We start from the raw sequence: 143,161 nt of genomic DNA on the forward strand, positions 1-143,161 counted from the left end.
AACCAGATGTTATAAATACTACAACGAGTTGTCCCGTGTGGCTCAGTTGGTAGAGTATGGTGTTTGCAACGCCAGGGTTGTGGGTTCAATCCCCACGGGGGACCAGTACGAAAAAAAAAAATGTATGAAATGTATGAATTCACTACAGTAAGTCGCTCTGGATAAGAGCGTCTGCTAAATGACTAAAATGTAATTGGGTTGGGTGTGAAACTATTTAACACCTTCATCGTCAGATATGATTGTTAAAACGGTTTGTATTATGCCTGCCCTTTCTTTAGCCAACCCGTGTCCAATTTACATCAGCTGCTCGCGTTTACTTCTCTCCTGACACACCTTTCATTGTCGTGGTTTGGTAATTTGGGTTGGCGCCACAGCGGATTTAATTCTCCATCCCGTCATGGATGATTTTAATATCATTTATTTACCCCGCCAAATAATGCTTTTAAGAATGCCCTGTTCTCCATATTACATTACTTTAAAATATACAATTGTGTTATTTCTCTGTGTATGGATATTTAAAGCTCACAATAATTACATATTATTAGCAGTTGTGAAATGTCTCTAAACGGTTTTGTTTTTCTCGTATAGGAACCTATACTCGTAGTTGAATTGATAAATGGCCATCTCCAGGACGCCAGCAATGAATATGTTTCCATTGTAGCGTGGTCTTCAATGCCCATAATAGGATACACAAGAGCGGTGCGCGCGCGAAGATATTTGGCAATCTGCGCACAATACTATGGCTTCTTTTCCATGCGGAATAATTCGTTTTTACTGGGGACGGTAGTATACACCGTAATGGAATTTTTCGGGGTGGGTGGAAACATAAATATGAGATGAGTGATTCAGGAATGATTACGTGCCTCGGTTCAGTGATGCATGCAGGCTTAGAAGAGTTGATGTGCTTTTTTTTACTGCAAACATTTCTGCGCCGTCATGTGTCCTGTAATCCAAGCCTGAATTTGGGCAGAGACATGATGGCAGTTTGATTGTTTCTGCTTTTCATCATTTGTGAACTTGGAAGTTCCTCCCAAAGATATATCCTACTTTATCAGCTTAGAGATGGTGTCTCTCTCAAGTTGCCTGCAAGGACAGGTTAAGTGTTCCATGATTCATTTCAAAGAAACAAATATTGGAGGTTACCAAGGATGGCAGTTAGTATGATTATAGTAATCCTCTGCAGTGGTGCTTACATAGACATAACCGCACATCTATCCCTCCTGGGGGTTTATATTGTCTGCTGTTGTATTTTACATACTGCATGCTTAAGATCTTCACACTCCAAATGACAAGGCTTGTGTAAATTACAACAGACAAATGAGAGAGATTAGGGACATAAAGCTTTTATACGGTCGGATTATAATAATGATACCGACAGTGAGGCATTCTACTTTACAACAGGTTAGTAATGCAGATCCGACACGCTTTCGTATTCACTTGCCAAGAATTACAGCGCCAGATCAGCAGTGAGGAGCCTTTGGTAATCTTCCATGCTTCAGAGAAATTAGAGAAACAATGGACGTCGATGACATAAAGTTGAATGAAAAAGATAGGGAGAATTTGGCACAGAGGTCAGGCAAATTTGTCTAGTGTGACCAATGATTTGTAGAATTTCTGCCACAAGTTTCCAATAAAAAAATGCAAAAGTTTATTTGAAACATAGATAACAGCTATGTTATAGAACATACAGTGTGAGAGATTGAATAATATCGTTTTCATTTAACCATTAAACAATGCAGGAAATTGAAACAAAATCCATATTATAATAGCTCAGCAGTTGTGACTGACTGTCTACGCCACTATTTCCTTACTTGGATAATGTATGCTGCTTCTGATTCATTGCAGAGCTAGCTGCTATTCTAGACCTTTCCATTGCATGTAACTGGGAAATAGACCTTTCCATTGCATGTAACTGGGAAATAACAGACAGCAAACACAAGCATTTACATAACTACTCACATGTACATTTTCAGCTTCTGTGCTTTCAATATTGAAATAAAAAATACACATTGAGACAAAAACTACAAATATTATTGTGTATATGGACTTTTCTTTCTGAGGTCCATACAGTGAACAGGTGACAGAGATGTACCGTACCTACCATCTCCATCCAAGAGTCACTTGTCTTTACATGAAATTACCTTACATGTAAAAGACATTGAACTGCAATTCAAAGGTTGCATAAGTCCTTCCACCCATAATGTTAGTGGCAGTCCTTTAAAACCACTGTGAATCTTGACTATTGCTCCATGTTGTTGTTATCACTCCCCCAGCTGCCTGTTAAAAGGATGGGTAGAGACGTGCTAGTGCTCCGCCTGCTGGGTAGATCAGGGGACACTGGCTCTGCTGTCCTGATCCACGGTTCTTAGCATCAATCAGCAGAAGCGGTTTCTGTCTGTAATGGGCAATGATGTGTGCCACCATCGGAAAGGTCTGGAACATAAAACATGAACCCATACATTAGCAGGGCATCATTGAGCTCATGTCACAACAGAAGTTGAAACATAAAATGTAAGACGGCTTGCTGTACATCTAATTGAATCTCGTAGTTGATGTTTTGGCAATAATTGCTATATAACAAACTTTCAGATTACAGATTCATGGATACAGTTCCCAAAGCTCACTACTTTGTCCTCAGAGTGATTGATAATATAATATTAATTACACATATTACTCTGACTGGTCATAATTAGGGATATGAGTTCATTTCTGACCATGTGACCTGGTCAGGAATAATTGTTGGCCATAGTCAGAATGAATGAGGCAGATAGTGTACCTCTGAGACCTTCAGACCAGTCCCCAGTAGAAAGTCATTCTGTTCACAGCGAATCTGGATGTTGTAAACTTTGTCCTGGTAGAGTACCATGAGTGTATAGGGCTGAATGGACGAACGTTTCGAACTGTCCCGTACCAGAAATGTACCGTCCTAAACAGCAAATGAAACAGAAAAACATTGTACATTATAGTGGTGTTTGTGTTGTATTCTATCACCAAAGAGCACTGGTGAACTATCCATATAAAAAATATATTATACAATTATATTGTCATTTTGGACAGTGCATTCTGAAAGTATTCAGACCCCTTGAGTTTTGTTACGTTACAACCTTATTCTAAAATGTATTAAATAGTTTTCCCCCCTCATCAATCTACACACAATACCCCATAATGACAAAACAAAAACAGGTTTTAGGATTTTTTTTACAAAGAATACCAAAATACAAACTGAAATATCACCATTACATAAGTATTCAGACCCTTTACTTAGTACGTTGTTGAAGCACCTTTGGCAGCGATTACAGCCTCAAGTCTTCTTGGGTATGATGCTACAAGCTTGGCGCACCTGTATTTGGGGAGTTTCTCCCATTCTTCTCTGCAGATTCTCTCAAGCTCTGTCAGGTTGGATGGGGAGTGTCGCTGCACAGCTATTTCTCCAGAGATGATTAATCGGGTTCAAGTCCGGGCTCAGGCTGGGCCACTCAAGGATATTCAGAGATTTGTCCCAAAGTCACTCCTGTGTTGTCTTGGCTGTATGCTTAGGGTGGTTGTCCTGTTGGAAGGTGAACCTTCGCCCCAGTCTGAGGTCTTGAGTGCTCTGGAGCAGGTTTTCATCAAGTATCTCTCTGTACTTCATCAAGTACTTCATCAAGTATTGCTCCGTTCATCTTTCCCTCAACCTGACTAGTCTTCCAGTCCCTGCAGCTGAAAAACTTTTTTGGTACCCTTCCCCAGATCTGTGCCTCAACCCAATCCTGTCTCGGAGCTCTAGGGGCAATTCCTTTGACCTCATGGCTTGGTTTTTGCTCTGATATGCACTGTCAACTGTGGGACCTTATATAGACAGGTGTGTGCCTTTCCAAATCATGTCCAATCAATTAAATTTACCACAGGTGGACTCCAATCAAGTTGTAGAAACATCTCAAGGAGGATCAATGGAAACAAGATGCACCGGAGCTCAATTTCGAGTCTCCTAGCAAAGGGTCTGAATACGTATGTAAATAAGGTATTTCTGTTTAAAAGAAATTATACATTTCTAACAATTTCTAAAAACCTGTTTTCGCTTTGTCATTATGGTGTATTGTGTGTAGATTGATGAGGACAACTTTTTATTGAATCAATTTTAACGTAACAAAATGTGGAAAAAGTCAATGGGTCTGAATACTTTCCAAATGCACTGTATGTGATATTGCATTGTCCCTTCAAAAACCATTGTCACGATTAATCTGTGAGAACAGAGTGTGAATGTCAGTTTGCCTGTTATTACAGTTAACCGGGTGTGTGTGAGTGATATTGGCAGCAGAAGATGTCTCACCATGTTGACCTGTCTGAGACAGCCCTCCGCTTGACCCCGTGTCACCTGGCCAACGTACCACTCAGGGTTCAGGTCCTACATATTCACACAGGAACACAATCACACATCAATCATATGGGATTTGTGACTTTGTGATCTGTTACTAATTTCTGTGATAGGCTTCAGACAACAAAAAAAACAACACATTTAACAAAAATCCTTGGGTTTGCAACATGTTTCCACATTGTTCAATAGAAGTGAGTTGTTAAATGCTCCACATGAGCATTATTTACACATACTGTACTATATGAGGACCTAGTGAAATATTTGATCTATTCAATAAGAGCTGACTAGTCTTAGAGACAAATGGCTCTGCTCAACACAGCTGTTGAGATTAGTGGTTAGCAGCCTGAATGTACAATACTCCCTTAGAATAACAATGCAATGGCGCCACCTACTGAGCTATGCACGTCATTGCATCACTAGACCACGTCCAGCAAACAAGTACGTACGGTCATATTTGAGAACGTCTGTCTGTCTGTCTGTCTGTCTGTCTGTCTGTCTGTCTGTCTGTCTGTCTGTCTGTCTGTCTGTCTGTCTGTCTGTCTGTCTGTCTGTCTGTCTGTCTGTCTGTCTGTCTGTCTGTCTGTCTGTCTGTCTGTCTGTCTGTCTGCCTGCCTGCCTGCCTGCCTGCCTGCCTGCCTGCCTGCCTGCCTGCCTGCCTGCCTGCCTGCCTGCCTGCCTGCCTGTCTGTGTATTGGGGATCACCTGTTCGTCCTCTAGGTCTGCCGGTGGGGGGATAGAAGCTTGCATAGGTGGCGGAGCGGGCATAATGTGTCTGTCTGGCACAATCCTAGAACTGCCCCTCGGTGAGATGGCTTAGAAAGAAACAAAGAAATTAGAATCATACCATTTATCAAAAGGAGAAGTTGTGAGTCATATTTACACACTGTACAGTATATTTTAAGGATGGGTACTGAAGTGAAAACAAAGCACTCACATGCCTGCAGTGCCTGCAGTTTTGAAGGTAGAGATGCAGTTGAAGCGATATTAGGAGGAAAGCTGGAGAAAGATTTTTATTTTTATTTATTATGTTTTTATTTCACCTTTATTTAACCAGGTAGGCTAGTTGAGAACAAGTTCTCATTTGCATCTGCGACCTGGCCAAGATGAAGCAAAGCAGTTCGACACATACAACAACACAGTTACACAGAGATGGAACAACAGTTTGCAGATTACCATTCAAATGTGTGTACCTTTTAATTATATCACCTCCAGCAACGTTCTGTCCTCCATGTAAGCCTAGTAGCCATTTGAATTCCTAACTTTGACAAGACAAAACTGATCTTACCCGTCTGAATGTAAGGCTAGTCCGGGGAGCACTGCTCTAGGGTGCCCTGGCCTGGGAAATGTGTTGGAGTTGTATGGTTTGGGCATGGGCACTAAAAGAGAAATAAACTCATGCAATCACTATGACTGCGTAGTCCTTCAATGTAAAACAGGGTGAAGATGAAGTAGCTACAATGTAAAGTTCCCTTAACAAGTAGAAAAAGGCTTCAGAAAATGTCTTACCATCATCTTGTACCTGTTGATGACATAATATTAAACATCTTATGAGGAGGAACTATAAACTTTTCTCAGTTACGATAAAGACACATTTTGAAAATCCTTATCAGCTACCTACCCCCCCATCATGGTGATGTCACCACGTGTACACCAAAATATACCCGTACCTCATTTCTTGCATCAGGCACATATCTGCAACACAAATGGAAATGACAGTTGAATAAGTTGCTATTATTCACTTGCATATTGCTTCTTAGTGTTGAACTCAATAAGCGAGCACAAAGATTTAGTCAAATCCTGTATGTGCAACAACCAACAAATCAAACAATCGCAGACGGAAGACTGGAAGGGTAATCATAAAACGATACACATCTTGAGATGCAGAGTTCCTTCATTCTACAACAAGTAAAGGTCCTACGAAGCTGTGCTCTGTGGCAGTGATTCACCCCAGCTCAATTAGCTCCCGCTGACTAAACAACCGCAATTCCACTCCGTCACCCCATGTATTTCTGATGGAGTGTACTTCCTTATAAACCGGGTGGTTCGAGCCATGAATGCTGATGACAAAATTACATTGGTAACCAGTTTATAATAGCATTAAGGCACTTCAGGGTTTGTGGTATAGGGCCAAGATACCATGGCTTAACTAACCACTGAATCACAGTGTGTTTATTTAAGGATCAGTTGATGTGAGTCTGGAGCTGTGCCGTATGAAGGATGGAGGGAGGCTAGGTGCACTGCAGACCTGTTGCTGTTCAGCGGGGCTCTGCCGACCGACGAGCTGCTCCTGCTGACACTACTTGACACAGGGAGGGGAGGTTTGGGCATTCTGGGAGGGTCTGGACCCCTCTCTTCTGCCTGAGGCCTGGATATAGGAGCAATGTGAAGTCAGAGGTTCCAAAACTGGACACTGTAGTTAACAATCCAGGAACTTATAGCTTGGTTCATTTCATGTAGAAAAGTTTTTAGAAACTGAATGTATGTACAACAAATGTGGTGTACAGTGACTTCAGAAAGTATTCACACCCCTTGACTTTTCCCACATTTTGTTGTCTTACAGCCTGAATTTAAAATTGATTACATTTAGACAATACCCCATTATGTCAAAGTAGAATTATGTTTTTCCAAAATGTTACAAATTAATAAAAAATGAAAAGCTGAAATGTCTTGAGTCAATAAGTATTCAACCCCTTTGTTATGGCAAGCCTAAATAACTTCAGGAGTAAAAATGTGCTTAACAAGTTACATAACAAGTTGCATGGACAAACTCTGTGTGCAATAATAGTGTTAAGCATAATTCTTGAATAACTACCTAATCTCTGTAACCCACACAAAGAAATTGTCTGTAAGGTACCGCAGTCGAGCAGAACATTTTAAACACAGATCCAATCACAAAGACCAATGAGGTTCTCCTATGCCTCACAATGAAGGGCACCTATTGGTAGATGGGTAAAAATAATAAAAGAGCAGATATTGTATATCCCTTTGAGCATGGTGAAGTTATTAATTAGGCTTTTGTTGGTGTATAAATACTCCCAGTCACTACAAAGAAACAGGTGTCCTTCCTAACTCAGTTGCCGGAGAGGAAGGAAACCGCTCAGGGATTTCACCATGAGGCCAATGGTGACTTTAAAACAGTTACAGAGTTTAATGGCTGTGATAGGAGAAAACTGAGGATGGATCAATAAGATTGTAGTTACTTCACAATACTAACCTAATTGACAGAGTGAAAAGAAGGAAGCCTGTACAGATAAAAAATATTCCAAAACATGCATCCTGTTTACAATAAGCCACTAAAGTAAAACTGCAAAAATGGTGGCAAAGAAATTAACTTCATGTCCTGAATACAAAGCGTTATGTTTAGGGCAAATCCAAAACAACACATCACCGAGTACCACTCTTCATATTTTCAAGCAAGGTAGTGACAATTAAATCCATTTTAATCCCACTTTGTAACACAACACATTTCTGAAAAAGGTCAAAGGGGTGTGAATATACTTATGTGCAGTCACCATTGAAACAGGAAAGGAGGTGCATTGTCAATGACATTATGAAATAGAATAGCGAGAAGTCACGTGATTGGAAAGCAATATAGAACCAAAATAAGAATTCTATACCTCCATGAATGTGGAGCAGGCTGCGTGTGAGAGACAAAACAAACATGTCATACACTTCATTGTGAAATCTTCATCTTTCAAACTATTAGCAAAGAGTCTAGGATGGCCTTTAAACACTCATATGTAGACATTCTTATAGCTATTAGTTATACAGTTATATAGGCCAACTATAACTTCAGCAAGCACATACAAAGATTCATCGGCATATGTTTGTTCACTTGACATTGGGATGAGAAGAACGTTGTTTGGACACAATACAGGACTAATCAGAATATAACCAAAGTTAATTCTCACCCTGTTAGTTGTGTTTAACTTCGTTGCTGTGTGGAATAACAGATCAGGTCAGTACGAGGGCATTAAAAAAAACATGACATTATTGATTTATGGTGATGATAAATCCCTTAAATGTGATTAAGTATGTAAATCTAACATAAATATAAAGCATCCTCTTTATACTAACATTGACACGTACTTATGGAAGAAGAACTGTTACATGACGTATCTGTGGGCAGGCAGGTGTAGGAACAGACAACTGCAGTAGTAAACATTTTCTTGCTAGGTTTAGATTGGTGTGAGACACAGGAGGTTGGTGGCACCTTAATTGAGGAGAACGGGCTCGTGGTAATAATGGGAGTGGAGTCAGTGGAATGGAATCAAATACATCAAACACATGGTTTCCAGGTGATGCCATTCCATTTGCTCCGTTCCAGACATTATTATGAGCCGTCCTCCCCTCAGCAGCCTCCTGTGGTGTGAGAGTACCTGGTATTGGAGATTCATCAAGTCTTGTGCGATCCAGTTTGGTGGGCTTTCTTCTGCGGTCAACTGGTGGAGCAGGGGCTGCATTTGAGGAAGTAGCAGGCACTTTAAAAGACAATATGAAAAGGCAGGGTACAAATCAATACAAGGGAATAAAAAGTGTTCAAATGCTATATTTAAGCAATAAGGCACGAGGAGATGTGGTATATGGCCAATATACCACGGCTAAGAGATGTTATTTTTTTTCTTTTTTGAATATTCAAAACAATATACTTGCAGTGAAGCCTCTCAACAACTACATCATACCAGTCATCCAACAGATTCCCATTCAAAGCAACAGACAGAAGCATCCAGGGACAACGCCCTGGTCAAGGGCACGTTGACCGATCTACCACCAGGCCAAAAAACGTGAACCCGAACACTCCAAGATCCCCCCACAGTTCCCCAATAGCTGTACCTCAACCATTCGAGACCCCTCCCACAGCCCCCCCCCCCCCCCCCCCCAAGAAGAAAAATAAAAAATACAATGAATTCCATTCCCCACCCCCAAGAACCCCCCAATGCACCAACAACCAAGAGAATGAACTCAAGAGAAAAAAGGAAAAGACACAGAAGAAAACAGCAAACAACAATGCAAAAAAATATTTTTGGTTATTTAAAACAAAGGACATCAAAAACAACTAAAATCATAACAGCCATGCAAACTGTATATGTTTGTGTGCATGTCTGGCACTATTACATGTATGTGTGTGTTCTAGTATGTGTTTATTTGAATGCCTCAGGCAAACCAGCATTAGTTGTAAAAACACTGGCAGTTAGTGTCATTCAAATGTACTTTTTATTATGTTTTATTTTTACTTAAAAAAAATTAAAAACGTTTATCTTTGACCATCATTCTATCTCCCACACAGCAACTCCCACTTGTCTCCAATTCCACATATCAACCCTCAGCTTCCCATCTATCTCTGCTGGCCACCCACTTCGGGTTTCTACGCAACACATATGTTTCAACTATGCTGTGATGTTTAACGTACAATTTCAATCTATCTAATCAAATAGAATCCGCAGATTGCGAGTTGAAGATAAATACTTCTACTAAGAGTATTAGTATCTTAGTAATTGACAGACCCTGTCTCTCCAGATCTCCTAACAGTACTATTTCTAGGGTCAATTTTAGATCAATGCTATGCATTTCCAGCCATTCCTGAACATGAGACCAGAACCATGCTACCTGAGGGCAATACCAAAATAAATGGTCTATTGATTCTGTATCCTCACAACAAAATCTGCAGAGCTTCGATGATTTTATGCCCCAAATATTCAACATTTTGTTGGTGGCAAGAATGTTATATAATAATTTTAGCTGAAAAGCACGAAGTCTTGAATCTTGCGTTGTGTTATATATCAACTCATACACCCTGTACCCTGTACCATGGAAACTATTTTGCAATCTGTATGGCACAGTTGTCAACATCCTGGTCCTCAAATGAAACTGGTATACTTTCCTATTTATGCTATTTTTATTCCTCCGCAAGTTTTTATCCTTTATATTGACCAGTTCCCTACCTCCTCCCGCTGCCACCTGCCTCCTCCATTCTTGGGGTAATGCTGTAATCAATTGGTTGTACTCTTGGATTGAGCAGACCTTCCTGTACAATTCTGATAACTCCATGAAGGACATAACTCTACCATTCCAATTTACAATATCAATTAGGAACGAAAGGTATTTTATCAACCAGCACATTTGAGTTCAGCCATAATATTTGTTGTAATATTTGTTCTATCTTTTTAGGGGGATGAAATTGAAATTATAGCCAGCTCTGCAATGCTTGTTTGAAAAGAGAGATACTTTGAAAAAAGTATCATTTTCAATTAATCGAAAATGAGACAGGGCAATCTGCACAAAGGCAAAAAGGCCATTTTTAAACAATGGATGAGCTTTTCTTAGTATTCTACTTGAGAACCATTTAGGGTTCAAATACAACTTGAATGAGTGAAGCTTTTAGAGAGAGGTTTAGTGCTTTTATATTTAATAATCTCAACCCACCCAATTCATATACATTATATAGATAGGCACGTTTTATTTTGTCTGGTTTAGCATCCCAGATAAAGCTAAATATTTTTTGCTCATATGATTTGAAAAATGAATCATCAGGAGTAGGCAGTGCCATAAGTAAGTGAGTAAACTGAGATATGACTAAGGAGTTAATCAGGGCAATTTTTCCATAAATAGACAAGTATTTTTCTCTCCATGGTTGCAGGATCTTGTCTATTTTTACAAGTTTTCTATTGAAATTCATTGTGGAGAGCTTATTTATATCTTTTGTGATATGAATACTGAGTATGTCTACTTCACCATCAGCCCATTTTATAGGTAAACTGCAGGGTAATGTAAAAATTGTGTTTTTTAAAGATCCAATACGTAATATTGTACACTTATCATAATTAGGTTTTAGTCCAGAGAGTACAGAAAAGTTATCTTGATCTTCAATGAGACATTGCAGGGATCTAGCTTGTGGACTTAATATAAAACTTGAGTCATCGGCATACATGGACACCTTTGTTTTTAAGCTTTGGATTTCTAATCCTCTAATGTTGTTATTGGATCTGATTTTATAGCTAGCATTTCAATGGCCATAACGAATAGATATGATGACAGTGGACACCCTTGTGTAACTCCTCTTGACAATTCAAAACTCTCTGAGAAGTAGCCGTTATTTACTATTTTACACCTGGGGTTGCTATACATTATTTTTTACCCATTTTATATGAGAATTACAGAAATTGAAAAAATCCAGGCATTTATAAATAAAATCCAGTCTTACTTTATCAAATGCCTAAGAGATGTTCTTTATTCACGACGCAATGCAGAGTGCCTAGATTTAGCCGTGTTATACCACAAAACCCCAAGATGTCTTATTGCTATTATAAACTGGTTACCAACGTAATTAGAGCAGTAAAAATAAATGTTTTGTCATATCCGTGGTATGCGGTCTGATATACCACGGCTGTCAGCCAATCAGCATTCAGGGCTCGAACCACACAGTTTATAATTATAGTTTGATACTAACATTCCAGGTTGTACACTTACACTTGCCAGGTATTCTGCCAGGGTGCTGGGGAGATTGCTCTCTTCTGGGTGGGGGAGGCTGCAGTAGCTGCAGATACAAGGAATGAAATGTAATGTTGAATGACTGCGTGGAAGGAGGAAGGGAGAGAGTGGAGGAGTGAAAAGGGGGTGTAGTCAGAGGGAACATACTCACACTAGGGTGACTGGCAGAGGGGATTGGAGGACCAGCCCCAGGTCGTTGAGTTGTTGGAGGAGGATGGCTTCTAGCTGTATTGCGGTGCGGTGCACTATCTAAACACAGAGACAGATACAAACAGAAACACACACATACATACATACATACATACATACATACATACATACATACATACATACATACATACATACATACATACATACATACATACATACATATGCACACACACACACAAAATTGTATCAATGTGGGACAAAACAAATGAAAATGTTGTTCAAATTGAAAATCACAACATATATCCTTTGTGAGAGGAGTTGAGCACGGCAAGGCAATGTTGTATTGATGTCTCTGTACCAATATATTCCCCGTCAGCCATGGACTTGGCAGCACGGAGCTGATGGGGAATCTCTTCAGGCGCCTCAGACGGAGGTGACTCATAGCCGTTGTCACTGTCCTCATGTCCAACATCCTCTGTTGGTGACTCGTAATCTCCCCCACTGCCGTCATCTTCCTCAGCATCTGGATTCTCATAGTCTTCGTCACTTCCCTCATCCTGGGAGAGACAGACAACCAAGTTAAATACTGATGAAGAGATAAATCATCTAGGAAGGAACACTTTAACGGAATAAAACAGGAAGGAATGGTATGCCAGATACAGACTTACAAATTCATCCGGTCCCCAGGGCTGATCCTCTTGCGGCATAGCTGTAGTAGGTAGCAGTACAATGGTAAAATTGGCAATTTATCATGGTCCAATTGCTTCTCTGTTGATCATAATAACTTGATCTAAGGTAAAGTCTGAAATAATCCATACCTGGTTCGTATTTTGGTGCTGCAGTTCTGGAGAAAATAGAGAGAAAAATTGTGCTTGGATGTTGTTTTGAATTAAATGACTCTAGTTGAATAGCTAAGAATGGTAATAAGTGCACACCTTTTAGTAAAGAATCTCCTTTTTTCTTCTTTCCTGTTGATTTCACTGCAGATTTTGGAGATGAGTCTGCAGAAAGAACATACAACATTGTGGCAGTAAATACTGCTACCATATTTTGGGGCAAACAGTGCTTCCATCTTTTGTCACATAGTCGTGTAGCGACACAGTCAATAACTGCCTTATAGTTATGTTCTAAGCATGTGTCGTGTCTTCAATATTGTGAGCAGTGATTGGTGAGTTCTATTTGAGTCTGCCACTGTGACAGGATGTGGTATCTGAAGTATATTTAAGTTTCAATTTCAGTCTTTGTCTCCACATCTTCTTCTCTAAAATATGGCACCCTAGTACACTCCTCCCTCTCTGTCTATCTCTCAGGTTCTTCATGGTCTCTCTGCTTACTCAGTTTCCTGCCCTAAAACACTAATGTAGCTCCATTTTCTTGCTGTTGAATAGTTTCCTTTCCCTGTGCAATTATCATACTTCCCAACGTATTCATAGTTTAATGTAATTGTTGTAATGTTCAGTTTTCTTAAAATAATGAAAGAGGAAGTAATTCATTACTTACGGCGCATGGATTTTGGGGAATTTCTGATGGTCATTTTCAGTCATGTTCTACAAAATGATAGATTAAGTATTTCCATCAAGTGATACATTACATGACAGTCAAAGCATTGTTTGAATATGAAATCCCTGATAAAAGATGCATAATTATACAAGGAACACATGGGAAAGGGGAAGAATTTTTTTTAAATGAAATGTATGCATTCACTACTGTAAGTCGCTCTGGATAAGAGCGTCTGCTAAATGACTAAAATGTAAATGTAAATGTATACACATCTGCTTCATATCACTTACCAAGAACCTTTGTCCATTTATGCTACATTTCATAATGACTTTATCGCAGCCACTTAAATTCAACTGTAAATGCATAAAACAAATGAATTAATATGGATCCTGGGAAACAGCTTTGAATATGATGTTGTAAGACAGAGAACTAAGGAAAAATGTTACAGGTTGTGAACTGTCAGCAAAAGGTTCAATAATTGATCCTGAAAATGACTTACCTTCTTCATGTAGTCTGCCAATTGGTGTGGATTCCAGTCCATTACCACTGACTTGGATGGCACTCGGTCAAAACTCATTGTTCCCTTCTCTTCTTCTGGATATAAATGAAATACAAAATCCTTTGAAAGACAATTGGCTGCAACACCTCCTCTGTTACGGTGCAGTCATATCCACAGCCATGTTCGACTTCGAGGCCTGTCAGAAAATGGCTCCTTGTATCTTGCTGCTACGCCCTTGGCAATGCTCTGTCTGGCCCTTTGTCGAGGAAGTTTGCAGTCTGACCAGTATTCAGAGGAATAAAATAGGAAGATATTACTCTTTCACCACAGAAAAGCAGCACGACACCCACCACAAGTGCAATCTGAGGACTACAGAAAGGAAAAAAAAGCGACTATTTTGTCTCCTTCCTCTTCTGTGAAATCATGTTGGGTGTGTCAATTGTCTGGTAAGTGATGAAATCCATTCACCAAGAGTTATGTATGATCTGAAGTCCAGACAAGAGCAACACAAACATTTAAATGTCAATATCTTAAATGGTAGGCTAGTCAGTTATCCGAGAGCTCTGAGAAAAGAAAGAAAGAAAGAAAGCAAACTTCCTCATGAGTTTCCTGTTGACGATGACAGTGGGGGCAATAGCAAAGAGAAGTTATAGCCCCTTCTAAGAACTGCAGTTAACATAGAAGTATAACACTATACACAATAAACCTAATGACACACACACACACACACACACACACACACACACACACACACACACACACACACACACACACACACACACACACACACACGCACACACACACACACACACACACACACACACACACACACACACACACACACACACGCACACACACAAATCACAAAACAAACCTTTTGTTGTTATTATTTTATTTATTTATTTATTATTACTTAAGTGTCACATATTTCATAAGTTTAGATGGGGAACAGTACACAGAAACTTTTGAGGGCCACACATTTAAAATGTCAGTTATTCTAAAATAATGATTTATGCATGACATATTTATATTCAGAATGAATCTTATTTGCTTTTATTTGAACCATAAAATGAACACACATTTAATGTTATCTGACAAAGGTTTGGACAACAACGGCAACTTATTTAACATTAATGACTTGAGACTTCAGCAAGGTTACTAAGTTGTAAAAGAAAAGAATCCAAGACTAAGGCCAGTAGTGATGGGCATTCGGCTCTTAATTATTTATTTTTTTAAAGTATTTTTTTTCAATTCAAACAGTTTGCGATAGTTTGACTATGATTGGTGTAAAAACAATTCTAATTAAATTATTAAATGAAATCATACTCTACCTTAACCACAATGTATTTTAAAATGCATTGGTTTGTTATGAAAAATAATGCTATTAAACATTTGCATTTAAAGTATAACTTTTTAATGTATATAAACAAAGTCCATATAAATAACCGTTCAAAACGAATACAATCTGAACAACATAATAATAGAATATTGCACCATATCAAAGAAAAATAAATAACAATGTACAAAACTGCAGCATCCCACTTAAAACATTAAACTGGTCCCTCTTTTCTCTCTCTTCTTTATTGCCATGTTATAACCAGCAGCACACGGCAATGCTGACCATATTTAGTTTTTATGAGACATTTGCATTCAGAAACGCAAGCTGCCTCAATTTCGAGGGGCTGATGCGGTTTCTTCTCCCAGTAATTATTTGTCCCGTTTTTGAGAAGACCCTCTCAGAGGGAACGGATGTGGCCACTATGCAGAGTCTCTCTGTCATAACTTTAGTAAGCCATGGGTAGACAGAGGCCATGTTCTTCCACCAGCTCAGAGGATCTGCAGATCTTTGGAGGAGGGGCTCCTCCAAGTAGGATCGGACCTCCCTTATGGCATCTGCTGAGGGATTCCTTCACGCTGCATCCCCAGTTGTTCTCTCGTCAAACAGCATCCAAACAGCAGACGTTTGTGGCACTACTGCTGGTGCTTCTGCTCCATCTGATCCCTCTTCTTCCTGTTGCCCTGGAGCCTGAGCCAGATGACTGCTGGGGCTGTCCCTCCCTGCTGCTGAAGTTATTCTTTGAAGAGCCTCATCAATCGCTCTGGCATCACTGAAGGCTAACTTCTTAAACCTGGGGTCAAGTGAAGCGGTTTCTGATAGCACGTGATTATATTCCATTCTGTGGAACTTTCTGTCCATTGATGAACATAGGGTGTCCATCAACTCTGTCACATGTCCTGTGGTTACATTTGCTTCTCTCTGGTGTGACTGTGAGTGAGTTGGCTCGGCCCTCCCTCACGCATCTTTGGTTCATTGGTTGACACTGTGTGTCTGATTGACAGGAACAACAGGTGAGGCTGTTAGTCTGAGCAGACAGTCAACAGTCAGAACGAATGTGTGTGCTCTTGAGCATTTAGGCCTATATGATATATATATATATTTTTTTCGCTCTTTGAATTAGTTAATTCTATTCATTTAAATATTGTGATTATTCATATCTTAATTTTTTTAATATTTTTTTTATAAATAGATTCTTCCCTGTGGCTCAGTTGGTAGAGCATGGTGTTTGCATCGCCAGCATGGTGTGTGCAACGCCAGGGTTGTGGGTTCGATTCCCACGGGGGCCAGTACAAAAAAAAAAATGTATGAAATGTATTCACTACTGTAAGTCGCTCTGGATAAGAGCGTCTGCTAAATGACTAAAATGTAAATATAAATGTTCACCTACAAGAGCCGACTCGTTCGGAACGACCCATCACACAGGCATTCCGCGCTCTCTTCCCCATAGGTTTATTATTAGCTAATCACACAGGTAAGGATATTTGACGTAATAGAAGCACCCGAATGCGAGTTCGGAAAAAAAATGCAAACGTATACTTTGCTAGCTAGCTAATTATCTTCAACCTAGCCTGGATATATGTATGTATCGTGTCTGCCTCCATCACGATCAGTCACTTGCGAGCCTGATACCGTGAACCACACATAGCTAATGTGCTTATAGGTGTATCATTAGCTAGGCTACTTGTTTTGCCATTGCATAGTTAGCTAACGGCTGCGCTAACGAACCAGATTGCAAGCTAGTAGCTAGCTATTTATGCTACCAGCTACAGCTGGCTAGCTGTACAGTTTTTTGACATGGCTTTCCCCGATTCAATAGCTGTCCATGATGCGTTCATCCTCCTCTGCAGCTTCTTTGCATTGTGTGAGTATTGTTCATGAATCTGGCTGCCTGACAGACAAGCTCGGTAATGTAACGTTAGCTAGCTAGCTAGCTAGAGTAGTAAAGTAAGATCTTACTGTTATCTCGTCTTAGTTCCGTGGTTGCCATGGCGCCGTGAGGAAGCTTTGGCAGAGAACTCTGTAAATGTAGTTATTTTTGTTATTTTAAGTATTTTAAAAATATTTTTTGGGGGAGGGGGGTTGATAACCTGTTGAAGGTTGGCCTAAAACATATGTTGGTGACTCATGGAGTTGCAGGACTGACGATGGCAAGTATGTTTACTTGTCTTGGCTAACTATAGCTAGCTGGCTAATTTAATTTGAAAAATGCATCCAACACCTGATCAACACAGCACCGGCTTTTTATTACACCTTCCCCTGTTTCTGGAAGGACGTGGACTGTGGGAGTGGATTACAGAGGCTCGCCTCATAGGATAACTGCCAAGGTGTGGTGGTCTCTCAGGCTCTTATAGCTGCCGAAGGATGACCCAGGTGGGTGTTACACTTTCGGTGGTGGATGATCCAGCCTATACAGAGCCGTAACTGTGAACTTCAGCGACAGAAGTGCCTGATGAAAAGCTCCGGGCCTGTCTGACTGATGTTTCTCCCTCCCTGGCTGTACCATTGATGCCACCACCACTCAAGCTACTCCTTTATTGAACGGGATCATCATCGATCTGTGGAAGACCATCTCCAATGAACTGCCAGCTGCCTGAATTGTTTTGTTTAAAAAAAAAATTAAAGCGACTTAGAGATTCTGTATGAAAAGCTCTAACTATATAAAGCAAATATATTATTATTTGATGATAAAAAAAAATGTATTCTAACTTTACTTTCAACTTTGATTGCACAGGCCTCAAGTTTGGGTTTGCGTTTGTGGAGGCAGGCAAAACCGATCCAAAGAACGTCTCCAATGTCATCTTTAAAAATGTAGCAGACACATGTAAGTTTACATTTTTTGGTCGTTTTTTTTGCCCAGTTTGAAGATAATCTAGGAGATTATAAAAATATACATTTCATGAGATGTAAACACATGCCAAATTGTTAGAATTGATCAAATTGAACTTGTTCACCCAATGCTGTTTGATGGAAGTGTAATTTCTTACCGGTTTGCTTTTATTCGAGCTGCACAACTACAGTTGTAAAAAAAAATTGGGCAACTGCGCTTTTTGGATATCAAAATGATAACTTTGAAGGAGAGCATTGTGTGAGTGTTTAATCTGTGAAGAATCAGGAATCACATCTTAAATATACTTTTTAAATGTGACTAGAATGAGATGAGGCTGTATTCTCAGGATACTTACTGTAGCTGTCACATGCTTACAGGCCTCCACCAACACCAACCCATAAACAAGTTGCAAGCTTTATGCTTGCATGTTAGTGCAAGAAGTGGCAATAGCATGCATGCTGCTTGTTGTTTCGATAGCACAGTTTCCACTTCCTGGTGACTGATGTGGCAGGGTAGGAGTTTGAACTATAGGCCTACAGGTCAAAGAAGGAGATGAGTAGGTGGCTGTTTAGTTCATGAAGATCTTTAATCTGCTGGAAAAAAGTATTCATGTTCTTATGCAATGCAACCGACTTAACAAACGGCCTAATGGGTAAACCTAAGTTCACTACTTATTTTAACCCATTCCATCCCTTGTTTGTTTTCAGTTGTCACCTTGCTGGCTTTCTTTCTCCATGGCTATGCGTTTGCCTTTGGGGAGCACAACGCTGTTATTGGAACCCAATTCTTCCTCACACTGAACAAGACAAACATGGTAAACTTCTTCTTCAACTATGTTCGCTGTGCTGTGGCCACTACTCTGGCACTAGGGGCTGCCAACGAGAGGACAGAACCAATCGGCTACCTCATATCCGCATATGTTTTCTCAGGTATTCTCACACACTGATTCTAAAACCACAGTTTTTGGGCCACTTTCCCTTCACTCAATACTTTTAAGGTGAGGTTTGTTATATTGCTTGTGTTCTGAGTCTCTCTGTTTCCTCAGGAATAATCTACCCTCTGGCTTGTCACTGGGTCTGGGACCAGCAAGGCATCTTCAGTCCAACCTCCACCTCCTACCCATCACAGGTGTGAACCAGTCACATCACATACCATAATCAAATTCAGGATTTAACTATGCATTACAAGCAGAGAGATTCTCGTATTGACCCACATTTCCGTTCAGGACTATGCAGGCAGCGGTGTGATCTTCTTGCTGGGTGGTGCAGCGGCAGCTGTCTCACTGCGGGTTATAGGATCACGGGCTGGACGCTGGAGTCCCCATTTCAAACGGACAGAGCACAGCCAGCCTGTAAGTCATGGATACAAGTGCAAAGGCCATCTGAAGACTACACAAGTAGATGCATTCTTCTGCATCCACCAACTCCTTGTCTCCCTTGTGTATGACTGTTCTTAGATGGTGGTGCTGGGAGGATGCCTTCAAATGCTGGGCTTCTTGGGCCTGGTGATAGGCACTCACCCCCGTGTGTTGGATGCTGATGAGGGCCTGTTACTGGGGCTAGGCACTGTAAACCTGCTGCATGCTGCTACAAGCGGAGGACTCTACGGACTAATGATCCAACGCATCGATAAGAACTACTATGATCTCGACAGCATGCTCTCTGGGGCCATTGCTGGCATGGTAACACACGTCGGGGTTTGGGAGTTGTTGGTCTGTTGTGACTGCACATCATCTATGGGGCTTGTGTTGACCTGTGCATAATCAATAACTAAGCATTTGTTTTTACGCTGAGCTCAGAGTCCGGTCTTTCTGTGGTGTTTACAGGTGGCAGTGTGTGCAGGAGTAGACACCTACATGCCTGGTGTGGCAGTCATGTGTGGGGCCACTGGATCTCTCCTCTTTATTGGCTTTCGCCGCTTCCTCTGTGCTGTGAAGCTGGATGACCCCCTTAACATCGTCTCTGGTTAGAATCATATTTCTGACTGAAATACAACAAAATTGCCTCCCATCCCCAAAACCCACATGATCATAATGCGTCTCACTTTCTCTGTCAGGGTACTTAATTCCAGGGGCCTGGGGCTTGATGCTTGCTGGTTTATTCTCTGATCATGGGGCTCTTGGAGGACATATCCAGGTGAGGAATAAAACAGACCACCCTGGAGTTACCTCTGCTGCATAATTGCTGTAGTGCACAACATTTATGGAGTTGGTTGTTCTCCTTTTGTTATTATTTCCAGGTGTTGGGGAACAATTGCATTGTGGCACTGGTGTTATTCTTCTGGGCAGTGGCTATTATGTACCCTCTTCTCTCCATACTCATGTGTTTTGGAGTGCTGCGAGTCCCCCGCTTCATGGAGAAACAAGGTGCGATAATACCCTTGCTCTGCAGTCATTTCAGCACTGGAAGCTAAGAGGAATGGTACATTTGGTATGCATAATGATGCATTATTCCAGAGATAATGTAAGATCTCTCTCCCTGGTGTGTCTTTTACAGGAATAGACAAAATCAGACACACGCTAAGGCACCCTCACGGCACCAGGAAGTCACTGAACTAACCCCAGACAGAAACATCAATCCAGAGGCAATGAAGTTAAACCTGGGAATCATTTTGGAATTTTTTTTTCCTAAACAATTTCTTAATGCATAACTAAAACATTTGTTAGCAAGCATATATGTTCCAGAGTAATCCTCTTTTGTTTGCACCATAGTTTCATATTGAGAAGGATGGCAGTACAAAATATTTACAAAGTCAAACAATTTATTGTATGAATCACAGATGTCTTGAGTAAGGCAAACACTACTACACACAATTGCCCCATGTTTCTAGGTGTAATTTACTAGGGAAGCATTTAGTTACGAGGTTGTTATTTGGGGGCCGAACAGTTGAAAAGGCAAATAAAATTAAATGCACTGTCCAATAACTGACATCTTTGAGTAGATAAACATCCACTATATTTGCGTGAAAAAACAGGTAGTGCAACTAGTGGAATGTAGGCAAATGAACACACAAAATAATCTTCAAGGTCAATGGGAACCTGTTGTAAGTTATGATTATTCTTCTTTTTTTTTTTAAAACATCTGTGGACATTTACCCTAAATTCAGATATAAAAGTCCCAATAAATTACTAATTGTATTACTATCAACCACAAACCTAGCAGTTTCAGGGACTCCTCAGACTATGTACAGCATGCGTTTAGTTTTTTGGGGAGGCTGGTTTGGGAATAGAATGGGGGGGGGGGGGGGGGGATATGATGAGTCATAGGATACCAACCTGGTGGCAGAACGGTTTGCTCTATAGCCAACCCTTTTGTTGTGCTCATGACAACAAGTAGCTAGCTTAAGCACATCTGGGAACAGGCTGATAGAATACTACAGACAGCAAAGTTTACTTTGATCAGCCAAAAGGGAAAGGTTGTAGAGTGTAAAGAAATGTGTAAAGTCTTTAGGTCATTTGCCTTTCTTTGAGGAACCAAACCCCGAGAATCCCATCACAGCAGCCATTTCATCATCCTCCTCAAAAAGATCCTCCTCAGCTTTACGCTTCTTTTCCTTCTGCTTCTCCTTCTTGTAAGCCTTTGCTTTCTCCTCCTTGGAAAAGTGACAGGGATACATGCTTTCACAATTTGTTTTAACATGGCTTAATGGTCATTATACTAACATGTTAGACATACCAGCAATGGCATTTATTTCCTGACCTGAACTAATAATACACATTACATCCATTTGGACTGACAGAGTAAGATTGACATTATTCTAGCCCCATCACTTACCTCTTCTCGAAGCTCTTTCATGCGCTCTTCAAAATCATATTCTGTCTGCTTCTCCTCAATCTTCTTCTTGTTAACTTCAAATCGTTTCTTCACCTGGTCCAATGAGGATCGCTCTACGCGCATGGACATTCCCAGATTCCTCTGGTCTGTGAGGAGAAAGTAGATGAGAAAACAGATTACCAATTTAGCCATCTATGCTGCACTTGACATTTTTTGGGGGTATTTTACACCCTTTTCCGATCTTGTCTCGTCGCTGCAACTCCCCAACGGGCTCGGGAGGCAAAGGTTGAGTCATGCATCCTGTGAAACATGACCCGTCAAACCGAGCTTCTTAACACCCGCACGCACCAATGTGTCAGAGGAAACACCGTTTACCTGACAACCGAGGTCAGCCTGCAGGCGCCAGGCCCGCCACAAGGAGTCGCTAGACCGCGATGAGTCAAGTAAAGCACCACCCCAGCCAAACCATCCCCTAACCCGGACGACGCTGGGCTAATTGTGCACTGCCTTATGGGACTCCAGATCACGGCCGGTTATGATACAGCCCAGGATCAAACCCGGGTCTGTAGTGACACCTCTAGCACGCCGATGCAGTCCCTTAGACCGCTGCGCCGCTCGGCAGGCCATACACTGCACTTCTAACGTAGATGACAATGTTGTGCATACTCACGTTTCTTTCCATTGATGTGGTCCAAGAAGTTGATGGAATCCTTCACAACACAATCACACACATTGCAGTAGTACCTGAACATTAGATAGAAGAGGTTAGCACTCAATGCCTTTATCAGACACCTGTATCACTTGTCAAAAAGACAATGACATCAATTAGGGCTAATCTGTACCCATAAATAACAATGCATACAGCTCTTAGATAAGGGAGTGACAATACAGTAACTTCATTTCAGGAGCATATTTGGATGCCAGCCTCTTACCCGCCCATCTCAGCCTGTGGTGTGGTCTTGGTGATAACAATGGTTTTACCCAGCTTGGACTCGAGGTCCACCTTGTAGTCCCTGTGTCGCAGGAGCTCCCGCTTGACTGGGGGCGCTGGCTTGCCTGAGAGAAGGGGGCATGATAATTATGTATATGTTCAAGGTGTGTTTGTTCTCTATTCATTTCTCACAGGAATTCATCGATTCATGGGGATCAATTTCAGTTTGAAGTTTTCACTTAGAATTTTGCCTCCATAGTTCGACGGTTTAGGTAGAAACACTTAATCTATTATTAACTCCCATGTGTTAATTACAGGGACGAATGGATAATTACCATCTTTTTTGTCCCGTTCCTCATCGAGACGTTTTTGAGCCAGTTGTTCATACTCATCTTTGTCCCACTTTCGTCGAAAATCATTCTTGCTGCTATTACCTCCACCACTGGACTTTAGCAACAAAACAAAAAAAAGGGGGGGAAAAGTTAGTTTAAGAAATGCATGATGACAGTGCATTTCAACACAGAACAATTTCTTCAAGCACAATTACTTATAGTTTTTACTTCCTACCTATAGTTCTCAAACCTCCTGGGGACCAACAACCGTACCTTGTATTTGATCTATTCCGGAGCTAGCAAATCTGATTCAAATTGTAAACTAATTATCAAGCCCTTGACTAAGTGTATCAGGTGAACTAGTTCAGGCCTACAACAAAATTGTGAAACATCTGGGGGGGGGGGGGGTCCAGAGGAGAGTTTTGAGAACCAATGAGTTAGACAAACAAACAGCCATTGGTAACAGTCACAAGCTTTACTAGTTAGCACGGCTAGCTTACGTCCATAATGGCTGGTGATTTTACAAAGTTAGAATTTATCGCATGCGTTCTACTCACACGAATTATGACATACAAAAGTCGTGTTGATTTCACTCTAAAACCTTAAGGATTAATTAGCCTCGCGAAATTAGACGATACATACCCCACTGCCGGACGCCATTTTGTTTGTAACAACGTTATGGAATACGTCACTGTCGCAATATTTGGGGGACGTAAAGTATATTGTCGTTTTTATGTCGTACGCCTTGTTTTAATTAGGAAAAATAAATAGCCTATTCATATCAAGTCATAGATTCGTCATATAATGGGATTTCTAAACAAAAACTGACACCTTTCTTAGAATGTTTTATGAAATGGAAAAATCGAATGCATTGCATTATGGTAAACAATCATATTCATCATTATTATCTACTGTACATCAGATAAGATTAGCTAGCTATTAAATGAATTACTTTAAGCGTACTGGGATGCCGGACCAAAGTCACTAGTTAGCCTACCACAGCCACAAAGTAAAAATAGGCTATATCGTCAAATTTAATGAATTTAGTTGTGAGGTTGTCATTTGGGGGCCCAGTTTAAGTTTAGGGTTAGGCATAAGGTCTTAATTTAAGTTTATCGTTAGGCATAAAATTAGCAGATTTTAAGAAGATAGGGTAACATGGGGTAAGAGCCCCCCCAATGCCTAATAGTTGAAACAAAAAAGCTAAGTTTTAAGAAACATTTTTGGCCATGTTTAGGGTAGCAAACTATAGAGGAAAATAAATGCCTACAGTTTAAATGTTAACATTTATTTTTTAGGAAAGGGGCAGCTAATAGAAGATTAGGGTTTCACAGAAGTGTCCCTATTTTTTTGGAAAAAATACAAATTTACCTATTTCGCACATACATTATCTTTATTCTTTAACCTTACACTCCATTATGTACAGTTAAACTAAACTCATCATCATTTGAATAAGGCAAGATTTTATATCCCAGCAGTCTTTAAAATGAATTCAAGAGCAAACGGTTTTCAATAGTTTGTAATATTGATCTTTTTCATTGGAATATAACTGATTAAATGTTGATTAAACACACACACACACATTAAGCATTTCATAACAATAACTTATTAACACAATGGCATTTTCCCAGATTTTTTTTATTGACACAAAGGTCACAAATGAATCCCACCCCAGTTAAATTTGAGCATAGCTCTTGAGCCCACCTCTGACACTGCTGGCACCGTATCCAGTCCCCACTGGTAACAGAGAAGAGCTCATTTAGGGTGTTTGTTGTGGTTTTGGAACCTGGAACAACCTTTTTCAGTGGCACCACAGCTTTTTTCTGTGTCACTCTTTTCCTTTTGCATTCTTACTTCTCTCAAAGTGTTTTTGCCTTGTCCTCCAGGAACCTCTTGTGGGGTGAGGCGGTCAGGACTGTAGCTGTCTCAGCCTTTATTTTGCTAGGACTCGCTTCCTGTATTCTTGGCCTGGGGGACAACTATTGAACCAATGAGTATTGGTTCAAAAAACATGTATTCCTAATTATTCTATATGCTACTTTATGTTTCCTAAAATGAGTGCAAACATTTCTTTTTCTTACCAACATTCAGAGCAAGTTCACTGGAGACCTGTGGGTGTTGGGTAGGCTGTGGGGTGGAGGTTGTGGCGGATGTTGATATTGTGGCAGAGGTTGCTTGTGGGATACGGATGGATAATCCTGGGTGCCGCTTCATAAAACTGTAAAACCAGTATATGCCTGCCAGTCTAACCCTGGCCCCTATTCTAACTCTGACCCCTAACCCTAACCCTAATAACTGGGGGTTAGCTAGCTATGCTAGCAGACATTATCTTATCCTAAATAGCTGGCTAGCATTTTGTTCACCTCAGATGTTCTGTTAGTGAGATTGCTAAATTACAGCTAGAAACAAATGATCAACCATAAATGGGTGAGTTGCCCCACTGGAGGAGGGGCATCTTGTCCCCAACACACTAACCTAACATATTACTACTTCACTAAAAAACAATCAACATTTTTCTCTCTAAACAAGTGGAAGATGTATCTTAAGGCTTCCCTACATGTACATTTAAAAAATAATAATGGAACTAACTTCCTTGGATTATATCTATAACGTTTTCTAAATTGCAATTGAAATTATAAACTTACCTCTAAATCGTTTTGATGGAATTACCCCATGGGGCATCTCGCCCCATATAACTCTTCATTTGGACTTGTATGACATGGCAGCCTTCAGTTCAGGTGTCTGCTGACTGATCTACAAAGAACCTTGCATTCTAAAGTTTTATTTATTTATTTTTTATTTCACCTTTATTTAACCAGGTAGGCAAGTTGAGAACAAGTTGTCATTTACAATTGAGACCTGGCCAAGATAAAGCAAAGCAGTTCGACACATACAACAACACAGAGTTACACATGGAGTAAAACAAACATACAGTCAATAATACAGTAGAAAAATAAGTCTATATACAATGTGAGCAAATGAGGTGAGATAAGGGAGGTAAAGGCAAAAAAGGCCATGGTGGCAAAGTAAATACAATATAGCAAGTAAAACACTGGAATGGTAGATTTGTAGTGGAAGAAAGTGCAAAGTAGAAATAGAAATAATGGGGTGCAAAGGAACAAAATGAATAAATAAATAAATAAATACAGTAAGGGAAGATGTAGTTGTTTGGGCTAAATTATAGATGGGCTATGTACAGGTGCAGTGATCTGTGAGCTGCTCTGACAGTTGGTGCTTAAAGCTAGTGAGGGAGATAAGTGTTTCCAGTTTCAGAGATTTTTGTAGTTCGTTCCAGTCATTGGCAGCAGAGAACTGGAAGGAGAGACGGCCAAAGGAGGAATTGGCTTTGGGGGTGACCAGAGAGATATACCTGCTGGAGCGCGTGCTACAGGTGGGTGCTGCTATGGTGACCAGTGAGCGGAGATAAGGGGGGACTTTACCTAGCAGGGTCTTGTAGATGACCTGGAGCCAGTGGGTTTGGCGACGAGTATGAAGCGAGGGCCAGCCAACGAGAGCGTACAGGTCGCAGTGGTGGGTAGTATATGGGGCTTTGGTGACAATACGGATGGCACTGTGATAGACTGCATCCAGTTTGTTGAGTAGGGTATTGGAGGCTATTTTGTAAATGACATCGCCGAAGTCGAGGATCGGTAGGATGGTCAGTTTTACGAGGGTATGTTTGGCAGCATGAGTGAAGGATGCTTTGTTGCGAAATAGGAAGCCAATTCTAGATTTAATTTTTGATTGGAGATGTTTGATGTGAGACTGGAAGGAGAGTTTACAGTCTAACCAGACACCTAGGTATTTGTAGTTGTCCACATATTCTAAGTCAGAACCGTCCAGAGTAGTGATGCTGGACGGGCGGGCAGGTGCGGGCAGCGATCGGTTGAAAAGCATGCATTTAGTTTTACTTGTATTTAAGAGCAGTTGGAGGCCACAGAAGGAGAGTTGTATGGTATTGAAGCTCATCTGGAGGTTAGTTAACACAGTGTCTAAAGAAGGGCCAGAAGTATACAGAATGGTGTCGTCTGCGTAACTAGCCCTATTCATTATTATTTGTAAATCAGTCAGTCAGTCACAATTTACCAACGATACATTACGAATTTGATCCTCTCGAATAAGGACAAATTGTAGAAATAAGGGTTTTAGCCATAATTATGGTCTTGTTCCCCTGCTCAGATGTTGCATGAGTCAAAATCTTCGACTGTGTCATCGACTGACAGATTTCTATAACATATGGTGATTTCGTGATGCACCAAAGTTATAGCAAACCCCTAAAATAGCAGGGGGGGAGCAGGGAACAAAATGTTACTCAGTCAATATACATTAGTTTTAAACTACACATGATAGAATGACAAAAAACATACAGACCTCGGCTCCATAAATGCACCTTGAAACGGGTGTTGGCGTTTTGGGGAAACATGTCGTTCAGAACAAACCGTTATGGAACGTATCCAACGTTCAATCGAACTGAACGCACCCAAGATGTCGCAGGTGCCACACCCCTGCAGCCCCGCCCTGATGGCACCTGGCGTTAATTTAAAACCTTTCCTTGCCGCAATGGTGAATTTACTGCGTGGCTGCAGCCAAATATATCATGTCAACAAGCGTCGAATCCGCATTTCAAGGTCCATTTATGGAGCCGAGGTCTGTATTTTTTTGTTTGTCATTCTATCACGTGTAGTTTAAATCGAGTCTACGTTGAAGATGATTAGGTTATTTTTCTTATGTTTATGGCCGAAAATCCCATCACCATAACGTGGCGGACCACCGCTAGATCATTTTTTTTAAAAATCTGTCACAAATTACAACAAGGTCACGTACTTGATTCTGAAAAATTGTATAGTCTACCCTCAAAGTTAAGTGGTGTATAATTGAACAAAAACTATTCACTTATATTGATTAACATTTTTCTCCCTGTGTACTGCTATTTTAGGGGTTGGTCAATGCCTCTTTTGTCTGACGTTCCAGCGCTGCCCCCTGGCTTCAGGTCCAGATCACCTTCTTATCCAAGCAGCCCTGAACCTTGGCTTCTCCCAGGATGTAGTTCTGTGTTTGACAGTCTGGTCAGGTACATTTCTTTTGTTGTTTTGAGCATGACAACAAACTAAACTTACCCGGAGAAACTGGTTTGGGCTTAAATGTCTGGTTTACTTTTAGAGAATATTTTACCTGCAGAAAACGAAAGGCAGCCGCTAACCCCAACTAACTTCTGTGCCTTTCCCTAACATTTAACCCTTACCGGAACCTCCCTAAAATTCTAATCTAACCCTTGTTCCTAAACCTAACCATAATTATGCCTTAAATTAAATGTTTGTTCAACTGGGCAAAAGTCCACCTAATCACTGGTTACTTATATGTGGGTAGCCTAAGGTTAGTGTTGGACCAGTAACCAAAAGGTTGCTGGATCGAATCCCCGAACTGACAAAGTAAAAAGGTTGTTCTGCCCCTGAGTAAGGCAATTAACCCACTGTTCCCCTGGTGCTGAAGATGTGGATGTTGATTATGGCAGCCCCTGCACTTCTCTGTTTGAGGGGTTGGGTTAAAATCAGAAGACACATTTCAGTTGAATGCATTGTTGTAAAACTGACTAGGTATCCCCCTTTCCTTTATTTTCCTGTCCCTTTCAGTAATACAGCCCCAGCCATGCCTCCCTCCCCCATTAATGGAGAAAGAGGACCTGCCCCTGCTATGCAAAAGCTGCGCAGGTATTATTCATTACTCTGGTATTCCAGCACCTGCCTTTGACTTCTGCTCTAGTTATGGTTGTATTTGTTAGTGCACACTAGATTTTTTTTTTGATTTTTTTTGCAAAGGAAAACATTTAGGTCAGTTTCTTTCCTGATGTTTACCTTGATTACTCTAACCTGAACTTTTGTCTGATTGCTTTTCCTATCAGGGCCTCCATCCTTGAGCGATGTATCCTTAGGATGTCTACTGCAAGTGTTGCTGTTGGAACAGAAGACATGGATGGTATCAGGAGGTAGGAATCCACTCCTTTATTTGCTTGTCAGCCTAAAGAGCACAGTTAAGGACTCCTAATATGAAGGGCCTCAGTTCCTCAATCAGTTGAATTGAACTCTTTACCATTGCTCTTTTGAAATGTATAACATGTTCTCTATTTAGATGGGGAAATTCCATGCACTATTTCAAGCAATGTTAGTAGAAATCCTGAAGGCTTGTTTTCCTAGGTCCCAGGCAGGGATGCGTTTGGTCCCACGAAACCTGGATCCAACTCACATGGAAGGCAATGAATCTGTTCTGAAACGACGTCAGAAACAGGTTCAGTACGGCAAGAACACCTCTGGCTACCAGAATTACCTGGAGCAAGTTCCCAAGTATGACAACTGATTATTCTGGGTTTTTTTGCAATCAAAGGGCACAGTAACTATGTTCTAAAGGGTAACTAATGGCCTATGAAAAGCCCTAAACACATTTACTCAACTATTTATTTAATGAAACCTTAAACTTCAAAGTTGGCTATAAATGTAAGTCTCCATGAGTAGGTGAAATATTTATTCATGCTTTTCTCCCCTCTCTGATACAAGGCGTCTGAGAATCCCTGGGCTGCACCCATCCACTCCAAACAAATATAGAAAATACAGCCGCCGATCCTGGGACATGCAGGTTCGCCTTTGGCGGAGAGCTCTGCATGCGTGGGACCCTCTGTCTGAAGCGCATGGAGAAGCTGAGGAACAAGACCCTCTTGACCAACTGTAGGTATTGGGTGTTTTTACATTTGTAATAGTATTTGCTTGTCTTAAATTGACCCGATCAATTCTTGACAATATGCAGGCAGGGGTTGCTTGAGCAGATGAATTGCGAGCTATATGAAGACTGTAGTGGTAAAGAGAGGACCAGAGGGATGCTGTCAAACTACAAAGCCCCCTTTTCCTCTAAACCTGCAGTAATGTCATTCAACAGTCCCTGGATGTTTCCCCATGGATCTCAGGTATGTCAGTTTTACTCTTTTCTTAGTAGGTGTTGTCTTGTATTTGGAGATAACTGTACAGACTGTGATTTGCCTCTCTTTAGGTGGATATGTCGGGTCCTCAGGTCCCATCCTCCCAGCCAGGCTTGGGGTACGCCTTTAGCAGTCATCTAACAGCTGATGAGAATGTGGTGGGATGGCTGAGATTTCTCCTGGAAACTGACCACTCCCGCGATCAACAGGGAGACCGGCTACTGTGGAAGCCATACTGATCATTGCTGTCAGTCACAGCGGTAGATCTTTTGGGTATATCCTAATAGACTTGCAGGGTTGCAGTGGGTGTTGTGCTGACTATGAAAGGGATGATTGCTGTAAAATATTTACCACTTTTGGGTTCACTTTTTACACTTGGGTTATGGTTTTGTATCACACATTTTCAAACTGCTTCACTAATCATGTACCTACATTGGTCTTTTTGGACCCACTGTAATTCAGTTTTTTTTTGCACCATTTACCTTTGTCACAATTACATTTAGTTATATTTGGTTTTCACTGCCAGATCCTCTCTAAAACAGGATTCTATCCTGACCTGCCTGAATTCTGTTTTCTCTCTAAAGAGTAAAGATGTATTAGCTTTATGTTGCGTTTGGCACATCACCATGTTCACCAGTCTGTGACCCAACTGTCAGGCTCTATACGGTCTCATGCACCATCCTCTCCTGCCTACCTAGCTGTTTTTCTAAAAACAATGTCGATGGGGAAAATGCTATCACTTTGTTTAGTAGTTTTTTTATTCTTTTTTTTTTTCTTAATTGTCTTTTTGTACAACCTGAGTACTGATGCAAAACGAAATTAATAAAGATATGTTCCAAATTGAATATGTGGAAAATTGACTCTGTGGAGAAATGGCACTAGGCTCCAACATACTAACTGCATTACGCCAAGCAGCCACAAGATGACACTATACGCTTAGGTTTTTTAAATTTGTTTTTACTTGCCACACAATACCCGCCAATTTGACACAAATGTATTGTGGGATGATCAATGCATTTAGAGCCTAATATAAATAGTTATATATTCCAATGTTGGGGACCTGGAACTATTTGTCAGGTCTTATCAATTTGTCACGTAAACAACTGATCCTGATATAGAGAACTACAAGTCCCACAACAGTTTTTCGGTTCAGTCCAATTTTTGCAATTTCCTAACATGAATTACATTTTGCGCTAACTTTTTATTTACAGCATAAATTCCGAGCTATTTTAATGTCAATTTATATTTTGTTTGAACTATTGAATACTCTCTGCCCCCCCCCCCCCCCCCGGTAAATGTTATTTATGAATTCCAATCGCTTACGGGCGTGTGAATTTTTTTTTTTTATGGACGACTGGATGAATTGATTGTAGGCGATGTATTTGTCAAAGAGCGATGGTATCTTTAGATATTTGGCACGCTGATCATATTACATTTTATGTTCCAGATATTGGAATCGACGAATGGTCTGGTACATGTTATGCTTTTTAATAGGTCAATACATCGGAGACCCATAGCCGAACACTAGCGCGGCTGACGAGCTGCGAGCTGCACAGGCTACAAATCGGGTTTATCCTTCATGAGCAGTATTTAACCCGTGTGTGCAAGGCCTAAGGTCCGGTGGGCTTCTTGGTCAAGGTAAGAACAACATTAAATCAAGTTGTGGTACATAAAAGTTATTGATACCAGCTCCATTAATCAGAAAAATAGCTCACTGCATTATATTGTGCATGGCCGTGTTTTGCTAGCACGCGTCCTAGACGGCACAGAGGTCCTAGGGTGTAGCGATAAATGCATGCGATAGCTAGGGATTGAATCAGATGGTGGGGAGGGAGTCATTGCAATTGATTAATTTAAGGCCAACAAGCTATGTTGATTTAATGTGTAAGTGTTTGTCTGCAAATCGGCATAATCAGTTAAATGGACGTACGCTGAGCTAACGTTAGCTTGCTAGCCATAGAAATTACGATTTGCGCTTGCGTTAACTGACCGGCTAGTTAGCTACCATAGCATCAGCTTGTCACAGTGCGGCTAGTTGTGGATCTGACGTTAAATCAACAACTAGCTACCAATGTTAGCGGAATAGCTAACGTTAGCTTTATTGATATAGCGATGAGAATGCTTAATATCACGTGAACGGGTTTAGACCGACCTTCAACACGACAATATAATTGTGAATGATTAGCTACTATTATTGCACAGTGGATATGTTTGTAATGGACTGCAGGGTTGCCAGTTATTAATGTTAATGTGTTATCTACTAGCTAGCTCTATGTAGCCGTCATTCTGGCTTTCCAAATGCCCCCCCTTCAAAATGGTAGCTACCGAACAAACTAGCTATTTCTCAATCTGTTCCATTGGCAATTGTATCAAGCAGAAGAGCGTGCCAATTGATAGATTATGACAAGTTTGATAACATACACACACGTACATTTGGATTTTGTGTTTTAGATATGTGGTTGTAAGTTAGTGGCATGAGGGTACACTCTTAATGTGTTGTGAAATGTAATGTTTTTCATTGTATATGAGTTAACTGCCTTCATTTTGCTGGACCCCAGGAAAAGTAGCTACTGCCTTGGTAGCAGCTAATGGGGATATATAATAAATACAAAAATAATTTGCCAGATTGGACCTCAGTATGACCCCCTTTCAAATGTACATATCCATCATTAAAGGGATACTTACGGACTTTGGCAATGAGGCGCTTTGTTTATCTTCTTCTCCAGAGTCAGGTGGATACCGTTTTTATGTTGGTGTCCAGTATGAAGTAAGAGTAAGTTTTGCGAGCCAATGATAACTAGCGTTAGCGCAATGACTGGAAGTCTATGGGTATCTACTAGCATGCCAGCAGATACCATAGGCTTCCAGTTCATGGAGCTCGCCAGCTTGTAGTCCTAAAAAACGGAATGATTTATCTCTGGTTTGTTCAGCCATTCCTTTGGGGAAAGAATAGGGTTTTGTAATAACCTCAGACATTATTGTTGCCGTTTAAAACCGGTTTATGAGATCTTATACGTTTTGTTCTATGCGAGATCAGTCAGTTAACATGACCTTCATGAATTATGAAGCCTTTTGAGCTTTAGGTTGTGCTTTATTATATACATTTTTCCAAATTCACAGAAAGGGACGTTAGCTGATGAATATTATATCGTAAAACAAAATGTAAAATATATCCTAAGCCTGCTTACCACAGACCTTATTTTCAGTGTTTATCAACAACAAAAAACTATATATATATATAAAAAAAACCTCAATTTTCTCCGTAGACTTTGTTCAACAAACCATGGCGGATGTAGTGCCTACAAAAAGACACAATTACTATTGCTCTCTATTGCCATATACTTCCAGTCATGGCTCTAGCTGTTGTTAACTTCCTTCAAACTGCACACAGAGAAATAAAAAATGTCATCCACAAGTTTATCTGACTCTGGGGAAATAGATACATTTCCTCATTGCCAAAATCCCAAAGTATCCTTTTAAGGTTACTGATTGAGATATTTGTTTTTGGTTAAATGTTCTGGTTGTTGAACATGTGCCTAGTGATCGGTGCTATCTGGAATCTAGGGGACGTCCATAACCTTAACCCTAACCTTAACCCTAACCTTAACCCTAACCTTAACCCTAACCTTAACCCTAACCTTAACCCTTAACCTTAACCCTTAACCCTAACCTTAACCCTAACCTTAACCCTAACCTTAACCCTAACCTTAACCCTTAACCCTAACCTTAACCCTAACCTTAACCCTAACCTTAACCCTAACCATTTGACATTTTAATTTCAATGGGATAGGAACGTCCTAGGGATTCCGGATAGCGTGGACTGTTCAAGAAACCCAGAGTGGCTTCATCAGGCAGGTCAGCCCTGAACAGCAGGCACCTTGAGGCTTCATGCTTTCTCCAGGCACCTGTCACCATTCTTTCTGCACTCACATAGTGTGTGTCTGAACACATGTTAATGAGCATGTTTCCTAAAGGTTCGTTCAGTGGATGAGCATCTCAAATTCAGTCTCCATCTTCTAGGTCTGGAGACTTTTGACAGAGAAAGGGATGGGTCACCAAAGTCAATATGGCAAACTGTACAGAATATGATGAAAATGGGATTATTGCAAATGTCCTAAAACATTTAGACAGATTTCCCATTTGAGAGGCACCACCACTGTTTTAAACACCTGCTCCTGTTTTAGAGCTTAATGAAGGTGACCGTTGTACTGCCTTTTCCTGTTGAGAAGACAAAAGTGGTAACAGGGCTCCTGTTGTGTGTCCGATTTCTCCCTTCAGGTGAGCTGACTACAGTGATGATCATGCCCCAGTGAGACTGGGCAGGGCAACCTGGCCCAGAGGAGTACTGGAGGTGGCAGAATAGCTCGGCTGCTCACAATCAGACGGACGAACAGACAGAGGGTCACCCCTTCCCCTCCACCTCACCCACCTCCCCTACTCCTCGCAACCATGCCATGGTCACACTGATCGTCGAGCATCTGCGGGAACATATTCTGGACGGCAACACTCACCAAACGGCCCTCAACGTGGTAAGGTTTCTTCACTTCTGTGTTAGCCTTTGACTGCTTGCGTGCCCTTGTCTTGACTGTAATATAGTCCTCATGTTTAGGACCATTTATTTCTCCCACTGTCAGTTTCTTTCTGATAGTTATTTTCTGTGCTGTGGCTCCTCTAAATTAACATGTATGTCTTCCAGTCTCTGCTGGACCCCAACAACCTAGGAATTTGCTGGCCTACAGATGGATTGATGCCTGGTGAGTATGTACAAGTATAGACACTTAGCCTGTGATTCAGCAATGGCTTGCATTAGTCTTTGTAACTTTGGCTTTGTGCTGTGCCGTGTTGACACGAGCACAGGGTAATGGGGGTGAATTCCAAATTACAGAAGGGAATTGGTTGTTGAAAGGAGTATATGAAACATTTTAATAGGGCAAACAACTGTTAGAAAACAACTCGACAACCACCCAGTAGCCTAATTCACAACCAATAGCAATCTAATTTCACCTTGTTTAAAAAAAAATAAGACTACTTTTTATGTTCATTTGCAGAGACGTTTTGAAAAACAGTTGGTTTCTGTCATTTGCTCTGTGCCAGCACTGGTGGAACCACTCGCTAAACTGGTGGCATAGAAATCAATACAACTGAGTGCACTGGCACTGCAAACACTGCGCACATGTTCAGCATTTTAGCTCGTGTAGTTATCCTAGGAAATAATTTTGCACCAAAATGTTGTGACACAATAGACCAGTAGCCAAATTACATGTCACAACGTTTTTGATAATTTACAGATGTCCTTGTCCTTCAATAGAGTGGTATATGGATGACGAGGTGATTTGCAAGGTGTATGCCTATTCATCATTGAAATATGCTGATCATAACCACTGTAATATCATAATAATAACCCAGTCATTTTGTAATGTAAAATATGAGACGCAGGGATGGATTGATCAGGGGATGTTCATGCAATTAACAACCCGTTAGCTGTCCAACTCAATGCCTATCCTGGGGAGTAGCGTAGCTAGCCATATGTCCAAAAGGCTACTGAGAGTGCACAGTCATACGATCTCAATGCTAGCTGACATTGTCTCATCTTTAAAAAAACACGCCATGGTCTCTGCCTAGAAAACTCCTTGGACTAGCCCATTATTCAAGCCATTATTAGAGAGAGAGCGAGAGAGAGAGAGTTAGGCAGCCCCACTAAGCACTGGGGCTAGAGGTGTGTTCATTTTCCACCTCTCAAAAAGTAGGCTACTGCTAATAAAGTTAAATAGACTGAACAACAGTACTATGGTGCCTGGTGAAGGGTTTCCTTCTCCACGACCCCTTGTTTTATATACACCCCAAACAGGAAACCACATTGCGTGATCTGTTGCGCGCATGTACTTTAGGCGGATCATGCAAAGGAAATCTTCTTAAAACAGAAACTACAGTTGGCAGGGATGATTTCTCAAAGCCTGTACTTGTCAGCTATCACTACATACACTACATACTTGTATTTGGTATGATTGTCAATGTCATCTTCATAGCATAGCTGTCCCCTTGTCAATTCATTATCTTAGAGCCTACTTTCAGGAAAGGAAGGTGTTTTAATGTTATTTTTGGGTCTGACATACGCTGGTGACTTTGATTGACTGGTGCATTTACAGAGGTGTATGTGTGTGTTCGCTGATTCTCTCTAGCCTATACGCTCACCGGACAGTTTATTAGGGACACCATCTAGTACTGGGTCGAACCCCCCTTTGCCTGCAGAACAGCCTGAATTATTCGGGGCATTCTACAAGGTGTCAAATGTTCCACAGGAATGTTGGTACATGATAACGTGATGGCTGCAGATTGGACGGTGCTACATTCATGCTGTGAACAGCCCGTTCCATCTCATCTCAAAGATACTCTATTGGGTTGAGGTCTGGGGATTTAAAAAAAATATATATATAGTTATTTCACCTTTATTTAACCAGGTAGACTAGTTGAGAACAAGTTCTCATTTGCAACTGTGACCTGCAATAAATAGGCCAATAGTGGTGAAGTAATTACAATTTAGCAATTTACACTGGAGTGATATAAGTGCAGATGAGGATGTGCAAGTAGAAATACTGGTGTGCAAAAGAGCAGCAAAACGAAAAACAAATATGGCGATGAGGGAGTTGGTTGGTTGGATGGATGGATGGACTGCGCAGGCCACTCAAGTAAACTGAACTCGCTGTCATGTTCCAGGCAATGTTTTTTCACTCCTCAATTGTCCAGTGATCGCGTGCCCACTAGAGCCGCTTCTTCTTGTTTTTAGCTGATTGGAGTGGAACCCGGTGTGGTCGTCTGCTGCAGTAGCCCATTCGTGACAAGGACCGACGAGTTGTGCATTTCGAGATGCCGTTCTGCACACCACTGTTTTTACTGCGGTGTTATTTGTCTGTTTGTCTGTTAGCTTGCACGATTCTTGTCATTCTCCTACCACCTCATCAACGAGCTGTTCTCACCCACAGGACTGCCGCTGACTGGATGTGTGTTTGTCGCACCATTCTCGGTTAACCCTAGACACTGTCGTGTGTGAAAAGCCCAGGAGGCCGTCCGTTTTCTGAGATACTAGATCCGGCGCGCCTGGCAGCGGCGATCATAACACGCTCAATGTTGCTTAGGTCACTAGTTTTGCCCATTCTAACGCTCAATCGAATAGTAACTGAATTCCTCGAAGCCTGTCTGCCTGCTTTATATAACAAGCCACGTGACTCACTGTCTGTAGGAGCGAACCATTTTTGTCAATGGGGGGGTGTACCTAAAAAACTGGCTGGTGAGTGTATGTCCATTCAGAAAGTTTCCTGAAGTAGCCTGTCTGGACTCCATCTCTTTAATAAGAATCAAACACTTCTGTCATTATGTAATCTTGTAAACGGCGTGTTTTCAGTTGCTTAGGCTACATTACTTCTCTCAATACGGCGTCCTCTCTTTGACGAACATATGCTAATTTCCATCAAATGACCACAGCAGCTGTGTTTGTGACGTTATGCAAATATTTAGGGAAAAGTAGAAGAAAACCCATCATATTTCGTTTGAATGCTTTTGTGCATCGAAATAGGATCTGTATAAAAATAGTGTACATACAGAAAAGCCAACAGACAAGAACAAGGTAGGCATATCTCTTTCTTTTTTTGACTCCGTTAAATGTTGTCAATACGAAAATGCGACCGATCCCCTTCAACCTGGCATTTCTTAATTTGTTGATTATTATTTATAAGTAATCACCTGAATAATAATAATAATGTAATGGCATGATAATAACGAAGTGTAATGGCTTGTTTCAAATAGGTTTTACATACTAAGATGCATATCCTTGTAAACAAGTGAACAAACAGAATTTCCGACAGAAGACGAATGTCTGTGCTGCAACGAATTAGATCGCGGACAGTTGTTACTGTAGAGGGTCACTGCAGACCCAATGGATCGTGTGTTTGTGACAGACCATCGAAGTTTCGTCTCACATATGAATAGAGCTGTGCTGGAGATGTTCTTCAGAACCTCCAAGGTCATCTGGTGGCGGCAGCCTAGACCAGCTGGACCAGAAGGGCACATGACAAACGAGTAAGTTGTTTTTTAGTCGGTAGCTAGCTAGCAATATAAGCTATTTTTTCACATGAAGCCGTGTTGTTCAGTACAGTATAAGTTTGTGATCGATTCGGCCGTAACGGGGCTTACTAGTACCACTACAAGCCAAGCTAGCCAAGTTGAACTAGCCAGCTTTGTTTGCTGTACCTAAAATGTACTGTAGTCTGTTATAGCTAGCTAACCTCATTGCATCTTATTATGATCAAAGCTGGAGAAATGTTTTGATGATGACGAAGTGTAAAGGAATTAATTTGGATGGAGAGTAAAGGAATGACTCATATTAGTTTCTGAGTAACTATACCTGTGTGTTGTAGCTAGCTAGCTAACGTGTGGCTGTGAGATGTGTTATGTTCTGCATCGTGTTGCTACAGTAGGAATACAGACAGAACACAACGATTGCCCATGAAAGGCATTTTTTTGTAGTAATTATCTTAGACAATACAGTTTGGTGGCCTACAGATTATTTTTGGAGTTTGTTCTATGTGGAGAGAAGCTAGGCACAGAACACTGAATTCCTTTGCCCGCGTGTGTTGTTGGGGCCATTAAAGCAAGTAATCCCTCACACGATGTTGTATGTTGTATGTTGGATACAAATAAGTTGATGACTTTAGACGAGATGTGGAAAGTCCATAACAACAATCCCCCCTTGTTTCAAAGTGACTCCGAACACCTCATTGCACCCACCAAACACACCATATGCAAATATTCACTTTTTAAAACTGTAGTATTTATTGTATTTTTATTCTACTGTATATACACTGAGTGCACAAAACTCAGTATTAGGAAGGTGTTCTTAAAGTTTTGTACACTCAGTGTATGTCATACAACTGTTCCTGCATACTGCTGTGTAAACTCACCTGGTCTCCAGAGAAAATAAACTTTGTTTTGAATACAACCCAAGTCTACTTATTTGCTACATTGACTAATCTACTGTTTTATTGAAACATGTTTACTTGCCCACAAATTAAAGTGTAAATGATACACCAACTACCTGCACCATTTGTTTTCGCATTAAGATCGTTGCTAGTTACATCCAAATACATTACATGAATATCACAATAAATTGATCATGAAGTTGAAGTCAACACTTGCTTGGTTTCTGATACAGCTGGAATCGTTTAGTCACTTGTCAGTACACTTGTAAATAAGATTCTCAATTTATTTATTTTTAACTCAATTATATACATATGTACAAGAGCTAGCAATATCTAGACCATAATGCAGTTGTGAGCATACTATGCATTCTGTATTATACTACAACATCAGTCTGACTGAATATGGATGTTGTTTTGCCTGAATGTTCCAGGCAGAGTCCTGAATGTTCATTAACTGGTGAACCTTGTGTTGGGCAATGGCAGCTGGTCTGGCAGAACTTCATGAGCTCCTTGGACTCATAGAGTATACACTTTGGCTCTTGCCAGCCCTGTGCAGGTTTTTCCTCTTCCGAGTCAGGTGATCTTGAGCTTGTTCCTGGCTGAAAGCTTTCATCCACTGGGTCCAATGTGTTTATTTGCTCATCATGGAGTCATGGAAAAATTTAGCTAAGGTGACTTACACTAGGTCCTGAGCTTGATATTGATGCCGCTGCAGATGTTGATGGGATCGGACTCTGTAAATAGAACACACAAGCCAGTGCCTTTAGCATCTGCGGTAGTTAGTTAGCTAGCTAATGGTTAGATATGGTCCGTATGGCTGTAGCTAACGTAACCTAATGTAGCAAACGTTAGCTTGCAAAGTTACAAATCACATCACCAGATAGCAGCTGGCTAATTACATTAGTTTGTTTTGAAAAGTCTAGCCAGCGAATTATGAAACCTAGCTAGATTTTGGTTAAGATAAACAACTGTACACTGAACAAAAATATAAACGCTACATGCAACAATTTCAAAGATTTTACTGAGTTCCAGTTCATATAAGGAAATCAGTCAATTGAAATGAATTCATTAGGCCCTAGTCTATGGATTTCACATGACTGAAATACAGATACCCCAGGCTGTAGTGACGCCGCAACACTGCGATGCAGTGCCTTAGACCGCTGCGCCACTTGGGAGGCCAGGAAATTCTTGATTTTTTTAATGTATTAATGGACATATACAGTGAAAGACCAGCGGTGAAATTTCCCTTTTAAAAGACTAAGTCCACTGTGTTTAATGCATAACAGCTTCCTGTAAAAGTTGAATCCTGATACCGCTTTGCATTTTTCTCTCTCTGTTGGTTGATGTCAAGAGCAAGCTGCAACTACATTGCATCAGGAATGAATTGCCTTTTGTCCATTTTCTCACAATTTAATTAAATGAATATTGACAGTAGTTTGTATTAATGGTATCATCTTTCTTTCTCCTCACAGAGAGCAGTTATTGGCAGTTCAGCCCTCCCTCCAAGCCTGGCCTGCAGGGTGTGCTGAGCTCCAGTTTCCCCCCCGGCCCTGTCCCTTTGGTTTCACCCGAAACCCACCTCCCAGAGGGGGAAGCCCTGCACCGGCCCCTGGTCCCAAGCACCTCAGTAACGGACCTGTCTTTTCCCGGTGCACCCGCTCCCCCCCCGCCACCCCCCAAACGCCACTGTCGCTCACTGTCCGTGCCAGAGGACCTTTCACGCTGCCGTTACACCTGGCGACCTAGCGCGTCGAGGGTCTGGACACCTGTGAATCGCCAATGCCACAGTGGAGGGGGAGCGGGGGGGCCTTGTCCGCTTCGTGCTCCTAGCTCGTCTCTAAACTCCTCTCTACACTCCTCTTCAAGCCCCACATTCTTTAGCCTTGCTCTCTCCCCTGACTCCCCACTGCCCTGGAATTTCCCATGGGACCCCAGTGACACTGCTGGAGGAGGCGCCTGCTGCTGTTTCTTCCCCTCTCCGTCGTCCTGCTCATCCTCTCCCTCCCCGCTCCACCCTCCCCCTCCTCCGCAGCGACGCTTCTCGCTGTCCCCTGTCCTTATCAGAGAAGCTGCTGCTCAGTTCCTGCCCCCGCCTCCAGTTCCACCTCAACGTGCAGCACCCCCTCCAGTTGTGCCTGCTTCGCCCTCCTCTGCCTGCAGCACCCCGTCCTCTCTTCGCCGAGCCATCCCCCCTCAGCTCCCACGCTGCCACTCCCAGCCCTGCGACCTGCTTCTTCTCAAACCGGGCCTGAAGCGACGCCGTGACCCAGACAGACCATTTGCCCGGCCAGTACTGGATTTCACCAAGATGACTCAGGTAAACAAAAGATAACCGCGGGTCAGCAAATGAATAGAAATTGTTGCCCTATGAAGATTGGTGGAGGTGGAACATGCCATCTTCTAGCCAGAGGAAGGTTAAGGCTTAAAAGGCATCCTTGTTAAGCTTGTCAAACCACACAGTTTAACCGTACTGTAACAAAGAAACATTCCAATTCATCAGTGAGATGGACCATTCATTTTTATAACATCAGTAGACGTACATGAGGCAAAACTGTCACCCAGACCACACCTGCCTATAATTGTTCTTGTTACCCATTGTCCCAGGCCACAGTTGTTTCTTCTACCCCCATGCCCTAGGCTCAGCCCTTGAGTTTGGGTGATTGGCAGAGTTTCAATGGCCCTGACTGTAGGCAATGGCAGCCCACTGTTGTACTGTACACCAAGACTCACTCTGGAATTGATTTGCATATACTTTGCATGCAGCTGCTGAATGTCTTTGAGAAAGTCTGGCTTCTCTTGTTAGTGCACCCAGTCATCCCCTGACATAAAACAAATACTAAGAAGTTGTTAATTTCCCCCTAAACATGCACATGTGGTATATGTAAAACAGTTGTGTTCTGGCTAAGTTTAGAATAGTCTCTTTCAAAAGCCACAGTGATTTGATGAGTTTGAGTCGGGAATATGAGACTAGTCTTAGACCTTTACAGTATTTGTTAGTTCAGCCCCATATATTCAATTTGGCGATACTATCACAGTTCATTTTCAGGGAGATGTGGTATCATATTACCCTTGTTTCTACAGTTTGTCACATTTTAACTGAATAACTAACAGATGTTATGTATGACGCTACATTTTTCCACTTTCTAGCCAGTTATATCAACTTGGTTTCATTTGATATACCTATTTCTTTATTGTAAATAGAGAACGTGTGGTTTGAATACAGTCCTGAATATAAACTGCTCTTGTATTTCTAGAGAGGCATGATAAAATGTGTAAACAAGGCCTTGTTTGATCTCTCCAATTTGTGTCTTTCCAGACTCGCAGTACTGACCCCTTGAGTTGTATGGAGCGTGGGAGGCTGGCTTCTGGAGGGGATGTTTGCATGGGCCTTGAGCCTTTTTGGGGGGATTTCAGAGGGTCATGTTCACCAGCAGAGGGGCTGGGAAGGACGAGCATTGGCCCTCTAAGCGAGAGTGATGAGGAGGGTGAAGAGGAGGACCCTGATCGAGAAGAGTGTCAGCCGAGTGTCTTTGAGAGGGATTGTACAGAACTAGATTTGAGCCTAATTGAGGAAAATTAAAATGTTGTTAATTGGAGACTGTTTTTCCCCTCTAGCCCCAGCATTCAACACTCCACCCCAGCCCTGCTCCGCTTTCATCAGCAGGGCTCTCAGGAACACGACTTCTCTCTCATGGGATGAGCTGGGGTGTATATATATAATCTCATTGACAACGGTCATGAATTGACTACTACCAATAAGAACAATTCATGCAGGTAGCCATGGATGCGGTCTTTCCATCAGAGTACATTCCAGAACCAGTTGCTGAAACATTCTTGTGAATAATCTGAATGGTGGAGATGCCAGCTATTCCCGTAGTGTGTGTTGAATGGCTTCTTAATGCGCCCTCAAACAGACTAGGATGGAATGTTGGAAGACTAACAACTTTCTGGTCACTTGCTTTCTTTTACATGACTTTCCTCTCGATTGTCTTTTTTCGGTACAGTAGTAAGAATAGACTTTCTTGAATGATGGTGATGAATTGAATATCTGTGTTTTGTTAAGTTTGATGCAAAAGGGCAGTATGTCATTGCAGTTTTATTTATGCGATCCTTATATTTCCTGGTAAACAATCCACATGATTCAGCATAAGCCTTAAGAACAACATTTTTTCTGTAAACAAAAAAAAAATACTACTATGAAAATGAAATGAATTGTGTAGCAGTTGATATTAGTCCTTTTGTTATTTCTTTTCTGCTGTTTTCTTAATATTTCTTATCTCTAGGACTCGTCCTCTGAATATAGAGATGTATAGACATTGATAATGAATGCACTGTGTTTGACAAGTTAAACAAAAACTGAAAAATGGGAAGCAACCACTGAGGGCACATTGTAATATTGTATTATACAGCGATCATTTGTTGAAAACAAGTTATGTGTAAAGATGGTAGCTGACAGACCCGGGGAAGGCCATTGCTGTCTTTTAGAGATGTTTTTTTATTGTATGTGTTAAAAAGATGGCAATTTCAAACTCAGTTTGTGTATAAATAAAGTTTATTGGAAATTATTTTACAAGGAAAGGAAACAAAGAGTCTGAACTTTTTTGAAAAGATTATGGGGAAGGGCTCTTCAACTGCATGTGATCTAGTGTTTACCATTTTACTTTTGCTTATTTTAAGCACATTTATATATCATATTCCCTTTGATCTCAAGCATGCATGTCAGGTATCTGTCCTCATCCACCATGAATGAGTGGCCCCCATCCCACTCGCCAGGGTGCCCTGCATCTGATGCGCCTCATCCCCAACTAGCACTATATGGGGGATAGGAAGGCAGGTAGCTTAGCGGTTTAGAGCTTTGGGCTAGTAACTGAAAGGTCGCTGGTTCGAATTCCCTAGGTGAAACATCTGTGCTGTAAATCGTGGATAAGAGCGTCTGCTAAATTACTAAAATGAATAATGCTTTAACACTGTCCACTCGGCCTTGTCATGTGACTGTCCTCCACTCAGATCACTGGTACTGTAGAGATTATTATTGTGCAATAAAGGGAAGTAGCAGCCTACCTGTGGTTAAGAATACATTATGACCCTTGCCATCTTGAAAGAAACCTCATCAAGCTCAAATGTGGTCCCTGAGCAATCGGGGTCGGATGGTCAGTGTGCAGCCTGGTCTGCAATACCCCCTGTGTTACGTGAAGGCGCCACACTCCACTAACAGTGGTTTATCAAGACTTCTCATTATTTTGTGACACCGACTCGTCCGTCACCTGACTCATCTGAACAAACTGTTTGGATTCATGACGATCCGTTAAGTGGGAAGACGTAAACTCATATTGACCCCCACAAGACCAAGATTAACAGAACCTGCAGTACTTGGTAATGAACCAATAACCTTAGCTAGCTACTTAGTAGTGCTGTGATCTGATCCACCAGCTAACGTTACTGCTCCGTGGTCGTCTTCTTGGTATTATTGTCTTGAAGCAAAAATAGTTTTACGCCGCCTAAACGTGTGTTGATTTGCTTGTAAATTACCATCAGTGGCGCTAGCTAGTAGTATTAACTAGCCACAGTAGCTGTGTTAGCTTTGTAAAACAGGCCTCTTTTCGTGCAAATCTGTATCACGTTTGCGTGATTTTAGATAAGCTAACTAGCTAGCCATGTTAGCCACACGAATATTGGCTACCGACTTTGAATTAGTAGGCTAGTTACTTTTTTTTAGCTAACTAGCAACATTTAGCCAGCTAGCTAACTACTGTGTAAATTGCGTGGGTATTTAGCTAGCTAGCTATAAACTGGCGCTTCAAATTAATAGTTTTTAAAATGTCCTAACTAACGTTAACTAAGAAGCCAGTGCAGTGTGAAAGTTAGGAAAAGAAACGAACGTTAGCTAGCTAGCTCCGATAATCTGTGGCGCAAACTACAGTATTGGCTCTGGCCAGCGGTACTAGCCATTCAAAGTGATGCTAGCTAGCGTTAGCTAAAATAGCTAGATAAAAATATGTAATTCCAAGTCAACTTTATTATCCATACGACTAGTCGTGTGGCGACACATTTAGGCATGGTAGCTCGGAAACGTTAGTAGCTAAGTCAGTCATGTAGATATTAAAACGCTGTTAATTTTATTTCCAGGTTTTCACCGGGGCATTTAATTGTTCCCTGGGAGGTGTTTGACTCTGACATTTGCCTTGTGTGGCTCAGCTTTGGTCTGATTTGTTTGTGCTTTGGCTGGGGTGAAGAACGCCGATGGCTCTCATGGATAAGCATAAAGTCAAGCGACAGAGACTTGACCGCATTTGTGAAGGTCAGTATTAACGTACTTTTCCCCAATTATCATGTTAGGGACTGACAATGCACGTGTACAAACTTTTGTAGTTAACAGCTGGCTATCTAAGGATTCTTGGACATTTTCATATTTTCTCCAATGTAGAATTGGAAATGACAAACATTGGTCCGATGGACCGTAGACATACATAGGTGATGGACACCATATATCTGTGCTTGACTTCATTATGTCAGACAGTGCCATATAGCGCCATACGACCAAAGATATTTATAACTAATCCCCTTCTGTCCCTGATACAATTATGGCTGACCCTGTAAAACAACACATTTCATTGCAACTACCCAGTGTATGTGACAACACTTCAAAGTGTTATACTCCTGTCTAATCTGTGTTGGGAAGGGTTGTAAAATAACGGAATCAAGATCTAATTCCATAAACAGCAAAAGAGGGAGGGTGCCTGTGGACCTACTTACTTCCTGTTGCCTTTGTCAAGTCATTACTGGCAGTTTAGATTACATTGATAACAAACAGGAGGCTGTATCGTATATGTTTGTATGCAGTGCATTGCACTATTTTCCTTGCATCACACACCTGCTTCTAGGACAGTCTTGACTTTGGCTCATGCCACTGTCAAATCTTGTGCCTCCATAATAATAATAATTTATTAAACTTCTATAATGTACATTTGCATTTACATTTGAGTCATTTAGCAGACGCTCTTATCCAGAGCGACTTACAGTAGTGAATGCATACATTTCATACATTTTTTTCCCCCGTACTGGTCCCCCGTGGGAATCGAACCCACAACCCTGGCGTTGCAAACACCATGCTCTACCAACTGAGCCATGTATGTAGTTGTTATTTCTACGGTTAATGTGCTACCTACAGATTTCTGCTGATACACCAGTCACTTAAGGGCACTCACATATGCAGTCAAAAATACTGCCGTATTAACACAATTGTATTTATTTCTATGGCTATCCGTTGGTGCCAGTGTTCTCTCGCCGCTGGATAGGTAGAGTGCAAATGGGCATTTAAAAAACTAAAATATTACCATGTAACTGAACAGAGCTCTCTACTTTCAGTGGTGGAACTGTCAGGAATGTGATTTGTGAAAGGCACATTTGTTCCAGTTGCACTTATATACGCTTAAAGTCATTTGAGTTACCTAGATATAATAAAATAATTACAAATTGCTCGGTGCTTTGTCCAGTGTCCAAAGGATACTGGCAGAGAGTGGCTGTGGATTAGGATTTTTAGAATTTTCCCATTTGACGAAGTTGACCTCTTGGTTTATAATTGTGGAACTAGTTGTGATATCAATGTGAATGGCCATTCAGCTCTTCCTGACAGTTATTTGACTAAACTTGTATTGCGCAGTGAGGTCACCTTTCTGAGATTGAAATAGTTATTTTTTTATCTTAACTGACTTGCCTAGTTAAAAACAAATTCTTATTTTCAATGTTAACCCTAGTGGGTTAACTGCCTTGCTCAGGGGCAGAAGACAGAATTTTACCTTGTCAGCTCAGGGATTCGATCTTGCAACCTTTCGGTTACTAGTCCAACGCTCTAACCACTAGGCTACCTGCCGCACCACTGTACTGGTATTGATGATGAATGCATTTGTTTGGTTGTGACATGTGTTCAAACCCCAGGTCTGCTGTGGCAGGAATACAGTCTCTGTTACAGTGGTGCAGGTGACTGTTGGGTTTGCTGCGGAGGTCCCACAATAGCCTCATCTTCCATAATGAGCATCCACCTGAATAATATCCACAGAAATATTTTTGGGATAGTAGGATTTTTACTTGACAGGGATGATTGTAATCCTGTACTCATGTTTATTTAATTGGCTATGTTTTTTTATTTTTTATTCCACAATAGCTTTTAGCTTTTTATGCACTATTTAATATGAATCTAGTATCAAGTATTAGCCTATACAGTCAGTTCCGTAGCTACTGTTGACCAGTCAAATCAATGTTGCACGAGTGGCCTTTTGAGCATTTTACAATTTCATTCATTTGTTAGATTAGTGAATTAGTACATGCTTGATGAATTTGATCTACTAAAAATGTTTTATTTGAATAGACTGGCCATAATCATTTACCTTTCCTTGTTTTTCCAGCGAGCAATGTACCACACTGGCTCACATTTCTCTTTAAAAAAATAACATGGAAATTGCCTCTACTGCACACTACCCAACCTAGCCTCTCAATGCTAATAAGCTTAGTTTTGATTGGCTATGGCTGAATTGTTCCTCCCTCTGATTGGAGCAAGGGGTAGGTTGAAGGAGGAGAGTTTGCCTGGGATTGTGCCAAGCGAAAGCATTCTGACAGTAACTGTAAGTGGAGAAGGAGAAGAAGAAAGGCTGGTCAACTGCAGCATGCAAGGTTAGGATGATGAATGTCTTTTGTTTTCTTACAGTGCGATAGCGGGAGGGAGGGAGGGAAGGAAGGAAGGAAGGAAGGAAAGGAGGAGGAGGAGGTGGGCTTAGATCGATAGGACAGAGGAGTACAAATCTGCTATTTTGTTTTGTATGATTTATATAGGTGATTCGCCATCCCGGTGCATTTTTGTCCTTGGTCTTTTATAGTATTGTGAGAGTGCTCTGGAGCCTGTGTGGCAGGGGGCAGGGTGGGGTACTGCAGCATTATCCCCCACCTCTCCCTGCGAGCTCGCTTACCCACAGAGTGGCAGGCGGACGGGGAGAATGAATGAGCGCTGAATGAATAGCATTGTGTGCATGGCCCTGCTGCTGGTCGGACCAGGCTTTACACACACACACACACACACACACACACACACACACACACACACACACACACACACACACACACACGGTCACACAGTCACATGGTCATACACTCTGCCAGACCATATGGTGCATGTGTGTTGCCAGCTCCGCTCTCTTTCCCTGTCGAATGTGCCTTTCTCTCCTTAGGTTAATTTGAATTCATGTCTTCGTCTTTTTGTCCAGAAAGAAGTAGGTCATTTTTGTAGGTTTGTTGAACACTCCTTTTGTTATGCAGTGTGTTTTCTAATTCTGCTCCAATCCCCTGTGAAGATTTGTCAGGCTAGCTCCTCATTACTGCTATGTTTTTCATGTTCTGGATCAGATTAGAATGAGCCAAAAAGCAATTTCTTTGTCCATAACTTGTCTTTTTTTAAAGATGAATGAAGGAATCTTTTGGATGACAGAGCACTAAGCTGTACTATATATGTGTGTGTAGATAGATAGAGATATCTCTATTGACAGTCTCAATGAGTGGTGTGGTCTGTGTGTGTAGTGCTGTTGCTTTGAGGATTGAATTCTCATGTTCATCTCTCTTATTAAGTGCCATCAATGTCTCTAGGCTGCTCTATGGTGATCCTTAGCTCTGAAGAAATCTTAGGTCCACATAAGGCCCGTTGTGTGCCTTTTATAAACATTCTGTTAGGGTCATGTGACACTCTCTCTCTTTAGTTGATACACTTGCCACACTTTGTATTGTCCGGTTGGGCTACTGTCCATTCACTGTTGCCCAATTTTAGATTGTTGGTGCCACTGTCAATACAACACATTATTAAGATTGAAAAAGTCCATACATCAATGTGTTAATTGCTAAACGCATGCAATCTCTCATAGTTCTTGGGGCAGGGTAAACTAACTTGTTTTTTTGTTGTTGGCTAAGGTAATGTTATCTCTTATAAATGAGCTTGTTCGTTTAGGCTCTTTGTGTTTTCAGCGGTCACTACTTGGGACTCTGGCAAGATTTTAGAATTGCACTATTGGAGTGGGTTGGCATTCTCTGCCCTTCAAGAAATAATACTGCCCTTCAAGAAATAATACTGCCCTTCAAGTAATAATAATTTGGTGGGTGCATGTATTTGTGCTATTTCACAAATGCAATAGTACAAGTGGCTCTGCGGGCAAAGGCACTGCATCTCAGTGCTAGAGGTGTCACTATAGACCCTGGTTTGATTTCAGGCTGAACTTACGGTGAACTTGCAAAGTCTACTCAAGACTGGGCTCTTGGTTATAACAGGTGATGAAATTATACAATGTATCACATCGCTTGCTCCTCATACAAAAAAAGATTGCAGTTAGAATGCAGTATAACTTCAGCATGGTGCAAATACTGCGTCCATAATAAGTTATTTCTACCGCAGTAAGTTTGCAGTACATTGCAGTTATTTTGCAATTACTTCGTTTAAAATATCACAGTTGATTGCAGTTACTGCACTTTTTTTTTACTGCAGTTTCAAATCTGCAATATTTTGTAAGGTTATGCACGTTGCTCCAATGTAACAAATGTGAACATCTAACACATCTAAGGATCCCGAGTGGCACAGTGGTCTAAGGCACTGCATCTCAGTGCTAGAGACGTCACTACAGACTCTGGTTCGATCCCGGGCTCTACTATGTTTTTGCCTCTGCTTAGCTCTATTCAGTTTCTTTTTATCCTAAAAAACTATCTAGCCCTTGCCAATGACAAACATACCTATAACCTGATGCAGCCACCACCATGCTTGATACTCAGTCATGTGTTGTTTGATTTGCCCCAAACATAACACTATGTATTCAGAACAGTGAAGTTAATTTCTTTGCCACATTTTTTCAGTTGTGCCTTATTGCAAACAGAATGCTTGTTTTAGAATATGTTTTATTCTGTACATGCCTCCTTTTCTCTCTGTCATTTAGGTTAGTATTGTGTACAATGTTGTTGATCCATCCTCTGTTTTCTCCTATCACAGCCATTAAACACTGTAACTGTTTTAAAGTCACCATTGGCCACATGATCGGTTTCCTTCCTCTCTGGCGACTGAGTTAGGAAGGAGGCCTGTATCTTTGTAGTGATATTGATACACCATCCATAGTGTAATTAATAACGTCACCATGCCCAAAGGGATATTCTACATCAGCTTAAAAAAAATAAAAAATCTAATCTACCATTAGGTGCCCATCTTTGTGGCATTGGAAAACCTCCCTGGTCTTTGTTTGAAATTCACTGCTCGACTGAGGGACCTTACAATTATCTGTATGTGTCGGGAACAGAGATGAATTAGTCATTCAAAAATCATGTTAAACCCTATTAATGCACACAGAGTGAGTCCATGGAACTTATTATGTGATTTGTTAATCCATTTTTACTCCTGAACTTATTTAGGCTTGCCATAACAAAGGGGTTGAATACTTATTTCAGCTTTTAATTTTAAATTAATTTGTAAAAGAATAATCAAAAAACATAATTCCACATTGACATTATGGGGTATTGTGACTCAATCTCAATGTAATTCATTTGAAATTCAGGCTGTAACAAGGGGTGTGAATACTTTCTGAAGGCACTGTATCAATATCACATACATACTGCATTGACAACTGTTAATGCAGTATGTATCTCCCAGCTGTGAGCCATATCTATCTTTGCTAATTTAGGTTTCTCTCTAATTGATGTTTATTTATGAGATGTGTGTGCTTTGTAGTGATAGGGCAGGCTGTGTATTGTTGCAGAAGGGCAGGGCAAATGAAGGTTATCATAACTCAAAAGAAGCCTGTGCCTCCAACCCCACCCTTCTGCTGGAGGAGTCTGCCCTGTTATGGGGGTCGGAGGAGTCTGCCCCTGTTATGGGGGTCGGAGGAGTCTGCCCTGTTATGGGGGTCGGAGGAGTCTGCCCTGTTGGTTGGGGTTGCATTTATTATGGATCCCCATTAGCCCCATTAACTCTTCCTGGGGTCCAGCAAAATTAAATCAGTTTATACAATTTTAAAACATTAAAATACATTCACAGATTTCACAACACACTGTGTGCCCTCAGGCCCCTACTCCACCACTACCACATATCTACAGTACTAAATCCATGTGTAGTGCGTACGTTGTCGTGTTTGTGTTGCTTCCATAAGGTGTGTATTTTTTTATATATATATATTTTGTTGTCTGATTCTACTGCTTGTATCAGTTACTTGATGTGGAATAGGGTTCCATGTAGTCATGGCTCTACGTAGTACTGTGGCTTCCCATTGTCTATTCTTGACTTGGACTGTGAGGAGTCCAAAACCTCTTGTGGCATGTCTTGTGGGGTATGCATGGGTGTTCAACATGTCAGTACCTCTCATAAATACAAGTAGTGATGAAGTCAATCTCTACTCCACTTTCAGCCAGGAGAGATTGACATGCATATTATTAATATTAGCTCTCTGTGTACATCCAAGGGCCAGCCGTGCTGCTCTGTTCTGAGCCAATTGTAATTTTCCTAAGTCCCTCTTTGTGGCACCTGACCACATGACTGAACAGTAGTCAAGGTGCGACAAAACTAGGGCCTGTTGTACCTGCCTTGTTGATAGTGCTGTTAAGGCAGAGCAACGCTCTATTATGGACAGACTTCTCCTGACTGGGGCAGCAGTCTAAGGCACTGCATCTCAGTGCTAGAGGTGTCACTACAGACTACAGACCCTGGTTTGATCCTTGGTTCGATTCCGGGCTGTATCACGACCGGCCGTGATCGGGAGACCCGTAGGGTGGCACACAATTGGCCCAGCATCGTCCGGGTTAGGGGAGGGTTTGGCTGGGGTAGGCCGTCACGAGATTCCTCCAAAGGTCTCCCAGGACCAGTTGAAAAAATGTATGGAAGTATATATGGAGGCTGTTTAGTGCCAAAAATAAAGGGTTAAATACATGTAAAAAAAACAACATGTTTCCTGTTTTTTCTTATCTCTGTTATAGGACAGACACACCAGAACAAACTTCCTTTATTTATTTTGGGGGGGGGGGACTGTTGTATGTAGTGAATCTGTTATTCAGTGTGTTTGTATGGGCTATTACCTTAGCCCCATCTGACTGTCTTTTTAATAGGCTATTTGTAATATTTTTTTAATGTTTTTATTTTTTATACTGGAAGTTTGATACAATTCCATTTATATGACAGTTAGACTGACTACATGATCACATTTCTCTAACTGTCATACAATTCAATCAGATAGAGCAGTGTGATCATGTAGAGCAGTGTGATCATGTAGAGCAGTCTATCTGATTCATCAGTTAGAAAGGACCCAAGTGATACACCCTGGATAAAGATCCAAAGAGTGTGTTTTTTTAAGTCTTGTCCATTTTATGTTGATTTGTATAGGCATTCGCCCCCCGATTTTGAATGGGCCGATGCACCCGCGCCCCCTAGTGGCACTGTTGGATGGTCGCGACTGCACCGTGGAGATGCCTGTCCTGAAGGACGTGGCCACGGTGGCCTTCTGTGATGCCCAGTCCACCCAGGAGATCCACGAGAAGGTAATCAACCTCTAACTATCTGGTTCTCCCCTAAGTCTGCACTTTTTAGCGAGGGAAATGTCTGCATCGTGAACACGTCTGCTATATTTCCAACTCGATAGAGTTAGGGAAAGTCTCTGCTCTTTTATTGCAATGGTAGAATAAGGATATCGATTGAATAGCCTCTTCTGAACACTCACCAGTAATGGGGGGGGGGAAAAGATCGATAGTTACATATAATTTTTTACGATATCGTATCGTTTTGACTATCACTATATTATTTTTGAGCCATTTGGCTGTACTTGCACCAACACTCCAGTATTTTTCCTTCTGTAGCTTGTTTTCCATCTTTTTAAATAGGGAGCCAATTTGTTTTAAGCACTTTTATTTCCATGACTGATCAAAACTTGTTTTCTCATGTCTCTCTCTTGTCCCTCTGCAGCAGACATATAGTGAGCAATATGTTTGGAACATAAAATCACAGTATCGAACCACACTATACACATGGAATCACACTATACACATGGAATCACACTATACACATGGAATCACACTATACACATGGAATCGCGCACTATACACATGGAATCGCGCACTATACACATGGAATCGCGCACTATACATATGGAATCGCGCACTATACATATGGAATCGCGCACTATACATATGGAATCGCGCACTATACATATGGAATCGCTCTACATACAGTTGAAGTCGGAGGTTTACATACATTTAGGTTGGAGTCATTAAAACTCGTTTTTCAACCACTCCACAAATTTCTTGTTACCAAACTATAGTTTTGGCAAGTCGGTTAGGACATCTACTTTGTGCATGACACAAGTAATTTTTCCACCAATTGTTTACAGATAGATTATTTCACATATAATTCACTGTATCACAATTCCAGTGGGTCAGAAGTTTACATACACTAAGTTGACTGTGTCTTTAAACAGCTTGGAAAATTCCAGAAAATTGTCATGACTTTAGAAGCTTCTGATAGGCTAATTAACATCATTTGAGTCAATTGGAAGTGTACCTGTGGATGTATTTCAAGGCCTACCTTCAAACTCAGTGACTCTTTGCTTGACATCATGGGAAAATCAAAAGAAATCAGCCAAGACCTCAGAAAAAAAATTGTAGACCTCCACAAGTCTGCTTCATCCTTGGGAGCAATTTCCAAACGCTTGAAGGTACTGCGTTCATCTGTACAAACAATAGTACGCAAGTATAAACACCATGGAACCACTCAGCCGTCATACCGCTCAGGAAGAAGACGTGTTCTGTCTCCTAGAGATGAACGTACTTTGGTTCGAAAAGTACAAATCAATCCCAGAACAACAGCAAAGGACCTTGTGAAGATGCTGGAGGAAACGGGTACAAAAGTATCTATATCCACAGTAAAACAAGTCCTGTATCGACATAACCTGAAAGGACGCTCAGTAAGGAAGAAGCCACTGCTCCAAAACCGCCATAAAAAAGCCAGACTATGGTTTGCAACTGCACATGGGGACAAAGATTGTACTTTTTGGAGAAATGTCCTCTGGTCTGATGAAATAAAAATAGAGCTGTTTGGCCATAATGACCATCGTTATGTTTGGAGGAAAAGGGGGGAGGCTTGCAAGCCGTAGGATACCATCCCAATCGTGAAGCACTGGGGTGGCAGCATCATGTTGTGGGGGTGCTTTGCTGCAGGAGGGACTGGTGCACTTCTCAAAATAGATGGCATCATGAGGATGGAAAATTATGTGGAAATATTGAAGCAACATCTCAAGATATCAGTCAGGAAGTTAAAGCTTGGTTGCAAATGGGTCTTCCAAATGGACAATGATCCCGAGCACACTTCCAAAGTTGTGGCAGAATGGCTTACGGACAACAAAGTCAAAGTATTGGAGTGGCCATCACAAAGCTCCGACCTCAATCCTATAGAAAATTTGTGGGCAGAACTGAAAAAGCGTGTGCGAGCAAGGAGGCCTACAAACCTGATTCAGTTACACCAGCTCTGTCAGGAGGAATGGGCCAAAATTCACCCAACTTATTGTGGGAAGCTTGTAGATGGCTACCTGAAACGTTTGACCCAAGTTAAACAAAAGGCAATGCTACCAAATACTAATTGAGTGCATGTACACTTCTGACCCACTGGGAATGTGATGAAAGAAATAAAAGCTGAAATGAATCATTCTCTCTGCTATTATTCTGACATTTCACATTCTTAAAATAAAGTGGTGATCCTAACTGACCTAAGACAGGGAATTTTTACTAAGATTAAATGTCAGGAATTGTGAAAAACTGAGTTTAAATATATTTGGCTAAGGTGTATGTAAACTTCTGACTTCCTGTATAGAATCGTGGACTCTACATATAGAATCACTCTACATATAGAATCGGCACAAGTATCGTGAGGTTCCCTGGCAATTCCCAGCCCTACTACTTACCCATTCTCTCCCTGTTGCTTCAGGTGCTGAATGAAGCAGTTGGCGCCCTGATGTACCACACCATCACTCTCTCGCGGGACGACCTCGACAAGTTCAAGGGCCTGCGGATCATTGTGCGAATAGGCAGTGGCTTTGACAACGTGGACATCAAGGCCGCGGCTGAACTAGGTTGGCTACTGGATCATTACTTCGCTTCACCTCCTTCTTTCTCCTACCCCTCCAGTCGACCCGTTACACTCCTCCAGTCGACCCGTTACACCCCTCCAGTCGACCCGTTACACCCCTCCAGTCGACCCGTCTATCCACCTTAATATGTATGAGAACTAACCACTGTCTCCTTTGTGCTCTGTCCCCCTCAGGTATAGCTGTGTGTAATGTGCCTGCCACGTCAGTGGAGGAGACAGCGGACACCTCCATGTGTCTGATCCTGAACCTTTACCGCCGCGTCACCTGGATGCACCAGGCTATGAGAGAGGGCACCAGGGCTTCCAGCGTGGAGCAGATCAGGGAGGTGGCCAGCGGCGCTGCCCGCATCCGGGGAGAGACGCTGGGCATCATCGGCCTGGGTGAGGAGGGAAATGGATCTTGTCTTAGCAAGGGCTCTCTGCAAGTGTAGTCACAAAGGATGTTGTACATTGAAAACATTAAGGACACCTGTTCTTTCCATGACAGACTGACCATGTGAATCCAATTCTCCATGTCACTTGTTAAATTATTTTCAATCGGTGTAGATGAAGGGGTGGAGACAGGTTAAAGAAGGATTTTTAAGCCTTGAGACAATTGAAACATGGATTGTGTGTGTGTGTGTGCCATTTAAGAGGGTGAATGTGCAAGACAAAAGATTTAAGTGCTTTTGAAAAGGGTATGGTAGTAGGTGCCAGGCGCACAGGTTTATTTCAAGAACTGCAACGCTGCTGAGTTTTTCACGTTGAACAGTTTTTATTGTAATTATTATGGGTGGCCCCACAGGTCATTTCAATGTATATTTAATGCAAATCATTTTAGTTTTCTCAGAGTTAGTAAGCGGTTTCTCTCTCCGCTATTCCATCCTCCAGTCTGAGCATACAGTGTGTTTGTTCCGCAGGGCGAGTGGGCCAGGCTGTAGCACTGCGGGCCAAGGCCTTTGGCTTCAGTGTGATATTCTACGACCCCTACCTGCCAGACGGAGTGGAACGCTCTCTGGGTCTGCAGAGAATGGCCACCCTGCAGGACCTGCTCATCCACTCTGACTGTGTGTCACTGCACTGCAGCCTCAACGAGCACAACCATCACCTCATCAACGACTTCACCATTAAACAGGTATAAGACACACACACAGGTGTGTGCCACCCACAACACCCCCATTATCAATGATTTCACTCTCAAACTCAATGAACAAGTCACCCCTCATAACCTCAAGTCTTGAGTGTATCTCCGTTCTCCCCAATAATGAGATCATGTGTTTTGGTTATTGTTGTCTGCATGGCTTGCTTTGTGATATCTAACCCATTCCCTCTGACTGTGATCTCTGTGCAGATGCGCCAGGGGGCATTTTTGGTGAACACGGCGCGAGGGGGCCTGGTGGATGAGAAGGCCCTGGCCCAGGCACTGAAAGAGGGCAGGATACGGGGTGCGGCCTTGGACGTACATGAGACGGAGCCCTTCAGGTCAGCTTCCTCCCAGCCTCCTCCTCCAACAACTTATAGCCCAGCCATTTAAGACTTGAAAACAATAACTGTTTTAAAAGTTGTGATTCTCTGTATAAACACCACTTTGTACACTCTCTTAAATCTGTTTATCTCTCCAGCTTCTCTCAGGGCCCACTGAAGGACGCTCCCAATCTGATTTGCACCCCCCACACATCCTGGTACAGTGAGCAGGCATCCCTTGAGGCTCGGGAGGAGGCAGCTAGAGAAGTGCGCCGGGCCATCACAGGTATTCACTTATGCAAGAATATTTATAGGCACAAATACACCAGGTGCGCAGAGTGAACAACCGTCTAGCCATGTGATACTTGGCACAGTAGTCTTTACCATTGTGGTGATATAGTTTGTATTACAGCACAAAGAACCTTTTCAAGAGTTGTCATTGATCATTTGATCAGTTAGCTTCACTGTTGTGATGGTTTTCCCGACAGGCCGCATCCCTGACAGTTTGAAGAACTGTGTGAACAAGGAGTATCTGATGGCAACACCCCAGTGGCCTGGTGTGGACCATGGGGCCGTGCACTCAGAACAGAACGGAGCTGCAGCTTACAGGTACAACTAGACTTAAGCACATGTAGGTAATATATAAATGATCGTATGACAACTCCAGGTATTGATTTGAATCTGGCTTGTGTTCTATGACCTTAGAAAGCTGTTTTAATTCTTGTGACTCAACCCCTCATCCACAGGTTCCCTACTGGTCTAGTGGGAGTGACAGCAGGAGGCCTGACAGGGGCAGGCGCTGCAGTGGAGGGAATTGTTGCAGGAAACCTGGCTATGGCACATGGGATTGCCCCCATGTCCCGACCCCCCCACACCCCATCGCCGGGGCAACCCTCTAAAGCAGAAACGGACAGAGACATGCCAACGGACCAGTAGCCCCCCACCCCCCAACTGTCCCCAATCCCCCTCTTGTCCACAACATTCCGTCGTCACCCTTCATGTTCATTCAAGCTTATAGACACTGGTATTGAGGTCCATTCTGACCTGGCTTTTGTCCCGTCCTACAGAACAAATTCCTTCAGGAGGGACAGAATCCTCCACTCCCTCCACACATCCTGTTTTCTCTCATCCAGAATGCAATAAGTGGATTACTCAAGGATTTTTTTTTTTTTTTTTTTTTCCCCCATTTTGCTTTTAAACCCCTCTGTGTCTGACGTTCATGTGGCTCAGTGGTTTTGTAAATTAGTCCTTCGTGGAGACCTGTTCCAATATTTTTCCTGTGTTTTATGCTTTTGTTATCTCATTTGCTGTTTGACATGCTATAAAGTGAGGCATAAGTCTGGAACGGTATTGAAGATTAAAAACAAAAATCCCCCCACTACTATTTGTTCACAAACCTTACAAAGGATTTTCTAATGTCGGACTCTACATTTAGTCATCACAATAAGTGTGGCTCTTTTTTTATTTTATTTTATTTTTTCTCCACTTTTTTAAATTTTTTTAGCTTTTTGACATAAATTGAATAATATCACATTATATGCCTCTGCTGATAAAACACAGAAATATGTACAGTATATTTCTGTGTCAAGACCACCACATACAGTCGTGGCCAAAAGTTTTGAGAATGACACAAATATTAATTTTCACAGTTTGCTGCTTCAGTGTCTTTAGATATTTTTGTCAGATGTTACTATGGAATACTGAAGTATAATTACAAGCATTTCAAAAGTGTCAGGCTTTTATTGACAATTACATGAAGTTGATGCAAAGAGTCAGTATTTGCAGTGTTGACCCTTCTTTTTCAAGACCTCTGCAATCCGCCCTGGCATGCTGTCAATTAACTTCTGGGCCACATCCTGACTGATGGCAGCCCATTCTTGCATAATCAATGCTTGGAGTTTGTCAGAATTTGTGGGTTTTTGTTTGTCCACCTACCTCTTGAGGATTGACCACAAGTTCTCAATGGGATTAAGGTTTGGGGAGTTTCTTGGCCATGGACCCAAAATATCAATGTTTTGTTCCCCGAGCCACTTAGTTATCACTTTTGCCTTATGGCAAGGTGCTCCATCATGCTGGAAAAGGCGTTGTTCGTCACCAAACTGTTCCTGGATGTTTGGGAGAAGTTGCTGTCGGAGGATGTGTTGGTACCATTCTTTATTCATGGCTGTGTTCTTAGGCAAAATTGTGAGTGAGCACACTCCCTTGGCTGAGAAGCAACCCCACACATGAATGGTCTCAGGATGCTTTACTGTTGGCATGACACAGGACTGATGGTAGCGCTCACCTTGTCTTCTCCGGACAAGCTTTTTTCCGGATGCCCCAAACAATCGGAAAGGGGATTCATCAGAGAAAATGACTTTACCCCAGTCCTCAGCAGTCCAATCCCTGTACCTTTTGCAGAATATCAGTCTGTCCCTGATGTTTTTCCTGGAGAGAAGTGGCTTCTTTGCTGCCCTTCTTGAGACCAGGCCATCCTCCAAAAGTCTTCGCCTCACTGTGCGTGCAGATGCACTCACACCTGCCTGCTGCCATTCCTGAGCAAGCTCTGTACTGGTAGTGCCCCGATCCCGCAGCTGAAGCAACTTTAGGAGACGGCCCTGGCGCTTGCTGGACTTTCTTGGGCGCCCTTAAGCCTTCTTCACAACAATTGAACCGCTCTCCTTGAAGTTCTTGATGATCCAATAAATGGTTGATTTAGGTGCAATCTTACTGGCAGCAATATCCTTGCCTGTGAAGCCCTTTTTGTTCAAAGCAATGATAACGGCACGTGTTTCCTTGCAGGTAACCATGATTGACAGAAGAAGAACAATGATTCCAAGCACCACCCTCCTTTTGAAGCTTCCAGTCTGTTATTCGAACTCAATCAGCATGACAGAGTGATCTCCAGCCTTGTCCTCGTCAACACTCACACCTGTGTTAACAAGAGAATCACTGACATGATGTCAGCTGGTCCTGAAATGCAGTGGAAATGTTTTTGTAGCGATTCAGTTCATTTGCAAGGCAAAGAGGGACTTTGCAATTAATTGCAATTCATCTGATCACTCTTCATAACATTCTGGAGTATATACAAATTTCCATCAAACAAACTGAGGCAGCAGACTTTGTGAAAATGAAAGTGTCTTTCAACTTTTGGCCACGACTGCTCTTATAACCTTTTTTTTCGTGATTAAATGTGTAGATGTTCTGCACATTGTGGTTGCTAAGACTAGCGTGACGACGGTCTTCATACCTTCCTATTTCTTTTTTTTATGTTACCTTTTGGATATGAATAGAACATGAAAACAATATTATCTTTGTCAAGTCCTCAAATTATCTATCCTCTTTAGGTACTCCGGTGTCGTCGCCCCCCCCCCCCCCCCCCCAACAGTGTTTGCTGCCATTGACACTCATTTTAGGGTTTCATCTTGTGTTATTACTGCAGGCGTTGAAACTTCTGTCACCCATATGGATTCCACAGTTGCTGTCGATCGACACCCCCAACAGTCATTGAAAATCAAGGGAGTTTATAGATATAACACTGAGCCAGGCACAGCTTTAGAGTTGTGTGTGTGTCACTGGAGAGGGGATGTGTGTGAGGAGAGTAGGCTATTCAAACCCAGGCAATTCTGCCTAAGGTGGGCAGCCTCCTATAATTCCTACTTGTAATCGGGTCATTTACAACTGGAAAAGCATTGGAACGGAGTTCTGCCATCTTTGGGCACAATGTGCTACAGAATTTCAAATCAACCCCTGCTCGTTATGGTACACTCTGGCCAAGTATAGGGAAATACCTTAGTTGACCTCAATGCTTTGTGGTTTTTAAGTTGTTGTCTGGTGGTATGTCTTGCTCCTTGTGGGAATTAATTAGTAATTAGAATCCAAAATATTTTATAGAGATGAGAATGTTACTTGCTTTGATGGAACAATAACAAAATAAATAGTTGTCCTTGCCTGTTTCATCAAACAAGTTTTATCATTGTTTTACTTGTCTTATTGAGAGATATCAAATCTTTAGAAATGGAATCAATGTGGTTCAAATGTGATGTGATCTATGCCTGGATAATTTACATTACAACGTACACAAATGTCATTGTGTGCATTTGGTTATTTTATTTCATGTTTAGATGTCATCTCCATCAGACTGCAAAATGAGGAAAAACCCAATACATTTGTAACTAGGATTTATTCTGAACTTTTTAAATAGAAACACGTATTTGTGATGTTAGCTTCTACAATAAAGTATTTTAATAAAAAAAATCCTGTTCCTCCGAAATGTTACAGGCATGGCAATGCATTTTGATTTTATAATTTATTTTCATTTGGTTTTGGTCTCAGATGATTCATTGACAATGTTTAAAGCTTCACATGCAGTAATTCAAGTTGGTGTATGAATTTTTGCATTTGAAAAGCTCCTGTCGCAGCCATCCTGCACAGTACACCTGCGGATTTCAAAAAGCCTTACTCGCGCGCTCAAACGAGTGTTTGGAATAGCGAGGAGAGCGTCACCAACGGATTTTTTCGGAAACATGACGGTTTCCCTCACATCTCATAGCTAGCTCGCTAACGTTAGCTACATTTTACCCTATTTTTTTTTCAGTGAAACATTGAAGAAAAGGTAGTTATAGATAGATACAAACGAAAATGTCTTGAGTTCAACATCTGGTACGTTTTTATGATGAAGATAGATTACATTAGCTAACTAGTTAACGTTAGTAAAACAGATGGATACATCCTGGTTTTCTGTCGGATTTTTACAGATACCATATCAACCGTCCCTTGACAATGGGTTTCGAGGAAATTTACAATATCAAGGATGAATGCCCGACAACCGTTTTGAAAAAAAATGAGGTCAACATCATTTCTCCGAAACAGAACATTGTACGAATATGGAATTTATTCATCGCCCTAACATCGTTGGTGGCTGTGACAGTGTCTTTATTTGAGGTAGGCTAACGTTGTAAAATATTTGTGTAGCTATGTTGTCAGTGTGCAGCACTACTGTTATATTGGATCACTCCAATATGGTATCCTTCCGCGCGAAAGGACACATTTAGAGTGAGTAAGGATTTCAGATCAGTCCAGTGTACGGAGTAGTGCTGAGACTGCGGCTGACCCCCTTAAATACTTCCACCTCTTAATTTTATCGGCTTATGCCAGAGAGTATTTGCTTAGTAAGAGCTTTATGTTAAGAGTGTAAAAAGTATACCCGCAGCTATTCAATAGCTTGGAGCAGCTATTCAATAGCTTGGAGCAGCTATTCAATAGCTTGGAGCAGCTATTCAATAGCTTGGAGCAGCTATTCAATAGCTTGGAGGAGCTAGCAAGCCTCTCCATCAGGGTGCTCTGCTGTCCCCCCCACTCGGTTTGGCTCATGTCAGCTATCTCGTTTGGGTTTTGTCCCTGTTTTTATTACTTGTGACAGTGTACAAACCTTGGCGATACTCTGTTTTGTCGACCAGTATTGCGGCGCTAAGGGGTTGTCTGTGTGACTTGTCTGTTCACTGTTCCCTTGGAAACTCACATCTCAGCTGTATTACACTAAGGGGTTGTGTGTAGCTGTGTGTACTATAGTTCTGTTGCACTACTTTACAGTACAGACAGTAACTCTCCTGGTTTTCCTTGGAAATGTACTTTTCAGATATATACACTGCGGCATTGCACAGTGTGTAGCTGGGTTTACTATGTTTTTTTCTGTTGCACTACTTTACACTACAGACGTAACTATAGTAGTTTCCATTGAAAACTCACATTCCAGCTCTATTACACTTCTGTTTTTCCCACAGTGCGTAGCTGGGTTGGTGCGCAATAGTTTTTCTGTTACACTACTTTACAGTACATACAGTAACTATCCTAGTTAGTTTCCCTTGGAAACTCACAGCTCATATCTATTACACTGAGGGTATCAGTGTATATCTGGGTTAGCTATTATTATCTGACCCTGCTGGTCATCTATGAGAGGACTTGCCACCCCTCAGAGCCTGGTTCCTCTCCAGGTTTCTTCTTAGGTTCCTGCCTTTCTAGGGAGTTGTTTTCTATCCACCATGCTTCTATATCTGCATTGCTTGCTGTTTGGGGTTTTAGGCTGAGTTTCTGTACAGCACTTCGTGACATTGGCTGATGTAAAAAGGGCTTTATAAATACATTTGATTGATTGAGCTATAGTTCTCTTACACTACTTTACAGTACAGACCGTAACTATCCTAGTTTCCCTTAGAAACTCACATAACAGCTAGATGACACTACTGGTCATATGCAGTGTGTAGCTGGGGTTGTCATATGTTTCTGTTACACTACAGGGTATACACTACACTTTTCTTCACTCAGAGAGAAATGTACATTTCTAGTATGGCGTTTCGACCTTGTGAAATGCAAGGTGTCCCTGCCCACAGGCAGCGGACTGTTTCCAAGAAGGGTGACAGTCGGCAGTCATCCTGAGGTGCTTGTCGCTGGCATGGGCCTGTGAGAAGCTGCTAAAAGGCCAAACTGAGAGCGGCAAGTGGAGTCCCCATGGGTACTGAACACAGTAATGGAAGGCTACAAACTCTAATTCTGATGCCGGCCACGGCTATAATTCTGGTGCCTTTAGTGTCTCAGGGTCTTTTGGTGTTGAAGCCCTGGTTGACTGAATGTTTCCGAATGAGTTCAGATGAAAAGTGTTTCAACCTACATCCTAACCCCTCATTCTGGCCAAGGGTTCTGTCTGACAGACACGTTAATCGGCCATTACAATTGTCCACATATGCCCCTCTTTCTGTTGCGGGTGAACTAGGGGCTTCACTCAGTTTGTTGTGCACGGCTAGGGCAATGGACACTTACTTTTCACAGACAGAGCCAATACGAAAGCTTTATCAGTTTTCTTTTACTATGGTGAGAGAGTTCTGGGCCAGGGCCTATCCGTCCGGGCTCTCACATTGCATTATGGACACTGTTACTGCAGCATTTCAGCTGGCCCGCCGGCCTTTACCCTTTTGCCTTTGGTGGCACATTCTACTGGATGAGTAACTGCCTTACCTGGACCATTGGATAGCCTGCCCCATCCAGGGAACAGGCCACAACGGACACGAGGACCCTCTTGAACCACATTAGAGTTCTGGGCCTCACTGTAAACGAGAAGAGTCACCTGACCCCCTCACAGAAGGTGATCTACCTCGAGATGTCCTTAGACTCGACTTTCATGAAAACAACAAAATTCTATCCTACCTCAACCGTTTCTAACTTGGACGAGCCAGGTCAGTGTTCGAGTAACTGTTGGCACTCTGTCTACTGATGGTGGCTTCACTGTTGGTTGCACTAGGCATTCTCCATCAGGCCACTTCAGTGATGGCCGGCATCCAAAACAACACAGACACAGTCAACTGTTGGTGATGAGTGCATGTTTCGCTATCCCGCTCCTTCCTGATCAGAGTTCTCTGCAGAGAGCTGCTGTGCCCTGACGCTCTTTGATGGATTGGGGTGCCATGTTCAGAGGAATGGCGTTCACTGGAGCACACCATGGAGTGATCAACAATTCAATGTGTTGGAGCTCAGGGTGGTTCGCCTAGCTCTCCAACAGTTCCAGCCCAACCTGGTAGGACAGCATTTCCTGGTCCAATGGCTCGGGAGCTCTTGCCATGGGCCCAGAACTGCTTGGCATTACTGCGAGCAGCAGATATCCCCGGGGTCCTGAACAATGCAGTGGACATGCTCTCGGACACCCTCAGGTGGTGCTCACTCACGATTGGCCGGCAACGAAGCTTTACGCGTTCCCACCATTTCCCCTGATCACAGCTACGCTAGACAGGGTCATTATGATGGGCCACCAGTGCCGTCACAGCAGCAAGATTTGTGACCTATTGCCACAAGAAAAGGGCAAACACTGAAAAACAAACACCATTGTAAATACAACCCATATTTATGTTTATTTATTTTCCCTTTTGTACTTTAACCATTTGCACATTGTTACAACACTGTATACATACATAATATGACATTCGAAATGTTTTTATTCTTTTGGAACTTCTGTGAGTGTAATGTTTACTGTTCATTTTTATTGTTTATTTCACTTTTGTATATTATCTACTTCACTTGCTTTGGCAATGTTAACATGTTTCCCATGACAATAAAGCCCCTTGAATTGAATTGCTCTTGATAGCTCCATTCTGGCCGAGCCCACCAAAGTGGTCTTTTGTGCCTCCTTTCAGGGACCCCATAGCAGCTGCCCCTGAGGCCTGACCTGCTCTTTCTGGCTTGGGGTACACTGTGGCACCCGGACCCGCACCGCCTCCATCTTCGGGCTTGGCCTCTGAGGTGTTAGTGGACCAGTCTTCAGGACAATATGGTGAACACATTGCGGAGCGCCATGGCTCCCTCTACGAATGCGTCATATCAAATGTGGTGGGGCATATTCTGTACCTGGTTGTGAGAGTCATATGTGCAAACGTTCTGACGGTTTTCACAGTTACTGCTCAATGTGGGCCGAGTGGCATCCACATTGAGAGTGTATCTAGCTGCTATCTTGGCATGCCATGACGACGGCCAAGAGGGAGCCATGGGTGGCTACCCATTGCTCTCCAAATTTATAAAGGGAAATCGACGTCTCTGTCCAGCAATGGCCCGCTCGGGCCCCTCATTCTTGCCGAAGGTCCTGTGTCTGATATACATGTCAACCGGCCCTTACATTTGTCCGCATATGCCTTTCTGCTGTGGGTGTTTTTCCCCAAGTGTGCTGTGCCCGGTCAGGGCCCCATTACACAGACACAGGCAATACAGCAGTCTGATCGGCTATTCGTTTTCTATCGATACAGAGACTGTCACATTGGATTGTGGAAACTATTACTACAGCATATCGGCTGGCCAATGGCCTCTGACCTCTTCTGTAGGGGCGCATTCTACTAGAGGAGTAGCTACATCGTGGGCCCTGCTCCGAGGAGTTCCTCTCAGTGACATTTGAGCCTCGGCTAGTTGGACATCGTCTAGCACCTTTTCTAGGTACTATCTAGTCAATGTTGCCCCTGCCAATGAGGTGGGGATGGCTGTGCTGGTTGTTTGTCTGTGATCTACGGTGCCTCGTAAAAGGACACGAGGTGGAAGTAGCGCGGTGGCAGCTATTTAAGGGGGTCCGCCGCAGCCTCAGCACTTGGAATGTATCCTGCCGCACGGAAGGATACCATATTGGAGTGATCCAATAGGCCACATAACCGTGGTTACATACGTATCCTTCATTTAAGTCTAGTGGTCAAACCTAGTGGTCAAACACAAAAATGGTTCCAATCATTTTTCGACCATTCATTTTATCCATAGTGGATTTTAGAAACACTTCGAATAAGGGCTCTGTTTTGTGTAAGCTTACCCAGGCGTGAAGTTTTGATAACCGTGTAAATCTCTCTCGGACAAGGTGACTTTTATTATCAATATATTCGCCTGTATTTACCCACCCCAAAATTAAACGCTAATTAGCTGCTAATGTGGCTATCATACAGAACTACAAATGCCTGTCTCAAGCTTCACGTCACTGACCAGTGCCTTGATGATCTGGATAAGACTGCCGAATCGAGGCAAAGGTAAGAATATCTGGATTAACTATCTAATGTTAGCTACATTTTGTAATTAGTAAATTGGCTAAAGTTGTTTAAATTGACAATTCTGTTAACTGTCTTGGGCAATTTTTAAATTGAAAATGCCTGTTATCTAGCTAGCTAGCTCATGGTTAGCAAGTTAGCAACATTAGCCTGGCTAGATGGATACATAAACTGTCTATTTGTCCAGCCATTTAAATGCATGAGAAATTCATAAAAACAAGTTTAGCTTTCTTTTGCTTTTATAAACCAACATTCTAGCTTGCTAGTTAACTAGCTAGCTAACTTATATGGTGAAGCTAGGGCTAGGCATTCTTGATAATTCTTGTGAATGTTTGATATATAACGCATGCTCCACTCTCAAGTTGAAGTTGAACTTGTTGACTGATGCCATGGCGGCGACTGCTAAGGGAGCAGCTGCAAACCAGAAGACTGCAGCCATGGCAGCACTGGTCCACACCTGCCCTGTGTCAGGTGAGTAGTATTGGATGGTACTGTATGTACCTTTAGGTTCCTCTCCATGTGCAGGCTATTGTACTGGCCTCCATTTTGTACTTGACCTTTTATAGATGCAGACCAGAAGACATTCAAGCAGCACTTTGAGAGTAAGTCTCCAATGGTCACAGTACTGGTTGATGTGAAGGCCTAAGTGACCACACACACTCAAATTGACCTACATCTGGGGTAACGTTCTTTCATCGTTCACACACAGTAGACATTGTAAACCACCATGTTGTCAACAAAATGCTGTCCTCAATGCTTAAGTTGTATTGTCTATGGCTCAATTTGTGGAAATGCTGTGATCACTCATTGTCGTTAATGTTGTGATTCACAGACACACGATGACCACGATTTGAATGCTGCAACAGACGGAATGACGTCGAGGGACACTCCTGGACCCCGTGTATGACTGGACATGGGCCGGATATTTGTGACATCGACCTAAAAGGGGTGCAGAAGCGCACCAGCACCCTATTTTATTTTTATTCCATAATCAACTGTCTCTCTAGCTGCCTCTTATTCCACACTATGCCTCTTATGCCCTAAGGTCCCTCAACTTCAGACACTATAAACCTCTATAAACCTACCCTATCTTCACCCATTTTGCCTATGCTGCTTCCTTCACTTGTTCTTCTCCTGATTTGATAACATCTAGACTCACAAACAATTCTAAGTGTTGTGGTGTACTGTTTTTGCTACCTTTTTCTCACCTGTGTAACGATGTCCTGCTTATTCTGGGGTTCAGACTGAATGCAGTGGTAAATGTGCTGCTCACAATTGACAGCAGCAACATGGACCTGTTAAATTGACCAGAAGGGTGTTGATATAGCTGCTTTTAGGCATGGCTTCCTTGTTTTGAGTCTGTTAAATGTGTTTCTCATTCTGCTGGAGTTGACCTAGTATTTTATATAAAACCTACCTCACGCATCCAGTTTTTCCATTTGTAACTCGCCCACCAAAAACACAATATGATGTTTTACATGTTGTGTTATTTGTGCTGGTCTAATTCCTAAAATGGAAAAGCAGAAGAATCTGTGCGCTATTGGATCGTAATAACAGTTCATATGGTGCTCATCAATGTCACAGGTTTGTGGCATTGATTAATAAATAGTTTAATGAATACTTAAATTTAGATGTTTATATGTTATGTATAAAAGGCATGAATGCATTGTTTACCATTTTGATTTATTTAAAACAATGTAATTGTTGGAGTGCAGGTGTTTGACTTGATTGATGGGTGACTAGGTGCATTCTTGTCAAATAAATATGCTTAATTCATTCATGATTATGGATACATTCTGCAATGAGTTAATCTGGCATTGAATCTGCAACAGAACATGTCAACAAGTTAGTTCTGAATTGCTTTAATACAGTGGTGTGTTCTGACACCATGAATTGAAATAGATTTCACCTGGTTCATATAGTTGCCAGAAATGATAAGGGATTAAATAAAGACCTCCACCGGCTAAAGGAGAAGAGGATCTGGTAAAATAAGGGTGTCGCTAATATCATGTAGGTAGGTAGCTAGCTAGCTAGCTATATAGCTTCTTTGCAAAAAACGTACTTTGTATTCATGGCACATTATACATATAGTATTCTGTACAAGACAAGACCAAATGCCTAAATAAAATATGGGACTACATTAAAGTGTTCAATATATATTTCGTTTTGGATCAAGGTAGCTAGCTAGCTGACAGTAAAGGTGTCAGCTAGAGGTGACGTGCAGGATTTGTAGTCTTCCATGGTGTTTACTTTTATGCTAATATATACTGAACAAAAATATAAATGCAACAATTTCAACGATTTTACAGAGTTTACAGTTCATATAAGGGGCGGATCAATGGGTGGTCCTTGGAGGCATAGGCGCACCCACTTGGGAGCCAGGCCCAGCCAATGAGTTTTTCCCCACAAAAAGGCCATATGACAGACAGAAATACTCCTAAGTGTAATCAGCTGTCCGGGTGTCTGGTCTCAGACGATCCCGCAGGTGAAGAAGCCGCATGTGTAGGTCCTGGGCTGGAGTGGTTACACATGGTCTGCGGTTGTGAGGCCAGTTGGATGTATCATGTCAAATTCTCTAAAATGGCGTTGGAAGCGGCTTATGGTAGAGAAATGAACACTCAGTTCTCTGGCAACATCTCTGGTGGACATTCCTGCAGTCGGCATGCCAATTGCACGATCCCTCAAAACTTGAGATATCTGTGGAATAGTGTTGTGTGACAAAACTGCACATTTTAGAGTGGCCTTCTATTGTCCCCAGAACAAGGTGCACCTGTGTAATGATCATGCTGTTTAATCAGATTCTTGATATTCTTGGCAAAGGAGAAATGCTCACTTACAGGGATGTAAACAAATGTGTGCACAAAATTTGAGAGAAATAAGCTTTTTGTGCTATATATATATAAGTCACCTTGTCCGAGAGAAATTTACACAGTTCTCAAAACGTCACGTCAGGGTAAGCCTACACGAAACACATTCTAAAATCCACAAAGGACAAAATTATTGGAACTATTTCCGTGTTTGACCGTTTATGACCCGTCCACTGTGTTGCTCAATGTTACCTTGCTTTTAATGTGTGTAGCTAGCTAGAATAACGGTAGCTAGTGATCAGGGCAAGTACTCTGCTACAACACTACAAAGTCAGATTTAAAGGGGCAATCTGCAGTTGCTACATCTATTTTTGGACTTATAAATGAATGATATGTACCCATTGATTCTTGACGAATATAACTTATGCCTCATTATCTTAGTTTAACTGTCGTAACCCATCAGAACCCAAAATAGGCTCTAGTTAGTTTTTTTCTCTATTTGTAAACAAAGTACCCTGTGTAGCCTCATCATGGTTAAAACTAGAATTTTGATATCATGGATCGTTAGTCCTTGCATCCATAGCGCTGTCTATGAATTTGAGAGTGGTTAAATTTCTCCAGCAAAATATCAATTTAATTGTTATCAAAACATCATTAGGCATGTATATAATATTAAAGAAATACTGATATTTTAGCACAATTACAGTAAATTTGCATATTCTGTCAAACCAAAATATATATATTTTTCCCTTAAATAATAATCTGCAGCTTTTCTTTTCAAAGGACAACCCACACTAGTACTAAAAAGCTGATTTACCATCATTTCAATATAGTATCATTTAGTTTTTAGAAATGTTAAGTAAATATAATTTGTCATATTTATGTGGTAAAAACGACTGCTATTTAAAGGGCCGGTACACCCAGTATTTTAATATACTTCATTTTATCGACAAAAGTGATCCATCCTGTCATGGTTGTCGTAAGGAGAAGCGGACCAAAGTGCATCGTGATTCTCGTTCCACATAATTTTATTGAACTGTGAAACTTTGCAATACATACAAATAAACTAAAGAACAAAAATAACAAACCGTGACGCAGAGGTGAAACATACACTACTCAAAATTAATCTCCCACAAACCCAGGTGGAAAAAATCCCCTACTTAAGTATGATCTCCAATTAGAGACAACGAGGACCAGCTGCCTCTAATTGGAGATCATCCCAAACAAAACTAACATAGAAATACAAAACTAGAACATGAACATAGAAATACAAAACATAGAAAAACACCCCCTGTCACACCCTGACCTACTCTACCATAGAAAATAACATCTTATTATGGTCAGGACGTGACACATCCATTGATCCTGAGAGACAATGACAAAAAATAAGTTTTAGTTTTCTTTATTTACTTACCTCACATCCAGCATTAGCATCGCTACTAGAGAATCAATAGGTGTGTTAGGGCTTATGGTAGGATACCTAGAAAAGCATGCCCAAATCCCTTTAAATCAAATGTTATAGCAAACCAAATACCATAATAAGTTGCACATATAGAATATTGGAGTATATTATAGGAATGATATTATATTTCCTGTAAAATAACATTTTTTTCTGAGAATACACACCAATACAGCACTATGTGTACATATAGATGAGTAGCTGGTTTCTGTATTACAGTTCTACCAAGTATTCATTCCACTGAAATACTTTTATGAGCCGTTTTGACTGCAACTAAGCATATATGTAAGGTAATATTGATTGTAAAAAAATATATATATGCACTGTATATCATTTTTTTAAACTTGATATATCATATAAGGCTGTTTTTTGCACTAGATTGCAGGAAATGGCATTTATAAGTGTTCAATAATCTCTGAGTCCAAAGGAAGGCACTTCCCCCCTACGAGCCTCCCCCCAGCCGTACTCAGAAGCACCACCTTGTTAAAACATCCATTGGTGGATTTTTATATGTGCTAAAATAAGATTATTTTGGTTTTGTACACAGCCATATGATATGTGGTATAGAAAAGTACAATCTTAGGCGAATACATGGGGAGCTATATCTCTGCAGATGATCTGTCTATCTGGTCAAAATCACTGATACAGGTCCCCCTCCAGCTAACCTTTTTGCTTTGTTTTAGCTGTTCTTCAACTCCGCTATCCCTGTCGTTGTTGGGATAAGATACTGCCTGGATGTGATCTTCGTGTTGAACATCATTTCACGCTTTTACATTGGATATGAAAGTAATGGTGTAGTCATAATTGATTCTAAACCAGTGCAGAGAAAATATCTCCGAACATGGTTTATCATGGACCTGTTGGCTGTTCTTCCCTTTGAGACTCTGAGATATGCCTCGCCTGAATTGCATTTTATGCATATCAATCGATGTCTAAGAGTCTTACGGCTGTTTGACATAATATGTAAGTTTCTTGATTTCATTTTATTGTTTTATTGTACAATAGTGATGACATTAATCACTACTGTATTTGTAAACCACCTAAAGCCCTAACTTTAAAATAATAATAATGGTACATGTTAATGATTAACATAATGACAACAAGATAAAATTATAGAATTCGATTTACTGTGGCAAAAAAACGGTGAGCTTAATTTATATTGTAAAAATTCTTCCAAAACTGCCAATTAATCCAATCTTAACCTGTATATACTGTCTCATATTGTTTCAATTAAGCGTCCTTTGGAAAAGAACCTGACACCAACAAGATACATGTTGCAGTCCTGAATTCCTTTTCTATTGTTGTCCTCTGTGTTCAAGTCTCTGCGTGTGCCTGGTGAGTTGGTATTTTTGTCAAAATTACATGGCCCTTCAAACCACCCACCATTCAAAGGCCCCTTTACAAGTAAGACTATGACATGGTTTTTCCTTCAGTCTCAAGATGAAAGATAAAATACTTACATTTTAAAGTTGAATTCCTTATTATCTTCTTTTTTTTTAATACTAGGTACAATCAGGCTTGTATAGCTGCTCATGGTGGCCATCCAAGGGAGTGTCCAAAAGAGGAGAACTGGTTACAGCTGTTGCCAGAGTGTACGTTTTAGAGTTTTCTTCTTTGCAAAATGAGGTAGTTAGCTAGCTACTATATGTATGTAGAGCAGGGCTCTACAGTGCAACCATTTTACTCACATATGCGCCTAAATATTGTGCTGTGCGACCTGTAATTTTCATCTAGGAGGAAAAACAAGAGTCAGCATAGAGCCCTGATGTAGAGCAAAACATTCTCTAATGACTGGAAACAGAGATGAGATTTGTTTCATAAGTGTTAATCAACAATGTAATCCTATCATTGGTATTGATAAACATATTAACATCACTAAAATGTTAATAAATGTATCATTGTAGGTGCATGTATGAATGAGTCACTGTTATGTATTGAATTCAATATTTTTTCTTGAAGTTTCAACCAATTTGACTGGAGTAACAGATTTGGAGTTTTATGCCACGTCACTATACTGGTCTGCAATAACTCTATGTTCTGTGGGGTAAGTAAGTAGTTTTTTAGTGGGTTTAAATGTATAAAAAATGTTTTACCAGTACCACTTGGATACAGTGAGCGATGTTAAACAAAGGCTCTTAAACATCATAAAATAACCATCTGGGCTACCTATAACTACATGGATGCTTTGTGACGTTCTCCATACATTTGTGTTCCTCTGTATTTGCATTAGTTTGCTTTTGATGGGCACAGGTGTTTTGTATAGAATGCTTTAGAATACTGGTAATTTTTCATAAAGAACTGAAAGTATAATAATATTGAGATTTTCTTAGCTATGGAGACATATATGCTATGAAGATCCCGGAGGTTATGGTTGCCTCACTGGTGATGGTGGTTGGTTTATTTGCCTTCATTGGAGTCATCGCGACAGGAATGAGCTCCATCATTAGCAATCTGGATGCCCGGAGAGGAAGGTTCTGCCATCGAATGGAGTCCATTTGTCTTCATATGGTATATCTCAACACCCATTGACATAATTTAGTGATAATGCCCGAGAAGACGGTTTTTGGAGGATATATTGGCACGTGTGTTGTTAGGGCAAACCCTGTCAATATGTCCTCCAAACACCGGTTTCCAGGGCATTATCACTTTTATACAACGGGTTACCAACATATTCAAATAATGATTGACATATTTTCATTAAAAATAAATGTTATTTTGATTACTATTTTATCCTTCCACAAGATATAGTCCCGACACAAATCTAGGGTTGCTACCCAAGCCTGCTGGTCGTTCGTTCTATTGGTTCGGTTGCTAGAGACGCGACCCAGGTGTTCAGTCTTTTTGTTATGTATCTTTGGCAGTCGTTCTAAGTGTTCCATTGCCATACTGGCTGGCACCGTTCTTATCCCTTACTTGCTGGCTAGCCAACTACAGCTAACTTACAGTCACGCCAAAAAGTGCAGCCAGAATAACAGCAAAGTGGATTCATTTTCATTTGTTTAAGCTGGTTTCTAAAGACATTTATTTGGATACATCCATAATAATGAGCTAATGAGGCGTGATTTCACCTGGCATAGAAAATGTGTTCACTCATCAGGACAGAGGAGCTAGCCAACAACACAGCTAACACAGTCACTTCAAACTGAAGCTGGAAAGGCTGCAAACTAGCTGCAATACATTTTGTTTTATCTTTTTTCAATTGACATTTCTTTGTATATATCCATAAAAAATTATGCCAGCAGATTAATGATTTCGTCTGGCTGAGAAACACTAAATGTTAGTCTAAAAGACATGTGAGATAATGTCTATATGCTTTTTATAGTGGAGATCAAGTTAATAAATTGCTTGGCTGGGCTGATGAGACAGTGGATAGGCATTTTAACGTCATAGATTTAACCGATGGTAACTTGTGGAATAGACACAGGCTAGAATGCAGTTTGAACCAATCTGCATTCAGGATTGGACCTACCCGTTGTATAAAAAATTAATAATCGTGATAAAAACAACAGCTTTTCTTTGTCTTTTTCCAGAAACAAATGGGATTGCCAGAGGAAGTTCAAACATGGGTGCATAAATATTACTATTATCTGTGGACGCATCGCAAAGGCAGTATAATCGCTGGCCTACTGGATGACCTTCCTTTTGCTCTACATTCAGAAATATCTGCTGCTTGTTACAAACCTCTGATGAAAAAGGTAAGATTTGTTTTAATGTGTACCTTGGTTTGTTCAGCCATGTATGATCCTTATAGTACTAAGATAAAGTCAAAGGCTTGAACTGTTGAGACAATGAGTATTCAATGTTTTGTATTCTCTTTCAGACAACCCTGTTTCATGATACCGGAGATGGCTTCAAAAGAGCTTTGTCACTTAAATTCAACACCTACACATACAGTCCTGGACAAATTTTGGCAAAGCCTGGAGAAATCAATCAAAATGCATACTACATTGAACATGGAGTGGTACAGGTACATTTAGTTTAGTCTTTGAATATCAGCAGTCATCACTTTGATGCCATCATAATGAATAATAGTTTTTCATTAAACATGATTAAACTAGTTAGTACAAAACTTTAATCGATCATCCAAATCTTTACCAAACTAAAGTGAAAATGTATAGTCCTATGCTGTAAACATTGAGTGTCCAACCAAATTTAGATCTCCATATTTCAAAATGAGTTCATTCGAAAATTGCTTTCGTTTACAAATTATTATGCCCTCCTTACAGGTATTAGGAGATAATCATTGTGACAAAGTTGCCCGTTTGCTGCCTGGATCGTTAATTGGAGAGGTATGGCAAAGAGCATCACGTCTGTTTTGATATTTTGAAATGTTTATAAAAACAATATGTGTTTGTAAGCTATTCCATGGGCTTATGCATCATGTATGTGTAAAATATGATTATTGTCCTTCAAGGCTTATCTGATGTACAGAATTCCGAGAAACACTACGATTTGTGCAGCAACATTGTGTGAAATTTGTGTGTTGGAACGCAGTGATCTTCTTGCATTGTTTGCGGATTACCCAGAAGGTAGGTATCGTTTTTTTAAATCACATTTTGATAGAACATATTGTTTAATGTAGTGTACATCCCTTGAAATCTGTTCTTTGAAATCTGTATTTTCTGTGACATTACAAATAAATACTGTCATATTGCAAAATAAAATATCTTCAACAGCTGGTTTGAAGATAGCAAGAACAGCTCAGAAACGGCTGCATAATGTTAGGCATCCTATTAGGGAAGCCTTTGCTCTAGGAGTGGCATCGAACCCCCAGAATGTGGTTTTTCAGAAGGATTTAAGTGTAAATCTGTTGGTAAGTATGAGTTCTGTCACAAGCCATTTCATCCAGTGTTCATGCTTCAGCAATGTACAGTACCAGTCAAAAGTTTGGACACACCTACTTATTCAAGGTTTTTTCTTTATTTTAACTATTTTCTACATTGTAGAATAATAGTGAAGATGTCAAAACCATGAAATAACACATATAGAATCATATAGTAATGTTGATGTTATTCTTTCATTTTACTAGGCAAGTCAGTTAAGAACAAATTCTTATTTTCAATAATGGCCTAGGAGTAGTGGGTTAACTGCCTTGTTCAGGGGCAGAACGACAGATTTTTGCCTTGTCAGCTCAGGGTTTTGATCTTGCAACCTTGCAGTTACAAGTCCAACGCTCTAACCACTAGGCTACCTGCCGCCGCTTAATAACACAGACCCCAAAGCAAATCAGGGGGAGGTAAATAGGGTTATTCAAAGAGGATAAACCATAGATGTTATGCTGAGATGTAGATGATAGATGGTCGTTCCTTCCCTGTCCTCAGTGATTGTCCTCAGTGGTTCTCTCCAGTGGTTCTCTCCAGTGGTTCTCTCCAGTGGTTCTCTCCACAGAACAAAGGGACAGAATGTAGTTTTATAGCCCAGCCCTAGCCTGTGATTGACCAATTACAATTCCTTGCAATAAAACTGTGCCAATAGCAAAATAACAAGTATCCTATTTCAGGTTGGACCAATGAGCACGTGCCACACATAGCTATAGGTTCAGGACTAACATTCCTAACAGATGTTGAACTGAAAACCAACTATTTCCATTGATAATTCCCTATTGACCATTAGTACTCTATTGCCCTCTTGTCCTCTGCGTTGTGTATTTATTTTTTAGATATTCTTACAGTAACCAAAAAAATGTTAAACAAATCAAAATCCATTTTGTATTTTATATTCTTCAAAGCAGCCATCCTTTGCCTTGATGACAGCTTTGCACGCTCTTGGCATTCTCTCAACCAGCTTCACCTGGAATGCTTTTCCAACAGTCTTGAAGGACTTTCCACATATGCTGAGCACTTGTTGGCTGCTTTTCCTTCACTCTGCTGTCCAACTCATCCCAAACCATCTTAATTGGGTTGAGGTCGGGTGATTGTGGAGGCCAGGTCATCTGATGACGCACTCCATCACTCTCCTTATTGATCAAATAGCCCTTACACAGCCTGGAGGTGTGTTGGGTCATTGTCCTGTTGAAAAACAAATGATAGTCCCACTAAGCGCAAACCAGATGGGATGGAGTATCGCTGCAGAATGCTGTGGCAGCCATGCTGGTTAAGTGTGCTTTGAATTCTAAATAAATCACGGACAGTGTCACCAGCAAAGCACCTCTATGCTTATTTGAGTTGTTCTTGCCATAATATGGACTTGGTCTTTTACCAAATAGGGCTATCTTCTGTTTACCACCCCTACCTTGGCACAACACAACTGATTGGCTCAAACACATTAAGAAGGAAATTCCACAAATTACCTTTTAACAAGGCACACCTGTTAATTGAAATGCATTCCAGGTGACTACCTCGTGAAGGTGGTTGAGAGAATGCCAAGAGTGTGCAAAGCTGTCATCAAGGCAAAGGGTGGCTACTTTGAAGAATTTCAAATATAAAATATATTTACATTTGTTTAACACTTTGGTTGCTACATGATTCCATATGTGTTATTTCATAGTTTTGATGTCTTCACTATTCTACAATGTAGAAAATTGTAAAAATAAAGAAAAACCCTGGAATGAGTAGGTGTGGCAAACCTTTGACTGGTACTGTACGTCTTTTTGAGGAAAATAGACTTGGCGTGATGTTATTGTATTAACAACTAATTATTTTCCTTTTCAGCCAAGGGATCAGAAGATTTTTACATTGTTTATGGAATATCTTGCAAACCACTCCCACAATGTCTCTTCATCAGTTAAAACATCTACAGATGTGAAAAGGGTAGGTTAGATGAACGAAGCAAATTGCTCAGAAATAAGAGAACATTTATTTAATTGTACAGTTGAAGTCGGAAGTTTACATACACTTAGGTTGGAGTCAATAAAACTAGTTTTTTCAACCACTCCACACATTTCTTGTTAACAAACTATAGTTTTGGCAAGTCAGTTAGGACATCTACTTTGACACAAGTAATTTTCCCAACAATTGTTTACAGACAGATTATTTCACTTATAATTCACTGTATCACAATTCCAGTGGGTCAGAAGTTTACATACACTAAGTTGACTGTGCCTTTAAACAGCTTGGAATATTCCAGAAAATTATGTCATGGCTTTAGAAGCTTCTGATACACTAATTGACATAATTTGAGTCAATTGGAGGTGTACCTGTGGATGTATTTCAAGGCCTACCTTCAAACTCAGTGACTCTTTGCTTGACATCATGGGAAAATCCAAAGAAATCAGCCAAGACCTCAGAAAAAAAAATTGGAGACCTCCACAAGTCTGGTTCATCCTTGGGAGCAATTTCCAAACGCCTGAAGGTACCACGTTCATCTGTACAAAAAATAGTATGCAAGTATAAACACCATGGGACCATGCGGCCTTCATACCGCTCAGGAAGGAGACGTGTTCTGTCTCCTAGAGATGAACGTACTTTGGTGCGAAAAGTGCAATCAATCCCAGAACAACAGCAAAGGACCTTGTGAAGATGCTGGAGGAAACAGGTACAAAAGTATCTATATCTACAGTAAAACGAGTCCTATATCGACATAACCTGAAAGGCCGCTCAGCAAGGAAGAAGCCACTGCTCCAAAACCGTCATAAAAAAGCCAGACTACGGTTTGCAACTGCACATGGGGACAAAGATTGTTCTTTTTGGAGAAATGTCCTCTGGTCTGATGAAACAAAAATAGAACTGTTTGGCCATAATGACCATCGTTGTGTTTGGAGATAAAGGGGGATGCTTTCAAGCCGTAGAACACATCCCAACCGTGAAGTACTGGGGTGGCAGCATCATGTTGTGGGGGTGCTTTGCTGCAGGAGGGACTGGTGCACTTCACAAAATAGATGGCATCATGAGGAAGGAAAATTATGTGGGTATATTGAATCAACATCTCAAGACATCAGTCAGGAAGTTAAAGCTTGGTTGCAAATGGGTCTTCCAAATGGACAATGACCCCAAGCATACTTCCAAAGTTGTGTCAAAATGACTTGAGGACAACAAAGTCAAGGTATTGGAGTGGCCATCACAAAGCCCTGACATCAATCCTATAGAAAATTTGTGGGCAGAACTGAAAAAGCATGTGCGAGCAAGGAGGCCTAAAAACCTGACTCCATTACAGCAGCTCTGTCAAGAGGAATGGGCCAAAATTCACCCAATTTATTGTGGGAAGCTTGTGGAAGGCTACCCAAAACGTTTGACCCAAGTTAAACGATTTAATGGCAATGCTACCAAATACTAATTGAGTGTATGCAAACTTCTGACCCACTGGGAATTTGATGAAAGAAATTAAAGCTGAAATGAATCATTCTCTCTGTTATTCTGACATTTCACATTCTTAAAATAAAGTTGTAATCCTAACTGACCTAAGACAGGGAATTTTTACTAAGATTAAATGTCAGGAATTGTGAAAAACAGAGTTTAAATATATTTGGCTAAGGTGTTGTAAACTTCCTACTTCAACTGTATATCCTTCTATGAGATCTTAATATCTAGATTTTTTTTGTTCCCAGTCTGTTTGGATGAGAACTATTCGACCAGATGGCATTTTTGCTCAGAAGTGGGAGGTTTTTATGTTTTGGTGTATCACCATTTCAATTTTTATTGAAACATGGGTACTTTTTTTCACCAACAACCTAGACACAAAGGGTGAGTCGTGTTGGAATTGTTCAATGACCTGATTTTCCAGACCACCACTAGAACAACTGTAAACTCTTTTGTTGGAAGAAATGCATCCACCACTAAAGGTTAGCGAGTCCTTAATCTAAAATGAATCGATCACTGACATTTTATTTGTGTTTTTTTTTTTTTTTATGGCTTTACAGGTTTTTACAATGAAGGATGGGGTGCGCTCTATCTTATAATCAGCTCATTGGTTGATGTTTTTGCCATTATCGACATATTTGTGAACCTCCGCACAGAAGTTTTTACAAAAGATGGTAATGTGTTGGTCTTCGTTGTTTTATAGAAATTATTTGATAGGTTTGATACTGATGCCATTTCAGTGAATAGAAACACGCATGCTAATTGTGGTTTATTTTCTCTGTTAACAAAGGCTATCAAGCTGACATAATGGGTATTTTTGACAACTATCGAAAATCTTGGAATCTGTATTATGACGTCCTGGCTGTTTTCCCTTTGGACTTGTTCTCTTTTACAACAAGTGGAGAAGCACATTGGAGAGTTTTAGGCTATATCCGAGGGAATCGTCTTATTTGGATTCGGAAGGTAACAAGTTTAATGTCTCATAGTTTTTATGACCATGTAGGTCATTGTGTGGCTGAACCTGAACACAAATGTTCTTACATTCCAGGTTTGTTTGTTTTTCAACAAAAAAGAAAATGACATGGATAAGAACCTGTTTGAGCTAAGAACGGCTAAATGTCTTTTCCTCATGATTTTCTCGGTGCACTGCTGCTCTGGAGTAATGTATCTCACAGGCTGCAAGGACTTCAGGTAATATTACAACCTTTTAGAAAAAAAAGACAATGGGTTGGAAGTGTTAATGAATTCTGTTTCAATTGATGTTTAGACAAATATTACATTTTTCCATAGGTGTGATGAAGAGTCATGGGCCTGGAACACAGGACTGAAAGCCAGCCATAGCAACTTGTACCATTATATGATTTCCATTTATTGGACCACAACAAGCATGACAACCATTGGTAAGATTAAGTCCACCCTGCTCAGTAAGTACAACAGTACAGTGCCTTAAACGTTTCATAACTGAATATTTCTTTCTCAGGATATGGTGACATTGTTCCCAGCACTATGAAAGAGCGACTTACTGCTGTGTTTGTTTGCTTCATTGGCTTGTTTGTCTTTAACTATATCATCAGTCAAGTCTATGCCACATTGGCCAGTCAGAATGCTGCCAGGTAAATATTTTTTACTTTTGTGTGTTTTTTAATCGTGAGTGTGTATTGATGTGCATTGGTTTATAACTCCTAAGCAAGACTATCTTTTCTCCAGGGTTACATTTCAGAATCTCCTCTCAGCTATGACCAACTTCATGGAAAGCCATGACCTTAGTTTATCTCTTCAAACAAGGGTCACTGAGTATATGAGTCTTCTTTGGTCAAAGTACCAGTAAGTTTGTTTTTAAGTTTTTCAAATATATCTCATAGGCCATTCCTTTCATTAGACCAAATATGTATTATTATTTTTATGTTTCAGGGGTCAAGCATACCCAGGAGGCCAATTTTTAATGCATGACTTGCCAATCGAACTTCAACAGATTGTCCTGATGAAAGAGAGAGGGAGGTTCTTGTCAAAGGTATCCATATTTGTTTTGTACAGTATGTACCTGTATGCTGATAAAGACAGTCATATCAAATATTTTGTAGTTAGGAAGAAAAACACATTGCAGACTGTTTATAAAGGAAATCGATTTTTCATACAGCTTTAACATAATTTACAATCACAACAGGGATGACGCTATTATGTTTTTCAGTCATTTATGAGCCCATCAGTTATTTATTCTTTCATTGCAACCATCATGCATTTTATACAGCATAATTAACCTATGTTTAAATGAAATTATTCAACAGATTCCTTATTTCGAGCAAGCTGGACAAGCGTTCATTCGGGATGTCGCATCAACCTCAGTCATGTATTTCTTTCCCAGAGGGGAGATCATCCAGTACAGTGAAACTATTACCAGAGAACTATTTTGCATTCGAAAAGGGACTTGCCAGGTTTGTATGAAAGAGTTATGCTTGAGTTAATAATGTGTATTCACATTATACATTTACTCCCCCCCACCACCATTTGTTTTTGTTTTTACAAGTAAATCCTTTGATTTGATTTTCAAGATTCTAAGTGATGACTTGTCTGAAATTGTTGGACTCTACGGTGAAGGAATGTATTTCGGGGAGGTAATATTTGCAAAGACATTTCCTCAAGCAAGGTTTTGATTGACTACTTTTATTCATATTTGGAATGTTACATTGAATACTCGTTGGATCTAATTTCAGGCTGGATTTTTGTTTGGAAAACAAGCTACAATGACCGTCCGTGCAAAGACTCATTGTGAGATATTAGTGATCGATTTTGACAAAATGAAATCTGTTCTGGAGAGATACCCGGTCATTGAAAGGTACATCTATTTTAACACTTGGAGCTCTAGTTTCAGTTGGTGTTAAGGTGGCGCCAGTGTGAAACGCACGTTGGTTTGAAATTTCGTCATGTAAAAACTGGAGCAATGGCATTTCCAAGCCCTAAAGCCAGGTTCGGTAATTGACCTGTCTTATATCAGCTCAGTTGTGCTCAGTTGGGAGGGTAGACATATTTAAGGTATGTCCTTAAAAACATGATCCAAAGTGCTAATTTCAGGCAGCGGTGATAGGGATTTTAAGACCAACCAAAAGCTGGTTTTAGCGGTAACGCAGGTGGTTATGGCAAGCATTTTGAAGGCGGAAACAGCCTATCAGCCGTAACGCACACTGCCCATATTGCGCCTGGAACAAGAGTAGCCTTTATACTTCGTATTTAGAAACATAAAAAATACATGTTTCTTCCCATTTCGTTTATTTGGTTAAAAACCAAGCATAACCTCCACTGCTCTCAATGAAGGCTTTTTTTTGTCCTGCCCAATGCAAAAGCGAAGTAGTTAAGACTGTCGATAAGGGTTTGGCTCCTGAGACCGTTTGGAAATAAATCTTAATCACCTAAACTTTATTAATATATCAAGTTTGAGAGGAGTAAAACAGTGAGCTGATATTCGCTTTTTATCTATACATTGTAGGCAGACCCACATTATTTTAGCCATGCAGGTCCCGTTTTGGACGTGCTTAAAACACTCAATGATGTAGGCTACGTGTCCATAAGCCATTTAACAAACCATAACGGACTAACATTGGAATTGGAGTTGATTCCAAGGCAATACATAAAAGACCGTAAACACATTACATTACATTTACATTACATTTAAGTCATTTAGCAGACGCTCTTATCCAGAGCGACTTACAAAATGGTGCATTCACCTTATGATATCCAGTGGAACAACCACTTTACAATAGTGCATCTAAATATTTTAAGGGGGGGGGGGTTAGAAGGATTACTTTATCCTATCCTAGGTATTCCTTAAAGAGGTGGGGTTTCAGGTGTCTCCGGAAGGTGGTGATTGACTCCGCTGTCCTGGCGTCGTGAGGGAGCTTGTTCCACCATTGGGGTGCCAGAGCAGCGAACAGTTTTGACTGGGCTGAGCGGGAACTGTGCTTCCTCAGAGGTAGGGGGGCCAGCAGGCCAGTGGTGGATGAACGCAGTGCCCTTGTTTGGGTGTAGGGCCTGATCAGAGCCTGAAGGTATGGAGGTGCCGTTCCCTTCACAGCTCCGTAGGCAATCACCATGGTCTTGTAGCGGATGCGAGCTTCAACTGGAAGCCAGTGGAGAGAGCGGAGGAGCGGGGTGACGTGAGAGAACTTGGGAAGGTTGAACACCAGACGGGCTGCGGCGTTCTGGATGAGTTGTAGGGGTTTAATGGCACAGGCCGGGAGCCCAGCCAACAGCGAGTTGCAGTAATCCAGACGGGAGATGACAAGTGCCTGGATTAGGACCTGCGCCGCTTCCTGTGTGAGGCAGGGTCGTACTCTGAAGCAACTTGAAGCAACCACATATTCTGCCATCGATCATGTTCCGATTGACCAGTGAGAGGCCAAGCCTCGACACACCCACAGCTTGTTTATTCATCAAAACCCAGCGCTTTTGCATCAACTCCAGCAAGTGCGCCTATAAATGTGATAGTTAAAATAGCACAAATATTTCAGACACACCCCTGAACCTATAGCACTACCGCCTACGCTTAGATTTACTATTGTGTTAAATAGAGTCCATAATATTCATTGTCATATGAATTGTCAAATGTCATAAGAGATTTCCTGTTAAAATGTTTATGCACAAACGTTCTAAATGTCATATACTGGTAGAGAAACAGAGATTGAGTGAATTATATAATGCAGATCATGATTTCTGATATTGTTTCCTTCTAGCCAAATTACAGAATTGCAATCAACACCAGAGTATTACCACACTTTACTGCAAAGAGTTGAAGAAATTATGAAGTCTGAGGAACAGGATGATGACACACTAAAGAAGAAAGATGCCTCGTTGACATATCAAGGTCGTCGATATGCCAAGAAGTCAAAGTGTTGTAAGTTTTCCCTTCACCATGTCTGCATACAATATGTGCCTCTTATTCAATTACTAGGAAAAACTAAACATACAACGGATTGTAGATATTGAGGACTTTGGAAACTTCCCAATCTATGCTGGAGCAGAGGAAGAAACTGTTGAGGAAAAACTTCTGAAACTGAGCAAAACCAAACTGATACCTCCCACACCAAGGTATGCAGACAACTGCTCAGGCTTGTGAAACTTGTCACTGTCAAACCATCCACATTTCATAATAAAAACCACAATATAATGAGCATTTACATAAACATTTACATCTAGTTTGTTTTTTTGCTCCAAGAGACAAATTACACTGCATTCGGAAAAGTATTCAGACCCCCTGATTTTTTCCCACATTTTGTTACGTTACAGCCTTATTCTAAAATTGATGAAATAAATAAAAAAAATCTTCATCAATCTACACACAATACCCCATAATGACATGGCGAAAACAGGTTGTTAGAAATGTACATAAGTATTCAGACCCTTTGCTATGAAATTCGAAATTGAGCTCAGGTGCATCCTGTTTGCATTGATCATCTTTGAGATGTTTCTACAACTTGATTGTAGTCCACCTGTGGTAAATTAAATTGATTGGACATGATTTGGAAAGGCACACATCTGTCAATATAAGGTCCCACAGTTGACAGTGCATGTCAGAGCAAAAAACAAGCCATGGGGTCGAAGGAATTGTCTGTAGAGCTCCGAGACAGGACTGTGTCGAGGCACAGATCTGGGGAATGGTACCTAAACATTTCTGCAGCATTGAAGGTCCCCAAGAACATAGTGGCCTCCATCATTCTTAAATGGAAGAAGTTTGGAACCACCAAGACTCTTCCTAGAGCTGGCTGACCTGCCAAACTGAGCAATCGTGGGAGAACGGCTATGGTCAGGGAGGTGACTAAGAACCCAATGGTCACTCTGACAGAGCTCCAGTGTTCCTCTGTGGAGATGGGAGAATCTTACAGAACGACAACCATCTCTGCAGCACTCAACCAATCAGGCCTTTATGATAGAGTGGCCATTTGGAAGCCACTCCTCAGTAAAGGGCACATGACAGCACAGTTGGAGTTTGCCGAAAGGCACCTAAATACTCTCAGACCATGATAAACAATATTCTCTGGTCTGATGAAACCAAGATTGAACACTTTGGCCTGAATGCCAAGCGTCACATCTGGAAGAAACCTGGCACCATCCCTACGGTGAAGCATGGTGGTGGCAGCAACATGCTGTGGGGATGTTTTTCAGCGGCAGGGACTGGGAGACTAGTCAGGATCGAGGGAAAGATGAACGGAGCAAAGTACAGAGAGATCCTTGATGAAAACCTGCTCTCAGACTGGGGCGAAGGTTCACCTTCCAACAGGACAACGACCCTAATCACACAGCCAAGACAACACAGAAGTGGCTTCGGGACAAGTTTCTGAATGTCCATGAGTGGCCCAGCCGGAGCCCGGACTTGAAACCGATCGAACATCTCTGGAGAGACTTGAAATAGCTGTGCAGCGACACTCCCCATCCAACCTGACAGAGCTTGAGAGGATCTGCAGAGATGAATGGGAGAAATTCCCCAAATACAGGTGTGCTAAGCTTGTTGCGTCATACCCAGGAAGACTTGAGGCTGTAATCGCTGCCAAACATACGTAAACAAAGTACTGAGTAAAGGGTCTGAATACTTATGTAAATGTTATGTTTCAGATTTCTTTTTTTTTATACATTTGCAAAAAAATTCTATAAAACTGCTTTTGCTTTGTCATTATGAGATATTGTGTGTAGATTGATGAGGAAAATAAATATTTAATACATTTTGAAATAAGGCTGTAACCTAACTAAATTTGGAAAAAGTCAAGGGGTCTGAATACTTTCCGAATGCACTGAATGTCTGTAACAAATTAATCAAATCAAATTGTATTTGTCACGTGCGCCGAAACGTGATATGCTTACTTACAAGCCCTTAACCCACAATGCAGTTCAGGAAATATAGGTAATCAAATATTTACTAAATAAACGAAAGTAAATTAAAAATAGTGTGAGAAGTTATTCAAGTATCAACCTCTCTTTTTTTTTAACTGCGCAAGAGAGATTAGCAGAGTTTTTCTTCAGATCCTGTCCTTCAGTGTATATAATGCTTAATGTTTCATTGAGACAAACTGACAGACAGTGTGTTCTAAATGACTTGAAATAATAACATGTTATGGGACTTAATGACAGTGTAATGAAGGGTGCTATAAACTATGACACTGCTCTGTAATGAAAATGTTTTTTTTTTCTTCTAGATATAGGGGTGCCATTTTGCCTAACAATCCACTGTACATCCGATGGGAATGTTTCCGATTTGTTTTGGCCATAACGGTCAGCATCAATAGCTCTCTTCTTTTTGCTTTTCTCCACTACAAAAAGGAACTCTGGATTTTGTCATACATTCTGGGCCTTTTTTGCTGGATTGACATGTATATCCGTTTGCATGTTGCTTTTTACAAGGACAGTCTCAGAGTGGACACGCTAGAAACGGCAAAACACTATGTGAAGACAAGCTTTCTAATAGATCTCATCAGCTGTTTTCCCTGGGAAGTTATTGGCTGGATGGTGGTTTCCCCTTTTGATGAGAATGGATTTTACTCCAACAATGAAGCGCTGCACCTATATGCATATCTCAGAGCCCCACATCTTCTCCAGTTATATCGGATTCCTCTTGCATTTTCATTCTGGCAATCAGGGATTGCAACCGAAAAGACGATTGTCACATTTGCTAAATTCTTTCTGTATTGCGTCCTTTTTCTTCACTTCAGCACTTGCATCGTTTTTGCAATTGTATGCCCTCCAGCAGACTTGTTTGGTGACACAACCAATTACTTATTGCCTATGATAAAGCACAACTGTTCATCACAATCCTGGGTGTATCACATGGACTACACTTTTAACGTAGTGTATGGTAGGTTCTAACTCAACTAGTTTGTTTTACTGCTACTATTGTTGTACTACTATCTTAACCATATACAGTACCAGTCAAAAGTTTGGACACAGAATGCCAAGAGTGTACAAAGCTGTCATCAAGGCAAAGGGTGGCGACTTTGAAGAATATATTTAGATTTGTTTAACACTTTTTTGGTTACTACGTGATTCTATATGTGTTATTTCATAGGTTTGATGTCTTCATTATTATTCTACAATGTAGAAAATAGTACAAATAAAGAAAAACCCTTGAATGAGTAGGTGTGTCCAAGCTTTTGACTGGTACTGTATAATATCATTAAATTACACTACAACATAAGTTACCAAAAATATTTTTTTTATGGAAAGTGTGTAACTTACTTGAGAACTTTGTATTGTCATGGAAAACTCTTCTTCCCCTCAGAAACGGCCACCTTCACAGAACTGTATTCCATAAGTTTATACTTTGCAACTGCAACTCTCAGTGGTGTAGGCTATGGTGATATACATCCTTATCTAACCTCTATGGTAAGGTTATTCAAATTACAAACAGTTTTTAGGATCAATGAAGTCATAAACAACTCAAGATTACAGCAATATATATTTTTTTAAAGCTACTGTAAAAGGTTTATACGGTTATTATTAAATGTACAGTATTTGAAAGTAATTGTATTGTTTGGTTTTTTTGTGTGTCTTTGCAGAAAATTACCATGGTCTTCATAATGGTGTCTGGAGCATTGTATTGTGGTTATGTGGCTGGTACATTTGCTGCTATGTTAGCCAATGCAGATGCTACAAGGGCAGCTTTTACTGAGAAAAAGGAAAGCATACAACTATTCTTGAAGGTAAGGTTTTTATTTTTGTTGATGTGATATTGTTTGTGGCAACATCTGTTGCTTACCTGTTGTATGTTTGAGGTCTCATTATGTGCAATTCTCTGCCTTAGAGTCAGAGCATTACAGGGGATCTATATCACAATACTGTGAACTTCTATGCTTTCAAATGGATAAGAACGAAAGGAATAGACCAAGACACACTGTTTGAGTATTTGCCATCATCTCTGCTCGGAGATATATCTACCATTATCTACTCTGACCTTATTGCAAAGGTACATTTATCAATTGATATATTTATCAGCTTAGACTACCTTGATTTAATGTTGTGACTAAAGTAAATATACCGATATACACTTGTATTATTGTTTAATTTTAGGCATTTGGACTTGATATCAAGAGGAAGCAGCGAAGGAACTCAGTGGCACAACATTTATCCCCACTCGAGAGAACATTATCTGGAAAGCTTGATGTAAAATAATTTATACTTTTTCCAGCTCATAAATCTTTTCTTCAAATCTTTTCTTCAAAATGTATTCTGGAAGATAAGTTTATTTTTGTTCTGCCAACTCTACAGGGACCTTTTTTTCACCAAATACTGAGGAAAGAGAGTGTGGACCAATTGGAAACAGATGGAGGATTCATTCGGTTACTAGCTAGACAGATTCGACCGTGCCTTTACAGAGCTAATGACCTGATATGCAAAAGAAATGACTTTGGATCTGAGGTGTGGCACACAGCCCTGCTGTGTTAAGGTTTCTATTTTCTATGACAGCAGGTCTCTATCCTAATGACAGAAAGGGTGTACATGAGAATGTTGCTGTTGCTCTCTTCACCATTTTTGTTATTACTAACTTTTTTTTTTTCTTAGATGTATTTCATTGAAAAGGGAGAAGTAGAAGTCTTGTCACAGGACGAGCTGACTGTTATCATCAAACTGAATGCGGAACAATACTTTGGAGAAGGAAGCCTTCTGTTTGCAGAACCTCGTGCAACCACAATAAGGCATGATACTTTTGATGACGTAAAGCATCATTTTCTCTCATTTAAACAAAATGATGTGTCTCTGATTAAGTACATTTCAGATTGTAGCATTGTATATGTCTTGTAACAAACTGTATTATACTGTTTTCTTGTGCATCCCAGGGCTGCCACAAATTGTGATCTGTATGTCCTCTCCAAGAAAAGCCTTGATGAAACTGTCAAATACTATCCAGACATTTGCAAACAGATAAAGAAAGCTGCAGAAACTAAACGTGAACAGCTACTGCAAAGAACAATGGACATGTCAAAAGTTCAGAAGAATGTTTCAGCAACTGACATACTTATGAATGACACAGGATGTAAGTTGGCTGGCATTACTTCTGAAATGTTGCTATATTCATGTGTTGATGAAATAGAAAGTCCGGCAAAAGCAAATCTATGTAACTTTTATAAATATTGTATTTATACTGAGGCACCTTACCACACATTTTTTAACTGCCCCACAAATTTTTTTTGGTGCCAACATTGCTTTAAAAAAAAAAATCTTTCAAATTATAGGAAAAAGCTTGGCTTAGCTCTTTGGTGTAGTATTGCTGCAGCAAACATATTTATTATAATTGTAGCTTTTATGGGTTGCACCATTTATACATGAGCCATTTGTTTCTTCCATCAGATATAAAGCTTTACAAGCAATGCATGGCAGAAGAGGAAAATAAAGCAAAGTTTAAAGACTTCCCATTTCATGTCCGAATTAAGACAAGCATCACTCAATTCTTGATCAGTTTTCTGTTGAACGTCATCAGAATCCACAACACAACAATCAATCCGGAGAGCACAGTACGTGTTGTGTATCAGTACACATCTTGCCTTCTGATCATCATTCTGTTTTGGGCGATAACATATATGGTAGGTGGTACGCATTGTTCTCAGAATTAGAATTCGTCCATTAGTGGAGTTCCGCCTATTGTATTATTGACCTCAAGGTAAAATATCAGTCAAATATAATAATAATAGGTATGAATATTCGTGTTGGGACACTTGAGTTGTAAGTAGTATAAGAAAATATGAATCATTGATTTCCCTTAATTTCAGCCATCTGTGTTCGATCTTGACCGAGGCATCTTTTTGTTGACAATGATTATCGAATACATTCAAATGATTGAGGTGAGAGTCGCAGCTCACGAATTTGTCAGTAATCTAAATAACCACCTTAGGGTCCTTTCAGTCTGTTGATACATTGTGTTTCCATAAATTGTAATGTACACTACAGCCACCTTTTTGTTTTAACCTTGTTGTATTAAGCCTGCCTCAATATGCAAATATCCTTCAGAACGGATTTGTTTTTCGGTCTATGCGTGTGATTACATAGACAATGTTATTTTTCTTTCAGATCATTTTGAAATTTCATATTTGCTTCTATGATGAAAGTGGATCATACATCTCAGACTACAGATCTGTGTCACTGAGCTATATGACGAGGAAAGTGGGATACATTTATGATGTCATATGCTCATTCCCATATGCGTTTACAATTTTGCACCTCATGAATCAAGTGTCACCGACAGCATTTCTGCCCATAATAGTATATGTTCGCACTTTTCATCTACTCCGGATTCTGACTGTACTTGTCTTCATGCACAAGGAGGAGCAATCCATCATAACTAAGTATATGCACTATGTTTTTGTTAAATTTTGAATGTTCTCAATGCTGTTTTTACCAGTATGTGTTTAAACAGTTGTGTGATACAATTTCCCACTGTCAAGTTGTTGTTGATTGGTGTTATCGCCAGTCTTTTGCCTCTAATCTATTTTCTCTTCTCTTCTTTTACATTGACAGCTTGCTTGCCTTACGAATCATCAAGTACTTGGTCCATGCAATCCTGTTTGTCCACTGTACCGCAGTTTTATTTCTTTTATTTGCTTTGTATGGTGGCTTTAATTCGTGGGTTGTCAAGACAGGTAAGGTCAGCTAAAATGGATAATGCATGATGAATGATTAAATTCGTTTTGGTAATGAAAATAAATAAATGAATATAATGAATGTATTAATTACAATACATTATACTTTTGACAGGGCTTTTAGTATAACATATGCAACATTTCAGAGTTTCTAAATATGTAAACACTAGATGTATATGTGTTGTTTTAATGTTTTGTTTTTACAGAAGTGTTTTACCTCCCTGATATTTACACCTACTCCGTATATTGGACTTTAGCAACTTACACAACAACAGGCTATGGTGATATCCGTGCAGTGACATACAGAGAAATGTTATTCTCCATTTTGATAATGATTCTTTCCAAGATGCAAGTCAGTTATAATATGGGACTTCTCTCATCCACTCAAACAAACAAGCAATCTCTTCAAGTGGCGTATGAAGAGAAGCTGCAGGTATTAACAAAATACTCAGACTAGAATTTAAGGAACTGTTTCATGCAGGTATTAACAAAAATACTCAGAATATAATTTAACAAACTTTTTCATAGTCAACTTTTGATTTATTGCCATTCAGTCTTCAAAAGCTGAAAATGAGGTACTGTTGCGAGAGAACTATGAATTTGATTGACTCATTATCTTTCTCTTCCCATTTTAATGCAGGCAGTCCAAAACTACATGATGGATGAAAACATTCCATCAGCGCTGAAAAATCGCGTAATCCGATTCTACAATTACCGATGGACACGCACCAAAGGAATAGATTCAGAAGAATTGTTCAAAGATACACCTCATTGTATGAAAGTTGAAATTTTCTCAAGGTAACTAGCAAGCCATCAATACTAATCTCTGCAACTGCTTAGTGATGAAATGTTAAACTGTTACATACTGTACCAAACTACTGCTTCATTTGACGAATGATGTGTATGTACAAAGACCATGTAGCATGGGATTATAAAGCCCTGTATTATTTTCTCACGGTTTTAGAATAAGCGTGAATCTACTGAAGAAAAATCAGCTCTTCACTCACCTCTCAGAAACATTCCTGCGACACTTGGCAACGAAAATGTTGTTGAAAAGCTACACCTCTGGTAAATATCACGGGCTGAATACTAACTTGAAATTCACCTGCATAACTTCACATTTTGCGCTAGTAATCTGCAGGGTGTATGGTCGGCCCATTTAATTTTCTATGGACTTCATTAACTAAGATTCTGCACCTAACCACTTCTGAGTAATCTGACAGTGTGTACATTACCACATGAGTTATTCACAAGTATTGTGAGTGGGGAACAGTGTATACTTTTCGCTGTACATGTTGAAATGCGATCTCTTCTAGGGGAATACATCAGTAGAAGGGGAGACTCTGGCCGTGGCATGATGCTGATCCTGATCGGTAAGGTGAAACTTTGCTCGTGGAGAACTGGAAAAGAGGCCATTGAGTATCTTACCACTGGAGCCGCCTTGGGAGTTGACATGCTGCTGAAATCCAATTTGTGTAGATACACTGCCGTTGCTGATAACTATGTGGATATATTTTTCCTGTCGAAAGAGCACTTTGAAGAAGTTGGGTCGTATTACCCAGATGTCATGAATAAGCTGCTGAAGAGAGCCTCGAACGTTATCAACATGTACTAACTGACTAGGTACACCCTTTCCCTGCTAAGGTATACAGGCAGGTCACAATATTGATCAATAGCAGGAAAGATCAAATGTGAACTCCTTTGTAATTCTGTTTACAGTTTTTTTTTGTGTGACCAAAGATGACTTGTTGACTGAAAAAAACATTGTCTCGGTAAATGTACTATTATAGAATATATATTTATATCCGTCTAAGTAAAGAATCTAGATGTATAGAAATAATTGACCAAATAAATGTGTCCCAACTGTTTTAAATATGCACGAACCCAATGTGAATAAAGTGTACTTATTGTTTAACTGGATTGCTTCAATATATATTCATTGAAGTAAATTAATGAAGAATGACTTAAGTGTTTTTAACTCTTTATTTGCCTGAAAAAACAGCACTCCGGAACTATGGCCCTTAGGAAAGTAGGGGTGATGGGAGCATTTGTAGTTCTCTTCTTGAACAGCAGAGGGCCCAATTGATTCATACAAGTTACACTAGCCACGTGTGCCTTTTTGTTTGTAGAGGTCATTTCAATGTTCTGCTCTTAGAACCTATAGCCAGCACCTAGATGATCTAGTTTGTCATGCATTTTAATGGTTAAATAAAGGTTAAATAAATAAAACAAATTGTGTGATTTCCTGCCAATAATCTCCAGATTCCATAAACATAACATTGCAGTGAATTACAATTTTTTTTTGCCATTTCAATAGGCATTTTTAATTTCACATCTCTGGATGAAGCATGGACATTCGAAAAGAAATACATATTCTGTACATTTACCATTTGTTTATCAGTATAATGTATTGTCAACTATATTGTACTTCATCTCCACAGGACAGTCCACAAAAATAAAGATAAACTTGATATCTTCTTACACTGAACAGAAATATAAACGCATCATGTAAAGTGTTGGTCCCATGTTTCATGAGCTGAAATAAAAGATCCAATAAATGTTCCATATTCACAAAAAGCTTATTTCTCTTAAATTTTGACCACAAATTAGTTTACATTCCTGTTTGTGAGCATTTCTCCTTTGCCAAAATAATCCATCCACCTGACAGGTGTGGCCTATCAAGAAAGTTGATTAAACAACATGATCATTACACAGGTGCACTTTGTGCTGGGGACAATAAAAGGTCACCCTAAAATGTGCAGTTTTGTAAGACAACACAATGCCACCGATGTCTCAAGTTTTGAGGGAGTGTGCAATTGGCATGCTGACTGCAGGAATGTCAACCAGAGCTGTTGCCAGAGAATTGAATGTTAATTTCTCTACCATAAGCTGCCTCCAACGTCGTTTTAGAGAATTTGGCAGTACGTCCAACCGGCCTCACAACCCCAAACCATGTGCAACCATGCCAGCCCAGGACCTCCACATCCGGCTTCTTCACCTGCGGAATCGTCTGAGACCAGCCACCCCGACAGCTGAAGAAACTGGGTTTTCACAACTGAAGAATATCTGCGCAAAATGTAAGAAACCGTCTCAGGGAAGCTCATCTGTGTGCTCGTCGTCCTCACCAGGGTCTTGACCTGACTGCAGTTCGGCATCGTAATCGACTTCAGTGGGCAAATGCTCACCTTCGATGTCCACTGGAATGATAGAGAAGCGTGCTCTTCACGGATTAATCCTGGTTTCAACTATACCTGGTTTCAACTGTACCGGGCAAATGGCAGACAGCGTGTACAGAGTGTGAACGGAGTGCCCCATGGTGGTGGTGGGGTTATGGTATGGGAAGGCATAAGCTATGGACAACGAACACAATTGCATTTTATCGATGGCAATTTGAATGCACAGAGATTCCGTGACGAGATCCTGAGGCCCATTGTCATGTCATTCATCCACCGCCATCACCTCATGTTTCAGCATGATAATGCATGGCCCCATGTCGCAAGAATCATTACACAATTCCTAGAAGCTGAAAATGTCCCAGTTCTTCCATGGCCTGCATACTCACCAGACTTGTCAGCAATTGAGCATGTTTGGGATGCTCTGGATTGACGTGTACAACAGCGTGTTCAGTTCCCGGCAATATCCAGCAACTTGATCAACAGCTTGATCAACTCAATACGAAGGAGATTTTCGCACTGCATGAGGCAAATGAGGCAGCAGGTAGCCTAGTGTTTAGAGCGTTGGACTAGTAACTGAAAGGTTGCAAGATTGAATCCCAGAGCTGACAAGGTGAAAATCTGTTGTTCTGCCCCCTGAACAAGGCAGTTAACCCACTGTTCCTAGGCTGTCATTGTAAATAAGAATTTGTTCTTAACTGACTTGCCTAGTTAAATAAAGGTTAAAAAAAATATTAAAATGGTGGTCACACCAGATACTTACGTTTTTTTTATGGTATCTGTGACCAACAGATTCATATCTGTATTCCCAGTCATCATGTGAAATCCATAGATTAGGGCCTAATCAATTTGATTAAATTGACTGTAACTCAGTTAAATCTTTGAAATTGTTGCATGTTGCATTTATTTTTTTAGTTCAGTGTAAATTGATCTGTTCTTGACATTACTGAGGCTATTTCACTTCAAAGACTTTATATTTCATAATGATCATGACTGGTAAAGGATTTCAAGGAAAAATGCTGGCTGGGAGAAAGAAAGACCATATCAGCAGAGAAAGGCTACATTGTGATGCTGCCATTGATGTGTGCTCTGGTTGATCTCTTAGCTTCTGAGTTGGGGTTTCCTACTCAGTCATCCACAGAACAGAATAAGATTGAATAAGATAAATTGTTGCAGTTGCTAGGCTATATATTATCGCTGCAAATGGGTTGGTCAATTGAACAGGCCTATTTTTTATTTGTTTAGAATCAAAAAGAATAGGCCATAATTGGGCCAAGGAGTTGTAAACATGTTATCTGGAGTTGTAAACATGTTATCTGGATTTGTAAACATGTTATCTGGATTTGTAAACATGTTATCTTAAGTTGTAAACATGTTATCTGGAGTTGTAAACATGTTATCTGGAGTTGTAAACATGTTATCTGGATTTGTAAACATGTTATCTGGATTTGTAAACATATTATCTGGAGTGGTAAACATGTTATCTGGAGTTGTAAGCATATTATCTGGATTTGTAAACATGTTATCTGGATTTGTAAACATATTATCTGGAGTGGTAAACATGTTATCTGGAGTTGTAAACATATTATCTGGATTTGTAGCCGCTGTAAGGTTCAGCAATAGATGGTATGCTGGCTGACCAGTTTGTCCTACCCCGCCCAACTCCTCCACATTTTACCCATCAGTCACCCAACCTGACATTTCAGATCCATGTTGTTAGATCCCAACAGGGACTGGCGTACCCATTTACTATACATAATTGGCCCTGCAGGCTGATTGGCGCCCTGTCACTTTCAGACAATCCCCAAACATGACTAGAGTAAACTGGGCTATATCAAAGCTACAACTTTGAGCGCCTGGGGGGGTTGTTTGTGTGGGTATGTGGAATTCATTAGAGAATGAACCAGCACCTCAGTTTAATTCAGATTCTGCATCAAATGCATTGAGCAGCTAATAGTCATACTAAAGCCTAGGGCTGCATTTAAAGGTTTTAAGGATGACAATTATTTAATACTTCATTGCGTAAAAATGTATTTAAGGAGTGACAGGCGGCTGCCATGTCTCATCCCGTAGCATGAACTAGTTTGGAATGATTACCTGCATGTTTTATGTCACATAACAAGCACTCGCCCACAGGGTATTACAACTTTAGAAGAGATGCTGATAGAACATGTAAATGTGATCAAGTCACAATACATTGTCTAAAAGACATACAGTATATCGGGCTCCCGAGTGGTGCAGTGGTCTTCCACGCTGCATCTCAGTACAAGATGCATCACTGCAGTACCTGGTTTGAATCCAGGCAGTATCACAACCGGCTGTGATTGGGAGTCCCGTAGGGCGGTGCACAATTGTCCCAGCGTTGGCCGGGGTAGGCCGTCATTATAAATAAGAATTTGTTCTTAACTGACTTGCTTGGTTAAATGTAAAAAATATAACTTATCACACAAGGCATGTTGCTGTGTATAGAAAACGTTTTAGCACATGGGGCCCTTATGTTTAGAGGTAACATTACTTCAGCGGATGTGTAGATGGTAGAGACATTTATCATATCTTGGATCACACATAAAGTTACTCTTCATCCCCTGATACTTTCAAAGTCCACTGAATGCAAGGAATAGTTAGGGCTCTTTATTGTGATGTAAAATGAAATGAAATTATACAGACTTGTAGAAGTGTTTTATTTCATTCATATTTCAGGATTGGGTGCATCTACGTAATAATTCAACGGAACACATAACACAGGCTACTATTCTGCCTTGATTTTCACTATGCTGTCTGATTTCCCCCAACATACTGAGGAATGAAAACTGATGCAATTGCAGGTTAATTATGGGGAGTTTGTGACAATTATTTATTTGGAAATCTGCCATTAACAATAACACATCAGGTTTTTCTTCAGGCTTATTTATGCTCGTTGGAGACTCTAATAAAGTAAGACACATGCATCCAGATCCATTTCACTGCTTTATTGATTCAAGCTGATAAAAAAATTAAAACAGGATTCCTATCACATGAGGACACATCCACATGACACAACAAACAAGAACCCAATACAGCCTCACAGACAAGCATTACAGTAGGCTCATGTTCACTGGAAGACACGAAACAGGGTGTACCATTATGGTGAGCAACACAGTAGACGTGGTAATACTGCTGCTCTCACCATTCAAATTAGATCACCCAAAGGAAGCAGAGAATCTTTACACACCGAGTGTGTGTTTGTGGAGATGGGGGATGAGTCATGATTAATCTGATCCTTCCATCCCATTTGTTCCACCTTAACCTTTCCAACTGGTTTCTCTTGTTTCTTTCTCTTCACAACGGCTCACATTGTCCCAGAGTCACACAAACACATACAAGCACACACTCACATGCATCTTTGCTTTTCAACCATAGTTCTCACTGATGAAGTGTTTCGCTTCTTTGAACCATTCCAGGCTAGTATGAGATAACTGACAGATCACCCTGAACACATCTTTTATTGGATGCTAATGACAAACAAAATAGTTTGTTTTGTTGACCTCAACTCAAGCTTACTATCAACAGAGACAGTGACAGTTCACATGAGATCACATGCGCCAAATGCAACAGATTTCGACCTTACAGTGAAATGCTTACTTACAAGCCCTTAACCAACAATGCAGTTTAACGAAAAATACCTAAAAAAAAAGAAATAAAAGTTACAAGTAATTAAAGATTAGCAGTAAAAAAAACATTAGCGAGACTATATACATGGGGTACCGGTACAGAGTCAATGTGTGGGGGCACCAGTTAGTCGAGGTAATTTAAATAATATGTACTTGTAGGTAGAGTTATTAAAGTGACTATGCATAGATAATAAACAGAGAGTAGCAGCGGTGTAAAAGAGGGGAGGGGGGTGGGATGGGGGGGGGGCAATGCAAACAGTCTGGGTAGCCATTTGATTAGATGTTCAGGTGTCTTACAGCTTGGGGGTAGAAGCTGTTTAGAAGCCTCTTGGACCTAGACTTGGCGCTCCGGAACCGCTTGCCATGCGGTAGCAGAGAGAACAGTCTATGACTGGGGTGGCTGGAGTCTTTGACAATTTTTAGGGCCTTCCTCTGACACCGCCTGGTATAGAGGTGCTGGATGGCAGGAAGCTTGGCCCCAGTGATATACTGGGCCGTACGCACTACCCTCTGTAGTGACTTGCGGTCGGACGGCGGAGCAGTTGCCATACCAGGGAGTGATGCAACCGGTCAGGATGCTCTCGATGGTGCAGCTGTAGAAACGTTTGAGGATCTGAGGACCCATGCCAAATCTTTTCAGTTTCCTGAGGGGGAATAGGTTTTGTCGTGCCCTCTTCATGACTGTCTTGGTGTGTTTGGACCATGTTAGTTTGTTGGTGATGTGGACACCAAGGAACTTGAAACTCTCAACCTGCTCCACTACAGCCCCGTTGATGAGAATGGGGGCGTGCTCGGTCCTCCTTTTCCTGTAGTCCACAACAATGTCCTTTGTCTTGATCACGTTGAGGGAAAGGTTGTTGTCCTGGCACCACACGGCCAGGTCTCTGACCTCCTCCCTATAGGCTGTCTCGTCGTTGTCGGTGATCAGGCCTACCACCGTTGTGTCATCGGAAAACTTAATGAGGGTGGCCATGCAGTCATGAGTGAACAGGGAGTACAGGAGGGGAATGAGCATGCACCCCTGAGGGGCCCCCGTGTTGAGGATCAGTGTGGCGGATGTGTTGTTACCTACCCTTACCACCTGTAGGTGGCCCGTCAGGAAGTCCAGGATCCAGTTGCAGAGGGAGGTGTTTAGTCCCAGGATCCTTAGCTTAGTGATGAGGTTTGAGGGCACTATGGTGTTGAACGCTGAGCTGGAGTCAATGAATAACATTTTCACATAGGTGTTCCTTTTGTCCTGGTGGGAAAGGGCAGTGTGGAGTGCAATAGAGCTTGCATCATCTGTGGATCTTTTTGGGTGGTATGCAAATTGGAGTGGGTCTAGGGTTTCTGGGATAATGATGTTGATGTGAGCCATGACCAGCCTTTCAAAGCACTTCATGGCTACAGACATGAGTGCTACGGGTCGGTAGTCATTTAGGCAGGTTACCTTAGTGTTCTAGGGGACAGGGACTATGGTGGTCTGCTTGAAACATGTTGGTATTACAGACTCAGATAGGGAGAGTTTGAAAAGGTGAGTGAAGACACTTGCCAGTTGGTCAGCGCATGCTCGGAGTACACGTCCTGGTAATCCGTCTGGCCCTGCCGCCTTGTGAATGTTGACCTGTTTAAAGCTCTTACTCACATCGGCTACAGAGAGCGTGATCACACAGTCGTCCGGAACAGCTGATGCTCTCATGCATGTTTCAGTGTTACTTGCCTCGAAGCGAGCATAGAAGTAATTTAGCTCATCTGGTAGGCTCGTGTCACTGGGCAGCTCGCGGCTGGGCTTCACTTTGTAGTCTGTAATAGTTTGCAAGCCCTGCCACATCCGACGAGCATCGGAGCCTTTGTAGTACGATTCAATCTTAGTCCTGTATTGATGCTTTACCTGTTTGATGGAACGTCAGCGGGCATAGCGGGATTTCTTATAAGCTTCCGGGTTAGAGTCCCGCTCCTTTAAAGCGGCAGCTCTACCCTTTAGCGCAGTGCAGATGTTGCCTGTAATCCGTGGCTTCTGGTTGGGGTATGTACGTACGTACAGTCACTGTGGGAAAGACGCCATCGAAGCACTTACTGATGAAGTCAGTGACTGATATGGTGTACTCCTCAATGCCATCGGAAGAATCCTGGAACATATTCCAGTCTGTGCTAGCAAAACAGTCCTGTAGCTTAGCATCTGCTTCATCTGACCACATTTTATTGTCCGAGTCACTGGTGCTTCCTGCTTTAGTTTTTGCTTGTAAGCAGGAATCAGGAGTTATGGCCAGATTTGCCAAATGGAGGGCCAGGGAGAGGTTTTAATGCGTCTCTGTGTGTGGAGTAAAGGTGGTCTACAGTTTTTTTTCCCTCTGTTTGCACATTTAACATGCTGGTTGAAATGAGGAAAAACTGATTTAAGTTTCCCTGCATTAAAGTCCCCGGCCACTAGGAGCGTTTTCCTGTTTGCTTATGGCTGTATACAGCTCATTGAGTGCGGTCTTAGTGCCAGCATCGGTTTGTGGTGGTATGTAGACAGCTACGAAAAATATAGATGAACACTCTCTTGGTAGGTAGTGTGGTCTACAGCTTATCATGAGATACTCTACTTCAGGCGAGCAAAACCTCGACACTTCCTTAGATATCGTGCACCAGCTGTTGTTTACAAATAAACATAAACCGCTGCCCCTTGTCTTACCGGAGGCTGCTGTTCTATCCTGCCGATACAGTGTGTAACCTGCCAGCTGTATGTTATTCATGTCGTTGTTCAGCCACATCTCTGTGAAACATAAGATATTACAGTTTTCCCTCTTACGCCGGATCCTTACAAGGCACCCCGATCTCCTTCCGCGATATCTCCGTCTTTTTCTCCTGCGAATGATGGGGATGAGGGCCTCGTTGAGTGTCTGGAGTAAAACCCTCTCGTCCGACTCATTAAAGAAAAATGATTCATCCTATTCAAGGTGAATAATCGCTGTTCTGATGTCCAGAAGCTCTTTTCGGTCATAAGAAACAGTAGCAGCAACATTATGTACAAAACAAGTTACAAACAATGCGAAAAAAAAACAACAAAATAGCATGGTTGGTTAAGAACCCATTAAACAGCAGCCATCTCCTCCGGCACCATTATACAGGTGAGCATGCATTGGTGCTCGGCAGATTTCACAGGCTGCTGAACCCACCACAGGACCAGATAAACACTTTCAGCCATACTTAGATGGATTAAAATGTGGAATAGCAGGGACCTTAGACACCTGAAACTTTATGAGACTGTTGCTTAATATAGTATGGCTGCAGGATTCTTCCATGGCTCTTGTGCTCCCAGCTTCCTGCCAGCAGTGTCCCTCTGACTCTATGTTAGACACAGCCATGCTCAGATCACAGCACATGTCATCTGTAGCCTAGGCTTGGCTCATAATCAAATGTGTGTCTCTGAATTGTTCCAGAGAGGAAGAGACCAGGAACGGGTAGCCCACAAGACCTCCGGGTGGTTGCTGTCCCAATGTCACCCCGCTCGTCACTCCTCTGTCTCCTCGCATCACTCACGTGTTGCAGCCGAGCGCCTAAGGACCGGCATGTGCCACATCACATGCCACCCCTCCGCCATCCACTCCAAAGGAGGGCCTCCACCTGACCAGAATAGAAACCATGTTTGGAGATCTGGAGGTAAAGGGGTGAGGGTGGCACTGTGACGTGGCTAAGCAGATAGTGTTTATTCTACAAGCATCGCTCCACCCTTGGCCTGTATACTCCAGTAACTCCGCCACCTCTGGCAGTCCAGATGCTCGGAGCAAGCTGTCCTCCTTTCTTACACACACCTTTCCTACGCACTTCTCAGTAGTTGGTATTCAGACTTACCTTATGAAGATGCGTAACGGGCTTTGCAGGCGTGGTTCCCTTGCAGCACTGAATACATGTAATTCAACCACTGAAAACCCTACCACTTGCTGGCCAACACATTTTCTTGTGGAGATTTTATTCAATAGGGGCTTCAGTGCATTTATCTTAAGCCGTCCCTTTGAATACGATGTACCTCAAATCAGAATTTTGTCGACAGACTCAATAGAATATATATCTGCACGTCGAACATCTCATTCCAAAATAATGGGTATTACTATGGAGTTGGTCCCCCCATTGCTGCTAGAACGGCCTCCACTCTTCTGGGAAGGCTTTCCACTAGACGTTGGAACATTGCTGCAGGGACTTGCCTCCATTGAGCCACAAGAGCATAGTGAGGTCGGGCACTGATGTCGGGCGATTAGGCCTGGCTCGCAGTTGGCGTTCCAATTCATCCCAAAGGTGTTCGATGGGGTTAAGGTCAGCGCTCTGTGCAGGACAGTCATGTTCTTCCACACTGATCTCGACCAACCATTTCTGTATGGACCTTGCTTTGTGCACGGGGGCATTACCATGCTGAAACAGGAAAGGGCCTTGCCCAAACTGTTGCCACAAAGTTGGAAGCACAGAATTGTCTAGAATGTCATTGTATGCTGTAGCGTGAAGATTTCCCTTCACTGAAACTAAGGGGCCTAGCCCGAACCATGAAAAACAGCCCCAGACCATTATTCCTCCTCCACCAAACTTTACAGTTGACGCTATGCATTCGGGTAGGTAGCGTTCTCCTGGCATCCGCCAAACCCAGATTTGTCGGTTGGACTGCCAGATGGTGAAGCGTGATTCATCAATCCAGAGAATGCGTTTCCACTGCTGCAGAGTCCAATGACGGTGAGCCTTATACCACTCCAGCCGATGCTTGGCATTGCGCATGGTGGTCTTAGGCTTGTGTACAGCTGCTCGGCCATGGAAACCCATTTCATGAAGTTCCCAGCGAATAGTTCCTGTGCTGACGATGCTGCCAGAGGCAGTTTGGAACTCAGTAGTGTTACAATCAAGGACAGACAATTTCTTTCGCACTACACACTTCAGCACTCAGCGGTCCCGTTCTGTGAGCTTGTGTGGCCTACCACTTCTCGGTTGAGCCGTTGTTGCTCTTAGATGTTTCCACTTCACAATGAGAGCACTTACAGTTGACTGGAGCAGCTCTAGAAGGGCAGACATTTTACAAACTGACTTGTTGGAAAGGTGGCATCATTCCTATGACGGTGCCATGTTGAAAGTCAATGAGCTCTTCAGTAAGGCCATTCAACTGCCAATGTTTGTCTATGGAGATTGCATGGCTGTGTGCTCTATTTCATACACCTGTCAGAAACGGGTGTGGCTGAAATAGCCCAATCCACTAATTTGAAGGGGTATACGCATACTATTGGTGATGTAGTGTATCTCGAGAACGGGTTCAGAATATATGGATCAATGAAAGAATGGCATCTACAGTATGTATCTTCATCTCCGTTTTAGCACCAATTGGAAGATAAAAAAAATAACTCTGATTTTGTAGATTATTTAGGCACATTTTAGGCTTAGGAAAGTACGTGTAAATCATAAAAAAACAGGTTTGGAGAGCCTTTACGCACAAAATATATTGATGAATAAAGAATACAGTGTTTTGATTCAACCTGAAAGTTGTCATATTCAAGTTCAATCCATGAAATATTGGAAGGTAGAAAAAAGTTTACAATCATGGAACTGAATGACAACGATACAGTCATTGTGAACCGTACTCCAGGCTCCAGTTTTAACCTGCTTTGTGTAGTTCCATAACTGATTAAAATAGGCTACATGTCCTAAATGATGGCACAACGTTACTTACATGGACTTGACAGAGGAAAGAAAGGTAAACAGATTGGAATGGGATGATGCAAAATGTAGGCTACAAATTGAAGGAAACTAACACAAAAGTAGCAGTCATAAATCAGTGGGTATTACTGACAGTGGCTCCTGATAATGGCTAATATGTAACACGATACACATTTTTATGTAAAATGGAGAAAAGCCAGGGCATCGGCTATAATTAAAACATTCATCAACTTGGCAGGTTCAGCCCTACAGAAGCCTATAGATTGGTTGTCCAAATTTCATACACGCAAACTACGAGGGCACACAATAAAATTTCTGAATTTACGGCACAGCTATTTATATCCTATTTCACTGTGGAAAACGAGCCACAATACATGTCAAGTTGATATGATTTTAGGTTTGCTTCCATATGGCTGGTTTCACATTCGTCTCCAGGGATCGTAAGGAAAAATCATCAATTGCTATGTGTATTTACAATCCCCTTCTCAAAACCGATTACTCATTTACATCCGCTCTTATTCATGTATAAATTACAGTGCATGAAGTACGCTGTTATTTCCAATTGGAAAAAATAAAGTAGATGCTTTTTCCACTTGGAAACGGCAGGTTCGCTCAACCTTATTCATGGTTTTCTGGAGTGTAAAGGTGGTGGGATTATGAGGGGAATTAGGTCAAGGTCAGAATACGGCTTATCTGTAGACAAACCTCCGCCACACCTTCATTTCTTAGATCTCTACTCTGAACGAATATGCTTAACTTGGGCTGGAATCAGGGCCTTGATGAGAACTCTCCCAAAGGCCCTTCTCTCTCTCTCTCTCTCTCTCTCTGCTCATGGTGTTGTTAGAATCTGACTGTTTATTTTACCTCTCACAATGTGTGCATATTTTGTGAGGTTTGTTGTCATGGAGGCTTGTGCCCCTAGCATGCAAGTTCCAAAACATTGCCCACTTCTCTACGCTGTAAGATGTAGCTGAGCTCCTGGAGAATAAGAAGGGCACCAACTAGAGAGAAGAGGATTTACATCACGTGTGAAACAACAGAATACGAGCTAAATTCAATCATTCCTGTATTTTCAACGTTAATGAGTTTATACTCCTGAACCTCCAGCAAACACACACACACGTAACAATACGCTTCAACAACAGTATTATCTGAGAGGACTCTTCTTTCTTTCAGTACCCAAATCAGTGTGTGATGTTCCAAAATAACCATTCCTTACCCCAGGATACTTCAGAGGTGGCCTAGTGGTTACAGCGTTGGGCCAGTAAACGAAAGGTTGCTGGATCGAGTCCCTGAGCTGACAAGGTAAAAATCTGTCATTCTGTCCGTGAGCAAGGCAGCTACATCTTACTTACTGAAGATGTGGTTGTTGATTAAGTTAATCCCCCCACACCTCTCTGATTCAGAGGGGTTGGGTTAAATGCAGAAGACACATTTCAGTTGAAGGTATTCAGTTGTACAACTGACTAGGTATCCCTCTTGTGACTGTCCAGGAGAAAAAAGGAGCACTCTGTTGCTGCATAAATCTGATAGATTTATTGATGGGACAAGTAAACAATCGGCTTACATTTCGTCATGAATCGCCTTCATCGGAGCCTGTGTGATGCTATTTCACACTGGGAAAAGACGTGTGTTAGTGTTTACATGCATGTTGTAAATACTGTAATGTGAGTGATTGAATGGAGCCCCATGCCATCACATTGGACCAATTGTTTTCAATTGCTGGCCTTCTTGGCAGAGTTGCAAAGAAAAAGCCATATCTCAGACTGGCCAATAAAAAAAGATTGGCAAAAGAACACAGACACTGGACAGAGGAACTCTGCCTAGAAGGCCAGCAGCCCGGAGTCGCCTCTTCACTGTTGACGTTGAGACTGATGTTTTGTGGGTACTATTTAATGAAGCTGCCAGTTGAGGACTTGTGAGATGTTTGTTTCTCAAACTAGACACTCTTATGTACTTGTCCTCTTGCTCAGTTGTGCACCGGGGCCTCCCACTCCTCTTTCTATTCTGGTTAGAGACTGTTCTGTGAAGGGAGTAGTATACAGCGTTGTACGAGATCTTCAGTTTCTTGGCAATTTCTCGCATGGAATAGCCTTCATTTCTCAGAACAAGAGTAGACTGATGAGTTTCAGAAGAAAGGTCTTTGTTTCTGGCCATTTTGAGCCTGTAATTGAGCTCACAAATGCTGATGCTCCAGATATTCAACTAGTTCTAAGAAGGCCAGTTTTATTGCTTCTTTAATCAGGACAACAGTTTTCAGCTGTGCTAATATAATTGCAAAAGGGTTTTCTAATGATCAATTAGCCTTTTAAAATGATACACTTGGATTAGCTAACACAATGTACCATTGGAACACAGAACTGATGGTTGCTGATAATGGGCCTCTGTACGGCTATGTAGATATTCCATAAAAAATCTACCATTTCCAGCTACAATAGTAATTTACAAAATTAACAATGTCTACACAGTATTTCTGATCAATTTGATGTTATTTTAATTGACAAAAATGTTGCTTTTCTTTCAAAAACAAGGACATTTCTAAGTGATCCCAAACTTTTGAACGGTGGTGTATGAAGTGCTTATGTTCAATTGCATGGATTTTCTTCACTACTGGTTCCAGTTGAGTGTGAACAGGATATAATGGAAGAGAATGTAGTTCTGTGTTCAGAAAGTGCCTCTAAACACTAATGTCACTAAATACTGAATGAGGTGTAGATCCATGTAGCCTGTTCTCTCTCCCTGTTTTTCAACAGGACAATGACTCAACACACCTCCAGGCCGTGTAAGGGCTATTTGACCAAGAAGGAGAGTGATGGAGTGCTGCATCAGATGACCTGGCCTCCACAATCACCCGACCTCAACCCAATTAAGATGGTTTGGGATGAGTTGGACCGCAGAGTGAAGGAAAAGCAGCCAACAAGTGCTCAGCATATGTGGGTACTCCTTCAAGACTGTTGGAAAAGCATTCCAGGTGAAGCTGGTTGAGAGAATGCCAAGAGTGTGCAAAGCTGTCATAATGGCATAGGGTGGCTACTTTAAAGAATATAAAATATATTTTGATATGTTTAACACTTTTTTGGTTACTACATGATTCCATATGTGTTATTTCACTGTGTTGATGTCTTCACTATTATTCTACAATGTAGAAAATAGTAAAAATAAAGAAATACCCTGAATGAGTAGGTGTGGCCAGACTTTTGACTGGTACTGTATTTATATTTAAATGTACAGTATGTAGTTCTGTCGTTGAGCTGTTCTTGTTTATTAATGTTCTGTATTATATCATGTTTATGTTTTTTGTGGACCCCAGAAGAGTAGCTGCTGGTTTCACAACAGATAATAGGATCCCAATAAAATGACAATAACAAATGTCATCTTAATAACTCATTAATGAAAATGGGATTAGGGATCATTGAGCAGCTTCTATTTGAAACAGCCTGGGTTGATATCTTTGCTTTATGCTGTTGATATTACAGCATCCTGCTCCATGTAAGGACAACACCATCCCTGGACATGTTACATCTCTTTACAACACCATCTCTGGACATGTTACATCTCTTTACAACACCATCCATGGACATGTTACATCTCTTTACAACACCATCCCTGGACATGTAACATCTCTTTACAACACCATCCCTGGACATGTTACATCTCTTTACAACACCATCCCTGGACATGTAACATCTCTTTACAACACCATCCCTGGACATGTTACATCTCTTTACAACACCATCCCTGGACATGTTACATCTCTTTACAACACCATCCCTGGACATGTTACATCTCTTTACAACACCATCCCTGGACATGTTACATCTCTTTACAACACCATCCCTGGACATGTTACATCTCTTTACAACACCATCCCTGGACATGTTACATCTCTTTACAACACCATCCCTGGACATGTTACATCTCTTTACAACACCATCCCTGGACATGTAACATGTCCTTTTGAACAAACTCCTTCAAAGTGATATTTAGCCAATCTGAATGTTCATCAGTGAAAAGAGGAAATCCAAAGGTAATTGGTGACACTGGTGAGTCACGGTACATTGATAGTGGAATAAAAGATCAAAGGTTTTAGTCATTTTTTAATTAATTAATTTCTCCAGACTTCTCTCATTATTATGCCTCATGCTCTACTTCTGATTGGCTCCAGGGGAGCCGTACTGCACCTATCCGGTGTATGTGACAAAACATACTGTATGTAGTATATTTAAGCAATAAGGCACCAGGGGGGTGTGGTATATTGGCCATATACCACAAACCCCCATGGTGCCTTATTTCTATTATAAACTGCTTACCAACGTAATTAGAATAGTAAAAATGAATGTTTTCTCATACCTGTGGTATACGGTCTGATATAACATGGCTTTCAGCCAATCAGCATTCAGAGCTCAAACCACCCAGGTAATTAACACTGACATTAACCCAAACATTAAGAACACCTTCCTAATATTGAGTAGTTCAGTTCTCGACACGAACCGGTGTGCCTGGCACCTACTACCATACCCCGTTCAAAGGCACTTGAATCTTTTGTCTTGCCCATTCACCCTCTGAAAGGCACACATACATAATCCATGTCTCAATTGTCTCAAGGCTTAAAAATCCTTCTTTAACCTGTTTCCCCCCTTCATCAGCACTTATAGAAGTGGATTTAACAAGTGACATCAAAAGGGATCATAGCTTCACCTGGATAGTCTATGTTACGGAAAGAGCAGGTGTTCATAATGTTTTGTGCACTCAGTGTATATGTAAATGAATGCAGAAATTCTGAATCATTCTAAAAAATGACTGTGTCACTGGTTTAATTTAAAGTTTTAATGACGTTACGCTCAGTAAATCAATGGTTTCCATATGGGATTCAGTAATGTTGCACCACCCAGTAGACTTGCTACATCTGTGCATTAGCTGCTTTCAGAGATGTGGTGAACATGTGAAGTACAATACAATTTAAATACATATACAGGGTTAAATAAAAGACAATCATCATATCGACTTCTTTTCACGACATGAAAAACAACACAATAGAAAATACTGATGGTGTCGCTGACATTTAGCTCAGAGATCATTTTTAACATACTGTAGGTGATCCACTTCCTGGGAAAAGGCCAAGACCGGCAAGGTTACCTCACATCATGTGAGATCATTGTCTATCTAATCCACTCCCAGCAATTATTAACCCACATTAGACATAAAGGTTACATTACGACAAGCCACACTTACAGTTAAGACACCACTAAAGGTCTGATCTGACTTGTGGAAATGTGTGGGACTACAAGCCAGAGTTTCAGGAGAGGGGTGCTGTGGTTGGGTCAGGCCTAACTGTACACTTCAGGCCTGGTTTGAGTGGGCAGCTGGGGAACCAGAATGTGTCAGCGTCACACCTCAGCCCCGCTCATGTTCCAGTGCAGGCAGATTAAATCTGTACTGTAGCACAGGGTTAATACAGTTGGCGGTTGGCGAGGGAAAGTCAATGTCATTTCAGACTGAACTGTTTCTTCTCACAAAAACAATGAGAGTGGGCACCACAGGTAAACATGGCTTCACTGTTATACATTTCAGAGACAAGCAGTGTTGTTCTTGGCCAAACAACGGCTGCAGTTACTGTGTTGCAATGTCTAAACTCACTGATAGTTTCTACATATTACATACAAGTTGACAATCTGACTACCACAATCCTCATTTAGACCTAATTTCCTAATAAACCATGTTACACTCTAAATACAGATGCAGTATGTATGTACTGTAATTTGCATCTTATATAATACATCGAATTTGGAATGTTCTGTCTGTGTCAGTATTCTAGAACTTTCTGTTTTTATGCTTTGTGGGGGGGGGTCAACTAAGACAAGTAGTCAAGCACCGCCCACTTCTCCCTGATCACACAGAACCAAGGCATCCTGTAAACATCTAATGTCAACGATATGTAGTCCACATTATCTAAGGATTTAAGACTTTTATCTCAGTGTGAAACTGCCATTGATCTTGAAAACACACATGGGGTGCGAGGTTGTTCAGAGTGAGGAAGGAGGAATAACAACTTTAGCCTACACATGGCAATGCCATTTAGTCCACACACACACACACACACACACACACACACACACACACACACACACACACACACACACACACACACACACACACACACACACCCTCTCTCACACACACACACACACACACACACACACACACACACACACACACACACACACACACACACACACACACACACACACACACACACACACACACACACACACACTACACACACACACACACACACACACACACACACACACACACACACACACACACACACACACACACACACACGCTGTGTGCATGTTACTGTCACAGGAGGTTTGTGGCACCTTAATTGGTTAATGACTGGAGCAGAATAAGTGGAATGGAATCAAATACATCAAACACATTGTTTCCAGGTGTTTGATACCATTCCATTTGCACCGTTCCAGACATTATTATTAGCCGTTCTCCCCTCAGTAGCCTCCTGTGGTTACTGTATACAGAAACACAATATTTACAGTTGGTCTATTCGTGTCATTATATGAGGAATCATTCAAGTTAAACCACAACTTGTTTTGCCCTGAGCCGTGTCACTTCCCTTGTGTTTTTCCCCCTGCAGTGCATGGTACACACAGGAAGTATCGCAGCAGAAGAGTCCCTGTCACTGTTTCCACACTCTTCAGAAAACCACAGGGGGCTAAATTTGTCAGCCAACCACACCAATAACAGGATGATAGGGTCTCAAAATACAGCATTTAACTAAAAGTTCTATTATTCAACGCTCTTTCAGATATATTTACAGAACTGCTTTGATCATGTACTTGGTTACCCTTTGGTATGTGTTTCTGTATACTGTGACATAGGATAGTAGAGGCCCTGCAGTCATGCATAGGGGTTGAGGAATATAACAACTTTCAAACTAGACAGACAAGTCTAGGAGCTGGGCAAGTTGAATGGTCTGCATGCCAGGAATTACTGGACCAAATGTTACCTAGAATGAGCACACACACACACACACACACACACACACACACACACACACACAGACACACACACACACACAGACACACACACACACACACACACACACACACACATACACACACACACACACACACACACACACACACACACACACACACACACACACACACACACACACACACACACACACACACACACACACACACACACTGTTTTCTTTCACTCTCCCAGTCTCCTTTTCTTTTACCTCTCTGAGTACCTATTATAACTGACATATATATAGACCCAGTGACCGACACAGAGCTGGCCCTCAGTAGTAAAGCCTATTATAACTAACGTACACACATATATATATATATGTGTGTGTACCCAGTGTAGACCCAGTGACCGACACAGAGCTGGCCCTCAGTAGTAAAGCCTGTAAAAAGGAAAATAAAAGAAAAAGGAAGAAAGGAGTGGCTGAAAATAGAAAGAGTTATATCCTTATACGTCTGAATGGGGGTCTGTGAAAACAGCCAATTGTAGCTGGGAACTGTTGTTGACTGCCTCACCACTTCTGTGGGCTCCTTAGCATTCCTCACCACTTCTGTGGGCTCATGAGCATTCCTCACCACTTCTGTGGGCTCATTAGCCTTCCTCACCACTTCTGTGGGCTCATTAGCCTTCCTCCAATGTGGAACAATCCCCTGGGCTCTCAACTGAGCCTGACACACATGAGCACTGTAAAACTCAGACAGCTGAGCGATCACCAACTTATTAACTAACCTTATAGCTATTCTAAAGTCAGAACACAGACATCCTTTGATACAAGGGAATAGCTAAGAATAACACCAAATGAAATAGGATACAGATAAATATGAACGGGAGTATGCAGACACTCCCACGATATCAATAGAAATCAAGGAGCTCGTGTGACAACACGCTGGCCTCATAATAAATAAATAACTATGTGAAGTAGTAGCACTGTGCAGTAGACTAGTGTTTACATCTAGATTCAGAGTAGTGTTATGTTGACCATCAATCAGTCCTGGCCTGGGGGGGGGTCTGCTGTACAGTAGAGAGGCCCGACTGACCGCATGCCAATGGCTAACATACTGATATACAGTAAGCCCTGGTCTGTGTGATTCACTGAGGACTGTGCATGGGCAGTTCATCAACATTATGGCTCTCTTGGAACAGCTCCAGGACTCTGTCCTTCTCTAGCAAATCACATGGTCTTTACTAGGCCTGTTTGATGACAAACAATGGGGAGTTATTTCCTTACTGATGTGAATAGCACCTATCCAGTCAGACATCCTCTGAATAAGACCAGTGATAATCAGAAGTGATAATCAGGCTCCCTTTGTCACAAGGCTTTTCTGATCTTAACTTTGTGAATAATATGTGAATTTACATTTTGACTTTTGAGTTCCCTCTGTGTGTTCTTTCCTAGAAATAGATAAATCATTGACAACTCAGTATAGAATAAAGAAAGAACACAATACGTACAATTGTACATCCAAGGGCATGTTGGTCCATAATTAATAAAATCAACATAAAGCTCAAATTGATTAACTGGAAGTCTATACATCTGATTCTCTTACAGCACAGCAACCACTCCTTCTAGTCCAATAAGTGGCTGTTTGTTTCCTGGAATAGCCGTCACATTAATTTCATAAAGACTACAATAGACAAGGCAGAAAGATCACTCGATCAGCATTGGGAGATTACATCTGTTGAGAACTATAACACTCAAGAGATGTGTAATGTGAAAGCTCAGTTGTGGGTGATAGAACGAAAGGGAAAAGGCTGTGCTCATTTGACTCTGGTCTGGTATTCCGCTGTGACATCACGGAGAGCAGGAAACATCATCGCTTCCTGTTTTTGACTCTGGTACAATGTAAAACGTTAAGATGATACGTGATGCAGATGATCTCAGATGGAACCCCTACCCCCCTGCCCCATTAGACTGTACCTTGTCACGTCTATTGCAATTATCCGTAATGATCATCATTATGCAGGGAACTTATTTACGAGGGCTTATTTATGATGAGTTCAAAATAGATTTCTATTAAGAAAAATACCCTGAACATATAACGTGGATACCATGGAGACTGGTTATGCTCCCTCACTATGGTAACCATTTGAAGTGATTATATAGGCCTGCAGAGTTCTGTCATACTATCCAGGTCTATGCCCAAACAATTCAAGCTTCTACTTCTAAAAATCCACCTTTCCAGAAACAAGTCTCTCACTGTTGTCGCTTGTTATAGACCATCTTCTGCCCCCAGCTGTGCCCTCGAAACCATATGTGAATTGATTGCCCCCCCATCTATCTTCAGAGCTCGTACTGTTAGGTGACCTAAACTGGGACATGCTCAACACCCCGGCCGTCCTACATTCTAAGATAGATGCCCTCAATCTCACACAAATTATCAATGAACCTACCAGGTACAACCCCAAATCTGTAAAAACGGGCACCCTCATAGATATCATCCTAACCAACCTGCCCTCCAAATACACCTCTGCTGTCTTCAACCAGGATCTCAGCGATCACTGCCTCATTGCCTGTGTCCGTAATGGGTCTGCGGTCAAACAACCACCCCTCATCACTGTCAAACGCTCCCAAAAACACTTCTGCGAGCAGGCCTTTCTAATCGACCTTGTCCGGGTATCCTGGAAGGATATTGACCTCATTCCGTCAGTAGAGGATGCCTGGTTATTCTGCAAAAGTGCTTTCCTCACCATCTTAAATAAGCATGCACCATTCAAAAAATGTAGAACCAGGAACAGATATAGCCCTTGGTTCACTCCAGACCTGACTGCCCTTGACCAGCACAAAAACATTGTGTGGCATACTGCATTAGTATCGAATAGCCCCAGCGATATACAACTTTTCAGGGTAGTTAGGAATCAATATACACAGGCAGTTAGAAAAGCAAAGGCTAGCTTTTTCAGACAGAAATGTACATCCTGTAGCATTTTTCTATGGCTGGCCATGCTTTCCACCTGGCTACCCCGACCCCTGTCAACAGCCCTGCACCCCCCACAGCAACTTGCCCAAACCTCCCCCATTTCTCCTTCACCCAAATCCAGATAGCTGATGTTCTGAAAGAGTAGCAAAATCTGGACCCCCACAAATCAGCTGGGCTATACAATCTGGACCCTCTCTTTCTAAAATGATCCGCTGCAATTGTTGCAACCCCTATTACTAGCCTGTTCAACCTCTCTTTCGTATCGTCTGAGATCCCCAAAGATTGGAAAGCTGCCGCGGTCATCCCCCTCTTCAAAGGGGGAGACACTCTAGACCCAAACTTTTACAGACCTATATCTATCCTACCCTGCCTTTCTAAGGTCTTCGAAAGCCAAGTTAACAAACAGATCACCGACCATTTCGAATCCCACTGTACCTTCTCCGCTATGCAATCTGGTTTCAGAGCTGGTCATGGGTGCACCTCAACCACTCTCAACGTCCTAAACAATATCATAGCTGCCATCGATAAAAGACAATACTGTGCAGTCGTATTCATCGACCTGGCCAAAGCTTTCGACTCTGTTGGTTTCTCAAATCACTGCCTCGCCTGGTTCACCAACTACTTCTCAGACAGAGTTCAGTGTGTCAAATCGGAGGGCCTGTTGTCCGGACCTCTGGCAGTCTCTATGGGGGTGCCACAGGGTTCAATTCTCGGGCCGACTCTTTTCTCTGTATACATCAATGATGTCGCTCTTGCTGCTGGTGATTCTCTGATCCACCTCTACGCAGACGACACCATTCTGTATACTTCTGGCCCTTCTTTGGACACTGTGTTAACTAACCTCCAGATGAGCTTCAATGCCATACAACTCTCCTTCCGTGGCCTCCAAGTGCTCTTAAATGCAAGTAAAACTAAATGCATACTTTTCAACCAATCGCTGCCTGCACCTGCCCACCCGTCTAGCATCACTACTCTGGACGGTTCTGACTTACAATATGTGGACAACTACAAATACCTAGGTGTCTGGTTAGACTGTAAGCTCTCCTTCCAGACTCACATTAAGCATATCCAATCAAAAATTAAATCTAGAACCTTGACTTCGGCGATGTCATTTACAAAATAGCCTCCAACCCTCTACTCTGCAAATTGGATGCAGTCTATCACAGTGCCATCCATTCTGTCACCAAAGCCCCATATACTACCCACCACTGCGACCTGTATGCTCTCTTTGGTTGGCTCTCGCTTCATATTTGTCGCCAAACCCACTGGCTCCAGGTCATCCATAAGTCTTTGCTAGGTAAAGCCCCGCCTTATCTCAGCTCACTGGTCACCATAGCAGCACCCACTCGTAGCACGCGCTCCAGCAGGTATATTTCACTGGTCACCCCCAAAGCCTATTCCTCTTTGGCTGCCTTTCCTTCCAGTTCTCTGTTGCCAATGACTGGATCAAATTGCAAAAATCCCTGAAGCTGGAGACTCATATCTCCCTCACTAACTTTAAGCATCAGATGTCAGAGCAGCTCACAGATCATTGCACCTGTACATAGCCCATCTGAAAATAGCCCATCCAACTACCTCATCTCCATATTGTTCTTTTTTTAAATTTTTGCTCCTTTGCACCCCAGTATCTCTACTTGCACATTCATCTTCTGCACATCTATCACTCCAGTGTTTAATTGCTAAATTGTAATTACTTCGCCACTACGGCCTATTTATTGCCTTACCTCCCTAATCTTACCTCATTTGCACACATTGTATATAGATCTTTTCTATTGTGTTATTGACTGTACGTTTGTTTATTCCATGAGTAACTCTGTGTTGTTGTTTGTGTCACACTGCTTTGCTTTATCTTGGCCAGGTCGCAGTTGTAAATGAGAACTTGTTCTCAACTGGCCTACCTGGTTAAATAAAGGTGAAATTAAAACAAAATAAAAAACTTGCACAGTGAATCGACCTCAGTGCATTTTTAATATAGTATGGTTTCATAGCTGCCAACATGGTGACATCCTGTAGCTGAGCCAATGCAAACACACTAGACACTTGACTTGTCTGACTGATGTTCATGTGTTTTACATAGAGCTGCAGAAGATGGAGAATATGCGGAGCTGAGAGGGAGCCTGCAACAGGGAGAAGTCCTGTCAGCGAGGGAAGCTCTCCTCTCTCTCTTATCTGCTGCACTTTATGGGCCGTTGCCATGGGGACACAATGATGCTAAGGAGAGGGAGGGAAGGGGTTCCCGCCTCCGCCAAACCACAAGAGGAAAATACCACAACAATTTACTGGTCTTATGCAATGATGTACCACCCCCTATATGTATTTCAAACTTGTATCTTCCCTTACTCCCATCTCTTATCTGAAATACTAGCCTGCATGATTTAACTTCACATTATATCAAATCAAAGTTTATTGGTTGCATACACAGTTTTACAGATGTTAGGTGCAGCGAAGTGGTTATGTTTCTAGCTCCAACAATGCAGGAATATCTAGCAATACAATAACAATGCACACATAATCTAAAAGTTAAAAAAAGAACAAGAAATTAAGACATATCAGAATTAGCAATATCAGAGTCCAGAAAATACATTGACCAATGATGTATATAAACCCTTGATTGCGGATTCTATGTATTGGCCACTGAGAGGCTTTGAAGCCACCGGTCGGCCATGTTGGTACTCCCCAGTAGGAGCAGTCCTCCATAGGAATTAATGCAATTCTACAGTATTTCAATTAAATGTTTCAAGGACAAAATTACATGTATTTAAAGCTGCAATAAGTCACTTTTTTGGCGACTCAACCAAATTCACATAGAAATGTGTGTTATAGATCTGTCATCTCATTAAAAGCAAGTCTAATAAGTGGTAGATTGGTTCTACTGTTTGTGTGCCATTTCTATGCTTCCCATTCCCATTTTGGTATTGTGGCTTTTACTTTTGGTTTTGCACACCAGCTTCAAACAGCTATACAATATTTTTGGTAATGGAAAGATATTTAGATGGTACAATGATCCTTTACCCTATACTATACCATACATAAACTAAAATTAGGCAAACTATTCACATTTTTGCAACCAGGAAATGGCAGAGTGATTTCTGCATAGTGCATCTTTAAGTATTTTTGTTGTTGTAGTAGGGACAGTAACATTAGAACTTTCAAAAAATATACTTTTATAAATTTAACCTTTATTTAACTAGGCAAGTCAGTGAAGAACAAATTCTTATTTACAATGACTGCCTACCAGGGAACAGTTAAATGCCTTGTTCAGGGGCAGAACGACAGATTTTTACCATGTCAGCTCGAGGATTTGATCCAGCAACCTTTAGGTTACTGGCCCAACCGCCCCGGAAAGAAGAAACGGAAAGAAGTTTGTTTTATGTAAAGAAATTTAAAAAAGACACACACTGTATATATATGTTTAGCTCACATAATATTGTTTAAGTATGCTTGAAGGTGTCTGTAATATAGTAAACGTGGAAAAACAAATGTAGACATTAATAAATGCATTTCTATAGGTTCCTAAATCTTTTTTACAATGGTGCCAAGATGGAGGTGCAGTGGCTTCAAAACAGAGCCCCCGTCAATCATCTAGTGTATATAAATTATTGGTAAAGACAGTATGGACAGTACCTGAATAGAAAATGTGTGTACCGGAGTAGTTACTGTATATAGGATGAGCCATGAATAGAATACAGTTTATACATATAAAGTGGGTAAAACAGTATGTAAACATTATTAAAGTGACCAGTGTGCAATGACTTGACATTCTTTACATAGGGAAGCAGTCTCTAAGGTGTAGGGTAGAGTACCGGGTGGTAGCCGTAACAATGCCTAAGGTTCAGGGCAGAGTACTGGGAGTACACTGTACAGGGTATCAGGCCATCAGACTGTTTGGCCTGGAGATCGAAGCTGTTTAAATTAACAGACTGTCAGTCCAAGCCATGCATGGCTTGGACTAAACAGCTTCGATCTCCAGGCCAAACAGTCTGATGGCCTGATACCCTGTACAGTGTACTCCCAGTACTCTGCCCTGAACCTTAGGCATTGTTACGGCTACCTGTACTGTCTTCACCTTCTAGATGTTGAACAGAGTGTGGCTTGGATGGCTGAGGTCCTTGATGATCTTCTTGGCCTTTCTGTGACACTGAGTGCTGTAAATGTCCTGGAGGGCACTTAATAGATGATTACTGTTCGGAAGACTATCAGAAACCTATTGCATTGCCAAAATGCAGTTCATTTACTCGCATACAAAGAATTTGGAAAGTATTCAGACCACTTGACTTTTTCCACATTTTGTTACGTTACAGCCCTATTCTAAAATGGATAAAATAAAATAAAATCCTCATCAATCTACACACAATACCCCATAATGACAAAGTGAAAACCGGTTTTTAGATTTTTTTGCAAAATGTATTACAAAAAAAAAAAAGAAATACCTATTCAGACACTTTCAGGGTCAGATCCCTTTCAGGGTCAGATCCCTTTCAGGGTCAGACCCCCTTTCAGGGTCAGATCCCTTTCAGACCCTTTGCTATTAGACTTGAGCTCAGGTGCATCCTTTTTCCATTGATTATCCTTGAGATGTTTCTACAACGGACATGATTTGGAAAGGCACACACCTGTATATATCAGGTCCCACAGTTGACAGTGCATGTCAGACCAAGTCATGAGGTCGAAGGAATTGTCCGTAGAGCTCCAAGACAGGATTGTGTTGAAACTCAGATCTGGGGAATGGTACCAAAACATTTCTGCAGCATTGAAGGTCCCCAAGAACACAGTGGCCTCCATCATTCTTAAATGGAAGAACTACCAAGACTCTTCCTAGAGCTGGCCGCCTGGCCAAACTGAGCAATCAGGGGTGAAGGGCCTTGATCAGGGAGGTGACCAAGAACTCGATGGTAACTCTTGACAGAGCTCTAGAGTTCCTCTGTGGAGATGGGAGAACCATCTCTGCAGCACTCCACCAATCAGGCCTTTATGGTAGAGTGGCCAGACGGAAGCCACTCCTCAGTAAAAGGCACATGACAGTCCGCTTGGAGTTTGCCAAAAGGCACCTAAAGGACTCTCAGACCATGAGAAACAATATTCTCTGGTCTGATGAAACCAAGATTGAACTCTTTGGCCTGAATGCCAAGTGTCACGTCTGGAAGAAACCTGGCACCATCCCTACGGTGAAGCATGGTGGTGGCAGCATCATGCTGTGGGGATGTTTTTCAGCAGCAGGGACTGGGAGACTAGTCAGGATCTAGGGGGAAGATCAATGGAGCAAAGTACAGAGAGATCCCTGATGAAAACCTGCTCCAGCATGCTCAGGACCTCAGACTGGGCAAAGGCTCACCTTTCATCAGGACAACGACCCTAAGCACACAGCCAAGACAACACAGAAGTGGCTTTGGGACAAGTCTCTGAATGTCCTTGAGTGGCCCAGCCAGAGCCCGGACATGAGCCAGATCGAACATCTCTGGAAAGACCTGAAAATAGCTGTGCAGCGACGCTCTCCATCCAACCTGACAGAGCTTGAGATGAACTGCAGAGAATAATGGGAGAAACTCCCCAAATACAGGTGTGCCAAGCTTGTAGCATCATATCCAAGAAGACTCGAGGCTGTAATCGCTGCCAAAGGTGCTTCAACAAAGTACTGAGGAAAGGGTCTGAATACTTATGTAAATGTAATATTTCCGGTTTTTATGTTTTATCTATTTGCAAAAATGTATAAAAACTTGTTTTTGCTTTGTGTGTATTGTATGTAGATTGATGAGGGGAAAAAACGATTTAATCCGTTTTAGAACTCCAGAGGCTGTATAGACTAATGGCTGACAGACTGGATAGACTAATGGCAGGCAGGCTGGATAGACTAATGCTTGAGAGTGAATCCCTGGACTGGACCTGAGTCAGAAAGTAGGACAGATGACATAACAACCTTTGGGTTAGGCTTATTGTGCACAGCGCATTTGGGCAGAAGTGTCTAGGAACGAGATTAGTCACGTAGCAGCCTACTGCATAAACACTAACCTATTAGTCCAGCAGATATACCCAAATATACCCAAGATCATGCACTTCATGATAAAAGTATCAAACTTGGTACACTATTACTAGATACTTTAAGGAACATTTTAAAGATTGGAGGCAATCTGGAAAACGTGTCAGTCAACTGGGGAGGCCATTTTAATAAAATGGCTGCCATTCGGATTGTCTTTTAGAAGAAAATAGGGTAAAATAATTCCAAACAAAATCAAAATGACTACCCACTAAATAAACCTTCATGGGGGTTCATATTGGGGTCATTTTGACGATAGTCCAGCTACTAAACAAAAAAAAATGGCATGTCTTAAGAAGTATTTTTTGGCTATAGTGCTTCCAGAGGCAGTTTGAAACTCGATAGCAGGTGATGCAACTGAGGACAGAAGATTTTTACACGCTAAATGCTTCAGCACTCGGTGGTCCCGTTCTCTGTGAGCTTGTGCGGTCTACCACTTTGTGGCTGAGCCTAGACGTTTCCACTTCACAATAACAGCACTTACAGTTGACTGGGACAGCTTTAGCAGGGCAGAAATTTGACGAACGGACTTGTTGGAAATGTGGCATCATATGATGGTGCCACGTTGAAAGTAAATGCGTTCTTAAGTAAGGCCAGTCTACTGCCAATGTTTGTCTATGGAGATTGCATGGGTGTGTGTTTGATTTTATACACCTGTTTTATACAACAACGGGTGTGGCTGAAATAGTAGAATCTACTAATTTGAAGGGATGTCCACATACTTTTGTATATATACAGTAGTGTATGATATTCTGTTTTGTGTCAATTTTAAGAAATGTGACAGGAAACCTGCCCTGTACACTCTTAGAAAAAGGGTTCCAAATGGGTTCTTCTGCTGTCCCTATAGAAGAACCCTTTTAGGTTCCAAGTAGAAACCTTTTTGGTTCCAGGTAGAAGGCTTTGAAAAGTGTTCTAGATGGACCTCAAAAAGCGTTCTACCTGGAACCAAAAAGGGTTCTTCAAAGGGTTCTCCTGTGGGGACAGCCGAAGAACACTTTTAGATAATTTTTTTCTAAGAGTGTACATATCACTTTAGGTAAAATCCCATAGGAATGCATTACGTCAAGCAGAAAGACAGGTAACCCATGATAACAAACTGTTTTTATGATGAGACCTTTCAGCCTTCACAAGTAATGAAAAGTCTAAATAAAGATGTTTATCTATAGCGTCATTGCAGATTTAACCTATTACACTCAGTGCTGTAGTGTTATTTTTGGGGGGTTCCAGAGCGCAAAATAATTAATTTCATTTCTCAATCAATGTTTGCACCATAGCCTACTGAATAATATAATATTATATGCATAAAATGCATCATCCAAATGCAGTATCTGCATATGCCTACACACATTGACAAAGACATTTTGAATTTTGTATTTTTAATACCCTCAAATACCAAATTAGGCCTACCTAATTTCAAAATATGCCATCTTGTTTTACGGGTGAAACGTCCAAGCTGGATCTGAATGGCCAACCATAACCATTTGATCTCACTCAGTTTCATGGGAATATGCATTTAAATCTGCTTGAGTGATAGTAACTCCTCTTTGTGTGCGCTCTACTTACTTCCCTGTACTTAGAATGTTGAAAATGGAACCATGGAACCAATGGAACCAATGGAACCACCACCGACATATGGCCATTCCAATAGAACTGTACCATTTTGAATGGAATGTATGGCTGATGCAAGCACTGTTCTGTTACATGTTACTGTATATATCATTATAATCCACAGATATTTTGAAATCATTAGGAGCATGCTAAAATGTGATCCTCTCAATCGAGGGATTTAACTAATAAAAAAAAAAATATCTGTGATTTGGACAGTATTGGGCAATTTGTTTTGTCATATCAAAAACATCTTTCAACATTTTAACATAAAAAAATACATACATGATCTATTTGATTATATTTTCCACACTATCTTGAACATTCTAAACCATCGATAGGCTTGAAGACATTGTTTACAGGTTTTGGATTTTCCATTTATGTTTTGAGGTTAGACTTTTAACACACTAGCACGTAGGGTGCAGTGATTGGTCCACATTTTTAGTTCGCTTCCTATCTTTAAGTTTGGTGTGTGGTTTTTCTTTTGTTTCTCTCTTCTTGGACAAATTTAGTGGGCGTTGATGGTGGGTGACTTTTATGTCCCAGTTGTTGCTAGTCAACTTTCAGTGGACACTACCATGAGTGTCTTTCAGAATCCCACCGAATAACCCACCTGTTTCATTTTGGTTGTTGGTCAGTGACTCTTTGTTAGTTCCCCCTTCTGTTTGAGCGACATTTTTGCTATTTCTTGATGGGAAACATAACAACATGTTTCGGGACTTTGGTGACTAAGAAAGTATTTTTTTAAACCTCTCACTTTGGACTGAATGTGTCAATGTGTAGTTCATACATGCATAATCTATGAGCAGAATTACTGTTTAACCTCTATGGGCTAGGTGGGACGCTTGCGTCCCACCTACGTAACAGCCACTGGCAGCCAGTGGCGCGATTTTCAAAACCTTAAAAATCCTATTACTTCAATTTCTCAAACATATGACTATTTTACAGCTATTTAAAGACAAGACTCTCGTTAATCTAACCACACTGTCCGATTTCAAAAAGGCTTTACAACGAAAGCAAAACATTAGATTATGTCAGCAGAGTACCAAGCCAGAAATAATCAGACACCCATTTTTCAAGCCAGCATATAATGTCACCAAAACCCAGAAGACAGCTAAATGCAGCACTCACCTTTGATGATCTTCATCAGATGACAACCCTAGGACATTATGTTATACAATACATGCATGTTTTGTTCAATCAAGTTCATATTTATATCAAAAACCAGCTTTTTACATTAGCATGTGACGTTCAGAACTAGCATACCCCCCGCAAACTTCCGGGGAATTCGCTAACATTTTACTAAATTACTCACGATAAACGTTCACAAAAAGCATAACAATTATTTTAAGAATTATAGATACAGACCTCCTCTATGCACTCGATATGTCCGATTTTAAAATAGCTTTTTGGTGAAAGCACATTTTGCAATATTCTAAGTACATAGCCCAGGCATCACGGGCTCGCTATTTAGACACCCGGCAAGTTTAGCACTCACCATAATCATATTTACTATTATAAAAGTTTGATTACCTTTTGTTGTCTTCGTCAGAATGCACACCCAGGACTGCTACTTCAATAACAAATGTTGGTTTGGTCCAAAATAATCCATCTTTATATCCGAATAGCGGCGTTTTGTTCGTGCGTTCCAGACACTATCCGAAATAGTAAAGAAGTGTCGCGCGCATGGCGCAATTCGTGACAATAAAATTCTAAATATTCCATTACCGTACTTCGAAGCATGTCAACCGCTGTTTAAAATCAATTTTTACGACATTTTTCTCGTAGAAAAGCGATAATATTCCGACAGGGAATCTCCTTTTCGGCAAACAGAGGAAAAAATCCCAAAGGCGGGGGCGGTCGGATCACGCGCATAAGCCCAGTGTCCCTTGATCGGCCACTTGAGAAAGGCGATAATGTGTTTCAGCCTGGGGCTGGAATGACGACATTCTGTTTTTTCCCGGGCTCTGAGCGCCTATGGACGACGTGGGAAGTGTCACGTTAGAGCAGAGATCCTTAGTAAATGATAGAGATGGAAAAGAAGTTCAAGAAATGGTCAGACAGGCCACTTCCTGTAAAGGAATCTCTCAGGTTTTGACCTGCCATTTGAGTTCTGTTATACTCACAGACACCATTCAAACAGTTTTAGAAAATTTAGGGTGTTTTCTATCCATATGTAATAAGTATATGCATATTCTAGTTACTGGGTAGGAGTGGTAACCAGATTAAATCGGGTATGTTTTTTATCCAGCCGTGTCAATACTGCCCCCTAGCCCTAACAGGTTAACCTGTTTGCGATATTGGGCAGTATTTTCACGGCCGGATGAAAAAAACGTACCCGATTTAAACTGGTTACTACTCTTGCCCAGAAACGAGAATATGCATATTATTAGTAGATTTGGATAGAAAACACTCTGACGTTTCTAAAACTGTTTGAATGGTGTCTGTGAGTATAACAGAACTCATATGGCAGGCAAAAACCTGAGAAGATTCCAAGCAGGAAGTGGCCTGTCTGAGAATTTGTAGTTCTTCTTTTGGTTCTCTATCGAAACTACAGTATCTGTGCTGTTACGTAGCACTTTCTAAGGCTTCCATTCTCTCTAAAGCCTTCAGAAAGCGGATTAAGGCGTCTCCTGTCTCTGGGCAGAGTACAGTAGCTCAGTTTGTCAGTGGTGTGCCTGGTGACTAAGAGATTGGATATGCGCGTTCACGAGACCACGCTGTTTTTTCTTTTCCTCTTTGAATGAATACACTATTGTCCGGTTGGAATATTATCGCTATTTTACGAGAAAAATACCCTAAAAATTGATTTTAAACAGCGTTTGACATGCTTCTAAGTACGGTAAAGGAACATTTTGAATTTTTTGGTCTCGAAATGCGCTCGCGCATTACCCTTTGGATAGTGACCTGAACGCACGAACAAAACGGAGGTATTTGGACATAACTATGGATTATTTGGAACAAAAACAACATTTCTTGTGGAAGTAGCAGTCCTAGGAGTGCATTCTGACGAAGATCAGCAAAGGTAATACAATTTTTCTAATAGTAATTCTGAGTTTAGTGAGCCCCGAACTTGGCTGGTGTCAAAATAGCTAGCCGTGATGGCTGAGCTATGTACTCAGAATATTGCAAAATGTGCTTTCGCCGAAAAGCTATTTTAAAATCTGACATAGCGATTGCATAAAGGAGTTCTGTATCTATAATTCTTTAAAAAATTGTTATGTATTTTGTCAACGTTTATGATGAGTAATTTAGTAAATTCACCGGACTTTTGGGTGGGAATGCATGTTCTGAACATCACATGCTAATGTAAAAATATGTTTTTGGATATAAATATGAACTTGATTGAACAAAACATGCATGTATTGTATAACATAATGTCCTAGGAGTGTCATCTGATGAAGATCATCAAAGGTTAGTGCTTCATTTAGCTGTGTTTGGGTTTTTTTGTGACATATATGCTTGCTTGGAAAATGGCTGTGTGATTGTTTTTGGCTATGTACTCTCCTAACATAATCTAATATTTTGCTTTCGCTGTAAAGCCTTTTTGAAATCGGACAATGTCGTTAGATTAACCTCTATGGGACCGGCGGGACGAATTCGTCCCACCTATGTAACAGCCACTTGCAGCCTGTGGCGCGATTTTCAAAATCTTAAAAATCCTATTACTTCAATTTCTCAAACATATGACTATTTTACAGCCATTTAAAGATAAGACTCTCGTTAATCTAACCACACTGTCCGATTTCAAAAAGGCTTTACAACGAAAGCAAAACATTAGATTATGTCAGCAGAGTACCAAGCCAGAAATAATCAGACACCCATTTTTCAAGCCAGCATATAATGTCACCAAAACCCAGAAGACAGCTAAATGCAGCACTCACCTTTGATGATCTTCATCAGATGACAACCCTAGGACATTATGTTATACAATACATGCATGTTTTGTTCAATCAAGTTCATATTTATATCAAAAACCAGCTTTTTACATTAGCATGTGACGTTCAGAACTAGCATACCCCCCGCAAACTTCCGGGGAATTCGCTAACATTTTACTAAATTACTCACGATAAACGTTCACAAAAAGCATAACAATTATTTTAAGAATTATAGATACAGACCTCCTCTATGCACTCGATATGTCCGATTTTAAAATAGCTTTTTGGTGAAAGCACATTTTGCAATATTCTAAGTACATAGCCCAGGCATCACGGGCTCGCTATTTAGACACCCGGCAAGTTTAGCACTCACCATAATCATATTTACTATTATAAAAATGTCATTACCTTTTGTTGTCTTCGTCAGAATGCACACCCAGGACAGCTACTTCAATAACAAATGTTGGTTTGGTCCAAAATAATCCATCGTTATATCCGAATAGCGGCGTTTTGTTCGTGCGTTCCAGACACTATCCGAAATAGTAAAGAAGTGTCACGCGCTTGGCGCAATTCCTGACAATAAAATTCAAAGTATTCCATTGCCGTACGTCGAAGCATGTCAACCGCTGTTTAAAATCAATTTTTACGTCATTTTTCTCGTAGAAAAGCGATAATATTCCGACAGGGAATCTCCTTTTCGGCAAACAGAGGAAAAAATCCCAAAGGCGGGGGCGGTCGGGGTCACGCGCATAAGCTAGTGTCTCTTGATGGGCCACTTGAGAAAGGCGATAATGTGTTTCAGCCTGGGGCTGGAATGACGACATTCTGTTTTTTCCCGGGCTCTGAGAGCCTATGGAAGACGTGGGAAGTGTCACGTTAGAGCAGAGATCCTTAGTAAATGATAGAGATGGCAAAGAAGTTCCAGAAATGGTCAGACAGGCCACTTCCTGTAAAGGAATCTCTCAGGTTTTGACCTGCCATTTGAGTTCTGTTATACTCACAGACACCATTCAAACAGTTTTAGAAAATTTAGGGTGTTTTCTATCCATATGTAATAAGTATATGCATATTCTAGTTACTGAGTAGGAGTGGTAACCAGATTAAATTGGGTATGTTTTTTATCCAGCCGTGTCAATGCTGCCCCCTAGCCCTAACAGGTTAACGAGAGTCTTGTCTTTAAAATGGTGTAAAATAGTCGTATATTTGAAAAATTGAAATTATTGCATTTTTGAGGTTTTTGTATTTCGCGCCACGTTCTTCCATTGGATATTGGCGAGGCGTTCCGCTAGCGGAACCCCTAGATGTAAGAAGTTAACTTTAATTAGCCACAAAATCCATATTTTGAACGTGACTGTTTTCTTGTAACTGTGCCCCACTATTTTCCCTACATTTCACCCCATGTGGGCCAGACCATGTAATTTGGCAAACGTTTAAAAATGTTCTATTAAAATTAAGGATATGTACTGTATATGTGGCATATTTTTGCCATTATATTGTTTTCCATACTCCCTCAATAATTTTAATCAATTATTGGGCTGTATGTACCAATTATTTATGGAGATATGGCCATGTAAATCGTGTCCAATATGGCCCCATGTGGCTGGTTGGTGGCCATATTGGAAATGGCCACCACGGGGGTAATGGACAAAATCTGTGATGGCACTACAGCCAAAACTACTTCTTTATACATCCCCTAGCTGTGTGAAATTTGGTGGGTCTATCACAAAGTCCACAGTTTGTTCGCGTAGCCACTGGAATATGGTCAAAAGAATCTCAATATGACCCCTATTAAGGTCTTAAGAGTACTTTATAATCAGAATGTCTATATCATCTGTGGTGTTTATTTAGTGGGTACATAACATTCAAAAGTCATTTTGATATTGTTTGAAATGATTTTACTCTATTTTATCCTAACAGAAAGCCTGAATGGTGGCCATTTTAATAAAATGGTTGACTGAAAGGCTTTCGAGACTGCCCTCAATCTTTAAAATGTTCCTCAAGGTATCAATTATTAGTGTACCAAGTTTGATACTTTTATCATAAAGTGCACGATTATTTCACCTATCCACTGGACTGCAAGGGAAGACTTCTACCAGCCTCTAACTTCTTTCTCTTTTCATGCAGTCAAAAAACATTTGATGGCATTAGAAGAGATGTGACCGCTTTGTTTAGGCCTATTTTCCCATCGCAAACACAAAATCAAGGAAGTCTGCCAGGAACCTCTGACCCAGATAAACAGATTGAAATAGGGAGCATGCTCAGTTGAGACATCGCTGGTCGAAGGCTTTATTGCGCCCTCGGTTTGACTTCAGAGAAAAACAAAACAGAGGCAGAACAGAACAGAACAGAACACATCTCTATCGGATCGATCACTGTTACTTGTGTTTTCAAAAAATAAAATTTTACTCACATATTATCCTAAATATTGCAGTAAAGTTATATTTGAGCTCTTTATAATTCTTCCACTGTTTGAGCTACAAACGCGGGGCAACCCCCAGCACCACTTTCTCACCTAACCAGCATATAGCAATCTTTCTCAAAAAATTGCTCCCGTGCAACAGTAGATAGTATCCAATAAGTGGATAGTGCCGAGTAAGGGACTCTCGTGTATTGAACAAGAAACACCCCTCTGCAATAGAGTAGGCTTTGGCACCCAATAGCGTACATATAGAAAGCTTATGCGATCACAGGTTTAGTGATATACTGTACTGTATAATGAAATATTTTGTGCAACCTACAAATCAGCCATGAACAATTTCATGTAATACGATTTGATTTGGGGACAAAGTGCCCAGAATAGGCCACCTGATTTGCGCAAAATATTTTGCACCACCTTGTACATCTCACAATGCATATTTCATTGAGTGAGTCTTCCTAAAAATATATTGACATTTTGTAGAAGGAAATGTTTCTGCAGCCATTTAAAAAAATTGACACATTTTACTCCTTAAAGTTTAGATTAAATATCATTGTTCTGTCACCGAGCTGCGCCAAGAGTAACCTATGAAGCTATGCCATTAGGCCATTGGAAACAATAGTGATATGTCTTTGTGTTGTGATCTATTGCATTACGCTGCTACTACTCTCTGTTTATCATATATGCATAGTCACTTTAACTATACATTCATGTACATACTACCTCAATTGGGCCTACCAACCAGTGCTCCCGCACATTGGCTAACCAGGGCTATCTTCATTGTGTCCCGCCACCCACCAACCCCTCTTTTACGCTACTGCTACTCTCTGTTTATCATATATGCATAGTCACTTTAACCATATCTACATGTACATACTACCTCAATAAGCCTGACTAACCGGTGTCTGTATGTAGCCTCGCTACTTTTATAGTCTCACTACTGTATATAGCCTGTCTTTTTACTGTTGTTTTATTTCTTTACCTACCTATTGTTCACCTAATACCTTTTTGCACTATTGGTTAAAACCTGTAAGTAAGCATTTCACTGTAAGGTCTACACTTGTTGTATTCAGCGTACGTGACAAATAAACTTTGATTTGATTTGATTACAACAATTCTTTATTTTCAAAAGTAGCCTATTTACAATAATTCTCACTGATTGGTTTTAATAGCCCCTTGGAATGTATGTGCATCAAATTCCACTCAACATTTTGCGACATTGACTGTATGTTTGTTTATTCCATGTGTAACTCTGTGTTGTTGTTTGTGTCGCACTGCTTTTGCTTTATCTTGGCCAGGTCGCAGTTGTTAAAAATAACTTGTTCTCAACTAGCCTGTCTGGTTAAATAACGGTGAAATAAATAAAGAAATCAATAAAATAAACATTGTTTTGGGTGCAGACATTAGTTATTTCCTCAAAATGTGCTGGATCTGAGCAGGTCTCGCACATTTATTGCCGAGCTCTGCTCAGTTTAGTATTACCCCCCCCCCCCCCCCCCCCCCACCCCCGGGAAACTCCTAATAAGGGCAAGGAAGTGGAAACCCACCGGAACTGGTCCTTGTGAAGGCAAGACCTTATATGGCATGTCGTAGCTGTGGTTTCCGGCAATGGCGGTGCGCAGCATAGATAGGACGTGTGCATTTACTCCGAAAACCACGGCAAAACAGCAGCGACCGTCGTGTATTTCTATATAAAAACTATTTCTGTTATAATATGCACCGTCTGAAATCTGTGAATATTGCAGAATATGTTGATAAACAGTCTCCAGCTCTCCCCATTTACTCCGACAAGCCTTTGGTGTCCTCAACTGCTTTGTCTAAATATGGTCTTCCTCCTGTCCTTATTTGGACATCTACGTCACGGCAAGAGGCTTTATAAAGTGGTGGGAATCCTCAGTCAAGTGAAACAGCCCTCGAAGCTAAACAGAGCTCATGTCAGTACAGAGCAGGAAGCACCGTAGTACGCTAGCGAAATTATTCTTACCAAACACGTGAACTAAAAGCGAACTAATTAATCAAAAGGGAAAACACAACAACTACACATTTCTTTATTACAAATCGGGATTACTAGAAGAAAAAAAGAGAAGTTTTAATTCCGACCGTTATGGGAATGAATGAACAACAAGATCGTTATTGAAAACTGGGATCTTTTGCGAAATTGAATGCAGAAAAGTCTTGCAGATCTTTCAGCATTGGATTCCTCAGATCATCCTCCTCAACAAGAGCAGCAGCAGCATATTCAGCTGGCTGGTGATCTCCTCTCATCTGAGACAAAAAGCTGCAGCGTCAGCGTCTCCAGCTCCTCTGTTTCTCCAGACAGTCAGAGCACCGGCAGCACAGCACCATGGCTGCAGCCAAGACAGAGATGCTCCCCTCAGCCCTGCAGATCTCAGACCCACTGGGCTTCTCCTATTCTCCCATGGACAGCTACCCCAAGCTGGAGGAGATGATGTTGCTCCACTCAACAGGGACCCCCTTCCTGACTGCCTCTGCACCAGACGGTGTAGGCTTTGGGACCGGGGAGCCAGGAGACTCATACAACCATCTGACTGGAGGTAAGGGCTGCTCCAACTCCTAACTCTTTATGGTTTTATACACCATACACCCTCAGAAATATGCAAGGCAATGTGCATAATCAATGAGGTTGCATTTCACTTCTGACATAGCCTGCAGTCTATGCAAAAAAAATGAATACGCTAAGAGGTTTTGATAAATTTCTAAATAGCTTTACAAAATAATTATTATAGTGCATAGAGCTATACTGGTATTCATCTTTTTTGATGATTTAAATGATCTTGTATTAACTTGATGTGGGATGTATTTTGTATGAGCCAGCAGGATTGTCCTGTGCTCCCCCCCCCCAACAGCAGGGGGGGCTGCCATCTGTAGAAAATGTAAATGTTATGTTTAACGCTCGCTGTTTGTTGTTCTTTCAGATACATTGCATGATATCGCTATCGGCTGTGAGAAGTCCGTACTGGAGCAGACCTACTCAACCCCTCGCCTGCCTTCCGTCTCCTACACAGGGAGGTTCACCCTGGAGCCTGCAACCAGCTGCAGCAACAACCTGTGGCCAGAGCCATTATACAGCCTGGTCAGTGGGCTGATGGGCATGTCCCAACCACCTACTTCAGCTGCCCCATGCTCCTCTGCTGCTCCGGTCACCTCCTCCTCCCACACCATGAGCTGGCCCATCCAAGTCGGCGACACCAGCACCACCTACTGCAGCGTCAGCCCTGACCTCTTCCCTGACTCTAACCAGTCCTTTCCCAGCCCCTCAAACAGCTCAGTCCAGTACCCACCACCCGCCTACCCCAGCAGCAAGACATGCTCCCCCAACATGTCTCTGCCCATGATACCAGACTATCTATTTCCTCAGCAGCAGGGTGAGATCAGCCTGCTTCCCCCTGACCAGAAGCCTTTCCAGTGTCAGAGCATCCAGCAGCAGCTCTCCCTCACGCCCCTGTCCACCATCAAGGCTTTCGCCACACAGACTGGCTCTCAAGACCTGAAGGGCTCCTACCAGTCTCAGCTGGTGAAGCCAGGTTCTCAGGACCTGAAGGGCTCCTACCAGTCTCAGCTGGTCAAGCCCAGCCGCATGCGCAAGTACCCCAACCGCCAGTGCAAGACTCCGCCTCACGAGCGGCCCTACGCCTGCCCCGTGGAAACATGCATCCGCCGATTCTCCCGTTCAGACGAGCTGACACGCCACATCCGCATCCACACGGGCCAGAAGCCCTTCCAGTGCCGCATCTGCATGCGCAACTTCAGCCGCAGTGACCACCTGACCACACACATCCGCACGCACACCGGCGAGAAGCCCTTCCCCTGCGACATCTGCGGCCGCAAGTTTGCCCGCAGCGATGAACGAAAACGGCACACCAAGATCCACTTGAGGCAGAAGGACAAGAAGGTGGAGAAGGCAGGGTCTGCCCCCATGGCCATCCCTTCCCCAGTCTCAGGGTACTCCTCCCCCTCCACATCATACCCCTCTCCCAGCTCCTCATACCCCTCCCCAGTACCGTCCTCATACCCCTCTCCCAGCTCCTCATACCCCTCCCCAGTGCCCTCCTCATACCCCTCCCCAGTGCACAGCTCCTATGGCTCCCCATCAGTCAACACCATGTACTCCTCAGCCTCCAGTACATTTCAGACTCACGTGTCCACCTCATACGGTTCCCCCACAAACATTTACAGCTCCCCTGTGGGCACTCCTCAGTCAGAGCTGCAGTCCACCCTCTCTCCAAAGAACATTGACATCTACTAAGACTTTCATATCTTTACTTATCATTTATTTCTGTTTGAAAAGAACAAGCAAACAGCCATTGTTACCTTTTCAAATGCACTTTTGCTCCCCCTGTGTCCATACAGCACTTAAAGATCATGAAACATGACAGATAGCGACAGAGGATGGAAAGGGAACAGTTTCTCTCTTCAACTCAACCCCAGTACTTCAACGAGTCTTCTGATATGTAGAGAGCAAAGGATATTAGGCTTTTGGTGGGACGTTTTGATACTGACAGCCTGGAATTGAAACAGACTAATGATACGCAGACCACCCCGTGTACCTGCGCCATGTTTTGTTTTTCATCTTTTTGACTTTGTAGATGATCGTTCTTTACATGGTATCATGGGAACTTGATGGCACCATGTTTCTCTGAATACGTTTTCTCATATGTAGTAACAATGGTGTAACCACTTTTTATTGGAGAAGTACTCGAGCATGTTTACTGTGAGACACATTTGTTTCTATTGCTTTGTATATTACCCATTGGTACTCTCTTCCCTGTTGTTCCTTTTTCAACATGGATTCATGAAAATTATTTTTCATTATTAACATTTTCGTGCCTTTTTGTGAAGCTCAGCAAACTAAACTCTGTTTGTGATTGGATGCGTTGCGTCTGAAGTAGCCTTAGAATGTGAAGTGTATTCTTCACGGATTGTAAGAGATTTTAAGGGATGATTTGGAGGGAACCGAGGTCATAGCTTACACAAGAATATAAGCGAAAAAATATATTTTTTTATAATTGAAAACATAAATATGTACATATTCAGCAGTCAAAATGTTGTTACCTACTGAGTAGGCATGGGATTTTTGCATGTTATTGACATGCAGCTCATTATTTTGTGGTTGTTTGTAATTGTAAAACCAAGTGACTGTTTTTTGTTTCTAAAGACATTGAATGCGCTTAACTGCCAAGGATATTTGGTGTGCATGATATCCTTTAAGAAAAGAGATATTAATAAAATATCAATATATTATGATAAAATTGAGTTTGTATTCAAATGTTCTATATCAATATTTGCCTAATTTTAGCAGAGACATACACTCAAATGAAACCTCAAAAGCACACATGAATAGTATTGAATTTAAACTGAGCAAAAGCACATTAGGCCAAAATATGGCATTTTATGTCCAATACCACTAGATTATTTATAGAAGCAGTAGCAGAAACAACATAGTGGTGGCCCTCCTTTTCTCCTCCCTCGCTATCTGAGAGGAGTCCGACTGAGTGTTTTCGTGATGTGTGCCTCCCTCACCTTCCCTGACGCTGGCTGTATCCCAAATGGCACCATATTCCCCAGGACCCTGGTCAAAACTAAGTAGTGTGATATACACAATGCACAAAACATTAAGAACACCTGCTCTTTCCATGACATAGACTGACCAGGTGAATCCAGGTGAAAGCTATGATCCCTTATTGATGTCACTTGTTAAATCCACTTCAATCAGTGTAGATGAAGGGGAGGAGACAAGTTAAAAAAATAATTTCTAAGCCTTGAGACAATTGAGACATGGATTTTGTATGTGTGCCATTCAGAGGGTGAATGGGAAAGACAAAAGATTTCCATGCCTTTGAACAGAGTGCGATAGTAGGTGCCAGGTGCAATGCTGCTGGGAAATGCAACACTGCTTAGTTTAACCACCCAAAGGCCATCCAGACAACTTGACACAACTGTGGGAAGCATTGGAATCAACATGGGCCAGAATCCTTGTGGAACACTTTCGACACCTTATAGAGTCCATGCCCTGACGAATTGAGGCTGTTCTGAGGGGAAAAGTTGGGGGCGTTCAACTCAATGTTAGGAAGGTGTTCCTAATGTTTTGAACAGTCAGTGTATAAGGAAAAGGGTGCAATTAGGGGGACATCCGGTGTTGTAACAGGACAACAGTTTTAGGCCTCTTCCAAGCTTCTGTCAACTCTCACACACACTGTCAGCTCATAGCTCCCATGTGGGATGTTGTTAGCCAATTACAGTGCCTTCAGAAAGTCTTCATACACCTTGACTTATTCCACATACAGCCTGAATTTCGATTTTGTGTCACTGGCCTACACACAATACCCATAATGTCAAAGTGGAATTATGTTTTTAGAAAAGTTTACAAATTAATAAAAAATGAAAAGGTGCAATGTCTTGAGTCCTTAAGTATTCAACCCCTTTGTTATGGAAAGCCTAAGTAACTTCAACAAGTCACATAAGTTGCATGAACGAACTCTGTGTGAAATAATAGTGTTTAACGTGATTTTTGAATGACTACCTCATCTCTGCACACCACACATACAATTATCTGTAAGGTTCCTTAGTTGAGATTTTCAAACGCCGATTCAACCACAAAAACCACGGTGGTTCTACAATACCTCACGAAGAAGGGCACCTATTGGTATATTTTTTTATTTAACCAGGCAAGTCAGTTAAGAACAAATTCTTATTTACATTGACAGCCTAGGAACAGTGGGTTAACTGCCTTGTTTCAGGGGCAGAACAACAGATTTTTACCTTGTCAGCTCAGGGATTCAATCTAGCAATCTTTCGGTTACTGGTCCAACACTCTAACCACTAGGCTACCTGCCACCCCAGGTAAAAAAATAAAAAAATAAATAAAAAAAAATCAGACATTGAGTATCTCTTTGATTATGGTGAAGTTATTAATTACACTATGGATGGTGTATCAATACACCCAGTCACTACAAAGATACAGGCGTCCTTCCTAACTCAGTCTCCAGAAAGGAAGGAAACCGCTCAAGGATTTCACCATGAGGCCAATGGTGACTTTAAAACAGTTACAGAGTTTAATGGCTGTGATAGGAGAAAACTTAGTACAGATCAACAACATTGTAGTTACTCCACAAAACTAACATAATTGACAGAGTGAAAAGAAGGAGGCCTGTACAGAATAAAAATATTCAAAAACATGCATCCTGTTTGCAACAAGCACTAAAGTCATACAGCAAAACATTTGGCAACTGAACTTTTTGTCCTGAATACAAAGTGTTATGTTTGGGGCAAATCCAACACAACACATTACTGAGTACCCCTCTTCATATTTTCAAGCATGGTGGTGGCTGCGTCATGTTATGGGTATGCTTGTCAACGGCGAAGACTAGAGAGTTTTTTAGGATAAAAAGAAATGTAATGGACCTAAGCACAGGCAAAAGCCTAAAGAAAAACCTTGTTCAGTCTGCTTTCCAACAGACACTGGGAGACAAATTCACCTTTCAGCAGGACAATAATCTAAAACACAAGGCCAAATATACACTGGAGTTGCATATGTACCAAGATGACAGTGAATGTTCCTGAGTGGCCTAGTTTCAATTTTGACTTAAATCGTCTTGAAAATCTATAGGTAAGACTTGAAAATAGCTGTCTTGCAATGATCAACAACCAAGTTGAAAGAGCTTGAAGAATTTTAAAAAGAGACTTACCCAGAAAGCCTCCCTGCTGTAATCACTGCCTGAGGTTATTCTAACATGTATTGACTCAGGGGTGTAAATACTTACGCAAAGAGATATTTCTATATTTAATTTTCAATAAATTTGCTAAACTGTATTAAAACGTGTTCACTTTATCATTATATAGGTATTGTGTGTAGATGGGTGAGGAACAAATCAATTTAATCCATTTAGAATTCAGGCTGTAACACAACAAAATGTGGAATAAGTCAAGGAGTATGAATACTTTCTGAAGACACTGTATAAGTGTTGTTAGTGTTCTTCTAAGGATGCCTTTAATAACACTTTGTTGCTGTCGAATCCCTTCACCAACATTGCATTAAGGATTGTAGACAAACCTTTTGTCACCAAGGTTTTAAAGGTGCAACAGTGTAAACAAGAAAACCAGATTTACGTTACACAATAACGTAGCAGAACTGCTCATTCAAATGAACCCCAAAGCTTATAGGAGCTGACGGCAGAAAAAATGTGCAATATTTATTACAAACTTGGTACATTTTCAGTTATCACAGAGTAGAAGGAATAGACACGATAGAATTACACAAGGAAAGGTGATGTAGTGGACCAAATAAACCTGGACATTTTTGATACATTCTATTAAATAATCTGCTTGGAATTTACAACTGGAAAAGACAGGGGCTTGTACAGTAATTGATGATTTCATACTTTTCACTTGCTTATTGAATGAATGAGTGTAGTAGATTTAGATCCCAGGAGCTAGAACACAGAGGGTCATTGTGGACATGGGACCATAGCCCTCTGTTGTAATAGGACGTGACATCGCATGGTGGGAAATATCTGCAATGATAAACCACAAGGCTTGTCAAATCTTCCCATAGCCATGGAGACTTGATCGAATGACCTACGTCCATGACAAATTGGTTTGGACAAGATTTTGTTTATGACACAGTTTGTGTAAATAGACCTGCTATAAAGATCTGTCTGGCAGATTTGTGAATTTCGTCACCACCACACAACAACTTTCATATTCACAATTTTATATTTTATTCTATTAGCTTGCCCTTATTTTCAAGAATCAGTATTGGTTCATGTCGGAGAAAAAAAAAAGTGTTTCTATTAAAGAGAAGAAGGGATACTCAAACTGTTCCACACCTCAATCCTCACTAGGCTTTTGCCATATTTCCCGTCTGCAGTATTTGTGTGGATTCTAGAGCCGTTACATAAATGATTAAGAGGGTGAGGAGCCATGGAGGTCTTTCCACCCTCCTTTTGGCAGAGGAACAAGTGGGCCTCAAGGGCCTCTCAATTCCAGGCCCTCTGGTCCGACACTGACCTGCAGCCTCATTCAACTCACAACCAGACGTAGGGAGTATGCAGTGTGTGCCCTAACTCAAGGCATGGCAAAGGCTTTGTCATGCTGGGAATTGCACAACCTATTAGAAACTCGGTTTTACAAGATTGTATTTTCAAATTAAATCAAATCAAATTGTATTTGTCCCATACGCCGAATACAACATGTGTAGTAGACCTTACCGTGAAATGTTTACTTACAAGCCCTTAACCAACAATGCAGTTGAAGAAATAGAGTTAAGAAACTGTTTGCTAAATAAACTAAAGTAGAAAATAAAATTAAAAGTAACACAACAAGATTACATAACAGTAATGAGGCTATATACAGGGGGTACCGGTACCGAGTCAATGTGCGGGGGTACAGGTTAGTTGAGGTCATTTGACAATGTAGGTAGGGGTAAAGTTGCACATGTGACATGCTGGTAGAAATGAGGTAAAACGGATTTAAGTTTCCCTACATTAAAGTCCCCGGCCACTAGGAGCGCCGCTTCTGGATGAGCATATTCTTGTTTGCTTATGGCCTTATACAGCTCGTTGAGTTCGGTCTTAGTGCCAGTATCGGTTTGTGCCGGAAAATAGATGGCTACGAATAATATAGATGAGAACTCTCTTGGTAGATAGTGTGGTCTACAGCTTATCATGAGGCCAGCATCCCGGAGTCTCACTGTTGATATTGAGACTGGTGTTATTAATGACTATTTAATGAAGCTGCCAGTTGAGGACTTGTGAGATGTTTGTTTCTCAAACTAGACACTCTAATGTCCTTGTCCTCTTGCTCAGTTGTGCACCGGGACCTCCCACTCCTCTTTCTATTCTGGTTAGAGACAGTTTGCCCTGTTCTGTGAAGGGAGTAGTACACAGCGTTGTACGAGATCTTCAGTTTCTTGGCAATTTCTTGCATGGAATAGCCTTCATTTCTCAGAACAAGAATAGACTGACGAGTTTCAGAAGAAAGTCTTTGTTTCTGGACATTTTGAGCCTGTAATCGAACCCACAAATGCTGATGCTCCAGATACTCAACTAGTCTAAAGAGGCCAGTTTTGCTTCTTTAATCAGGACAACAGATTTCAGCTGTGCTAACATAATTGCAAAAGGGTTTTCTAATGATCAATTAGTCTTTTAAAATTATAAACTTGGATTAGCTAACACAACGTGCCATTGGAACACAGGAATGATGGTTGCTGATAATGGGCCTCTGTACGCCTATGTAGATATTCCATACAAAATCAGCTGTTTCCAGCTACAATAGTCATTTACAACATTAACAATGTCAACACTGTATTTCTGATCAATTCAGTGTTATTTTAATGGACAAAAATGTGCTTTTCTTTCAAAATCAAGGACATTTCGAAGTGACCCCAAACTTTTGAACGGTAGTATAGTTGCTCTGTCCTCCTGATGCACGGAAACCCCAGCCAGCTCTATATTATCTGTTTTGTTGTTCAGCCATGACTCGGTGAAAGATTAGATATTAGTCTTAGATCGTAGATCGTCCAGTTTGTTTTCCAGTTTGTTTTCCACGTTGGCCAATAGAACGGTTGGTAGTGGCGATTTACTCACTCACCTATGAATCCTCACAAGGCACCCCGTATCTCCGTATTTTCTTTACGTGAATGACAGGGATTTGAAACACTATATCCTTTGCGTCGGACTCATTAAAGAAAAACATCTTCATGCAGTTCGAAGTGAGTAATCTCTGTTCTGATGTCCAGAAGTTATTTTCGATCATAAGAGACAGTTAGCAGAAATGTTATGTACAAAATAAGTTACAAACATTGCGAAAAAAAAAAGAAAAAAAATAGCACAGTTGGTTAGGAGCCCGTAAAATGGCAGCCATCCCCTCTGGTGCCAGAGTCATATTGATGTGCGTGTTAAAACTTAATGTTGTGCTCCTAAATATCAAACCTATAACCCCTCTGTTTGTAGCAGTGGCTGTAGTTATCCAGATGCAGAGTACTCCCTTCGCATGAGCCTACGTATGTGACGACACAGAAATCTAAGTCTTAGAATGGGGTGGTTTCTCACGTACCCCACCTCTCTCCCTATGAACAACAGGTCTCTTATCCCTCCAATCTGTCCATGTCTCTGGTGCATGCAGCAACAGGCCCAAAAGCAGGTGTATAAGGATGATATCAACGTTGGTGTCAGACACACAGAAAATACATTTTTTGGTAAACATTTTTGGACTGGACTCAATGGTGCTTCTTGATGTTGTAGAACAGAATATGGGGTCTCCTATACCTTAGCGTGTCCCCTTTGACTGGCACCCAACAACTATCAAAGAGCTTGTTTACTAAGATCGCTTTTCACACTCTATTAAATATTGTATTGTACGGTTTAGCAGCGGTTGCAGGCGGTGGTGAACTTTCAAACACCATCACTGTGAGGCTTACAGTATGTTACATATTTTCCCTCATCTTTAAAAAATGAGAGGCTATTTTCTTGGGTCAGAAATATGGAATACACGGAGTATACTGTAAACTCTCTTTCATATGTTTCTGCTGTGTTATACTGTAGTATGACGTATCACCTTTAATAGACACAGCTATCAATTTACCTTTTTATCCCTTACGCTTATCTTCCCTGGGAATGTAAACCCTGGGAGTTTGAATATCATTCATTATTTGGGGTAATGAGTTCAGGATAGTTTAATGAAGTTTAGTAAGCAACACATGGGTAATGTCTGATAAGCAGTAACATTCTCATAGAACTGGCAGTCTAGGATACTTTATCAGGCACAACACTCACATGCCTCTGTTTTATTATCTGAAATGATCCCTGTTACATAAATCAACCTCAGTAACTACAATATATGACGGTCTGAATCACAGTAATGCTTCAGTTATAGAACTGTGCCTAACTGTGATTTGCAATATAATTTCTTGAGAATAATTGCATATTACACCATGAGCACTGTGTTCTGAAGAGTGTGGATCCTGCTGCTTTGAAATTAAGGCCTGTTCATATTTTTGTATAAGACTCTGTCAATTATGACATCGTGCATCACCAATTTACAAGCTAAAAATCAGTGTGAGTGAGTATGGCTCTCTTTATGAATCTTTCAAAATATGTCACACAGGAGAAAAGCACCGATTTTCACACCGAACATTGGCAGTTGGCAAAAGTTATAAAAATGCATTGACAGCAATCAAGCTATGTTGTGGGAACGAGGAGTGGGTGGGCTGCAATGTACTGAACAAGTGCAAATGTCTGGCCTTCTCCCACTATCCATCTCACCTACAGCTGTCCCCATCTTGGTGAAATTTGACCAGGCTAATTTTACACCCAAAAATGACAAAGTCTGCAAAGTTGGTTTCGCGCATAGTGTTGTCACAAAGAAACGGTTACAGAAGCATTGGACAGATGGGAACGTCCTCTCTCAAGAATATAAAAAAAATGACCCATCTCAGCTGTCCCTACAACAGACATTGAAATATGGGTGAGGGAGTGGGCATACAGTATGCAGCCTGGCATCTCAGATGATTCCCACAACTCTTCATAGTTCATGGTCTTTTCTGCACAGTGGCACTTGTTTTGTCCCCCAAGGCTGATCCCTGATGAAGAACCCAGATGTTCAATAGAATGAAATCCCTGATTTTTCCATAATGAGGTGGTGTAATAGGAGCATAGAATGTCGACACCTTCTGTGGTGGAGATGAGGGTAAAGCATTGTCTTCTCTTTAAAGCTTTTATAGTGCTGTTCCCCCCTGATGACCATATTTCTCTCTGAAAGCTGCGTTTCCATGTCAACCAACCTAAGCTCCTATGGAACAGAAGTGTGGGGGTGTTCAGGTTCTCGCTGGTCCCTGGAAAGCTTTGTATAATTTTGATATTCATGATGTCCATGAAGAACTCTTCAAGTCTCTCCATTAAATCTTTTGATGAGACTCTGGAGTGTGGAGCCTAACCACTGTGTGTGAAACCTGTTACTCCACCCTCCCTCCACCTGGCCACTTTACTTCCTGTAATATTGCTGAAGCCTCTGATAGTTACACTGAAGAACAGAAGAGTGGTATACCCATAATCTACACTCTTAGTAAAAAAGTTGCTATCTAGGACCTAAAAAGGGTTCTTCAGGTGTCCCAGGTGGAACCCTATTGGATTAGAGAGGTGCAGGGGGCTGTGTTAATCAACGTCCTTGACATCAGCACCAGGTGGGCAGTTGACATTAACTGCCATGCTCAAAGACAGATGAGCATATTTTACCTCACCTTACCGGCTCGGGGATTTCAACCAGCAACCTATCAGTTACTGGCCCAACGCTCTTAACTGCTAGGCTACCGGCATTATACTATGTGCTCTGTGCTCACCAGGTCCACATTGTTAAGTGTAATTTACCCAGTCGATTTCGCCCCACTTTGGAACCTTATAATTCTCCATTATACATTATCACTCAATCATCACCATTGCTGTTCTTTTTTGTAGAAACAAGATTTAGCATGAACGTTCAGATGATGTCACCGTTTCTTCCCCCCTGCCCAGTTTCCCTGTTACAGTGTAGTCCCTTCTTATATCAAACATTATTCTAATGAAAAAAAAAGATTTAATTTCATTTTATGTATATAATAATGTATGTAAAGGCCCTCAATCAAAGGTGTTGCAAATTGTATATCCCCTGTCCCTGAGTTGCTAGTCTCTTCTCTGTAGGTTAGTGAGAGAGTGCTTGTAAAAGTATTTTCATGGTTCAGTATGTATCTCACCCGTGTCTCTGTGGCTCTGTTAAACAGCAGCTGGGTGATATTTAATCCCTGACATTCTGACCACGTTCAGCACCACCACTCTAACTCTCTCTCCACTCCACACACCAATATGCCATAAATCAAATATGGACTTCCCCAGTTTTTCATAGATCAGTGAGATGAGTACCAAAATCTGCCCTGGTTCAGGCATGCCCTAAAGGTCTTCTCCATGACACACAGTATTGGTATGCCAGATAGTTCTTAGAATGCCCCCTCTACTCATCCGGAACTCATTACTAGAGAGCTTTTTGTAATCTCCATTTCCATCAAAGACTTTTCAATTGCTTCATTTGTTTAGGGATCACAATGGAAATAAGTCTGTGACTTTTGTTGTTGTTGTAATATCCCTGTCATGTTTTTAAAATGTCTACTATGTTTTTTAAACTGGCAAACAAAATCTATCTTTCAATCAGAAACCACTAGGACTGACTCATGGCAATATTGGCTAATTCCACACATAAATGACTCACACTCTTATTTGTGTTGCTGGGAATCTGAGTCCTAAACCTTTCTCTTTTTTACTGGAAGGCTCATTTCACAATATGGAAAGTGATAGTAACCCCTATTTGATTGATCTTGGCAAATCATTTTTACTTTTTCCTCATATGCGGTAATACAGAAGGACTGTAAATGGAATTAGTTATTAACAAGTTATTTGAGAAAATGCATTCAAAGGACGATATAGTGTAAGCGTGCTGTTTAAACCTACAAAGTCAAGGTCTAATAAACCCCAGTGGAACACAGGGCTGTACACTCTCTTCCCTCACTAGACTTTAACCTGATTGTTTCTCTAGACCTTTACATTATCAAGGCTACTGTGCACATGAGGCACAAACTTGCTGAACCTCTTCTCTTTCCAAGTGTATGCTCCCTCTGCCCCTTGCCCCACCCCCTGGCTCTCTGTCTCCCCAGCCCTGTCTGTGGCCTGACTGTGCCCTCCCTGTTTCCAGGCCTGTGGAATGGGGAGTGGTTTTGGATCAGGTCGGTCCTTTCCTGCCTGCCACTGCAGCCCGCCTCCCAGTAGTCCTCAGGAGCCAATAGGCATAGGTAATGTCACCGGCTGTTCCAGCCAGCCAGGAAACCTTTCTGCCCATACAAGGCTCTTCCTGTCCTAGTGTCGGACATCCTGATGGCTATGTATGGTGCTTCCTGAGCTCCTTTGGCTGCTTGCCCTGGCAAACGGGTGCAGGCCTTATCCCCTTCTCTTTCTGTGACTGGAGAGAAAAACAACATTCTATTGTAAATAGATGATAGCTGCTGTAAGTAGATGATAGCTGCCGTGTAAGGGAATGACTGTTGGTAATTATTATCCAACTCAACAAATAGGGGAATGAGAGTAGGCTATGTCGTAGGAACTGGGATGACAGGATTTTCAAGTTTTAGCCTATGGGGGGAGGAGTGTGTGTGTAAAGAGTGAGAGGGGATCTTGTAACATGATTTGTGAATGCCAGGATGTAGTACAAAGAGTAGGGTTTGTCTCACAGGCTATCCCAGGATATGGAGAGAGATACAGAGTTACTGTATGTATGTATGTATGTATGTATGTATGTATGTATGTATGTATGTATGTATGTATGTATGTATGTATGTATGTATGTATGTATGTATGTATGTATGTATGTATGTATGTATGTATGTATGTATGTATGTATGTATGTATGTATGTATGTATGTATGGAAACCAGTCCCATGTTGCTACAGATCAATACAACACAGGCTTTATGTAACATCATTATGCATCCGGGCACAGTCTGTCATGTGATCATCGGAATTATTGTCAGTGGAACTCTATCTTGTGAGATTAGAATGCACTCTCAAGGCTTAGTCCTGTCTTTACAGTGTAACAGTCTCAAGGCTTAGTCCTGTCTTTACAGTGTAATAGTCTCAAAGCTTAGTCCTGTCTTTACAGTGTAACAGTCTCAAGGCTTAGTCTTGTCTTTACAGTGTAACAGTCTCAAAGCTTAGTCCTCTCTTTACAGTGTGACAGTCTCAAGGCTTAGTCCTGTCTTTACAGTGTAACAGTCTCAAGGCTTAGTCCTGTCTTTACAGTGTGACAGTCTCAAGGCTTAGTCCTGTCTTTACAGTGTAACAGTCTCAAGGCTTAGTCCTCTTTACAGTGTAATAGTCTCAAGGCTTAGTCCTGTCTTTACAGTGTAACAGTCTCAAGGCTTAGTCCTGTCTTTACAGTGTAACAGTCTCAAGGCTTAGTCCTGTCGTTACAGTGTAACAGTCTCAAGGCTTAGTCCTCTTTACAGTGTGACATTCTCAAGGCTTAGTCCTGTCTTTCACAGTGTGAACAGTCTCAAGGCTTAGTCCCTGTCGTTTACAGTGGTAACAGTCTCAAGGCTTAGCTCCTCTTTACAGTGTGACAGTCTCAAGGCTTAGTCCTGTCTTTACAGTGTAACAGTCTCAAGGCTTAGTCCTCTTTACAGTGTGACATTCTCAAGGCTTAGTCCTGTCTTTACAGTGTAACAGTCTCAAGGCTTAGTCCTGTCTTTACAGTGTAACAGTCTCAAGGCTTAGTCCTCTTTACAGTGTGACAGTCTCAAGGCTTAGTCCTGTCTTTACAGTGTAACAGTCTCAAGGCTTAGTCCTCTTTACAGTGTGACATTCTCAAGGCTTAGTCCTGTCTTTACAGTGTAACAGTCTC

At 41.2% G+C, this 143,161-nt stretch overlaps 8 protein-coding genes and 1 long non-coding RNA gene across 14 annotated transcripts; 7 read left to right on the forward strand and 2 right to left on the reverse strand.

Moving 5' to 3' along the window:
- Positions 1-1,624: 1,624 nt before the first annotated feature.
- lcp2a (lymphocyte cytosolic protein 2a) lies at positions 1,625-14,643 on the reverse strand. 2 transcript variants are annotated; one of them, XM_014198116.3, is made up of 21 exons: positions 13,992-14,643; positions 13,783-13,845; positions 13,493-13,539; positions 12,928-12,993; positions 12,811-12,836; positions 12,661-12,701; positions 12,351-12,549; positions 11,994-12,091; positions 11,822-11,888; positions 8,734-8,811; positions 8,266-8,291; positions 7,972-7,991; positions 6,600-6,719; positions 6,022-6,046; positions 5,861-5,873; positions 5,640-5,730; positions 5,289-5,350; positions 5,057-5,166; positions 4,310-4,384; positions 2,777-2,926; positions 1,625-2,433 (listed from the first exon to the last, which is right to left on the reverse strand). In XM_014198116.3, exons 1-21 carry the CDS (start codon positions 14,067-14,069, stop codon positions 2,281-2,283), a joined length of 1,608 nt encoding a protein of 535 aa, XP_014053591.1. In that variant the 5' UTR covers positions 14,070-14,643; the 3' UTR covers positions 1,625-2,280. The 2 variants fall into 2 exon arrangements, with proteins under 2 accessions (XP_014053591.1, XP_014053590.1); XM_014198115.3 differs by having other exon boundaries at positions 8,734-8,835; positions 13,992-14,641.
- Positions 14,644-16,640: 1,997 nt separating this feature from the next.
- LOC106603900 (putative ammonium transporter 1) lies at positions 16,641-21,296 on the forward strand. Of its 2 annotated transcripts, none has more exons than XM_045717379.2 (10): positions 16,641-16,801; positions 18,062-18,151; positions 18,865-19,086; positions 19,203-19,285; positions 19,383-19,508; positions 19,614-19,838; positions 19,983-20,121; positions 20,213-20,292; positions 20,396-20,522; positions 20,653-21,296. In XM_045717379.2, exons 3-10 carry the CDS (start codon positions 18,969-18,971, stop codon positions 20,712-20,714), a joined length of 960 nt encoding a protein of 319 aa, XP_045573335.1. In that variant the 5' UTR covers positions 16,641-16,801; positions 18,062-18,151; positions 18,865-18,968; the 3' UTR covers positions 20,715-21,296. The 2 variants fall into 2 exon arrangements, with proteins under 2 accessions (XP_045573335.1, XP_014053593.1); XM_014198118.3 differs by lacking the exon at positions 16,641-16,801 and adding an exon at positions 16,813-17,191.
- Positions 20,900-23,937, reverse strand: zmat2 (zinc finger, matrin-type 2). The gene is made up of 6 exons (XM_014198120.3): positions 23,836-23,937; positions 23,197-23,308; positions 22,863-22,986; positions 22,601-22,674; positions 21,931-22,076; positions 20,900-21,748 (listed from the first exon to the last, which is right to left on the reverse strand). Exons 1-6 carry the CDS (start codon positions 23,851-23,853, stop codon positions 21,608-21,610), a joined length of 615 nt encoding a protein of 204 aa, XP_014053595.1. The 5' UTR covers positions 23,854-23,937; the 3' UTR covers positions 20,900-21,607.
- Positions 23,938-27,749: 3,812 nt separating this feature from the next.
- Positions 27,750-31,002, forward strand: slbp2 (stem-loop binding protein 2). The gene is made up of 8 exons (XM_014198194.3): positions 27,750-27,840; positions 28,130-28,264; positions 28,824-28,901; positions 29,093-29,176; positions 29,385-29,531; positions 29,742-29,909; positions 29,989-30,145; positions 30,229-31,002. The coding sequence occupies exons 1-8, from the start codon at positions 27,791-27,793 to the stop codon at positions 30,394-30,396; spliced, it is 987 nt and encodes a 328-aa protein (XP_014053669.1). The 5' UTR covers positions 27,750-27,790; the 3' UTR covers positions 30,397-31,002.
- Positions 31,003-31,460: 458 nt separating this feature from the next.
- fam53c (family with sequence similarity 53 member C) lies at positions 31,461-43,694 on the forward strand. 2 transcript variants are annotated; one of them, XM_014198121.3, is made up of 5 exons: positions 31,461-31,795; positions 34,436-34,686; positions 34,854-34,911; positions 40,602-41,446; positions 42,446-43,694. In XM_014198121.3, the coding sequence occupies exons 2-5, from the start codon at positions 34,612-34,614 to the stop codon at positions 42,707-42,709; spliced, it is 1,242 nt and encodes a 413-aa protein (XP_014053596.1). In that variant the 5' UTR covers positions 31,461-31,795; positions 34,436-34,611; the 3' UTR covers positions 42,710-43,694. The 2 variants fall into 2 exon arrangements, with proteins under 2 accessions (XP_014053596.1, XP_014053597.1); XM_014198122.2 differs by lacking the exon at positions 31,461-31,795 and adding an exon at positions 33,929-34,012.
- A 532-nt stretch (positions 43,695-44,226) lies between these two features.
- On the forward strand, positions 44,227-60,977 carry LOC106603903 (C-terminal-binding protein 1). Of its 3 annotated transcripts, XM_014198123.3 has the most exons (11): positions 44,227-44,502; positions 45,256-45,427; positions 47,680-47,796; positions 52,511-52,665; positions 55,100-55,244; positions 55,436-55,642; positions 56,161-56,375; positions 56,592-56,722; positions 56,863-56,990; positions 57,193-57,313; positions 57,451-60,977. In XM_014198123.3, the coding sequence occupies exons 2-11, from the start codon at positions 45,370-45,372 to the stop codon at positions 57,638-57,640; spliced, it is 1,467 nt and encodes a 488-aa protein (XP_014053598.1). In that variant the 5' UTR covers positions 44,227-44,502; positions 45,256-45,369; the 3' UTR covers positions 57,641-60,977. The 3 variants fall into 3 exon arrangements, with proteins under 3 accessions (XP_014053598.1, XP_014053599.1, XP_045573334.1); XM_014198124.3 differs by lacking the exon at positions 47,680-47,796 and having other exon boundaries at positions 44,228-44,502; XM_045717378.2 differs by lacking the exon at positions 44,227-44,502 and having other exon boundaries at positions 47,690-47,796.
- Positions 60,978-61,137: 160 nt separating this feature from the next.
- cngk (cyclic nucleotide-gated potassium channel) lies at positions 61,138-92,582 on the forward strand. The gene is made up of 42 exons (XM_014198125.3): positions 61,138-61,345; positions 61,441-61,627; positions 71,190-71,469; positions 71,742-71,841; positions 72,013-72,098; positions 72,466-72,550; positions 72,837-73,014; positions 74,037-74,201; positions 74,327-74,473; positions 74,733-74,795; positions 74,921-75,035; positions 75,183-75,319; positions 77,157-77,255; positions 78,989-79,124; positions 79,301-79,414; positions 79,531-79,703; positions 79,789-79,931; positions 80,031-80,140; positions 80,221-80,353; positions 80,448-80,564; positions 80,652-80,751; positions 81,026-81,172; positions 81,290-81,352; positions 81,452-81,573; positions 83,465-83,625; positions 83,711-83,819; positions 85,919-86,574; positions 86,998-87,101; positions 87,275-87,418; positions 87,520-87,681; positions 87,786-87,878; positions 87,984-88,133; positions 88,278-88,411; positions 88,553-88,749; positions 89,064-89,296; positions 89,483-89,554; positions 89,781-90,055; positions 90,228-90,349; positions 90,556-90,782; positions 90,990-91,147; positions 91,314-91,417; positions 91,666-92,582. The coding sequence occupies exons 2-42, from the start codon at positions 61,466-61,468 to the stop codon at positions 91,962-91,964; spliced, it is 6,375 nt and encodes a 2,124-aa protein (XP_014053600.3). The 5' UTR covers positions 61,138-61,345; positions 61,441-61,465; the 3' UTR covers positions 91,965-92,582.
- On the forward strand, positions 64,660-68,023 carry LOC145878674 (uncharacterized). Its single transcript, XR_014392222.1, has 4 exons — positions 64,660-66,222; positions 66,603-66,711; positions 66,807-66,842; positions 67,073-68,023. It is a non-coding gene; the product is annotated as an uncharacterized LOC145878674 (long non-coding RNA).
- Positions 92,583-128,618: 36,036 nt separating the features above from the next.
- On the forward strand, positions 128,619-131,998 carry LOC106603906 (early growth response protein 1). Its single transcript, XM_014198129.3, has 2 exons — positions 128,619-129,283; positions 129,665-131,998. The coding sequence occupies exons 1-2, from the start codon at positions 129,073-129,075 to the stop codon at positions 130,993-130,995; spliced, it is 1,542 nt and encodes a 513-aa protein (XP_014053604.1). The 5' UTR covers positions 128,619-129,072; the 3' UTR covers positions 130,996-131,998.
- Positions 131,999-143,161: the final 11,163 nt, after the last annotated feature.

This window comes from Salmo salar, chromosome 04 (genome assembly GCF_965601325.2).
Source record: "Salmo salar chromosome 04, fSalSal1, whole genome shotgun sequence".
Taxonomy (NCBI): Eukaryota; Metazoa; Chordata; class Actinopteri; order Salmoniformes; family Salmonidae; genus Salmo; species Salmo salar.

What these genes read in the sequence shown, in the direction of transcription:
- cngk (XM_014198125.3), top strand. Translation starts at nt 61,466, where the DNA reads ATGGGTTTCGAGGAAATTTACAATATCAAGGATGAATGCCCGACAACC. An exon ending in GAGGGAGGTTCTTGTCAAAG is followed by an intron (nt 80,752 to 81,025) that starts GTATCCATATTT and finishes ATTATTCAACAG; the next exon opens with ATTCCTTATTTCGAGCAAGC. An exon ending in TGCCAAGAAGTCAAAGTGTT is followed by an intron (nt 83,626 to 83,710) that starts GTAAGTTTTCCC and finishes AACGGATTGTAG; the next exon opens with ATATTGAGGACTTTGGAAAC.
- fam53c (XM_014198121.3), top strand. Translation starts at nt 34,612, where the DNA reads ATGGTCACACTGATCGTCGAGCATCTGCGGGAACATATTCTGGACGGC. An exon ending in ACCAAACGGCCCTCAACGTG is followed by an intron (nt 34,687 to 34,853) that starts GTAAGGTTTCTT and finishes TATGTCTTCCAG; the next exon opens with TCTCTGCTGGACCCCAACAA. An exon ending in ATTTCACCAAGATGACTCAG is followed by an intron (nt 41,447 to 42,445) that starts GTAAACAAAAGA and finishes GTGTCTTTCCAG; the next exon opens with ACTCGCAGTACTGACCCCTT.
- LOC106603900 (XM_014198118.3), top strand. Translation starts at nt 17,125, where the DNA reads ATGGCTTTCCCCGATTCAATAGCTGTCCATGATGCGTTCATCCTCCTC. An exon ending in CCCCCTTAACATCGTCTCTG is followed by an intron (nt 20,122 to 20,212) that starts GTTAGAATCATA and finishes TTTCTCTGTCAG; the next exon opens with GGTACTTAATTCCAGGGGCC. An exon ending in CTCTTGGAGGACATATCCAG is followed by an intron (nt 20,293 to 20,395) that starts GTGAGGAATAAA and finishes TATTATTTCCAG; the next exon opens with GTGTTGGGGAACAATTGCAT.
- lcp2a (XM_014198115.3), bottom strand. Translation starts at nt 14,069, where the DNA reads ATGAGTTTTGACCGAGTGCCATCCAAGTCAGTGGTAATGGACTGGAAT. An exon ending in TTCCCCAAAATCCATGCGCC is followed by an intron (nt 12,994 to 13,492) that starts GTAAGTAATGAA and finishes TTCTTTCTGCAG; the next exon opens with ACTCATCTCCAAAATCTGCA. An exon ending in AGCACCAAAATACGAACCAG is followed by an intron (nt 12,702 to 12,810) that starts GTATGGATTATT and finishes TACCTACTACAG; the next exon opens with CTATGCCGCAAGAGGATCAG.
- slbp2 (XM_014198194.3), top strand. Translation starts at nt 27,791, where the DNA reads ATGTCAACAAGCGTCGAATCCGCATTTCAAGGTCCATTTATGGAGCCG. An exon ending in GTGTTTGACAGTCTGGTCAG is followed by an intron (nt 28,265 to 28,823) that starts GTACATTTCTTT and finishes TGTCCCTTTCAG; the next exon opens with TAATACAGCCCCAGCCATGC. An exon ending in CAAGACCCTCTTGACCAACT is followed by an intron (nt 29,910 to 29,988) that starts GTAGGTATTGGG and finishes GACAATATGCAG; the next exon opens with GCAGGGGTTGCTTGAGCAGA.
- LOC106603903 (XM_014198123.3), top strand. Translation starts at nt 45,370, where the DNA reads ATGGCTCTCATGGATAAGCATAAAGTCAAGCGACAGAGACTTGACCGC. An exon ending in ACTTGACCGCATTTGTGAAG is followed by an intron (nt 45,428 to 47,679) that starts GTCAGTATTAAC and finishes CTCTGATTGGAG; the next exon opens with CAAGGGGTAGGTTGAAGGAG. An exon ending in GCTGGGCATCATCGGCCTGG is followed by an intron (nt 55,643 to 56,160) that starts GTGAGGAGGGAA and finishes TTTGTTCCGCAG; the next exon opens with GGCGAGTGGGCCAGGCTGTA.
- LOC106603906 (XM_014198129.3), top strand. Translation starts at nt 129,073, where the DNA reads ATGGCTGCAGCCAAGACAGAGATGCTCCCCTCAGCCCTGCAGATCTCA. An exon ending in ATACAACCATCTGACTGGAG is followed by an intron (nt 129,284 to 129,664) that starts GTAAGGGCTGCT and finishes TTGTTCTTTCAG; the next exon opens with ATACATTGCATGATATCGCT.
- zmat2 (XM_014198120.3), bottom strand. An exon ending in GGAACGGGACAAAAAAGATG is followed by an intron (nt 22,987 to 23,196) that starts GTAATTATCCAT and finishes CCCTTCTCTCAG; the next exon opens with GCAAGCCAGCGCCCCCAGTC. An exon ending in CCACAGGCTGAGATGGGCGG is followed by an intron (nt 22,675 to 22,862) that starts GTAAGAGGCTGG and finishes TCTAATGTTCAG; the next exon opens with GTACTACTGCAATGTGTGTG.